The sequence below is a fragment of the Scatophagus argus genome, chromosome 3 (genome assembly GCF_020382885.2).
Source record: "Scatophagus argus isolate fScaArg1 chromosome 3, fScaArg1.pri, whole genome shotgun sequence".
Classification (NCBI taxonomy): domain Eukaryota; kingdom Metazoa; phylum Chordata; class Actinopteri; family Scatophagidae; genus Scatophagus; species Scatophagus argus.
In genome coordinates, this window is record NC_058495.1 from 21658592 (window position 1) to 21802770 (window position 144179).

Below are 144179 nucleotides of genomic sequence, written 5' to 3' on the forward strand. Positions count from 1 at the left end.
TATAATATCATCATTAGGACACTCATACATTTGATCTTTACATTTATCTATTCCATGGAATTCATGAGTTGCTGAGATGTATTCTTCTAGTGCGTCCTCTAATTTTAACCTTATTCATTCATTTGTAACCCAGTCAACGTGAAATGAGGCAATTAAAAAACATGAAACCATTGTTTAAAGCAGTACTATAATTTCTGATGAGTAGGCCTACAAGACTTAAGCACTTCAATCAGTTTCTGTTCTGAGATGATAATCAGTATACAAAAGCACAATGAAATGGCTTTGACAAACTCCACGGGTTTGTCGCTGAATTATTTGGCACGGTTATAAGTTACAACAACAAAGACCCCAATGAAGATGACCAGCATGCAGAGGAGCCTTCCCTGAATTAATTTCTGATGATTTCAGGGAAAGCGCAGAGATGATTTATGGTGGTTAAATAAACATTCAAATTTAAAAAGCACCAGCTCTGATGGACATTCCTAAAAGGCAGCACTGAAACTGCATACTCCTCCAAAACTTGCAGCATCTGTGGCAATTAGTGATTTGATAAAACTACACATTAAACTGACTTTATGTGACCAACTCCAAGGTACACCTGTGATATAATCTTATTTTATCAGCATGTTGATATGCTACACCTACAGGATGGATTATCTTTGCAACAGGTAAGTGCTCAATAACATGAACTTAAATGTGTGCTCAACATCGGAGAGAAATAAGTCTCAAGTCTTTTAAATCAACTTGTGAAAAACAGGATAAAAAAGTGTTTTTATTTTTGTCAAGTGTAGCTCAGTTTTAATGGTTTGACCATTGGCCTCCTGTTCAGTTTAGAATTGATTTTAAGATTTTATTGACCAGTTTTAAAGCTTGTCTGGGTCTGGCTTCAAGCTACATAACAGAAATGTTGAACCTAAGGGTGTGAGTTCACAGGCTTAGATCGTCAGGAGATAAGCAGCTTCAGTGACTTTTAATAAAAAAAAAAAATCACTTCCTTTTCCTCTTTCTTTTCTGTTGCTTGCTATCCTTTAATTGCTAACTGTTTTGCATCTTTGTCTTTTTGTATTCATTTCTTTCCCTTAAACTGTTCTGTTTTTGCCTGTTTGGCTTTCTCTTGTAATCTCGTCTTGCTGAGTATCTTGCTGTTGCAAGGAGAGCGGCCTGAAAAAGGCCTCAGAGGAAGAAGGAGAAGTTTTGAAAAAAACTGACATGAGAAAGTTTTCATAGTTTCAGCGTGCACAGATTCCAGCAGTGCTGAATACAGCAAGGAAGGATCAGAATGATTCGGGCGTGCTGTTCACCAGCTCTCTTAAGCCTTCAAGAAAGGGCATTGTCACAACCTGATTGGCCAACAGGGGACTGTGGAAAGCTGCTCTCAAATCAGCAACAGGTGATCTGAGTGACACCCTGATCAGCCCAGAGTCATTTTGATTCAGCTAATGTGAAGTGTTAACAAAAGGAACTCACAAATGACAGATCAGTTTATTTTTTGATTAAGTATTTTAACCAATTTCTTGAACTAGTAGAGCAATGTGCTGTGTGGCTGTGCAAGGACAGCAGTCGAGCAACCAGAAACCAGTACAGTTTGTAAATTCGGAGCTTTTACAGAGTCATGCGGCTTCATAAAACATTTAAAAGCAATGGCTATACAAATGAACAATGTTACTTCTCAAGAGACCTACATTTTCAAGACAAAACAAATTATTAAGTGCATAAGTTAGCTTGAATTTATTCCAGTCTCAATGCAGAGCTTCATTGCTTTGGAGTGGGGCACCTTATGATACTCACAATAGAGAACTACTTCGTTTTTTTATTAGTTTGTTCCGATTATGGGGAGCATGTTTTAGTTTTTAATAAGTTCACTTTTATGGCATGATGCATCTATTTAAAACTAATGTGTGCCACATTTTCCAAGAGCTCAGTCTGCAGAAGGAACTATATCAAGTGAATTTGTTCTCTTAAAGTCTGTTTATTTTTAGCCCTAATGCAAAAAAAGATTTTACTCTTATTTGCTTCAGATTTTGTCAAAGACAGGAAACCAGATGAAAAAAAAGGCAAACACCTAAGAAGGACCGATAAAGGCCAAGCTAACGCCAATAAGCCAGCAGTCCTCACATCTACCTTACTGCAGGAGATGCTGAGCAAAGGGCTGATGTGTCAAACGTGGCTGCTTTCTCCAAGTGCTGGTATTTTTTTTTCCCCGTGTTTACAAAAGAAACAGACAACTAGTGTCAGCTTGGGTGAACAAAAGTAACTTTATCAGTGGCACAACAATGTCGGGGATTTCAAAGATCACACTGCTGCATCGTATGGTGAGAATGGTGTATTTTCCAGGAGTCAAAAGGCACTCGAAGGGCCACCTCAGATATACAAGTAGAGGACAATAATGACTTGAAAGGTCACATGATTGAAAACAGCACTGCTTAAAATCTGTGTACAGACGGACCACCTTTCCACACAAATGAGCATGCTATGTAATATCTACTTTTCTGTCAATTAATCGATGTCGATCTTGCTGTAAAAGTGGTTCCAAAAAATATTCTTCTGGATTTAACAATCTCAGCATTCATTATAACACTGCCCGTGTGTGAGCTTCTGAGCGTCTGGTCGCTCGGTGGTCTTGGCCATAAGGCAGCCATAAATGTTTTGTGGACTACAATTCAAAGCAGCAATCATATCAGAAAGGGTTTAATCAGTTTATCCACTTTTGTAAATAAATAACTCTGCTTGTCAGTTGCCTTTGTAATTGGTTGCAGGGAAAGCGCAGAGATGATTTATGGTGGTGAAATGAACATTCAGATTTAAGAGCAACAGCTCTGATGGACATTCCTAAAAGGCAGCACTGAAACTGCATACTCCTCCAAAACTTGCAACATCTGTGGCAATTAGTGATTTGATAAAACTGCACATTAAAATGACTTTATGTGACCAACTCCAAAGCACACTTGTGATATAATCTTATTTTATCAGCATGTTGATATGCTACACCTACAGGATGGATTATCTTTGCAACAGGTAAGTGCTCAATAACATGAACTTAAATGTGTGCTCAACATCTGAGAGAAATAAATCTCAAGTCTTTTAAATCAACTTGTGAAAAACAGGATAAAAAAGTGTTTTTATTTTTGTCAAGTGTAGCTCAGTTTTAATGGTTTGACCATTGGCCTCCTGATCAGTTTAGAATTGATTTTAAGATTTTATTGACCAGTTTTAAAGCTTGTCTGGGTCTGGCTTCAAGCTACATAACAGAAATGTTGAACCTAAGGGTATGAGTTCACAGGCTTAGATCGTCAGGAGATAAGCAGCTTCAGTGACTTTTATAAAAACAAAAAGAAAATCACTTCCTTTTCCTCTTATGTGATGTAGTTTGCCTTTATTCTTGGACTTTTCTGTTGCTTGCTGTCCTTTAATTGCTAACTGTTTTGCATCTTTGTCTTCTTGTATTCATTTCTTTCCCTTAAACTGTTCTGTTTTTGCCTGTTTGGCTTTCTCTTGTAATCTCATCTTGCTGAGTATCTTGCTGTTGCAAGGAGAGCGGCCTGAAAAAGACCTCAGAGAAAGAAGAAGTCTTGAAAAAACTGACATGAGAAAGTTTTCATAGTTTCAGCGTGCACAGATTCCAGCAGTGCTGAGCATAGCAAGGAAGGATCAGAATGATTCGGGCGTGCCGTTCACCAGCTCTCTTAAGCCTTCAAGAAAGGGCATTGTCACAACCTGATTGGCCAACAGGGGACTGTGGAAAGCTGCTCTCAAATCAGCAACAGGTGATCTGAGTGACACCCTGATCAGCCCAGAGTCATTTTGATTCAGCTAATGTGAAGTGTTAACAAAAGGAACTCACAAATGACAGATCAGTTTATTTTTTGATTAAGTATTTTAACCAATTTCTTGAACTAGTAGAGCAATGTGCTGTGTGGCTGTGCAAGGACAGCAGTCGAGCAACCAGAAACCAGTACAGTTTGTAAATTCGGAGCTTTTACAGAGTCATGCGGCTTCATAAAACATTTAAAAGCAATGACTATACAAATGAACAATGTTACTTCTCAAGAGACCTACATTTTCAAGACAAAACAAATTATTAAGTGCATAAGTTAGCTTGAATTTATTCCAGTCTCAATGCAGAGCTTCATTGCTTTGGAGTTGGGCACCTTATGATACTCACAATAGAGAACTACTTCGTTTTTTTATTAGTTTGTTCCGATTATGGGGAGCATGTTTTAGTTTTTAATAAGTTCACTTTTATGGCATGATGCATCTATTTAAAACTAATGTGTGCCACATTTTCCAAGAGCTCAGTCTGCAGAAGGAACTATATCAAGTGAATTTGTTCTCTTAAAGTCTGTTTATTTTTAGCCCTAATGCAAAAAAAGATTTTACTCTTATTTGCTTCAGATTTTGTCAAAGACAGGAAACCAGATGAAAAAAAAGGCAAACACCTAAGAAGGACCGATAAAGGCCAAGCTAACGCCAATAAGCCAGCAGTCCTCACATCTACCTTACTGCAGGAGATGCTGAGCAAAGGGCTGATGTGTCAAATGACAGATCAGTTTATCATCAGTTTATTTTTTAATAAACAAAGTACAGAAGTATGCATTTTACCAATTTCTTGAACTAGTAGAGCAATGTGTGGTGTGGCTGTGCAAGGACAGCAGTCGAGCAACCAGAAACCAGTACAGTTTGTAAATTCGGAGCTTTTATAGAGTCATGCGGCTTCATAAAACATTTAAAAGTAATGACTATACAAATGAACAATGTTACTTCTCAAGAGACCTACATTTTCAAGAGAAAATGCATTATTAAGTGCATAAGTTAGCTTGAATTTATTCCAGTCTCAATGCAGAGCTTCATTGGCCATCTTGGCCATCAGAAAAAGTTTAACCAATTTATCCACTTTTGTAAATAAATAACTCTGGTTGTCAGTTGCCTTTGTAACTGTGACACAAATTTAGTTTGCAGTTGGGACATTTAAAAGGCCTGATTGTGGTACCATATCTGAAAAAGACTTAGAAGTGGACATTGTACAAGTATGGTTAGATCTTGAAAGGTCACTATTGCTAGAACTCCTCATATCAGGTTTTTCCCAAAACTGAGATAATTAAGGCAACAAATAAAAGAAAACTTCACATGAGACTCTGAAAGAGAAATGAGGACATAAGACTTGAAGTATTTGAGTCAGTAAAGGTATCCTCTGTGCTAATTTGTCTGCTTTGTCAGTATCTTGTGACTATACCCCTCCATGCAGTTATCATTCATCATAAAGTCATCAGCGTTTTTTTTTATTGCTACAAGATGATACACAATTTTAATAAGGTGTCAGTTTTCCCTCGGTGCACGTTTTGGATAACGTCTCAACTTTCTCTTCTGGACGTAGTCGACAGACCACACCAACAAGACATGCCGCTTGCCACACCAACAAACACATTTAACAGTTTTTTCCCCCCAAAATCACACGAGCAGACTCAACGTTCGATAATAAGAAACTGGCAGCCAAGAAGGAATTAAAGGTACACAGTGGGTGAGTCACCAAAGGACCCCATTTCCACTCCACACATATCAGATATAACAAAGCATCAACTACTAAATGCTGTCCCTACATTTTAACCAAACTTTTTTTGTTCTTCTTTGTTTGTAATACCTCAGCATGCAAATCAGGAAATGGCTCATGCTCATGCTCATGGAGGGATTTCACTACACAACTTCTAAGATGCTCATTTGCCCATGTTTACATGGTGTAAGGATTTCTGGTCAAGAAGCTGATTAAAGGGCAGCTTAAAACCGTCCGGAGTGATATTCTTCAGCTCCTGAAATGAGCGGGAAACCTCAACATCACAAATTGTGCCATTTGCTATGGCAGGCCAGTAACCACTCTGTTGGGTTTCTGCCACTCCAGGTGGAATGGTCATGTTTGTCTTTAAAGTTATGGTCTTGTACATGCAGCAACAGACATCAAATGTGAAAAAAATATCAAATGAGCGTCTCAGACAGGAGAAAAAACAGAAACTCATCTCCAGAGGGTTTTTGAGATTAGCTCTGGCACAGGTGCACCAGTGCTGCTGATGAGCTCAGGTGTTACCATTCAGCAGATCATCAATTCAGTTCCTCTGAGTTTAGGGTTAGGGTTAGGGTCTTATTCCTACCTTTGCCTGTGTCTCTTTTTGCTCCTCACTTGTCCCTCCTTGGGTTATCCTATTATCTATTTGGGTTGTTTTTGTTTGTACTTCCAAATGCTTTTAGATTTTGTCTTTCCCTCCTTGCTTTAGTTAGCACTAGTAAATTTATTAAAGTTTCCTTTTGTATTTCCTGCAGCCGACTGCCATCACTTGTCAGGAGGGTATTTTCATGGACTATACTGAAGACTTGCCTCAGTCAGTTTGCCTGTCATTTGGTCTTACATGTGCTTTTATTTGGATTACCTAAAATGCATGACAAATATGCTTAGACTGAGAAACAAAATCACCTCTCACCAAAACACGCTGTTATTTCCATACACCACGAATTCTGTCACTTTATTCTTCTCCAGCTGTCTCAAAATAATTACAATCTTTAAGGTAACCAAGACTTTATTGAGCTTGACATACAAAATTTAAGGCACATAAGGTGAGAGGAATGATTACAAGTTTTGTTTAATCAGAAGCAGAAAACACACCCTAAAATGTTTTGAGAGCAATTTTCTTCCATACACCCATTCATTTAATATAGAATCTCCACCTGGACACTGCAGCAAAAATCTTTATGTTGTTGATGGCTCAGTGCCGGTCAGTTCACTCTGCAGCCCTTAAAACAGATTAAAATGGGTGAGTAAGAGAAAGTCTCATTTTTTTTCAGGGCAATCTGAGAGTACAAGCACAGGTACTTAAGATGTACTGTAATTACCTGCGGCCGGACAAGTGTATTGTACTTCTTGGGGGTTGCTGCACTCATCGTGGTTGTGTAAACAGTAATGCTGTGATATTATCAACACGGCAGACAATCAGTTGAACAAATGTCATGCAAACAATAACTTAATCAAAACAAGCTATGCAAAGGTTACTCAAAAAATAGAAATAATGAGCATGTACATAATAAAAAAGCATGCAGATCAGTAAGTCACACATGAAGAATGTTAATGTTCTGACTGAAACTATTACTGGTCTATATGCTACTTGCTATGTGTCCAAGATGGCGGCAAACAAAGGCCTATTGACATTATGGCTGAGGTGGAAACAGAAACTGGTATGCACACAGTTTGCACATAGAGCATAATGAATAGAAAATGTTCTCCTTACCTATTACACACTGGATACAGCGACAAAACCTGAAGGGCAAAACTCTGTTAAAATCTATATCTTATCTCTGACTTTCACAATGTGCCGTTTAAACTTTGTGTAAGGATCGCGTGTTCTTTGAACTTTCAAATACATTGACTTATTAGTTCGTGCTTGCCTGATAAAGTGTCTCCATGTTGATGTGATCTTGGCCAGTAGCATTTAATGCTTTGCAGGCTGCTTCCCTACAAAATAAACCCATAACAGCAACAGCATACTTATAGTAACAACAATAATATTGAGGAAGTATTCATCATGTGAGATTACTCACTTTCTGTGATCTCTGGTTGGGGGAGGAAGCCAGTGGTCATAGTTTGTCTCCACTCTATACCATCTACAAAGAAAAAAAGAAAAAGAAAAAACACAACTTTAAGCTCGGGTTCAGTCCTGCCACACTCTTGATATACCAGATTCTCCTCAGATCTTTTATTTTGCCTACTCTCCATTCACGGGGTTGAGTGGCCAGATGTCAGCAGGGCCCGCCCGGTCTCTGGTGATGACAACCCCTTCCCCTGCTCTCACACCACCAACAATGTAATACACTCCGGTGATGATGGGGATTTTGGAGAGACGCATCACTGCATCCTGAAAGTCCTCTGCAACCTCCAGCGTCTGCACAAGTTTCAGCTCAGTTAGTGGAAGTTTCATTTCCTCATACAGTAACGTCCTCACTATACTAACTTGTGAAACCTTCTCACCTCCCGCACCAACCAGCTCACTGGCGATCGCCGCAAGAGGAGGGCAGACACCACATTCTTCCACCAGTTCCACCAGTGCTCAGTGCCTGATAATCACAGATACAAATGAAAACAAGAAGAAACAAGGAAATCGGACCGACATTTTGGGGCGAATATGGATGCTGAGAGGAAGTGTGGATTCACCTCGCTGGTCACCAGAGATGGTAAACTTATTTGGACTCTGTCCTGTCCACAGGCCAACGTAGCCAGCAAATGAAGTTCCTTGATATGCCACCTGAATGAGTGTGTTGACAAAAGCGACAAACAAAATTGTATCTTTGGCCAACCTTATTACTTAAGAACTTTCATTTTGGACTTCCTAAAATTGACTGACTTGTCTGGCTCTTAGATACATTTTTGATCTTTCAGTTTGAGGAGGCATCACACTTACTTAGTTTTCAAATGCTAAGAGCACATACTATACCTCTCCATTCTTGAGGAAAACTAGGTTGACAGTCAGATTCCTCAGAACAGGATGTGGATAATCAAGGTTCCTGCCATGGTACACGTGCCCATTTTTGTCCTGAGCTACGATGCTAGTGCAAAATCTAGGAATGCATAAAGTTTGTTTGCATGCATGAGAGTGCTTTCACCTTAACCCTGCATACTTGTTAGACACTGTGTGCCTCTGCATTGTACGCATGTTGCTATTATTAATGCATAAGCACATTTAAAAATCATACATACGCAGATACTTCGTAGGCAAAGTTGATAAGGATGACATCTGAGAGACTTCCCAGTTGTGAGGCCATGCCGCGAATCTCCCCCGCATAGGGCTGAGGAATGTATTTGTCCAAGGCCGCCACAACAGGTTTAACTGCTTCATGCACCCATTTTGGTATTGTAGAACTGACAAAAAAAAAAACCAAAACATGTCAGTGTGCAATCACTGTCAGCAGCACTACTGACAGATAAACACAAGAACACAGTGCTCATTAACTCATAAATTGGCTTACCTGCGCATTCAAGGCTGACATCATTAACAGGGTTAAGTTATTGAAAGTATCAGCTTTCACTGCGCATGCCTCGAATAATTTGGGGTCACCCTTACCCTTTGTTTGTTGACATTGTCATAGAAAGTGAAACCTTACAGTCCGCAGCCTGTTAGTTTGTTAGAATCTTTACATTTCGATCGTAACAATTTCATTTTCCCATTTATGAATTACTGTTGCACTATTAAAATGCGTTAGTTAGCTACGCACTGCTCATAACTACTGACCAACTTCTGCGACGTCTGATAAAGGCAGCATTACACTGTAACGGACAATACACACTGAAACAACATGACTTTGAATGGACACTGTTGTCATTTTAGCAACATGGTTATTTAAGCAAAATAATAACATCTGAAAAACTCACTCAATGACCTCGGCGGCGGCTTTTCTCAGAAAGTCAACGTCAAAGACCTTGACCAGAGGCAGCCATCGCTTCTCCGGAGCCTCATCCAGGTTGATGTTCAGGGTCGGTGGAGTGAACTCCGCCCGGCACAACACGACGACTCCGAGCAGCAGCACCGCAGACCGCAACATCTTGGACGGGCCAGGCCGAGGCAGCAGCAGACTGACGCTGGCTGGGGACGTCACAGTTGATGCATGCGTACCTCCAACAGGCAACAACAAGAATAAAACTTCCGCTCTGACTTTTTCAGAATAAAAGCGGGTCACACGAAGGCAAAGCCTACTCAAATAGATAGTTTTAAAACAACAGCACCAACAATTTTAAACAAAATTAAGTAAACGTACTTAGAAATTATGCAATATGGCCCCAGTCATTGTTTTATATTACCTCTCATTCCGATTAATGCAACTGAATTTTTATAGCTGGTCGAGGTGAAGCTAATTTTAACCATTTCATATACTGTTGGGTAGTTCAATCTATGGTAGTACATCATATTTTGCGAACTCTATGTGTTGAGTAAGTAAAATCTTGCTGTGAAAAGTAAAATGTAACACTGTACTAAAAATATTCACTCTAAAATGTATTATAAAAATGTAATGTAATACATATAAATTAAAATGTAATTATATTATTATTATTATTAGTTTATCAGTATTGTACTTTTCTTCAGTCATAAGTTGTGGAAGCACTAGAGGCGAAGCAGACGGGATATCTTTAGCTTGTTGAAGACTTTTCACCTCTCACCCCAAAGGCTTCTTCAGTTCTGAGATTGATGGGGAGGTCCAGCTATTTAACCTCTTGTGGGGTTGTCACCTTGGGGGTCCTGAGAGTCATTGATGCCTCCTGCCATCATGTGAGCCGCTATGGTCACATGAGCCAAAGTGCAACTCATTAGTGAGTCATTGTCCCACTTCATCATGTGAGTTGTTAGGGTCACATGAGGGAAGGTGTAAATTGGGGTTTAACTGTTTGGGGAAGGTTCTCAAGGCTGCTCTACGGGTGGCTGAAAGTTGGCATCGTAAGCCGCCACCTCTGTGCAAAGATACAGCAGAGTCTTGTCCTGATGAGCTGACTCTCCTGTGCTGTGCCATCCAGTAAAGGTCCAAGCACTCCTCAGTGCACTTTAACGTTTAAAGTTATGGTCCACTGAGTTTATGTGTTCAGTGACGGCCTCTACCTCTCGGGTTTTGATTTTGACCCAGGTGTCGTCCACATACCTAAACCAGGGGCTAGGTTTTGTTCCTCTGAAGGAGCTCAGTGCTTTGCTTTCAAAACTCCTCCGTGTAGAAGTCGATCACAATGGGTGACATCAGTGAACCCATGGCACATCCGTGCTTTTGTCTGTAGAAACTTCCATCAATCTTAGAACTGAAGAAGCCTTTTGGATGAGAGGTGAAACGTCTTCAACAACCTAAATATATCCGGTCGCCTTCGCCTCTAGCACTTAAATGACCACAACCTGGATGACTGAGAAACTACATCCACGCTCATGACTAATTTCTCGTCATGTATTGTGTGTACAGTTTGCAGTGACACAAACTGCATGTTACAGGAAGTCAATTAAAGGAACAAGTGTGGCCGAGGTCAAAAGAGGAACTCTGGTAGGGTGTGAAACTGATAGTCTGTAACAGCAGGAGCAATGAAAAAGAAAATATTGTGTACTTGAACTGCTGAAAGTGTCATATTTTAAATTATGGGCATGTTATTTGACAGGTTGAATTACAGAACAGATGAACAATGCATTGTGTATCTAGCACTGTAATTAGAGAGGTGTTTTTATTTTGTGCCATATCTACAATTATTATCATTATTAGTAGTAGTAAACCATTAAGTTTCCCATGTAGACACTGGTCTGTAATTTGGTACACTTTTATTTTGAAAATCGTATTATTGTTCCTGTTTGTTGCCAGTGCAACCAGTAATGCCTGGCTTTACTAAGTGAGCTTTGTAGCTCTATGAACAAAACATTCCTCACAATTCCATTCAACAGAGAATTTGAAGTCAGCAGACAAAACACATTTTCAGGCTGATGTGTTTTAATATTATGGCACTGCTGTTATTAATGGCACCACTATAATTTAGGAATTTGTTGACAACTTAATAACCCAGCTTTTCCCTACGCAACCCGTAGTACCCACCCAGATAAGTTAGATTACTAGATATACAGAGTACAAGAGTCTTACATCCTCACTCTCACTGCCTTATGAGAAACTAGTTAATGCTTTCAAAAAAAACAAATACTGCATTTAGTAGTGACGGCACACAACAACACAATAGTAAAGCTTAAGCAAGAGGAAACAGGAAACATTTTATATATGGCTGATGAGGCTGGTATAAACAGGGTGATTTCCCACTTCACACACTGAGGAAATGTGGGCACTATCAACAAATTGAAAAAAATGTTGTCGAACCTGCTATGTAGACATTTGTTGTTGAGAAGTGGCTTATTTCATATGATGATGGAAAAGTATACGTAAGAAGAAGAACACTAGTAATGCAAATATCGATACAAACTACTAACTACTGTGTACAGCTACTGCAGATGAAATCAACACAGTTAGCCACAATCAAAGGAAGAAAATGTGTCAGTAGCACAAGCTGTTCTATTACATAATGTACGAAGTTGTAGCGTAAGCAGTGAAGCTTTGACAAAAACACATGATTTGAATAACCCTGGTTAGCACTTCAGGTGTGACACACCATAACAAAAAAAGTATTTTTTAAAACCAATTATTAATGATGTGAAAGGCAAACTCTTGATTTTATTTTAAGAAGCAGCTGACCAGCCATTCACTTATTACCTAATAGAAATTTAAGTTGGCTAACAACAGTGATATAAACATGCTGCTTCTGCACTGTACTGTTTGGAACATATGTTAAGCTTCTGCATCAGCTGGTCCTCCATGTGGATGGATGAATGGATGTCTTTAAGGCCATCCTTTACTTTGACGAGTGCTCACTAAGTGTTCCCCTATGAGCCTTACAAGAAACCAGCTTCTCATCTACAATTCTCTCTGCTGCATCATTCACAGTGCACACACTGTTCTCAGCAACAAGAACCACAGGGTTCATGGACTGATTGAGGATGACTGAAAACACACCATATGAATAAAGAGATCCATTCAGATATATAGTACCTTCATGGTTACCGTGTGATATCAGCCCTGCTGTGATGAGAATTTGGGATGTAACTAACTTGTGTCCATTATTTGTGCACCTGTGGATTCTTCAACTTAACACTTGGGGGCAGCAGAAACAAGCTGTAAATACTAGCATTCATTTGGAACCTTGTCCAATATTGAAAAGATGAATATTGGGCCTCCAAGTCCAGGATTCGCTTTCCCTTTATAGCTGTAGTCTGGTTCCCTCAGCTCGTGATGAACATATATGGCTCATTAGCTGCTAAATGTTCCTCTTTGTTCAGCAAATAGCTGCTAACATTGTCTGTTTGCTGTTCGGTGTTGGGCAGATGCTGTGGGTATGCTGGATCATTTTCACTGGAAACAACTCCCTGCTGTGGCTGGAAATGAGAGCAATGAGAGCAGTGAGATTGAACTAAAACAATGAAGTTGTGGGCATTAAAACCAAAACAATGAAGTGAAAGTCACTGAACCACTCCAGAGGAACTGCAAAGGAGATATTTCTGCGTACAGCCAACACCAGCTTCATTCATATTACATGAAGTGATATGGTTGTTAATGTAATACTGTTGATTAGAATTGCTTTAAAGGCTAATTTTATCTTAGAATTCCATATGGTATTTAATAGACAGGACCAGCATGATATTTTGATGAGGGTTTCACACTTCTGCTACATTGTTACTGATATATTCTCAGTTTGTGTTCCTTCACTCAGCATCATATCGGCTGTAACTCTTCATTAGAATCAAAATCACATTTATGGGCCAAGTATGTTCACACATAGAAGGAATTTGTTTCCAGCTGTTGGTGTCACTCCCTACTAATCCACAAGGTGGTGCTGGTACTGCATTTTTGAGCACATTGGGATCGTCAACAGGCCTGGGAGGAGTAAATCTCAAAATGTAGTGTTGGGATTATTTCGCTGATCAGCAGACCAAATTATAAAATACTGTTGTGACTACAAGAGAAAGTACCATTCCCACTTTTCTCAGACAGGACTGGCAGTAATCATAAGCTACAGCCGCTTTTTATTTTCACTGTCACTGCGACTACAGAAGGGTTACCACCCAGGAAAGAGTCAGAGAGCAGCAGGAGGTCGGTGGAGACTGTTCTTCCAAATGTGAAAGTAAATCACAGATATAAAAGTCTTTTCCCCCGCAACCTCAAACACCTTTTCCATCCACTGTGGTGTTCTCAATTTGCCAGGCACATTTTCTGCTCCTACTCAGCACACTTTCAGTATTGTTTTAGTTACTGCCATACAGTGCAGATTGCATACAATCTTCATGGGAGAGAAATGACTAAACCAAAAAAAGTAAAATTAAAATAACTCAGTGAATTTGTACTCTTTGTCTACATTTTTTACATACAAACAAAAAGTTGTTATCTCTAGTTTGTAATATTGTCAGCTGCAAGATTAGTTTTTTATTGGTGTATAATATTCACAACTGTATTTAGAAAGCAAATGTCTGATGGAGTAAAAGTTGTACTGTAAAAGGTAGCATAATAGATTTATGAAAGTGAGCTCTTTCCAAAATTCACTGACATCCCACAGACGGTTTGTCAGAAATGCCTTAGAATTAGAAAATGTTTACAGCCCGAAACCTAAGACATGCTATTGATTTACACTGGCTCTGCTGCTTTATGGGTTATGTAAGTGTTATGTAAGTGTGCGTTGTTATGAGGAGCTGTCAGAGTGGCTGTCGACAACACGTTCAAGCCATCAGGCAGTGAAACACAAATTCCACAGAGGGGGAAAAGCTTTATTAATATTTTAATATATATCAATAATACTTTATGTACAAAATATGTACAACAAACAACTTTTTGTTACATTTCAAAATAAAAATCCCGAGTACCTCTTTCTATACAAAACTATTATTTTTGTTTGAACTTTACATTCACTCTCTTTGCTACAGACACAGTGTTTAAAACAAATACATTTCAACACCTGCCGTCGTCGTGTCTGCGTTAAACGAGTAAAGGCAACAGCATGAGCTAAGATCAGGCCTTAACTTGACCGGGAATTTGTGGGCAAGATGCAAATCTGGTTGGGTATGACACTTTATACTGTACATGTTCTCTTGGAATACAGCAAATGGCTACCTCAGCCTCCCTCCGGTGGCGATGCAACTACACTCAGTGGGTCACGTATCAAAAATAGAGATGTACGAGTAATATAAACAAAAATATAAGAAATTACTTCACAGGAACTCCATCTAGACATAAAGATAGTGAAGAGTCACAAATTAAACCGTGAAAGCACGTACGGTCACGTTACTCTTCGACAGACGTGACTGACACACCTCGTACAGCGACAACGCCCTGAATTCTTTGAACATCATGAACACTTGTGTTCACTTAGCTTCAAGGTAAAAGAAGGATCGATAGAGCAATCTCTTTTGTAACGTCAATGGTCAATGTGAACATTTTTTTTTTTTTTTTGTAGCATTCTAATCTAAACAATGGTTTGTTGCAGTTACAGGAGCGGCAAACGCTGAAGGTAGATCCTTCATTCATAGATCTACAGCAGGCAATAATAATAATTCAAGCAGCATCTACAAGGGGTGTTTGTTCAATCTTTTACATTCATTACAGACTGGTGTGTGTGTTTGTGTGTGCAAAAAGTAGGTCCAAATAATTTTGGGGGGCTTATGCTTGCCTTACATTCTGGGTTTAACTCTGACATTCAACACTGCGGGCAAAGACGATTAAAAAACAAATAAAACAACTCTTGCCCTCTCTTGCACAGTCATCGTCTCTGAACTGACCATCTTCACAGTGTTTGAGAGCCATGCAACAAGTTATCTATAAGCCTTCGCACGGGCACCCCAAGTTGCTCAGTCCCGTTTCAGTGTGTGAGGAGCTGATAATAGACGGCGGTGACCATTTGGGGTTCATTGCTGCGGTTAATGTTCTGGTTGGCCAAACAGCGGCTGTGGTTTGGAGGGATACCAGTGCATTTGTGTTTGTTTATCCTCTTTTCAGCGGACCGACCATTCAACCCCGTCAACATTCGGAGGGCACGATTACAACAGAAATGCATACGTTCACCCTCTAGTTTCCAAGTTCAATGGAGGGACTTGCTTTAAAGCTTTGTGAAGAGCAGGTGAGTCCATGGGCTTCTGGTGGGGCACTGGAGACCCTGCCCTCGGGGACATCACCAGAGATGAGGGGAGTGTCTCTTGGGGCAAGCCTGTTGCAGAGCCACTCATGCCCGGGTACATAACGGGCATGCCCCCGGGATACCAGCATTTCTCCAGCATGGGCAGATAGGCTGCCACTGGTGCGGCTGCAGGGGGGATGAGGTAGAAGGGGAGACAAAAAGGGGGCTGGTTGGCTGAGAAGCTCATGTAGCTGCCAGCACCTCCTGCCGTGTGAGCAGAGACAATCTCATCCTCTGAGGAGTCACACCTCGACTTCTTGGCCTGAGGCTCATCGTCCTCCTGCTTGATGGCACCAGCTGTCCTCTCAGACACGATATGCTTGAGCTCCACCTCCTTTGCATGCCTTTCTGACCACTGAGCTTTGGGGTCACGCTTGTCATGTTCTCCCCCATAGCCGCTGTCAGTGTCTGTGTCACTGCCGCTCTGTTCCCCCATCCCATGGGGATTAGTCCTTTGAATGACAGGAACACAGTTCTTAGCAGGGCCCTCGATCACCCTTTGGGGCTGTCCAGCAGGTTTCTTCAGTTTCTCTGAAGCTTGAGAGATGGACTTGTCTGGGTGTAGGACGCTTCGATGCTGCAGGACTTCCGCTGCTACCTTTTGGATGTGGCTAATAACATGGGAAGGAGTCAGGTCCCTGCTGCTTTCTTGGCTGGCAACATACTGGAGGACCTCTTTTGCGCACAAATGAAAGCCAGAACGGAACATCTCCTCGCTGCTGTCTGCACTCTCACCTCCATGATCACCTATTCGATTAAAAATCAGCTTTAATGCTCAATTTTTAGTGAAATAGTTATGATAGATGCAACAAATCACAGAGCATTCAGTCTGCCGATGCTTAATGAATAACGGCTGTTTATATTGTAAGTCCACACAACATCAGACTTACTAATTTGCAGGCCCTTCTGGAGTGCGATAATTTTCTGCTGCTGCTGCTCCAGGAGGGTGCTCAGGGCTTTCACATGCTTGAGAGTGAGTTCCAGCACCACAGCTTTCTCCAAATGACCCAGCGTCTAAAACAGGAAGACCTTCGATAAGCATGTTGATCTTTCTTATGTAACACATTCTGCAGCTGAACAGAGGACAAGCCTCAAACACCCGGGAAGTCATGCAATCCACGTACACACACAGAATTCTCAACAAATTAAAACCTAAAACTTTGGTAGACTTAGGCAATACATTTCTTTTTTTAGAAATTTCAAAAACAAAAAATAATCTCTACTCTCCTCTTAAAATCCAAAACCTTTCTTTTTATTTTTATTTATTTTTTGTTAAAAAACAAAAAAACAAAACCTGAATCTGAAGGCTGGAGCAAATAGCAGAGCCATGTGGCGTCTCAGATTCCCTGGCTGTTAGCAGACATGCCATATGCACATAATACTCACTGTAAGCTTAAGATGTTCTGGCAACAAATCCTTCAGCTGGGCAATGCACTCGTTGATTCTGTCACGTCTTTTCTTTTCGATCAGACGGTGTGGCAACTTGTATGTCTCCTAGAAAAGGTTGAAATTCTCTCAGTGAAATCCATCCTGCTCAGTAACTTACGAATGTAGGAAAAAACATAATTTTTTTAACTTTACTAATTTACCTTGCTTTCATCCCCGCGCTTCATGCCCCTCCTGGGTTTGTACATATAAATGGGAAACTCCATTCTTTGGGGACAAGATCAAATGAGTTAGTCTGCAGTTTGGAAGAGGGGGCAGGTTAGGCTTCTGTATAAAGTGTTTAATGTGCTCGGATAAAACGGAGCAGAATAAAATAGATTTTTTTTTTCTCTTACCCTTGCATGTCTATATCCAGTGATGGGTGTTTTGGCACACAGGGAGGTGGTTGCGCACTGGTAATCCTCTCCATGTCGCCGTAAAGCCCGAATAAATGACTTCAAAATGCCTTCAAAACGTTCCAAAATGTGCCTCTGTACCCGCACGGCAAAGCGAGAAGGAGATCGTACGAGAAAATAAAAATCAAGAAAAAAAAAAGAATCTCCTGTTATCCAGTGTGTGTAAGTGTTCCCGCTGTGATCAGGAGTTGGGCACGGCGCAGTGTTGTCACCCTGAGGTCCGGACTCAGTAGTACGTCTGGGGAGGCTCCACGCCCGGGTGAATGTGTGAGAGCTGGGTGGGTTTCTGACTACGTGTTAAATAAACCCTGTGACTGCAGGCACGTCTCTCGGCTAGAGACACAGACTCGACACCGTCACATGAGCCTCACGTGTTGGACGGCGCTTTCAACTCCTCACCCTCCCCGCGCGCGCGCGCGCGCACACACACTCACACACACGCACACACACTCCCTCCCTGCTGAGAGTACAACCCATTTCTGTAGTAGTCCTCCACTGGGGCCGAGTCCCGTGTACCACCATGCTCCGACTCTCGAGGCAACCGTGCTCGCAGAGTCCATCGTGTTTACAAAGACAGAAAGTGGAGCAGAACAGTTCGCCCTTCTCAAACGATAAAATAATGGCTTTAAATGTAAAAAAAAAATGGCAGCCGTTCACTTTGACAGCGTAGGCTCTGGAGTGACAAACACCCAAACGAGTTTTAGTTTTTTAGCGACAGTCATGACTGTCATTACATTAACTGGAGTAAACACATATATTATGGTGTTAGGAAACTTTTTGAATAAAGTCAGCGCTGTGGGATGGTCTTTAATTTGTATCAGGGCTGGTTATATGGAGATTGGCCACATTGTAAAAAAATATTAGTTAATGACAGAACAGCTATCTCATAAAAATAAAATCAAATAATGAATAAATCATTGTTTTTCAGTGGTTTGGTTTGCTCACACGTTTTTAGCGATCGTTCATTTACTTTTATGCATTTTTTTTTAAATTTAATTTTCAGTTATTTATTTATTTATTTTGTTATTTTATCCAAGCCGGAAGACTGAATTATATTGACTTTAACAGACCTGGAGACGAGACAAATCATAATACATACAATTATGAGTCAAACCAGGTACTCCTGCTGACTTATAATAGCCTATATTTCTCCGTTTCTAACGTGTCACGCGCTCAGTATGGACACCGTGTAATTTCAAGTGTTGGCACGTGCACCTGCAGCAGGATGACGCTGTGACGGAGCGTGTTTTCTTTTTTTTTTCTTTTCTGTTTTTTCTTTTTTTCTTTTTTATACCGGCAGCTGTACTGATAGTATTAAATCTGCGTGTACCCAGTGGGCTGTCACGTTGAGCTCCTCATGGCCGGGAGAGAAGCGAGGAGCAGATCCCTGCCGTTGACGTCACGCGCGTAGTCAGCCGAGAGCGGCCGACTGGTCGGTCGGTTCCACCCGCCGACGTCCCGAAGCGGCCAGAGACGAGGCCTACGGACAGAAGCGACTCCACGATAACGGAGCCGCGGCGGGAACGATGGAGTCTGTGCCAGCACTTTAAAGTCCCATGAGACGAAAATGAAAGTGCTGTCTCTGACTTTCTGCGCATGTGGTTCTGTTGAAAGAAGTCAATGAGTGGTCTTGCTCGTCCCACGTTTTTATCGTTTCAGATTTGTGGGTGGTATGTCACACCATATTTTTATACCACACTTAAAAAAAAAGCAGTATACGTGCAGGATGGCCCCTCTCAGTCGTATATTAATATATAACTGGATTATTATTGACATGGAAACCGTAGCTTACTGATTAGTACATGCATGTTGTGTAGACTATAGGAGGATTCTCATTTCACACATTTTGAAGATGTATTTAATTATTTAAAATGTTACTATGAAATGCAACTTCTATATATATATATAAAAACATATGTAGTGAAGTGAAAAGTTGCCTCTAATACTTTCCTCTAAAGTGTATTGGAAATATTAACAAGCATAAAATGACAATAAGTAAACTTCAAGAAGCTCAGGTTGTATTAAGCACATTACTGGAGTGAATGTACTTTCCATTACTGCAAATGCTCACCCACTTTGTTAGGTTTTATGTAGCACAACACTAACTGCCAGAACACTAAATGGAAGATAACAATGCAGACACCTCTGGCTCTATAAACTGTTCCCCATGACAATATTACATTTGAATTAGCATTGTTAGCCTCTTGCCAAAACTCACGAGTCTTTAACACCTCCAGTGTGTTGTTTGCACCCCTGCACATTTTAAAGCCACACTAGATTTGTGAGGGACGTTACAGTTGGCAAAAGCCTACGTAATATTAAGAGGAGATTTGGTCTGATTCAGTGTTCAAATGTAGGCAAGTGAAGAAAATATTTGAAGGAAGTCATACAGCTGTGAACTGATCTTTATCTTTAACATGCTGAGGAGGAGGCATAAATAACTTGGTTTGCAGAAAGCCAATGACTAATGAGGATGTTTGCAATTCCTTTTCTATATCCAGCGAAATACACACATTCCTCTTTGGGACTTCTATGTACTGCCAATATTAGCTGGCTTCATACCTGCACGTATCCAGTTGACAGAAGTAGCTCCTCTGAAAACCAAAAGATTAAGTCTGAATGGGAGAACACTGTGTTTGACTTGGGGAATATGTTCAACAGATGCCGGTCACTGTTGTGGCTAAAACATCGCCAACAGCATGCACATCGGTCTACTTGTCCTTCAGGTTTCCTCCAGTCATTGATGATGTGTTCTAATTTTTTTTTTTTCCGTCTCATTCCTATGAATCATATCTACGTGCTTTTCATGGCTTTGTACTGATTAATTTTACCGCCTTATGTAACTACTGAATTAGTAATGCTACAACACCAGTGTTAATAGAAATGACTTATTTTCACTGAGGGGCTGATCGTGGAGGAAGCTACTTAACAACAATAAAGCGCTTGAATGCTGTACTAATTCCAATATTAAGAATATCACTTCAACAACAAACAAACACAACATGAGTTAAAGGATAATTACATAAATTTTAATAAATAATTCTACTTTAATATACAAATTGACAGTGCTTAGACTTTTAGTTAATCTTAACATTCATGAGGAACAGATTTTTTCTCCTCCATCTCGTTTTCTATACAAAAGCAAAGATAAGCAACAAACTTTATGTACACAAAGTAGTCCAAAAAGGGATCATCCTAACAGTAGCATGAAAACCAGCTAATACATTTTAGTGAACGTCAGCGTAAGAGTTGGTGACTCTGCACGAGCAGCAAAACTTGTACGGGACTTTAAAATGGAGACTAAAACAGGCACAAATGGAACAAGTTTGCTGCAGAGCTGAAAATTATTCTAATAACATTCATTACATTAAAAAGTACACAACTCCTGAGCAAACTGTAATAACATGAATGATCCTGAATAAATTATATGGTATATATCTGACCGACAAGTCAAACATTCTAAACCCAAATTAAATAAGGAAGCAAATTTACCATAAATAAGTTAGCACTGAGAGATGACACAGGTGAAAGAAGACTATCCGTATATATTTCTCTCACACAATATACTATCTCTATTGAGTGCAGCTGACACTCAAGAAATATGCACGTTTTTAAGAAATAAAAGAAAGAGAAGGCCAGCTTATTAGATATTATTTCATTATTTGCGTAAATAAAGACCAACCAACTACTGCCTATTTATCCAGTAGAGAAAAAAAGTACAAACAAAAACATTGGCCCACACTTTAAAATAAGACATGACTGATGGAGCTTAAATCCACACACCAGTGAAGTTGCATATTTAATATATTGCACGACATACAAAAATAAGACATTTAATACTGCTCGTTATGCCATAAATATAAATAGAAAACACCAAAATGAAATTAAAAAATGAAAAACAAATGGAACTAATTCCTTCTGTCCAGTCAGCTATATCGTGTTTCAAGTTCAACCAGTGAAGGCCATGTGTTGAGAAATCCAATTTATTTCTACATAGAAAACATTTGGCACCGATTCCGACCGGACTGAACAGAATGAGGTGGGTGAGTGTTACTGCTGGGAGTAACACGTGCGTGGGTTAGAGCTACACATCGCCTTATGACTACCTATGTTACAGTGTTTCCTTACTGTTTTAAGTTACACTCAGTGCAGCATACATTATGTGCAACCTCTGAGTGAGAACAGCACACAGCCGATGCCGAGCCGCTTCAGGGCAGCGTCGGTTGAATCTTACGCAGGCTGCTGGGGGTTGACGTTCATGTGCTGAGGGTGTCCCAGGAGGCCAATCCTCTGCTTCTGTTTCCTCTGCTCTGTCATCTGAAGAGCACAGAAAAGACTGATTTTCAAAAATCATCCCACCTGTACCTGCGTCGGAAAGCACGTCCTCTTCTGCAAAATAACCCTCTCTGGGTCGATAAAGTCTCCATCGATTCATTCTTTCACGTCTCTTAAAAGAAAGTAAGAAATGCTGAACAAAATGCGCACGCTGCCGAACTGAAACGGGCGCTTTTGAAATCCCGTTACCCTTGTCATCCACATTGATCTGTCTTCTGACGAAAGCAGCAGAATCCAAACGAGTAATAGTGAAACTCAGTCAGAAGAAATTTCAGAGATCAAGAAAAGCGCATGAGTCATAACACAGGTGCTAACCTTTACACAGCAGGATTAAGAATGGGTTTTCTGTTAAGAATTAACTTTAAGTAACAAAAGGTAGTGATTTGCACCTCAACAACTGAAACACAACAATATTAAAAGTGAGAAGGCAAAGTGGTCTTGCAATGAGTGTTCCAGGAGAAATAGTTCTGCGTAGATGGACATGTTAGAGATAAATATTAAAACACTTCAAGTGAAGAGTTCAAACCCAGTTAGCACCAGACTGCTGGTCTTTTTCTAATCAAGCCAGTTTTCTTTGGAATGACAGTACAGAGAACTGTACTTGTACCACAATTTTCCTATTTGTGCTCTGTTCTGAAAGGATGCCAATTTCCTTCTGAAAAGAAGAAGAAAAAAAACTGGCCATACAAATGTTTACTTGGGACAGAAATGTGACCGATGCCACTGTGCCCTTCAGGGCTTTCAGCAACAACACAATAATCATTTCCCCCCTGTCTGGGTCAAAATGTCTCGGTAACATTCACTTCCTCACAGATAGTTCTCATTTCAAGGGTAAAGACATTTTTTACAAGTCTTTTTACTAGAAACAGTGGGTTGCAGCAGTGGTTGTGTAATTTAAACCTCACTTGTGTTTATACGCAACATCAGCAGACTGCATTCTTACACAACTTAGAGGCTTTTTAGTGTAGTTTATTTATTGATATAACTGAATGGTTGTCTTATGAAAAGCAATTATTTGTTTTATAAATGGTCTAATTTTGTGCCTCGCGCCTTTAATTGTTTACGAAGGCTTCATCCGTGACTTAAATTAATCCATAAATAGAAGAGAAATAAAATGAAACAATGAAATCCTGGCAGATCGCTGTTCAATGAGGCAAACAAAATCAGGTTGAGAGCCTCATGAGTTGTGTTGTGAACTATGACTCATCACCTTTTGCATTTAGGAAGCTCTGCATCTAAAGGGCAACAAGTGGCAAACAAACATATCTCGAGCTACGTCTGCTGTCCACAGCTTTAGAAAAACCCGTCTCTTGCTTGTGTTTTCCCCATCCTGCTACTGCTGTTGTCTCTGTCTGTGTTTCATTTTAGTTGAACCAACCTGTTCTTTGAGCTCGGTCAGCTGGCCCGACAGGTTGGACACCAGTTTCATGGTGGACTCCAGCTTCTCCTGCAGGTGTCTGATCTCGTTCTGTTCCCCGTCTGCTTCGCTGCTGACCAAGGACATGGCTCGCATACGAGGGAACCAGTCCAGGTTGTGTTCCTGAGAACCAGAAATCTGAATGATTAGGGCCAGCTCATCAACACATCATGAAACTGATCTATCATGTTTAATGTGGAACTTCCTGCTGCAGGTTTTGCAATTTTCTAAGAAGTGACTGTTGTTCATTTCAAATTTAATTCCTTAAACAAGCTGGTCTTATCTGGCCTTTCAGTGCTGTTGAAACTGATTCACATTACACCACAAATGGCATCCACGGTGTACACCCTGTCTGCTTTGTATTTTTAACCATAGACCCTGTTTTGTGCCTTTTTCCTGTGTGCAGTGACTTGAAGCCTACTCTAAATGCGGGATCAAATTAAACATGAGGGACTTTCCATATTAGAATCACATGGGATATGAGGGCATTCTTGAAATTGCTTGCAACAGGCAGTTCACTTATCAGTGATTTGTTGTCCCTCTCATGTAGTCTTACCACACACAATAAAATAAGATAAACAAACTTCCTCATTTAATGATACATACATCGCTTCACATTCTATACTAAGATAAACACATGGCTCTCGAATGCTCCTGTGAGCCACAGACAAGTGCTGCAATAAGCTGTTTCACCATCAAGTATACTGGCAACAGCAGCAGGAACTGAGGAACTGAGGTGGTGTGAGTTTTTTTGGTAGATGTAGCCGCTGCAGTTATGAGGTTTGTGAGGTGGCGGGTTAGAAATTGTTTAACAATAAGAGTATACTTCTGAAGTACTGGCTGCACCAGTTACAGTGACACATCTCAAGGCACAAATGAAACCTTTGACACTATTTATGGCACACATGTAATTGCAAAAGCAAATGTATTGATTTTATCAGTTTTCCGTAACTGCATAAAGCTGTAGATATTAACTGGTAGTGAATGCTCTAGTGGGGTGTTGGGGTGCTGAAGTTTGGTATATTGTTGGCACAAATGTTTAAATATGGTTGACTCTATCAAAAAATGTTTTATGGGTGATAAAAAATGCAGCAAGAATAAAATGAAAATTTAGTTAGTATAATCCTTATAATAAAATTCTACCACTTTTTGGTGCTGTTTTTTTTTCTCAACATTTTTTGGGCAGTGGTCATGTAATGTATTAACATACATAGTAGATTTCACTGTTCCTGGCAGAGTCCGCCATTCCTGCACTTCATATGTACGAGGGATTCGCAAGAAGCGATTCACGCATGTAACCCATCGTCACACTGACCGCTGACTGTCCCAGCAGAATCAGAATCAGAATCAGAAATCTGATTCCTAAGCTTATGACCTGTGCAAACCCAGCATTTCTCAGTGCAACTATGGCACATTAAAAGCATTCAACTGGCGAAACACAGGGCGGCCTTCATGAGGATTTGAACAGATTTGTCACAGAAGTTTAACGAGGTCGTTTAACAAAAAGCTGCTCAAAGAGTGTGTGCTGCCCTCGCTCCCCTTGCAGCTGTAGCATTAAATCCAACAGGAACCACGGGTTTTTAAACTTTAAACAGTACAATTCAAAAAATTGTACTGTTTAAAGGAATTTATTCAAATGGCATTAAGGATATTTATCTGTTTGTTATTGTAACTTTAAGGCACTTGTACCGTTTACATATGCAGCTACCTCAGGGGTTGTTCAACCCGTTCAAACAGGGCTGAGGGTCAATCGGTTGCATTCTTTCATGCTTCCATCTCCGCCGGCACTTGGCCACCACATGCCATTGTTATTATGCACTGTTTGAACCTGCTTCCAAATGAGCCAAAGTCATGGGAGGGCATTCATTCTAACATAAACACCTATCTCACACAATGTCATGTGCCCCAAGTCAGCTTAACCATCAGTCCTAATGTAGCATGAATGAAAAAGGAGGATGCTGCGTAGCCACTGAGGTTGCTGGCTCGAGCTGGTCGGAAAAAGTCCCTAGGTATCAGTGGTTGATTTGAAGACGCAGGTTTGTGTGAGGAGTCCGTGCGAACCACAAACCAGTCCTGGGTCAGACGGCAGCCTGAGGGGAATCACGCAACACTAAGATAATGAGCACACACTCATTCTGAAAGGAGGAGACGACTGCTATGAGCAAGTTCCGCTTCCTGAATGCAAAGAGAGAGGCTGTGTTTACCTAGTTCACCCCCCCTCACCACCACCACCACCACCAACCCATCCCCCCATCCCCATCCCCCCACCATACATACACAAATACACACACACACACACTTATGTCACAAGCATTTCCCACACTCAGCTCTGCTAATATTCTGTGAAAAAAATAGTACTCCACATGACAGAGGTCATGACTGGTTGGTCTCCATTTTGGTCTTGGTCTGACGACTTTGTCAGCAGCAACCCGGCCCTCTTTCCATCCCCAGTGTTTACAAATGAAAGCACTTCCAGTAAACTGAGAAGTGCAGGCACGACTTCAAGGCTCCACATCACACTGGAAATGACGGAAGTGCAGTTTTTATTATTAAAACCACACAGCCATGACAGAGAAACAGGATGCTGTGTGGTTAAAACAGCAACAGAAAACGTCACAGTCATGCCACAAGCCACCTGATGAGCTGACAGCCCACTCACTTGACAAATATGCAAATTAATGCCAAAAAATATCACACATCCATGCGAACGCAGATAAAGCATATTTTGCTACGCACAGATAATAACTGTTTTGAATGTTGGTGGCTGTGGTATGTTTGTTTAAAGTGGCTCACAGAGCTGGGGCATCCTGCAGTGATGAACACAGTAAGAATGAGGGCAAATGACTGTGAGGCAAGCATCATTTTTTTACACCTTACATGTGACACTTCAGTCAGAGCCCTCCACCATTGACGTCAGTCCCAGTCATTGTCAGAGTAGTCTGACTTCTACACCCCCTTCTGTCCTGTTGTTTCTTCCACGTTACTGTTAACATCAAATGAATCGAAAAGCAGTGGGAGAGAGGCAGAACAGATTGAAGAAATTGGTCCTACAAATCATGTCTCTGAAAGCTGCAAGTTAATACTGCCGGATAAATTTGTAATAAACGGCATAAAATGCAGTTACAACATCTAATAGCAAAAGATTTTTTTTTTTTATGCTTTTTGTTGCATTTCATTTCTTTGATTTCTACATTTATTATGCACATCATGTATTGTGAATATTTGTAAGGTATAATTTAGTCTGGGTCAAATAAAATTAAAAAAAATAAATAAAATAAAAATAAAAATAAAATAAAAAACTTTATGAAGCGTATGTCGCAGTACCTAAACTTAAAATGTGAAGAAAAAAAAGGAGAAAGTGTAACAAACCCACTTCAGATTAAATGCTACTGCTTAGTAATATTAGAAATTTGTCTTGATACAGGATGGGTGTATATGGAGCATTATTCATTAAGAAAGGCAAAACTCATGATTGATTTCTTTTTTTCTTCCTGTGCTGTTCATGATTTCATATACAAACAAAAATGGGATAATGCTTACTATGGTTACTAAGCTTAAATTGAATTATTTACACATTTTAAACTATCTTTGCATGTCCCGTGTGTTTTTGAAAGTTCTCCCTGTCAGTGTCCGTGCACTTCCTGTCCGTTTCTCTACTATGATGACTAAATAAAACCAAAAAAGAATTTAAAAAGCGTATTCTTTGCTTTTAACTTAATGATAATTTCTATGAATGACATAATAACTCTGTTAATACTCTATTAACACTGCAATCTTTATAGACAACTCAGTCAGCGTGACACAGAGGGCCTGCATCAAACAACTGCATGTGAAGCTGGGAGTTAATGTTGAGGATCACAGGGTCAGCTGACGGGTCACTGGGGTCTTTCACACCATGTGTGTCTTCCCTGCTCAGCCTGCCCCTTCAACCCGCATCCCTGACAAACTCATTTTGGCTCAGCAGGGGAGGTTTATGGGAGAGAGGACGGTGGTTAATCCCAAATCAGGTGGTTCCTCACAAGACCGAGGGTTGCAGATCACGGCAAAAAGGCTACAAAGTGGGCTAAACGGCGCCTAATGAGAAACTGTGTCAGAAACCGACAGCAGTGCAAGTGCGTCAGGGAAGCAACCACTTCTGAAGAAGGGGCTTTCCTTTGACAGTTAAAAAGCTTTCTAATTGCTCACAGGCTATGAGTATGATTCAACAATCAAAGTAATCAAACAATTAATTTTGTTTCTGGTTTTTATTTGAAAAATGGAGAGTTTCCACAGAGTTTATCTGGTTAAATCTACTGAGACACAAAAAGGCAGACTGGACGTGGGTGTGTGGCTCTTTCGTATTTGTAATGCCAAACACAAATACTTGCAAGTTGAGATTTCAACATTTTTATGATAATGTAACCTTTGCTACAACTTGCCTTACGTTTTGACATTTTATTTGTATCATATCAGTTTCGATTTCATTGATTGATTTAACATAACTTATACAACAAAATCTAAATATTTTATGAGCAACAAACTATTCACTTTTTAAAAACGTTATTTTTAAAATGAGATGTCTCCAGATTGTTGTTTATCAAACATCATGAGGCTATGCTCTGTGTCTACCATGAAGTGATATGCAGGTTAAGACTTGTGCATGTGTGTGTGTGTGTGTGTGTGTTCAGTAAGGCATGGCTGCTTCAGGGGATTAACACATTTTATGCCAATGGCAGACTCTGTCTGAAGGTTAATTCTCCATTCACAAAGCTGACTGATGTGATAATACTTTGGAAAGATTCAAGGTCATGTAGGCAGGGATTGCATAATACAGACCTGATAATCTGGGGCAAAAAAAAAAAAAAAGCTGTCCCATTGCCAAAGCAGAGAAAAATGCTGTAATAATCAACTCTGTCCAGATCTGTATAAACCTGACTGCCGACAGTGTTGTTTAGGAGTGAAGGTTAACCTCAGCAGAGACCACAACGGTAGCTAATTCAGAGCTGCACGGTACTTGTGCATGTGTAGTCTCTGAGGCACACGAATTGCTGCCTGCAGTAGCAAACGAGGTGGGGTAGAGTCGCATTTCAAAGCAGGAGAGGAGTTTGAAGAACTGAGGATTTGTTTACAGTTTATTTTATTTATTCCAAACATGACTCACTCACTCTGCCTCACTCTCTCTTTGTTCAGCTACAAAAGGCCTTGCAGTGCATGACAACATCCTTACCCTGATCATTTCAGCCACGTAGCTCTCTGGGCCAGTGTACTCCGTCGAATCCTTGACTTTCACCAGCACGATGAAGAACAAGTAGTGCCACATGTTGTGCTCAACTTTGATGTGTTCCTCGAAGGTAACCGTCTTATTGTCAAACTTGTCTCTCTCCAAACCTAAAAATTAAAGTACACAACCAGGCATACGGAAGCACACACACACACACACACACACACACAAACACACACATATGCATGCACACACGCAAACACACACACATCAGATAAACACTCATTTCATTGGAAGGGTGAAGAGTTACACTTCATGACATGCACCATGACTTAATCATTCTTATGACCTAAATGAGGATGACTGAAAAAACAAGAGGAAATGTGGTCACAAGGGAATGGGCAGACAAAACGTCAGAGGTAAGATTTGCTAAAAATGTGCATGGACTGTTTGTCACACCAAACCCTGTAATCCACGTACGCTCTTTCACAGCATTTGCAAACGAGGAATACCCCTTAACTGTGTTGCCCAACACAAAGCAGTAAGAACAACCAGAACTGACCAAATAACCAACGATTGTGGTTATTGAGTTGGATGTGGCCAGTGTCTGACTGAGTGTACATTCTAACATGGTCAAGGCCCATATGATAACAGGAAGAAGCACTCCTCCTCCACAGCAGCACCTGCCATGACTAACTATTCATTCTGGGAAGAGGAGGCGTTTCATTGTTTATGCTACCCAGAAAAACAGCCCCCATTTTGCAAAGAGCCCTGATTCGAAGCTGCAACAAAACAGTCGCACACTCATAAAAAAGCAGGCTCAGAGGAGACCACTCGTTTGATTTGTCCTGATATCGTCATTTGCAAACCTCTGCCTTCACACCTGCTAATTATACTGGGCTACTAAAGGTTATACACATTGTGTCGAGTATCATTTGCAGCTCCGGCTCGAATGGAACTGCAAGACGTTTCCGCTTTACTCAGTTCTAAGAAGGGAGTACGACTACGATACAGTGATGACAGAAAAAAAGACAGGAAAAGATGTGTCAAAGGTCATGAGTCACATTCCCCTAATGTTGAAGAAACACTGTGTGTCTTTAACTGCTGAGTAGGCAGAATGGCTTTAATCATGAAGACAGAAGACTGACAAAACAGAAATCTCAATATCACCATGCAGATACATTTTGCTCCTCACCGCAAATAAAACATGTTGTCTTCAGTATCTCCTCTTTCTTCTGCTTCTCACTCCTCAGATCGGCAAATGTGTCGATGATGACACCAAAGATGAGGTTGAGGACAATGATGATGACCATGAAGAAGAAGAGCAGATCATAGATCACCCTGGCTGCGAAAAGCGGCTCCTGTTGAGGCCAAAAAGGAGTAAAGCTTGTAAGTACAAACAGTGATGCAGAAATATGGGCCAGATAACACTCAATTAATCATAAATGTAGGTTTAAAAATGTGCATTATCCAACGATCACACGTCTATTTGACAAAAAACTGCTTAGGATTTGTTTTCTGTCATCTGCTAAGTGAACATCATTACGTTGATGATATGTCATTTTAAGCAGGGGGGACATCCACTGAATTAATATTAACTGTGTAACATTAGTGATTTAATTATTATAGACACTGATGTGTTCAGTAATTTTGAAAACTGAGAACAGAATCTCAGAAACTTCTCTAAATCAAACATTTGAGCTGTGAGATGTCAGGTTTAATTGCTAAAACGTGTCAGGTGTCAAACTGAGGAGGGTGACTGTATGTTTATGTAATTATGGAGCTATTTATACACACATACACACACACACACACACACAGGTACAGGGAATTAACATGAATGCTGGTTTATATAAGCATGCATGAGTCATGGCTTCATCCTATGTGTCAAGCTGCAGTTCTAACGCATGTTGTGGTAGCACACAAGCTTGTCTTCATCCTGGATAAGTACCATTAATGCTTTTTCTGGCATGTTTGGAGTTATGAAAGTCCTCAGTGTAACCTTTTTGACATACCAGCAGACCACATCTTTCTCTCTCTCAGATCCTCTGCAGCCTTTCAGTGCACTTCTTACGTGCCGTCTCATCCGTCTTGCACGGAACGAGCTGAACGTTCTGCTTATTGCGTCAAATATGTTATGTATTTTTTAAAATTTGAGTTAATTAAATAAAATCTTGGTCTCATTAAAACTTAAATGTCCTCTTCTTTTACCAGTTGTCTCCTTCCACTTCAATTCAACTTAATTTAATCTTTGTGTGTGTGTGTGTGTGTGTGCTAGGCGATGCATGTTTGGTGTATATTGCATTTTGTTAGAGTGGTAAACTGTCCACATTTATTATAATCTCATAGATTGTAGACTACACTTTTAAGGCTGAAAGGGGAAAAGAAACTGCATCAGTATGAGCTAGATTTGGGTGAGATTTCTTTCTTGTTGCTTTCCTGTGGTTTGTACCTCTTTGGATGGCTTCCGCAGGACGTCCCCAACACCCCCTCCACTCCTGAGGCCGTGACTCAATACTGTGACAATGCACATGAGCAAGGAGTCACATGTTCTCTCCTTGTCCTCGATCACCACCGCTGACGGCTGGACGGCGAGGGAAGCTACGGAGGTACAGCAGTATCATTTCTTGTCCATGTTGAATACAAAACTTTGTCTGCTCTGTAAGATGTGTTGCTGCTAGCAGTAAATGAAGCCTTTAAACCATGAGGAGGAAATGCCACTAAAGGCTACACCAAAAATAGAAAATCTTAGATCCAATAAACAACAGATGCTATATATGCCTTTGAAAACTCATTTCATACTCTATTAAATACAGATTTATTGAATTGGCCCCGTTGGGGTTCTGCAAGGGCATAACAAGTGGGGAATGTTATCAACTATTAACACAAAAACAAGTCACCAGACTCGCAGCATTAGCCAGCCTAGCGGTGATGGATACTGAAGACGAGACAAGGTCAGGCCCCAGGCAGTTTGAAGATTTGACATGGATGGGTGATCAATTTTAAGGTGGTGCACGTGTTCATCTTTGGTTGGAGGCTTTTCCCATCAAGGTCAGTCGGTTTACATGAACTCAGTTGCAGCGAGAGGCTGTCTATGCCATTGCTGAGTGGGTCTGCCGACCTGCTCGTACCTGATGGTGGTTAATCCCTGACCTTTCAACCCTGAGCCAATACATTAGGGCTTAGGCTTTGTCCCTTGAGACACATGGGGAGTCTAAACCCCTGGTGTTTGACCCAGCTCCCTGAAAGACCCCGGTTGGCCCAACCTCGTGTAATCCCATGACCGCACGGCTGCCCAGATTTACAGCTCAGTGGAATGACTCTCCTCTGCCTGTCTCAAACATCTGCGAGGGCATTAAGTCCTTTATGTGCGCTTAGACAGACAGACATAAGCAGAGTCACACAAAAATATTTGGGATCTCTTCAGAGACATGCATGCACAAACACGCTCAATCCCTCACCCCGTCTCTCACTCTCTCTTTCACACACACACATACACACACACACACAAAATTATCTTTCACTTTTGTCCACCTACCATCCATCACAGCCTCTGAGCAGTTCTCCCCATTTTCTTTCTGGCACACTCCACCAGAGAAGAACTCTCCCATCATACTGGCTCCATGCTCTGTTCAATTGGGAACACAAAACATTATGTAACTGTACAATTTGTTTTTAAAAATTGTTCGCAATGCTTACTAATGGCCTCATTCTTTATATACACAAATTATTGGTAATGTCAAGAGTCAAATGTGTGTACATCAATGTGGGCACAAACGTTTTGAATTCCTCTGCTTCACTTTGACAATATGTATTCTGCATTTGTCTCTGTTTCAGTCTCTTGACCGCATGGGTCAGGGAGGGCAAGTAATTTACGCTCGTCTTGAGAAGGGAATGAGAAACAAGAAAATCTGTATTTCCACATACCTAGTGTTTTGTTGGGTATTCTGTCGACAGCCAAAATGAAATCGTCTTTGAAGAAGATATAGCCCACAATGGAGAAGAGGTAGACGAGGATAAGAGCCAGCACAGCAGTGAGAACTATGGAGCGGCCATTGCGAGTCACGCTCTTTATTACGTTCAGCAAGGTCTCTTCTCGGTAAACCAGATCAAAGAGCTGGAGGAAGAGGAAGGATTCAGAGATGTGTGTGTGTTGAAAAAGACAGAATTGTGTGCGTTAATGTGAGCATGAAGACTACTAAAGGCCACATTTGGTCGAAGGACAAATAGAGAGTATTTGCCCCTTTATGAACAATCAAACTCCATTTGAATCCTACGCTTGTTACAGTGTCTGTGTCCATGTGTGTAAATATGTATGCACGGGTAAGATCATATGTTTCATGTGCGTGCTCACGTACTAGCAGGCTGTAAAAGAAGACATGAACGAAGACCCCCAGGCTGCAAATAATCAGGTAGAGCAGGTGGTACAGGAACTCCACATCTGTAATCATGGCTTTGTACCCGCGTGTGAAGGTTCCACGGTTCCCAACGAAGCTCATCAGGAATATGACCTTATTACATAACTGAAGAACAATAGACAACATGTAGAGACAGCAGCCATGCCATCATAGTGCACAGAATATTCAAAACTGAGAAGGAAAGGCTTTTATAGTTGTATTACATCTTTGAGTAGGTTTTTAAATTACTGCTATTATTATTATTATTATTATTATAATTACTATTATCATTATTATTATTATTATTACAGTCACCACTTACTGTTAAGAGCATTGAAAATAAAGTGGTGTGGAATCTCCCTGGTTCATGCCTCAATGCCTAACAGTTTTGAGTGACATTTCTATTAGCAGCTGTAATGCAGCCTCAACTGTTAAACCAGTATGTCTGCATGTTCACTTGAACGTGAAATCTAGCTGAATGCTTGATTTTGCACCACACTCCTAGAAGTCCTGCTCTGTGTACATGGAAGTCCTGCATCATCAAGTTTAGCTGATGTTTGGCATGTGACCGTGTCTTTTGCCAAGGTAAATTCCACTCAGCCATGCACTGGGCAATAAAGCATATCTAAATCCGACACGGCACATGAGTTCTGGACAAACGCTCATTGCCTTTTTCAATACACTGATGCAAACTTACATTGAAAGCGCCCAGCAGGAGCAGCGTGGGTTCCAGGCCTACAGAGAAGATCAGGCGCAGTATGGTGGAAGCAATAAGTGCCCGAATGCCGTGAGGCTGAGGCAAGACGATGACTATAGCCAGAGAAACCAGCATGGCCATCCACAGCAGGGCAGACAGATGGGGCTCCAGGGTACCTGAGGATGATGGACGTCACATTCATTTAGCATTCACTTTTTAATCATGCTTTTCATAGAAGGAAAAAAACTGTTTTTGGTTCTCACGCTTCTCTACCAGTGATGTCAACATGACCACAAAACCACAACTTTTATAAGGTGATTACATGTCATCACGAAGGAGAAGTACAATTACCAAGTTGGAAACCAGATGAAGAACCTGAAGCTAATTATGCATTCATTTGTGAATGATGTTTTGTTGACTGGCTCCATGTGTTCCCAGGACAAAGAAATCCCAATGATATCATTCATGATCCCAGTAGTCCTGGAGCTCGTTATTAAGAGCAGAGCTTGCTGTCTGTCTGTCTGTCTGTGTGTGTGTGTGTGTGTGTGTGTGTGTGTGTGTGTGTGAGTGGGCAAGTAAAGCAATATCAGGACCTCTTCAGGCACTAGCTCAGTGGCAAGTCCTGACCAGCATGTAGAGGAAAGGCTGCATCACCTTGTTAATATTAATCCAACCCCTCGGTCAGGTTTTCTATTCACTGATGCATCAAGAACACCACTCTGAACGTCTACCTCCATCCCCTCACTTCTGAGACCTCCTAATTCTCACCTCTCTATGTACAGATCACATGACAGGTAAGTGTTACATAACCTCCAGTCGGCTAAAAATACACTCGGCTCCAGCTATATTCATCAGAGACGTTCCTGGGTGCTGCTTCGTAACAGGCCAGCTCGGGCGCTTGGACTTGGCAACCAACCCAGACACACCGGCTTGTACGTCACACACCTGCAGTCAAAGATCATTCATTGTTTACTCTGCAGCTATTAGAAGACAGACTTACGCTAAACCACTTACAACTTCACTAGAGCTAATTCTGCATAGCCTGATGTATTCTACATGATAAACATTTAGATTTTACTTTACAAAACAAAGCTTCTTTTATGTCTGTTTGAGCTACAGCTTCAGTGTCTGCTTCTGCTTACATAGTCACCATTTGACAGGGTGGAGGCTCTGGCACTTTGGCTACTTGTCGTCCAAGTTTACCTGACATCCTATACAAACAGTCACCTGACCTGAACCACTTAGGACTTCAGCACACCAGGCCACTACAGGGAAAGGTTCCCAACCACAGCTTCTCTTCAAACAACTCACTATCCATTGACAGACATGAGTGGGATTGTGCAGCCAATTCAAGGGGATTTTATGGCGTCCGTGCAGTCTGCAAATTAAGCATACCTTTAAAGCTATAAAAGCGGCTCAATGTCAAGCTTGCAGTAAAAGCTCATCATGCCCAAATGAAGTTCCCTGGAGTAGTTTGATTTATTCAAGGTTTACAAGCTGTTGGCTTGAATATTAACAAGATATGTCTGAGCTCTTATGAATCCAGGACACAGCGTGAGTGTGAGTGTGCATCAATGTAGATATTAAATATTCCCCATTCGGTCACTTTCTGACTGACTCCAGGTTAAAGCCAACACAGGCTTGTCCTGGAATGAACTGCTAAGCTCCCAGAAGACCTTTGACACTGAAAACCACATGAAGTTGCTAGAGCTAAGCTAACAATCTCTTTTTTTGTCTCTTCAATACTGCTGTGAGGAAGTTCCAACAAAAGGGACCTCGCCGTTTGACCCCAGGCCGAACAATTGAAAGTTTATGCGAATCACAATGTGTGTCTTCTCTCTGCTACTCTGCACTGGAACAATGCAGGCCTTAACGGCTGTGGCTTTTCACATCCCCACAAATACTGCCCTCAAGGAGAACCGAGAAAAAAAGGAAAGGAATAAGATACAGCAAAACAAACAGAAAACTGAAACTGTGCATAAAAACATACTCAGGTCTGTCGGTCATTCCTTTTGGTTGATGAAAAACCTCCTGTCATGCAGGAATTAGTGTCACTCAGGCATGTCCCTTTGAGTGAACATTTTATCTCTAAAGCAATCTGTCACACCTTGTGACCTTCTGAATTTTCCCAAACCTAAATCTTCACATTTAGGCCACATGACTGACCACTGACCAGGGGTTAATATGGTGTCTGGAACAAGGTCAAATATGTAGATCCCACAAAGGAACTGAAATACCTCTGTTTTCTTGTCTGTCTAATTCCTCATAAAGTAGTTTACTTTAAGCCAGCTCGTCTGGCTCGATTTTCTTAATACATATTCATTAAAACATAAAAAAAGATTACATTGACATTTAAAATGTAAAAGGGCTGGCAAATGATTGAAAATGTTTGTTTTTTTAATGTATAATTAAATACATACCTCACTGATATAATGACTGCAGACACTAATAACCAATTTATTTATTATCAACTTGATTTTGTGTAGGTGTTCATAGTATGATTTTCAGTTATGAAGTCTGATACCACATACAAGATGCTTGTATGAGTCAGTCAAGTGAAAATACTGACTGATTCTTTGTACTGAAAATTTTACGTTAAATCCATTTAGTTTGGTTTCACTTACCTTGAATGACGGACTTAAGCTGATGTGTTTGTTTGTTGTGAAGGCACTTTCTTATTGAACTCCAAGCTCACTTTCACGCTTAAAGACTAAAAGGAATTTAGAAATAGTGTTTGCTATTAGGGCTCATCGGCCGGGGAACTGCAGTTTGCTATGTCACTATCTTCAGTAGCTTTTGAAGACTTGGTTTTTGTTTTAGTGAAATCAAAAGGCTTTCTTATAATTTCTATACTTAACCTCTTACTACACTGTATACATACACTTTATCCTTGTGTTTTTTCACAAAAGTTGCATATATCAGAGCATTTCCCAGCCAGAATTATGACTTAAAAGTTGTTAGCATTTACAAGAATGATATTTTAAAATCTATTTTAAATGCTTGTATGATGACACTGACCGATCCTTCTCCTCTACCACTCTGGCATAGATTATCAGATTAATTAAAAGGCAATGCTGTGGATTACATGAGAGTTGTCTAAGAAGTCTGACGGCTGACTGTCTGTCAGGGGAGATGTCACTTTCAAACTCCATAGTCAGTGGCATGGTATTATGTTTCCTGCTAGAGACTCTGACCTTATGGGGATGCCACAGTATTTACGTAAGTCTGTATATACGCAAACACACACAGACACACACCTAATTACTTGAAGTGATACATATGGTAAAGTGCACTACTCAATAATTGCGACAATGAGACCAGAAGTCTGATATCACGTTAACCCAATCGTCAGGCTCAGAACACGTACAGTATCAATAAACAGGTCAGGACCTAATTAAAAACAAATCCATCAAAGTCTTCTGTGACAATCCCGCAGTTCAAGATTCTGGATCTTCAGCTTGGATGTCATTCTCATCACACCTCCACTTGTGGTGAAACTTACTTTGGTTAGGGAGGTGTGAGGCTACACCCAAACCACAGGCACAAGAACAGACTGTTCTGTGAAGTACTGTGCACAATAAACACTAATAAACACATCTTACCGTAGGTAAACTGGTCACATGTCAACTGCTATTAATATGCAAATGATGGGATTCGAATGTTCCAACCACATCAAAAGGTATTTATTACCACTGTGCTCCTGTGACGCTGTTGGAGTCAAAATGGATAGTTAAAAATAGGATCAAAATTAACGCAGCAGTACCTGAGATACAATCTTCTCTCTTGGGACCGACATCACTCAAAATACAACTTGGCTGCCAACAGTTTGGTCAGAGATTCTTTTTGTTTTCTCCGCCGGCATTTTTCAAACTTTGCCGTGTTCAGTCAAGGTGAACACAGACTCAACAAACAATACTTTAGGGGTAATTTAACAGATTTTTCAAAGCTACTTTTGGAGCCATAAAATTTTACACATATCTGCACTGATATGATGTGATGATATGTAAAATAGGTGGAGTTCCCCCTTTTTTTTTTTTTGAAGTTCATCGTGGCATTTTCAAACGCGGACTCAAGAGAAAGTGACTGTGGCACAGCTCAGCTCATTTTCACATGGGGAAATTACTGTGGAAAGTGTGTGTGTGTATCTGTCACTTCACTGATTTTGGAAATTTTAAAACGTGGCCACCTCAATGCCCTCTCCTCCCCTAGTATCAGAGGGAAGCTTTTCACCGCTTTCAGACTAATCCAAAAAGGTCTTCTGAGAGAGTTTATAGTGTGTAAACTCCACTGTCGGCTTTGGGTAAATGAGGAAAACCTCCTTCAATACGCACAAAGCCTTGATATTTCTTTTTGCTTGGTGACAAGGAGCTCCACTATTCCTCCAGACTATAACTGAGAGCATATCATGAAATCATCACTCTTCTTGTTCTTCTCTGAAATACAGGTTTTAGATTAAGCACAATATGTACTAAATGCCTCCTGCTCCACCCTTGGCTTTGTCTGAACAGTTAATGTTTGTGCTACGTACTCCCACTTCCTGCTTTGTATTAGTCACACTCATTGTGTTAACCACAGAGCACAAACACAAGGGCAAAATTAGGGCTCCATTAATTCTGTTGTTCTGTTAAAGGAAAAGTGTAAAAGGTGACAGGACTTTAACACACTGACCTCCACGGACACCCTCCAGGGGGTAGAAGAAGGCCACGAGCAGGTTCATAAGCACAGCCAGGTTGAAGGAGATGCTGCTCCAGAATGACATGTTCCTGGAGCACCAGTACAGGATAGGCTGAGCTGGAGGACAGTGTATGGAAGGAAATGAACACAGGCCATAGTTTACAGTCAAACACACAGTGACTGATCAGTGTTTCACACCAAGGAGGAGCAAAATGCAAAGAATCCTGCCGTTAATCTCACTGCCAATTAACAGTCTTCAAAATCAAGGCAAAGATGGGAATGATTTTCCATGTCGTGTAAATAACCACGCTGATGACTTTTCTTTCCTGCTTGGCATGCAGCATTTTTGCCATGTTCAAACAAGATTTTAACCACTTTAAAGCTTGGCATTTTAGTGATTTGAACTCCGTCAGGGGTGAAACACATTAATCACACAGCATCTGGTTTTAAATGACATTATAAGCACCAACTGTAAGCAAATGATTGACTTTATAGGGTAAAGGGTAAAACCTCAATCTGTTTCAATACACAAAAACTGTCACACTTATTTCACATTTTAGGAGAGTAAAAAGACATGAAGTCAGGGACTCTGGAAGTTGAGGGGGATGAGAAGTCAACCTGCAAAAGGGCGGTTTACTACTACTAAATGATGCATACATACATACATACTAATACATACTAAATGATGCACAGTATTCACGTTTTTGTATTAATTTGAACGCCCAGGATAACTTATATCTAATAGATATTAATAAGAATCTACGACAGTTTGAGAACGTTTCCAATTATAGCAGACTGCAAACTTGAACACTGACAGACTGTACGTCAAAGCAGCCACAGCTAATACACAATCAACAACACTGAAACACTGAACTAATGTATGAACCAGTTCCCCCTCTTTCTCTCTCCCTCTAGTAACCATCATATTAAAAACTGATATCGGAGTTAATAATATACATGTAAATAATCCAGCCTTGTGAATCTTTGCTCATCACTTAATCGTTTTGTCTTTTCACTTGTCTTTTTCACTTTTGCACAGCTGCAGCTACAGACCTTTGCTCCACCTCCCTACGCTCGTATCCTCAGTGTAATTCATTTGTTAAAAAAATAGATAAAACACAAAAAACCAAGTTAAAGACGATTTCGACACTTTTTTGATTTTTTCTCAAAAACATTACTGCGGATTCTTTCCGTGAGTTGTGTACTAGGGGATTGCTGAGGGGGCAGCTACTTCCTGTGTCCATACATGAACCTGCACGTATATGTTTTTCCCTGCACAAACACACATACACAGAGCGGGTGGGGACTTTTAGCAACAGAAGTCACTATATTCGTGATGAGTGGTTAACAGCAGCGGAACAATATGACCTCCAGCTTTGCTGATTCATTCTGATAAGAGAGAGGTGGTTGTCGTCACGTGTTATCACAGTATAGACAAACCAGCTTCCTTCAGGCCTGACAATGGAACAGGCCACAGTGTCACTTCACTGCCTGCAGTAGCAGACTGGGGAACAGCCCAAGGCAGTGGTGGGGGGGGGGGTCAAAAGAAATTCAAAATAGCGTTCATGACTGTGGCATTTAAGATCAGTAAGAGATAAACAGGAGCTGTGCGGTCTACTATCCTGTCTTAATTTTTCTAAGTAAGGCTGTGCTGTGTCAGAAGTAAAGAACATGTGATTGAGCATGACCTCGAACAGGCCAACGGGCGAGACGCGCTGACTCGTTAATCCCATTAAGACACAGACTTGGAGCAACCTGCTAACTCAGTTGGCAAAGACACAATATGTAAGAACAATATCTTGAATGTGAATCAAGTCAAGTATTGTTATCACATGTCACATCCATGTCTCAACCAACTTTCCTGTCCCACTTTACTGCCCTGTTCTTGCTTATACTAAGGCAGGAATAACAAAAGCTAAAATCTAATAAATTAAAGCTTCAGGACAGGCTTCACACTCCATCCACAGCCCTTTTGTCCTCCAAGACAAAACAACTTTCTACATTCGTGTGACCTGTCAAACAGCAGTTGATCAATTGTTCATGCAGGCAAGGTCAGTTTTAGCTCCAAATTCACTATTTGAGACAAGGGTGGATATGTAAAGAATAATACTCCTTGACCACATGAATCCCAGCTTACTTAGTTAAACGTTGGCAGAAAACGTTTGTCAGGAACCTGACAAAGTAACCTCCTTATACATATATGATTTGCCTACTGACCACAACTATTGTGTTTATGATATACGACATCGCTCTCTCTCCTGGCTGGAAAACATCAATTTACATCTTGTTAGCACAGATTTTGTAACCCATCTTAGCCTTTAATTTACTTATACTACATTGTACTTTAAATAAGCTGATAAATTGCTTATCACGGTTTACATGCCCTCCCCACTTCCATGCCTCCAGGGTTCAGAGGGAGCAGAGTGCAGCTCCTTTCACACATGGAACTGTTGGGTTCGATTATCAGGTCGAGTTCATGGTCTTTGGTTCCAATTTATACACTGACAAAAAAAATACTTTAATCACATTTGCACTTCTGCTAACCTGCTGAGGGGAAAAAAACAAACAAAAAAAGAGAGTTTTGTGGTAGGCGAACTGAAACAAGTTACAGGTTAGACCTGTCTAATTGTTTAACATCTGTGTGTATGATTTTTGTTGTCATATTTGTGCCAATTACTGTGTGACTGTGGTATTTTTTTTTTTTAAATAATAAGTCATCGCCCAAAGTGTCGCCCAATTCAAACTCCAAAGATATAACGTCAAAGGAGATTTACTATCCTTTGAATTTCCTTTTTAATAATAACTCCATTATGACATCAGAAACAGGCTTTCATTTGTGATTTATCTTTAATTGTGCTGCAGTGTCAAGGCTTTTAATCAGGTTTATAGGAAGAGCTTGGGAAATTTTGTGCAGGGAAATTTTGTTTTCAGTTCCTGTTCAACCAAGACCCACAAATATCAAATTAACCTAACATTCATAGACTGTATGTGTGAGAGAGGCATTAGCATCTGCTTTCCACTCAGGGTGGGCTCCTCGGGGGGCCTGGAGGGATGCAAGAGGACAGAGTGTAAACCAGGAACTAAGAGAAAAAGAGTTGAGGAGAAAGACGCACAGGGAACTGTGTTTGTGTTACCAGTAGCCTCTTGAGTACCTCGCAGCTTCTTCTGCCAGTTCATCTCATTGAAGAGATCTTCGGAGCGCAGGAAGAAGTCATTGATCTTGCTGCCTTGCTCATCGCGCTCTGTGGTGTAGTAGACACGGAGCTTGGACTCCTGGGTGAGGAACTCGCAGATGTTGGGCACAGGAAAGACTATCTGCTCCATGGTGCGGTCCAGTCGTACAATCTGGACACAACCATAGAAGCAGCTTCCAATCAGACACTCCCTGTCACTCGCTGACACTTATCTTCTATAAAGCCAAGCGTTTCTAGACCACAAACTGCACTGTATAATACGACTAAAGGGACTGCTTTGTTTACAAAAGTGACTGATAGACTGAGCCAACAACTTAAGGTCAGAACGCTCTCAACAATCAGCATTCCTTCTTCTCACTGAGCACGCACAAGAAAACGTGCAAACATGCCAGAGGTGCCTGCCATTCTGTCAAGGCACACGATGAAACTGAAAAGCGGGCAAACAAAAACACCATCACATGCCTCAAGTCAACTGTGATGCCAAAACATGTCGCAACCCTCTGCAGCTTCCACATGCGAACAATAGATGTCAGATAGTGTGCAGACAATTGAGAAACTCTGGAAATGTTCCACAGTAACATGTTAAAATAAGTTGCAAAACTGACAAAGGCAGCTTCAAAGGGTCCAGTCTAGCTCAGACATGGACTTAACAACTGACCTCAATCTGAGCTGTGTGTTTGGCATAGAACTCCAGGGCCTCGTCACCTTCCCCATATGTTCCCCCCGGCTTCAGCATAGCCTGCAGTTCCTTGTTGTGACGGGCTAACTGAAATGACAACAAACACCATCAAATCACTGATGAACACTTTACTGACAGCTTCGACGACTGCTCTTATTACTGTCAGAAAGGTTTGCGTTAAATACGTACAAGGGTTAACTGAGAACATGCTGCAATACTGAGACAAGCTCGTAGGTATTTAACAGCTGGGTGCAGTTCGTGCCATTTAATCTTCCATTGATTGCAAGATATTCCATCCATTCAACTAAAAGGCCGCAACTGACAATGGGCGTAGTGTAATTAAAATTATAATTAAGTTAAATCATAGTTTGAACAGACTGCCTGTTACTGAGCCTCGCACAGCCTGAGGGCTGGAAAAGACAAGCGGATGTAGTATGGCAGGTGTCACAAGTCTCTAGCAACCACAGAAATGACACAAACTATCCACAGTATGTGGCCAGCATTTACTCATAGGTGAGTCTGTCTCTGTGCTGATTTTACAGATAGCTGGTGGCTTACTTGATGTGCCAAGATGTAGATATTATGCCCAACGTTGCGCGGAGAAGCAGAGTGCTCCTCCTCTCCTTCCTCATCATCCTGTGGTTTCTCCACCTCTATCTCACCCTGCATGTAGGCCTTTTTGATCACTTCCACCTGCGAGAAAATAGACTGTCAGATAACACCCAGCGACACCCTGTGACAACGTGTGTCGGTGTCCTACGCACCAGCTCTTTGGGCCTCATGTTGTACAGTATCCTCTCTGCATTCTCGCTGTCATGGCGACTCTCCATAATTGCGAGGAGAAGCTTGGAGGCATTATTCTGTGGAAAGATGAGAGATTACAGATAACAGGGCATACAGAATCAGCTCGGGTTGATTTTCGCTGACTGAACTCTCCCAAATTGTTGCTGCTATTACATATTTTGGCACACTAAACTCATGACTTGATAATCTCTGGAGAATGACTAGTCAAGTAGCTCCTCACAGCAGGGAGTGACTGATCACTATCATTACTTGTGGCTGGCTGATTTTTGTTTATTAGTCAGTGATGTGATCGGCAACTCTGCAATTCAATGAGTCGTCTATCCCTTTCAGTGCCTCGTCTGATGTTTGTTTTAAAAGACTTCTGACTTCGCTTTGATTCCCTCTCACGTGTCTCCAATCAACTTGTTGACCTGTGGAATGTTGAACAGGTGTTTTTTGAGCATTACACAACCTTCCCAGTCTTCTGTCCACCTTGTTTGAAATGTATTGCTGGCTTAAACAACAACAAAACAAACATCAATGTTCATAAGTTAAAGGTAAATATTGAATATATTGTCTTTGTGCTGTATCATATTTGAGTATATGTCTAGAATAATTTTCAAATGACCACACTGCTTTGTTTGTATTTCAAACAGCATCTAAACAACTCTTTCACCATACAACATAAATAGGTCAGCATGAGGACGTGTCGACATGAGAACAGTTTTCCACAGGAAAAAGAAAAATCAAGCAATGAAACAAATATTAAAATACCTATTATGTAACAAGTGTTTTTAAGTGTTTCCTCTTCCAAACCACTGACCTAACCAATAATCACTCACTTTGAGTTCCAGCACCAGATCCATCCTCTTCTTGCCAAGGGGATTGATGTCATTGAGGATTAGAGCGATGATGATATCAATTCCATTGCATTCATGAGTGGCAATGCAGTTCTGAGGAACAAATGAAATTCAAGTATATGAGAACATAGACTGGAACAGAAGGGTCACCAGTTTTAACCAGAAGCAGTGTAATTATTGAAGGCAGAATCCAGATTGTCGGGGCCTTCGTGTAAACACACAGCAACAGCTAAATATAATAGCTAATGCTTTCTGATGCTGCTGGAGTTTTGTTGACATCCTTTGAAAATGCAACAGCAGCAATTATGATCAGATAAACACAATCTATAGTCGATTAATCAGGGCTTTTCAATTACAACTAGGCCACAAAACAGGAAATGTAAATAGGTCAGGCATTTTCTACAGCCTATTTAAAGCCCTTTTTGAGTATTTCATCATGACGAATTTTAAACAAGTGCAAATGAATGCAGCAAAAAAAACAAAAAAAACCCAGCAACCATTACTGTTGTTTTTTAGTCACATGTCGGAACAAGGCACATCACTAAGAAATATAAAGGAGCCATCAGGGCACAGAATCATGACAGGAGGCAATAAGAGTAACCAATGACACACACACACACACACTCCATCTCTCTCTAGTACTGTTTCGCTTTTGAATTTGGTTGTTATTCTGCAGGTTCAACTCTCAACGGACACGAAAAGGAAGCGAGTTCGCTCACTCGTCAGTTACTTCCCTCGTCAGCTTTGGAAAAAAACAATTCATTTAAGTGTTGATGAGCTTTAATGTCTTCTGGATGCAGTATGATGAGGTATATGTGTATGAGATGACACGTGTGTGTGTGTGTGTGTGTGTGTGTGTGTGTGAGACATATGTGGACATCAGACATGTTCTGGTTTCCAAATAACAGTGTATATAAGATTATACAAGTTGAGGTAAAAAAGGGGAAAAAAAAGTAAGTTGTCTGTTTTGTTGTTGTTGTTTTTTGTTGATTAAATTTAGTGATTTCCTGTTTTCGTCTGCAGTGCCCCATATCGATTGAATTCACTTAAGTTTGCCAATCCACAATGTTGGCTGATTGAGACTGGTCACATCTCATAAATACTGGTAAAGTTTTATGAGTATTGGCTTTGTACTTACATATTACTTTACCAAACATGTACCACAACTCATAATGGAGCAATGGCTTGTGGCAGCCAAACGGTTTGGAGCAAGTATCTCGACACTATTTAACAAAGACACTTACAACAAACAAAAATAACTGCAACACTTGTCCCTCCCCTTACGGTCTCAGGAAATATGGACAAAGAGCTTTGTTTAGTCTGGCAGTTCTCCTTCTAGCACTGTTTGAGGGAACTGAAAACAGTTCAAACAGTGGCTGCATTTAGCCAGTTGCTTGTTTAGTCATGGCAGTTTCATCCTTGTCATGAATTGACCCCGTGGCGGCACGAACAGAGAATGCCACCATCATGTGAGAAGACCAAGTAATGCTAATCCATATCAAAGCACAAATACAGGCACAGTGCCCAGAGCAGGCTGGTATTACACTAGACAAGAAAAACGAGTGACAACATGGTTTCAGTGCAGCAGCTGAGTGCTGGGCATGAAGAGACAAATGCTCAGGACTAATTGCACTGCCGCCCACACTGAACATCTGGTATGATTACTAAAAATGAAAAGGTCACTCTGAAGATATTTTGATAAAATGTTAAAAGAAAACCACATGTTAACATCCAAATGACAACACCAACTAACTGCAGACTAAACATAGCAGTGCAGTGTGTATCACCTGGTTCTCATGACAGGGACCTTGGCAGTACTCAGTCAGGCTCTCCACAGTCTGGTTGATGAGTCCTACGTTCTTCTCGTTGATGTACAGTCCCAACAGCCCCAGGCCCCCAGTGGTGCTGCCACAGATGCAGTCCAGGAACTGAAGCGTCTCACACACCAAATTATAGTTGTTCTTGTTATTCTGGTTGCGCAGAAAGTTCTGAAAATGGATGGAAATAAAATGTATACTAACTAGGCATATCCTTCTTTCTCAGGACTGTTGAACGTTGGACGTTATTCCCGTGTCTTCTGAAAAGACAGCTGCTACTAAAAACACTCCTTTAAGCTTCTTCTGGGGGAATCTAAATCACATTTTTCTGTTTTCTTCCTTTTCCTGAAGTGAGAAATACATACATCAAGTTAAGAGTTGACCTCTTACGTAAGACTATACGGCAGTCAGACAATTAGTCCATGTGTTTGGACGGGACAGAAACATCTCAATGAATTGATCATCTGTGCTGCATGGCTAGCAGTAAATCAATATCTTGCACCGATGCTGGGTTAGGATGGATGAGACTGAGTGATTCAGCAAAGAACCAACTATCATTTGATGAAGGCCTGCCGTGGTTAGGGGTGTAAACTGAATGGGTGCAAGGAGGAAGTCTACTGTCTGGGCTTCTGAAGCTAGCCATCATCAAACAACAACACTCTCCTCATAGTGAAACCAGACCAAGACATACCAGATATGGAAATAGCTGCATCAGGAAGTTCTGCAAATGGTGCCTATTTTACACATGGTTTCGTTTCTGTATAACTGAGCGAGAGGCAGAAATTCAGAACACAGGTCAGAAAATGTTAGCGTGTCAAAGGTAAGGACTAGTTGGCTAGCGGCGGTTTTTATTTAGCAAGATTTTTTTTTGTAAGTTGGTGAACTGGCTGACCTGCAGATCTCTGTTGTGGTTCTCACAGAGTAGCTGCATGAGGCGCAAGATGGGTTGCATGATGGTAATAATCGCGCTCATCTCGCCTTCCTCCTGGCCCTTATCAGCGGTTGGGACGGGAGAGCCGTCAACAGCCGCTTGGTGCTCTTCGGCTTCGACCTCACGCCGGTAGGTCGTGAAGGCCTTCTTGGTGATAGCAGAAGCCTCCACGAGCTGCTCCTTCACCTCCTCAGTCACCACTGCTACCACCGGCAAGTCTTTGACTAACCACAAGTAAAGGAGAGCGAGTCAAACACAGTCAACTGGAGATAAGACACAATGTTCATCCGACAAGTCACGCATTCATGTACTGATTCATATCATTATTTCCACGCACAGATGAAAATATTATGCTTTATTATCACATCTTAAAGTAAGGCTTTGTATGTTCTACTTTGTACAGTATTAACTTAAATGACTTCAATGCCTACAGAGGATATACAAAATTAGATTTTGATTAATAACAACATAAATGATGCGACAGTTTGTTTCAACACACTGGGCATTTCGAGACTGGAAGTTCAAACAGAATAAATGCCATATATACAGAAGAAGTTTTTTTGATTTTGTTTTTGCCAGTTCGATGGTCTCACATGTCATACTTTGAAAGAGATAGTTCAGTTTTTTGTTTTTTTTTTAAGCGTATTAACAACAGATTGCGGTCAGCATGCCCCCAGTTTGAAGAAGTAGCAGGAAATCTGGTGTAGGAAGCTAAGCTAATATATTTTTTATAAAAACAAAAAACAAACAAACAAAAAAAAATAAATATATATATATATATATATATATATATACTTTCACTGCTTTATCCTGCTTTCTGAAGGAAAATATGTTTTAATAGGCATTTTAAATAGTTGGTTTGGATTCACCAAAGTCAAGCAATAACAGGAACAAACAGGAAAGACAGTGGTAAACCACAAACTTCCATGTTCGGTGAGGTAAAATTACTGTTTTTAATCAAAAGAGCACAAATAAATATAAGGTTTCAGTTTTCTGGCACAAAAGGATGTCTTTTGGTAGACTACTGGAAATATTCTAAATGTAGCGTAATGATACGACTAAATATATGACTTTTAGGTAGTTAAAATATGCTTCACTGCTGCCCCCGTACACAGCAGTACATTGCTTAGCTTCCTAACACCTGTGCTCCTGTTGCTCCTTCAAACCCACCATCAGCTGCTGTAGGTAATACACTGAGTACCTCATACAAGCCAGCTTAAAAAATCCAAACTATGCCTTTAAAAATATGATCTCAAAACCGCTGATGCCCCCACCTTTCTTGCGTGCCGGTGTGTCTTTATCTGGCGGCTCCTCGTCCTTCTTCTTGCTGCCCAGGTCACTTGTGTTGACTGTGACAGTGGCTTTAATCTCCTGCTGAGCAAGTTTCATGCGCTCATAAAACACCTTGAAGAACTTTTCTGACTTGTTGTCCCCCGTTAAACGATGGAAGAATGACCGCTGAAGAAAAAATGAGACGGAAGAGGACAATGCATGTATTCTGCATCTCACATTCTGTAAAACATGTGTGTTTTGTTTTTTTTTTTCTTTGTTTTTTTCTAATTAGGAACCTATGCTATGAAACTGATTCAAGGTGGTTGGCTGTCAACACAGACATGTTAATAGTGATGTTTCTTTTCAAAATGCATCCCGATCAGAGAAGATCTTGAAGGTCAGAGGACATTTTTTGACTTTCGTGGTCTTACTGCCTTTCTTACAGTCTCTATGTAGTGCTGCGAGGCAGAGTTTCTGTTGGAGGCAGTTACGTAAGCCTCCTCTCACTGTGCCAGGAAAACATCAAGGCCTCACCGTGCTCACCTGATTTCACACCATCTGCTCTTTGCTCCCTGGGCATAACACGGTTCTGGCACCCTGAGGACTATGCTGGGCATTAACACAGTTACACACTCTACTGAGGACATGCATTACTATACATGCACTGACTCTGTGCACATGTGCATACAAACAAACAAGGATCTGCAAACACAGCGCATTTACACATGCAGGTGAACACACACATAGCTGCATGTACATGTTCGCAGAATTGGCTTCAGTCAAAATACAAACTACAGTTGTGTGACTTCACTCGGCGACACATTTCTACTGTACGAGCTTTGCAACAGTGAAGGTCTGATCTAGCATGAGTAAGCGGTTTCTGCAGTCAAGGTGAGGAAAGAAATGTTCCGCCTATAGCTAAACTACACAAAGGGTTGTCTTGTTTGAAAGCCTCGTATTCTTGGAGCTGTTATTTTTTCTGCAACAGGCTCATATGTTCTGTCCCATTTTCCCCTCGACAATCCCTCCTTACATAAGACCTGTAATCAGCTGAGTGGTTACAGTGAGGGTACACAGCGCCTCAGCTCTAACGCTGTTACATCAGCCCACCGAGGGCGAGTATTGGAGGGAGGGAGAGCGAGAGAGGAAAACCCTGTCCTACTTTTTGGTGCCAGAATGGCACGAAGTGAGGTGTGGTGTGAGAGAGACGATGGAGGGTCGAGGTGGGGGTGGGCGGGGTTGTTTGATGCAAGCAGGAGTTATCACATACATAGATTCTGGGGCAGTTTTGAAAGCTTGTTACACAACACTCTTTCCAGGTTTAACTCAACTCTAAGTCTGAAAAACACAAAAGACATCCAAACAGTGTAACAACGTGCAAGTGCAGTGCACAGTAGAGACTTGATGTTATCTACTGAAATCTCAGTGTTGATCTGAGTCACCTGACTCAAGTCCTCAGAGATGCATAACACTTCATGTATTAAGAAACAGCTTCTTCTTGCTTGTTTTTCCAAGCTGTTAACATCATGTTGTTGACAAGACAGGGCCATTCATTGATAACAATCTCATTAAGAGTCAGCAGAAAACTTATGCAAGCACACCAGCTTCTCCAGACAGCAGCTCCAGGACAGCGGCTTTATAAGATTACCATGTTGAATAGATCTCATGACCATGGTCATAAAAACTCTTTTCTTAACTCATGCAAAGAATGAATCATTTTGTCAACACTTGTCTGTCACACATGCCGAAGGCAACAAGGAATAGCATGCAACAACTGCTGCTTTTTGCTCAGTCTGTAGAGTCAGTTAACCCAGGGCCGCATATAAAATCTCAGTACATACTGGCACCAGTCAAAATGCGTAGCAGAGAGTTTCAGAACTGTCAGATATTAAAAGGTGGTATCAAATATATGCTCAGAATGATACTCTTCTTAATCATAGTGTAATCATATACACCAATCAGCCACAACATTAGAACTGCAGGCTTAATACTGTCTAGGTGCCCCTTGTGCTGCCAAAACAGCTCTGACCTGTCGGGGGGAAGAGACTCAGGACCTCTGGGGGTATTTTGTGTTTACCGGCATCTGAATGTTGGATCCCTCGGTTCCTGTGCATTGAGGGCGGGGCCTCAAGGTGGGAGATCCTACGTGATGGGAGGGTGGATTTGTGTTTTTCTGGTGCATCCTGCAGATGCTTAATTAGCTTGGGACCTGCAGGCTGTTGTTGTGGTCTTTGAGACATTCTTGAGCTGTTTTTGAAATGTGGCGGGGTACATTATGTGTGTGTGTGTGTGTGTGTGTGTGTCAAAGAACATCTACATGATTGCCAGAAGCCAAGGTTTTCCCTGCAGAACATTGAGGATTAATGTTATTGACTTCACCTGTCAGTGGTGTTCATGTCGCGGCTGATGGGTGTAGCTTCACACAGGTTTAAATTATAGGATATATATATTAGGATTATTTCATGAATGCTTTTGTTTGTTGTCCATTTTTTTTTTTCGAAGTAAGAAATCTTTTCATTTCTCAAGGTTGGTACTGAAATGAATAAAAAGGTCAGTCAGCAATTGAGCACACCTTCCATGCTGTACCTCAGTGGATAACTGCTGCACTGATGCTTTTGTGTTTATTTAAATTAAGATTCCACTTCTTAGCAAGGTGACAAGAGATCATGTGCTGCAAGAAGACAGAATTCAAAGATGCCACTATGTTACATCAGTAAACACAGCTCAGACAACAGCTTTGACAGAACAACCATTTAGAAGAATGGAGCTCATACAAAATGGAACATGCACTTCTCCCCACTGACTGCTGAGCCATTCTGTCAAGAAAACCGCCAGTCAGCCAGTCGTACGCGGCTTTTCCACCCTGAGGCACTTTAGCCCTGTATGTGTCCTAATACATAGCCATTAAGCTCCCTGGGTGCTCAGCTGATCCTGCAGCTGTCAGTCATAAGCAGCACAACAGGTTTATGTCGACTCATGCTCCTCACTCTCGTGTTTCTACAGACTCAACGTGGTGTGCACAGCGGGGCCTTTCTGATTATGGTGTGCTTCCACTTTTCACTCCGTTCTCCGTCAGCTGCCACCCCTGCTCCTGGCATCAACACAGGCCAGTTATGTAAGGCCTGTTTATACCACCAGCTCCGTCTTTCTTTTTTATCCGTCTCCCGCCTTTCCAGCCTGACACCTTGGTGAGTGACAAAGCCATCTCTGTGCTTATTGGAGGGCTTCAGCGGCATACTCAGCCACGCCCGGCTGGTAACCATAGAGATGCGCTCTTTGAAGCTACGAGAAGACTGCCAGACAGGAGGTTGAACTGAACAACAAATACACATGAGCATGTGTCCTCAAGATTCTGCACAGGCAACAAGCCAAGGCTAAAATGTATCCAGTGACTTCAACAACAACAACAGCAAAGTGAATGCACTGATCTGCCACGAAAGCCGCAAACAGGCAGGACTGAAATAATTAAACTTCTATAAACTATAAACCGGATTTTAAAAGGAGAATCCCCTGCCCACTCTGTAGTTAGAAGACAGCTGGTATGCTGATGACGCAGATGCCTGGAAATTCACTTTGCTGGAGCTTTTTAAAGCTTTCCAAGAGGTAGCTGTAAAGTGAACCTGAACTGAGCGGGGGGGGGGGTCGTGTTTGGAAGGGGCTGATGTGAGCGGCGTGTCACAACAAGCCAATTGAGTAAGAGCGGTGGCACCTGTTTGCGCCTGTGACAGTAAATGATCTGAGGTCATGAAGACAGCGTTGAGTAGATGGATGGTGGGCTGGGGAGAGCGGAGCTTCTACACTTCTTCTCTTACATAACACACACACACACACACACACACACACACACACTGTCTCTCTCTCACTCAGGGCTGTTTTTGGACTGTGCTTTCCAGCCTCTAAGGATATCCAGGAGCGTGTGCTAATGGGGTGTACAGATGAGAGAGTGTAGTTTTATATTATGATACAGTACGTGTGCGACATGTCTTCTTAAGTTACACAAGTTTGTGTTACGGTACTTTGCTTATCACAGGACAGCAACCTGAAGGGTTGGAGCAAACGTGATAAACAACACGTTATCTTGTCCGTGCCGATCTATGCAGGCTTAGGTTATTTACGGGAAGTTATGTAGGTCAATGGCTAATGTTTGAGCCGTGTGCTGGAACGTATAAGGACTGTGTCATTTATTATCAGAATTCTTCACAGACAAGATTTGCCAGTAAGTCATTTCAGTGAAATACTGTCACCAAACAACTTACTTTATTTAGATTTTTGTTGTTACTTTTTGTATTTCACTGCTGATAGCCGCATCCCGTCAAACAGTTATGACATGCAAACCACCAAAGAGTTATTTTCAGGGTACAGATAAAATCAGAAATTACTTAAAGTCTAAAGTTTAAAACCACTCTTGACATTTTTGTTCACCAATAAGTGCATTTCTGAGGTGTATCAGTGAAATCAGTGAGTCTGATTTTTTTTTTTTTTTTTTAACTATACAAAGTTATCATATAACTGCAGGGCCAAACAGGCTCTCCTAACTCAGTGATTAGCATGCAAACTGAGATTTCCAATTTCTGCAGCTTCTGTCTGGTCTGTACTCCCATCATCTGCATTTAACCCAGGTACTGCGGTGACAGTAACTGGTGACAGTTAGTAACTGTCTGGGACACTTAATGAGGCTTATTTTAAAGGACAACCAATGCAAGCTCATGTTGTTTTTGTACAACACGTAAATGTATGAACGACAACAACCCAATACACTGAGATATGAGGAGTTAAATAAGAAAAGGCTGAATAATGCAACAGTTTATAAGCTCCATCTTATGCCCAATGAATCATTACATGTTGCCATTGTATAAGTAGCAACATTATGTAAGTAGTATAGAGTAGAGGCAGAAGTCCACCAGCCAAGGACCACACATCTGTCCCTGAGTGAAGATGCATGCTGCCTTTTAAATAGCAGTGCGCCAGGTGCTGGCTTCTAAATGTAACTGGAGATGAGACTTTAATTGATTTAATTCATGTTATGCCCAAAACACACACCTTTGACTAATTAAGAGATTAAATAATAACCCTTTGTGCTTTGTGTCTTGTAGATTGCTTAATGAGGGCCTTCTGAGTCTTGCATTTTTTTCACCTAATGCTCCCCCTGAGATGATAATCATTTTGTTCAGCAGATAAACACCGGTGGGGAGGGGGGCCTGCTCGACGTGTTCATCATCACACAGGACACAAGCTTGGAAAAGGATGGCAGGATTGTGTCCTGACCCATTTCTTTTTGTATTCACTAACACACTTAGCCTGTCCCTCAGGGCTGCCATATCGAGTTCAGCTCGCACAGAGCTCCCAGCCTTAGATGAATATATTCTGAAGTCAACCAGCAATTCTCCATCTCTCTCTCCTCTTGCTTTTTTTCAGAAACTTTGTTGGCTACACTACAACCCCGCATTACCTCAAAAACAAACACACAGGCTACTTGGAGAAATCTGTAGGCATGTGTTTGTCCTGCTTTTCATTTAGTCAACAAGAACTCTTCTGTCCTAAAAAGGGGGCAGGCAACCCATCGTTATGTAAGACAGGGAAAATGTGGTGCATCTGCTGATATGTTGTAAATTCACTTTGAACCATGCATGATCCAACAACAAAGCTCACTTGTCCCTGTACGATCCCTAAGAAGGAGGAAAAACATCTAACTTAAATTCTGAAACAAGAAACTTCTTCATAATCGTGGCTTCAATCAATTGCTTGGAAAAGTAAGGCAGGAAAACTACCTTGTTACAGGAGAAGTCAGAGGTGGTAATTCAGACATTCACTGGAGATGCTTTGTAATTTATGCAAATTACGTGGTGCTATTTTACCACATAAAGTATAACAATAACTGGCTCTAACTAACACAGCCTATTCATATTCTAATGTGTAAAACATTTATATTTAAAACTGTGACTCAAACAAGACAAATGCCTTTCAAAATATTTACAGTGGCCTGGGGTGAACCAAAGAGACAAAAGGTCCACACCCAGTTCAAAAGGTTTGCCACGGGCTACTTTCTGCAGTGGACACAGAGCTTCTTCATCACGCCTAACCTTAAAAAAGGTCAATTAACACAGCTAAGTCAATACGTCGGGTGAGCCCATCTCTCCCAAGGGAGGCTGTTGGGAGTGGCTCTTCCTCAGGTAGCACCGCAGACTGAAATCTAGTGGATCTCTGGAAAACGTGTCTTTCACTGCCCTCTTTTCCATGAGCAAAGCATGACCCAGTTAAGAGTCTGGTTGGAATGCTAGGAGGCCCAGGGGTCTGGACATCATTCACCCAGGCAGCAGCTTATGTAACAGGAGTCATGTGAGTGTCTTTGTGTTACACTCTGGAAACTCAGACCTTATCAGGTAACAGCTAGGAGTGGGGGATCGATTGACACAAGACCAGTGATTCGTACCCTCTAAGAGTCTGAATCAATGCACAAATGCCAAAGGTCAATTTTGGATGTTGCTAATAAAGTTATGTCAACTGAGCGAAAGACACAGCAGTCGCAAAACTGCAGTGTGACTCCATCTTCAAATAATAAAAGTAGTTTATATTCAAAAAAGAGAAGCAACTGGGATGGATTTAATGACTTAATAATAAACTTTGCAAGATGAAAGTGTAGCATTTTGTGAAGCTAGCTAACATTAGTGCAGTGAAGGACTGAGCTCAAACTTCAGTATTAACAAACTAATGAGACTGTGCAGCGTTTTGGATACTAAAGTTGCAGAAGTGAGGCTGTTCTCCACTATTGGAGACATTCGGTTAATGACGTTAATAACACAATGGAGCATCAGGACGCCAAGTATCGGAATCAAATCTATTTTAAGATTCCCAAAGATTCATTCCACTAGACTATGCAAATTAGAGCATGTTATGCAACAAGCATGCTTGTGCAAGAGAAAACACACAAGCACAAATACAAAAACCACAAAACCAGACTATACTGATACTCACACAAGTGCATACTCACACATTTGGTCACAAATACTTGCCTATACATATTTAAGTTATTGTGTGTACACACACATACACCATCATCCTGCAAAACTGAAATATAGCAGTTGCAAACAAAACCCCTCTTAACCTGCTTGGTGTGAGGTTTGCACAGAGTTAGTGTTGCCTTAGCAACACCTGGCTAGCTGAGAGGAGGCGATGACGTGTTCGGCTGCACAGCTTTGACCTCTCCCCGCAGACTAAGGTTCCTCTCCCTTTCTGACTTCCATTTCTAATCTCCTTCACTTTCCCCTCTCTCCCTCCTGTCAATATGTTCCAACATATCAGACTGCTTTCTGCACCTGACTGTTAAGTCTAGATTTCATAATATGTCCAGGTTGCTACAATGACAACTAATCTTTCCTTTTTCCATTTGAGGTCATCCTCGGTCACTATACTTTTTACTGACAGAACAGAGCTCTGAGGCAATAACTTAAATACTTTACACCACAGCTTTGTAACCTGAGATAACATTCTGCACATGCCTCTCTGAAGGGAACACTGTTAGTAGTTTCCGTTCATTGCAGACTAGATGTGTGAGTGTTGGACCTCATTAACACTTCACATACTTCATCCTCTACACTATTTGTGCCGTGTACTCTTGCACTCTGTAGCCTCCACTTACTTGGATGACAGTGTTCCCACCCTCCAGCAGTGCGATAGCCAACAGAATGCTTTCCTGGAAAATCCGGTCACTGGTAGCGTTCATGATGAGGTCAATGACCAGATCAGAAGCCCCTTCTTTGTCCAGGTGGCATTGAACCTCTGCTAGACTCAGCTCCCCACGACCACCAACCCCGGAGCTGACAACTGTCATCACAAAAGAGAAAATGATGATCATCTACATTGTTACTGATGCATTTAGATTTCAGTCAGGTTGCATAATAGACCAGGGGCCGCAATCCTTATCATATGTGATTATCAAATGAATCTTAAAGGCAATTTAAGTGTTAAGTCATTTACACATATTGTCACAATATGCACAAATTAAAACAGTGGTATTGTTTGTTACATAGCCATCTAATCAAATAAACATGTAAAAGTGTAAATGTAACACATGTGAGTACAGAATTCCAATTTTAGGAACATGCTAAGCTAGCTTAAGTGAGAAAAAGACACTGAACATTAACAAGAGTGCAGATTGGGGTAAGTCCAGTTCGTAGGTAAAATGAGCCAACCTGTGTATCTAAGTAACCATTAAATAAAAGTTATTATTATTACTGTTACTTTAACCCAGTCAAAGCTTTAGAACGAGATCTTAAACTTAAACCATAATTAGGGACCTGAACCACTGTGTGCAAAAACTGAGGGGTAAAAAGTGCCAGTGATTGAGTGAGGGTTCGATTTACCCCCTAAAAATACAAACAGGTTACATATATACAGAGTAACCAGATTATATGTATTTAAGCATTATTTTCTGATAATATTCTGATGAAATCAAGCTGGTAGTACAACATGAAGACCAACTGAGGCTCAGATTTGTTGGATGATTTAAAGCTGGGTTGACCACCAAAACTGAAACTAAAATCAACATATTTCTGTTATCAGTGTGAAAAAGCCAGCTGCTACTACCAAACTCCACTGCAGCTTCAGTATCAACTGAAAATGATGCGATTAGCAACTGATGCACACAAATTATCAGGACAGATTTTCCAAGGGTAAAGGATGCTCTCCTTCATGGATCCTACAATATGAAACTGAGATAAAGGACTGCAATTCACAGACCACACTAATTTTTACTTGGACTATTTCACTTTCCCACAAAGCAAAACCATTACAATTATCAGAGAGATGATACTTGGCCTGTGACATAAAAGTTCTACACGCAGTGGCTTGAATGGAGTCCAGAGGATGTTTAAATGGAGATTACACAGGATGCCATTTGGAAAAAAAAGGGTTGATGCTACATGGAATGAGCCACAGGTGTCTTTTATTTCCATTCAGCCGTAGCACGCTAACATCTGATGTGTCTGTAATCCACGGAGGTACTGACTCCTACTGCCGGCTACCGCAGCCAGCCAGAGAAGCAATGGTGAGATAACAGCAGTCATCAGAGCCATCTCTGGCTGGGCGAGCCACTGAATCAACAACACATCCTATTCTACACGGATCCCGGCTCTCCGGTCGCCAGGCAACAACACGGCCCGCACTCTGATCGGTAGCAGAGCGAAGGTCCAAGGGCTTAAAGAAGTACAAGGCCATGGCTGAGAATAAGATCTCATTTTGTTTCTCTGCGCTAAAGCATTAGGGATAAATGATGAGTCATCGCTGTGATGAGACAAGGCAAGAATAAATGTCAGTTATGAACAATCGTGAATGCCAATCTCTTGAGCAAAGATTGAGAAATGGATAGACAGAGTATGAAGTATGCATGACCTTCTGTAAATTTTTTATTGTGAATCCAATGCACATATGCACAAATATATACTGCTGCTGATACTGCACTCCAGGTTGGTGATGTTGACCCATATTAAAGCTATCTGTGTTTACTGCTGAGTGGAAATTTGCTGACGTCTGTCACCACGAGCACATGCTGCAATCTGTGTATCTAACAGAGAAACATTTCCCGCACGAGAGGAACTTAAACATCATTTGTAAACACATTCCTGTAAAATATATACAATGCTTTCCAATAATTTAACAAGTTTAAATAACTGGCAGACCTCTTAAAGTACGCACCAGCATTTTAACCGAATTGAACAAAAGATCCTTGAAATGCATATCCCTTGAAGCAGATTCCACATTAGCAAGGGTCAAAAGATTTTCTTGGACATTAAGGGATTCTGAAAAATTCCAAAGCTTTATAAAGCATCTTTTATGAAAATTATTTTCTGGTTTGTGTAACCATATAATACAACAATTTAGGGTAGCATTTATTTCTCTGCTTTTTGTTCCTATAAACTTTAAATTGCATGACCAAAACTGAAAAGTTTTGAAACTGAAATGTTTTTCTCATCTATAACTCATCTGTTACTGAATGCCATGTTGCAGTTGGCTGCTACATGCTGTGTGTTCAGCTTATTGCAGCACTGGCCCAGTTTCACAGAGTAAATCATTTCAACATCATCTTATCTTTACGACGATAATCATATCAACACACAGATGCTGTATTGTTTTACACACCTGTAGGTGATTTTCCTGGTGCTCCAGGAGTGAGGGGGCCATTGCTGAAGGTAGTCAGGCTATCTCTCCTCTGGCCTGATTTGACGTTCCCATAATATCGATTGACCAAGATCTGCCGCAGAGCCTCGCCCTGTCAGTGAAAATGGACGGAGATGAATTAAAGCTTTCATGTCAGAGGAATGGAGCTGGAACCCAAAGTTAATGTTACTGTGCTAATGTAAAAGCACAAGACAACAACAAAAAAAAAAAAACAATTAATGCAAGAATACAAGTAATGGCCTTAAGTTCCACAATATAAAGCAGTAAAAATTTACACGGATACATGAACATGTAATAAAAGTTCCTGATGATCTCCCACCTCCTCTTCAGGGTAGCTTGAGAACCCTATTTAGGTCATTTTAGAGCTGCTCAAGGGATTTAGATAAAAAGCCTCAAATCTACTGAGGTGGATTAAAATTTTGTATCGATAAAAATAAAGAAAAGGTTAGAGAGCCATAGACTTGAAGGCTAATAAGACACTGTGCCCTCTCCCATCTCAACATATGCTGCCATTCAGTGGTTCCCCATATTGGTTTGGTAGAAATTAGTTCTGTGCAGTCTTCTACATGTTCCCAATGGTATAAACATGTCACCAGCCATCAAAGAAGAGATGAACACCCAACGCTAATGTTCACCATGCAATGTGCCTCACATGGTACATATCACATTACTGACAGGGAAGTGAGTGAGGGCCATGCTGTGGAAGCAGTGGGACTGTGAGGGCGCCGTGACCGTCACTCAGTTGTCAACCATCGATAAGGTGGCAGCCTGGACCAGACCACAGCAAACCAAACTCAGTACCTACCCTCCTTTGATCCTCCAGTTGTTTCTGCGGCTGGGTGGGATCAAGCTCCTTATAGATGAAGTGAGTTAGCAGAAAGCAGTAAAATAAGAAAAAAAAAAGTCGGAAAGGAAATTTGGAAAATAAATTAGAAAACAAAATAGGGTGTTAATACAGTGAATATTAGTTATTTTACAGGCATGCAGGAAATCAGGTGCAAATTAGATCACGCAGTTAAGAGGGAAGAGGCTGTGGTCGGTCAGGGAAGACGGGGAAGATGAGGTCAAGTCAAAGTCATGCAAAGGCACATGCAATAACATCATATACCTACAAAGAGTTAGATATTCTGGAAAAAGTACATTTCATAGCTTATTTCAAACATCTATAATTTGAATTTTAACAACATTTTTGTCTCAAACTTCGAAAAACTCTGAAGACTCAGGCACACACGCTTGACAATCCAGTGTAGGGAATTTCAAATGTTGTAGTTTTTCCTGTGGTGACTCAATAATTACTTTACAGACACGGTGGTAAAAGCACCAAGTTATTTACATAAACGAATGACAAGCTGCTGGAGGGGAACAAATGCAAGCCATGAGAATGAGGGGAAAAATAAAGAAAAAAAACAGAAGGGTCTGTCCAGGTTACATAATGGAACCGGGAGCTACTGACACACACTGTAAGCACCAATCTGGCATGGAAAAACACTTCACCCATGACTTCAACATCCCCCAACCCCACCCCACCCTGCGGAAAGAAGGTCGGGAAATTGAACTTTGTTCGAAAAGCAAGAGCTGGATGGAAAGGCGAAGGAAAGGCAGGAGGAAAGGGAAGAACATGAGTGGACAAGTGGGAGGCCTCGTACAGACAAGGGCTGATAGCATAATTCAAGTTCCACAGCGTGAGCAATGCGCATAAGTGGTCACTCAAAAAAGGAAATACAACACAGGGTTGGGTTGTGTCTCTTATCTATTCAGATAGAGAGATGCTCAAGACTGAACACAGGTGTGATGGGATGGAGTTAGTATATAAATATGACTGATGATCTTTGATTAAGCAGTGACTCATATTTGCAGGCAGTGGGGCAATATGGGTCTTACACACACCTCGGCAGGGACTTCAGGCTCGGGTGGAGGTGCCAGCTGATTGGAAATAAAAGGATGATGTTAGTCAAAGTTTGAAGATGCTGAATTAGTCGCCTGTGCCTCCAAAGAGCAGAACTCAGCCTCTACAAACTAAACAAATGTCCTGTTCCTAAAGGCTACTGTTTACTGATGGATCCACCTGTATCTGGTCTTACACTGCTCACTAAGATTGCCAGTTACATGCACAGCTGCACATCATAAATTTGCGTGACTTAAAGAGACAAGGGCTCTTTGAGATCTTGGTGATAATGGATTGCTTACAGAACGTAGGAAATGATTCTTTTCAATGTGCCTCCTGTTATGTGTTTCCATGGAGCTAGCCTTATGGGAAAGCATGGGTGATAAGCAGATGAACAGCATTAACTTGCTGAAGCAAGAAAGCGGAAATTTTGTGTTTGTAAAAAAAATAAATGAATAAATAAAAAATCCTTGCCTTCGACACACTATAGATCTTTGGCTACTAATCTACACTGTGATGTGTGTGTTTCACTGTCACCTCCTGCTGTATTGCTGCCTATTTGCCTACAAGATGGGAGCTAATAAGAGAATCATCTGCGTACCAATATGTACATCATCTAAATGGGCATATCGACTGATATAAAGGCCATGTGACAACTACTTTCAGTTCAAATTATTTTTGACCATGTGGTACCACGCAGGAATAAAGTGATCAAATTGATACCAGCTGTGGTTAAAAAAAATATTGAAAAAATCACCAAATGTCCCTTTTTCCTCAAAAGCTGATTATGAAGCATAACTAATTTTTGAACAGTAAATGTGAGCTGTACGGAGAGAGTTGCAGTGGGTTACAAAATCGACTCATTTTCAGTACATTTCACCAACTACTACGAAAAACAAAACAGCTTTAACAAATCAGTAAAAAAACTGAGAAAAATAAAATCAGACAAAAGCTTTAGTTAATATTAAACTTTGTGATATGCTGTGGCTAATTGCAGGTTAATAATCTAGTCTGACCAAAATAAAATCAAATAAAATAAAACAAACTACTAAAAACAAAAAAATAATAACATGGAAATTAAATTCAATGAAGCATAAATGAAATAAAAGGATTTTGCCACAACAAATGTCCCTCACTTCAAAAAAAATTCTATTAAGATTTTATGATACAGAATAAAAATAAAATGCGTTTCCTAAAAGACATACAGAGATTTAAATCCCGGTTGTTCAAGTAAACAACTCGATCAACTGACACTAACACCCACACACACACACACACACACACACACACACACACACACACACAGCAAATCCCCTTGGTGAAAATGAGAAACTAAATCACAATAAACATGTAACGTAAAATGTCTTCATCTATAACCAGTCACGGCATGTCATGCTGATTAATTGTGCAACTGGACAGGAATTTCCCTACAACAAGCCCCTTTTTACGTCAACACACTGATTTCCACAGAAAAATGTTGAAGCATCACATGTGCAACTGAAGCTACATGGAACATCCATCGCTAATGCTGCCTAACTCACTTCAGCTCTGAACTTTAACTACATTTTTTCTGCCATATAAAAACATGCCTCAGCTGAATAGATAATAATGGCCAGCATTAGTTTTACTTTAATGCTTCCCAGAGTCTGGGGACAAAAAAAAAAAAAAATCAATGGAGGCAATGCCCACCAAGTTGACTCGATGAGAATCAGGACATTTGAGGAGACAGAAGCAGTTAAGTTCAAATCAGATCAGACCAGAAAAAAAACTAATATATTCCTCTGGGGATGCTGCACAATTCTTAAGGGGTTGCTGGTGATCATACCATTTCTCTGTTTACAATAACATGGCTAAAAGCCTCAACCCATATTCCAAAACAACCAGACACAGTGAGGACTGCTTTGCCTCACCTCAGTGGGAAGTCAAAAAGGAAATTGGCTGTTTATATTCACAGCAAACAAATCCTTGGAGAAAAAGCCAGAAGGATGGTTTTGTTTATCCTCCTGATGACAATACAAAATTATCTTGTAATTAGCAGATAATTAATGAGTGTCAAGTTGGCTGAAGTGCACGTTCACCACCAGAAGTTAATACCTGAACTTTCCCATGGCCTCCTTGTCTAACCTGTGCTGCCTATGCACCACGGCTTCTGTCTCCTGGAAGACATCTATGCTGCACTTTTATTGCCAATTACCAGTGAAGGTCACACATCAGTGGAGAGTTTAAAATTCCAGGAAAACAGAAAAAAAAAGAAAAGAAAATTGCTGGCTCTTATGTAACTGCTTCCTGAGAGCTGGCTGGAGCCCAAGAATCGTGCAGCATTAAAGTTAAGGAAACTGGGACAGTGCTGCATGTCGCTGACGAACGTCTACAGCTCCCCCTGTTGACCAAGTAAAAAACAACAGCACACTGTCTCCTGATTTCACCGACAGTAGCAGGCTGGGGGATAAACCAGGACTAGAGGAGTTTATCTGAGGCAGTCTGGCAGACAGTGTGTGTGTTTGTGGGGGGGAGCGTGATGTTGAAAGTGAAATGGACAAAACAATATTATTTGTAAAAATATTGGTAGGGTTGTGGTAAGAAAAATACATGAGGAAAGAAAAGGAAATGGTAATCTAGAAATCTCTTGGTCATAATAATGAGGCAACGCTGGGCTGGCATAAATACAAATAGATGAAGAGCTTGAGAAACGCACACACACACACATATACATATACAATACCAATACCAAAGATATAGTCTTATATAAGCCTAACTGAATGTATGGGTTTTGTGCTCAGCGCTGTCCTCAGCAACCTTGTATTACATCACCAGAATCAGGCAGAGACATCATGTCCATCTGACCCTTTCGACCTCCCACAGTCTGACAAACAAAGAAGTCCACATGCACGTGAAGGAAGCACAAACACAAGCAGTGAACGATATGATCGAGTCTGGCAGGCCAGTCATGTCTTGTTTTCCCTTGGCTCGCATTTTTATCACGTTTCTATTTCTGGCAGAGTGAGATAACCTCTGCTAATGGGTGAACCGTCACTCTGCTTTATCCTGCTCTCTCATCACTCTCCCTGGATACACACCCACACACACACTCACACTCACAGGGCGTGCAGCAACTAGAAGTACGACGGGGTCTATCAAACAGCAGTGACAGCTGCACTCATTCCTCGAGACCTTTGGGTGACAGTTGGGGTGTGTTATGGTAAGTCAGAGAACAGCAGCAGCAGCACACTAAACATTGGGGGTTACATAACAGCTATCATGGCAGTTTATCTCACTGCTGCTGAGAGGAAGTTGGGGTTTTGGCCTGCCTAACTTCCATCTGAAAGACATATCCACACACACATGCTGGCAGCCAACAGTCGGGGCTCTGTATGCTGTTGTTAATATGAGTGTGTGTGTGTGTGTGTGTGTGTGAGAGAGAGAGAATGAGCGACACACAGCATGTGCTGCGGGGGTGAGGGAGTATGAGTGCATTCTTAAAATGCATATGGGAGGAGCTGATGGAACAAAGCGCTGGTCTCTGAGAACAGCCCGGTTTTTGTGGAAGCCGGGGATTTCCACCGCTACAGTATCAAGAGACGTGAATAAGGAGCGAAGGAAGGAGGGAAAATAGGACAGAGAGACATAACAGAAAAACTGAAAGCATGTTGCTTCCTGGCAACTCTGGAAAGACCCTTTCCGACAATTTCCCCATTTCCCCAGCTATCATCACTGTTCACTTCCCTTGTTCACCGCACTCTTGATTAAGAGTCTAGTCGGCCTGTTGTTCACTCCACAGTGTTATTTTCCACTGGAGTAGACACTCTTGCTCTGACATTGTGTACTCACAGCTTTGACACATTTAGTGATTTTCAGTGGCCAAACAGGTTGCAACCATCAATATATCTTGCGTGAAACAAAGCTAGTAAAACAATCCCAACACAAGGACCACTTATTAACTTTTGAGCCACACAATATGGTCCTCATCAGGAGGAGTCCGTTGACATGTGAGCTGTTATGATTTTATCCACCCTGCTTGAAAAATAGTGACCTTGAATGAAATCATATAGCTGCTGAACTTACATGTCAACTCCATCTGCTGATGAAGACCCTGTGATGTGGTTGAAAGCTTCAGAAAGAAAATTGAAATAGGAGTGTTTTGTCAATTCTTTAAGTGGTTTACAATAAAACAAACTTTTTAAAGAGCAAGGCAATAAAAGACAAAATACTTAAAAGCAGAAAAAACAGAACAAATGAATGTCAAATAGAAAAGTAATAAAAGCAAGTAGCAAAAGTAGTTTGCGAGTTGCTCAATTAAGAATGTCCAAAGCTACAGGGTTCAGTTGTTTGATTTGATCAAGCACTTGTTTGATTAAAGATGGCTGAAACAACTAAAAGACTAATAGAGAATAAGGACAAGTTTGTAAAAATGGTCAAAAGACTAAGTGTGAGTGGACTGACTTCTGGTCTGAGAGAACTGTCTTCTTCAAAATCTCTGAGTGTTCAAAACGACGTGATCCCATGGTTATAATTAGTCACCACTGATATGTGGGATACAGTTCCTCTGTAGTCACACCCATAATCCCTGTGACCACTCATTATCAAAAGCAGAAAGAAGAACCCTGTTTTATTCACTTCCTGAAAGCCACAGGTCATGACCACTTGCTTATTTTTGTAACACACACTCATGACATGCTTACACAGTCCAGCCCCCACCCCCGCCTGTATTATGAACTGTTTGATGGAGTAACCCCAGCTATATATACTCTAACACCTGGCAATGGGCTTAGAAGAATATGCTCTCTCACAGCCATCCATCATAAAGGGGCTGTGCAGCATTGAGATTAAGTGACCAGAAAAATAGAAACATCTCACTGATGTAATCAAAAGTAACACTATGAACCTCATAAAAACCAGCTCACCTCGTCCTTACAGCAATAAGATTATACTATCGACAGGCTGTTGGGGGATTAGCAACCTGGAAGAAGTTACGTTGTAAAATTAAAATTTTATGAAACTGACACATTATACATGGTTGTTATTTTATAGGTATTTTAAGCTCTAAATATTTCAATCATGTTACAGTCTTGCAGTCCTGCAGTCTGAGCAAGGCTTTAAAGTGCTCCATCATGTTGGAAAAATATAAAATAAAGTCAAATAATAAAGATCAGGAAAGGTAATAAAGATCAAGAAGATTGACTGGTGTAATTCTCCTTTAATTGGTCAGGAGAATGAAGTTTGAAGAGAAAATTCTAACTGACTGACTGACTGTTACAGCATGAAGAAAATCAGTGACAAAAAGCCGTCCCTTCATGGAAATTCCAGGCCCCGAAAGTCCCACACAGTTTGTGAAGAGCAACCGTAGCTGCATGTAGTTGCTGCTGCAGACAAGCTGTAGAACTGCTGCCTTTATAAACAGATGTTCAAATAAAGCAGTCGACGTGGATTAACAATATGCTGGTAAAATGCAGTAATGTTTTATGTCTGCAATGTCATCAGTAAATGAATCACTTTCTAAAACTAAAATTTCTTCCCGACAGAGTGTACTTCAGTACATCAAGTGCACAACCATACACAGGCACAACAGACAAGCATATTGCGTAATGTGAGCGGTATGTTATATTTTACCACAAAGATCTAGAGCAGCTCACACACACAAAACAGGGAGCACTAAGCTACCGACAGGAATCACAGATGAGGATGAGATGCTAGAAGGCCTACTTGCAGCACAAAGCATGTCTATGTTGTTAGCAGGAGACACAATAGTAAGTAAAATGATCAACCTCAGCCACATCCATTTCATCATCAAAGGCAATCAGCTGCAAGAGAAAAAGTATAGGGGGCAGAGTTAGTAGTGCTGGATTAGTAAGATATAGTAAAGCTTGGTGTGTAAAGTGTAAAGCTTTTCACACACACACACACACACAGCACGTCAAGATAGTGAAAAAGTGAAAGTATAGCATGTTAAAGCTCCAAACCAGACCATATGAATCTGTAGGTGCAATGATTAATAATAACAGAAACACCCTCCCACTTTCACGTTTTGCAATACTGATATCACACATCATATTAAGCTCATCCGATATTGATTTACAGGAGAAGATTTAAAAGTTCAAATAGTTGCAGGTATACTTTAAGTAGAGAAATACAAGGTGATATGTCTGTTAAAACTTAGCACGTATTCTTTCAGGTAGTGATAGACAGATGAAATGGAATCAGAAAACAGGGGAGCTGCCAGAACCATAAGGTCACAACGACAATCATAGATTCTAGACTAAATTTCAGAATACATCTTCTTGTTTTGAATTGATTGGGTTCATTGAAGTTTGCTCTGTGACTGATTCATGTTCGTATATGGCTTTAACAAAAACGTTCTCAAATATTTCCAGTCTGTGAATGAAGTGTGAACTGTACTCTTAACCTCAAATAAAGGTGTATGTGTGGGTTGAAGTTGTCTGCTTGTATTCAGATGCTGATTTGTGTGCATTTTGTATGCAGATGACGTAGTTCTAGTCTCCAAAACAGAAACGAACTGGTGCCAGGAATTTAACATAAACACGTGTGGATAAAACAAAAGCTGCCGCATGCCAAACATGCAATCACAGCATATTTTTTTGGCTGTTGGGGTGCCTCATTATTGAAGTTGGGTCTGATCTTGTTTTGAATGTTTGTTTCCTCCAAACACTGATCTGTCCATGAACCCTGGCCAACCGACAGGAGTCACAACAAGGACGCCATCGCTCACTGGCTTCTCACCTGTCATCACCGCCAATTATGTTGGAAAATTGAACGTGGGTGTGCAAGTGTTCCTGATATGTTGCAATATGTGTGAGCAGTGCTTTGGAAAATATAAGTAAATCTACATCAGTCTTTGCTAAAACGTGTGATTGCTTTGTTCTCCTTTGACTACAGGTGCAGATACAATATACTGACACTATAGGGCAGCTGCTGTCTTCGTGTTGACATCTAGATATGATTTGGGAGTTGGTAAATATGTACATTCAGTTATACCACAAAATAATCCAAATTTTCTTCAGTGCTTGTTGTTTTCTCTGTAAAATAAGGGTGTATATTACATTTAAAGTAAGTTACTGTTCCATAGATGCATAGATTTAAAATGGTTTTGTGCACTCATAAATTAAGGCTAATCAATTCTATAGAAAGGTAGGCCAGTTATTCTGTGTTTCCATTCAGTCTCTCGCCCTAAAACACAGTGTGTATTCTTGAAGGCTTTTTGAACGTGTTTTTCAACTTTAATAATACTTAGGCAATCTGAAACCTGCATATCCATGTTTACTATAGTAGTCTTCTTCTTCCCTCCCTTTTCCTATTTATTGCTACCAACTCTTGGTTGTGCTGCATCCTTGTGCATGTGCATCCTATTGCACATGCATGAGATACAAGCAGAAAAGAAACTTGCAGAAAAGCAAAACATGTTCCATAGTGCTATTAGTGGGCAGAAGCTCCAACAGTACCTTAAAACATGGTGCCAGCCATTTCACCAAAAACGAAAATCATGCCTTCAGTTTCAGGTATCAAAATCTAAATTCCAGATGTGAGCTGGCTTAGTTTCAGCCTGTGGTATTGCTATTGTCACTGAAACAAGCTGACAGACTTGAAGCAATCAATTAGTTATTAGTACAAGAGGTGATTAGCAGCCAATGAGATCATCAGTAACCAATGGATGTTGTATCACATGGCTGAGTGAGAGAGTCAAGGCAAGTCAAGTATGTTGTTAAAAGTGTTAGTAATGTTGATACTCATTTATTCAGCCATCTGAGCTTACTGTCTGACAAAGTTATTTTGGGAAGAAAGAAAGGAATCCATTTTTTTCTTTAATATGTACCAGCATTTGCCTTAAACTAGACAGAGTATCCATAAATCGTTCTGTCTGCTGTGACTTCAAATCCAGTATTTACAGCATATTCAGGCTCCAGAGGCAACCAAGCAGAGCTCAGCCTCTTCTTTTATTTTACAGTTTTTTAACCTCCTGTAAGTTTGTTGCAGTGGGAAAGGGACACTGTACCCAGAGATGTCTGCAAAGTGTTTTATCACAGGTGTGGGTGGATCTCGGGCACATCTACAAGCAGATGATGAGAAACAGGAACACAAAAGGTATGTACCTTCTCCCCATAGCCCCGGTCCTTTGTCATCATTTCCCTCAGTGTCTGCAGTACTTTGATGCACAGACGCTCCTCATTCTCCTCCAGAAGCTGCTTGGTGTGTTTGATCAGTCTGGTCAGGACCAAAGAAAGAAAAGTGAGGACAAAGAAATGAATTGATGACAGCTGCCATTACCCAACCACCTTACTGCACCGATGAACACACCACAACTTCTGAGAAAGCCACACGTCATTTTGGCTGATTTTCATCATACAGTGACCTTCTTTCAGACAAAACAACAGATCTGGAGGACCCTGCCCCGATGGGACGGTTGACACACCTTTCCACAAAATACTGAACTCAGCTCTACATGTTCCACCATGTTCCTTCTAATTCAAAGTGAGCTCTTATCAGGCGCAACAAAACACTGTAATAGCACATCAATGTCCATACTTTTATTTATGTTCAACAATGTTTATTATATTTAATGCATTCTTTTCATTATTATTTATTTTATATATTTTCCAGATGATCTCACATTATATGATCTTATATATTTTTACTTCATTTGTTGTTGATTGGAATTCTACTGTATAAGTTACTTTATTCTTCTTTTTTTTTTTTTTTCACATCGCACTGCAAATTGGTTTGAGAAGTCAGCAGGCTTTCTGGGGCACCAATAGCAAGATGCATGCAAAACAGAAATGCATTTGCACCCTCAGCAGTTTTTCTGAGGCCATCACATCCTGTGTTAAACAGGCAAATTAAAATTGTGGGTCAAATTCTAACCAGAAACACATATCTAAACAATGGATCAGTGAAGGGTACAAAAGTTCCATGACGCTACTCATATCATGCACATCTGAGTCAACTCCTTCTTATCTCAAGCTGCTGTATCTCCAAATTGATTTTATCCAGCGTAAAAAAATACAGATGCATAACACCACTAAATACAAGGATTTCAGTATACATAAGAGGTACAGCCAATAGTCTATAAACTAGTAACTGCTCTCTATGTCATGGACAAACCAAAATAATTTGGTAGTTGGAAATTTGTATTACTTTGATATGAATCCTCCACTTTCACATTTCTTGCGAGCTTCCGTGTTCTCGGGGAAGAGCAGCTCTGGACGATGGAGGACATCCACCAGCACTGAGAGCTCAGCTTGGACCAGCGGCCTCAGACGGTCTTCCAGTGCAGACACTATGTCCTACAACACAGCACAGTGACAGACAACCAGAGCTTAGACATGACCAGAACCTGTGGTTTTACTACAAAAGACTACAAAACTGAGATGCCGAATGAAACTGCATGCCTAAATATTTATTGATCCTCAACTTTTTATCTAGAATATAAATTAACCAACTTATCATCACATCACCACAAACACTTGATCTCAACGTACTCACTGTGAAAGAACAGCCCTAATGCAGATTTTATGAATTATTCATGACATAACACCTATATATAACAAGGGAAACTAAATCTACTAAAAGCTCACGGTTTGGTATATATATATATATATATTAAAGTAGCTAATATTTCTGAGAGTTAATTGCATCATCAAGAGATTCATTATCTTGTCTGTTGTCCAGAGTTTCAGTCTCTGTCTCTCAGAATCTCTGCACATGCATCCAGATCACTTAATTTATTCAAGGAATCCAGCGGCAAAGAACCTCAAAATATTGGCCAGATGGCCTCATAAATCAGTGCAAAAGAAACAGAAGGTGACATATCGAGCACATTACACCATACACATTTGCTTTGTGTGAGCAAAGCACGACCACATCTCACTTCTCTTTATACTTCCTGTCACGCCTGGAGATGACTTGTGTGAAAATATGCAAATACGTGAAGTTGCATCATGAGGACTTCTGGTCTGGTGGTGATTAAAACACAGCGTGGGCTGTCTACTGAGTGGTTAAACAAAAAAGCTACAAGGAAATGGAACAGAAAAAACATAACAGACGATGAGTAGTGTTGAAGAACACATTCTGAGAAACGCCTTTCCTTAAGCAAAGTGAAAGTAAGAAAATGGGTGAGGTACCGCTTTGGGAACCACATTAGTCTGGGAATGGGCTGATGAACCACCCACAACAATTTTGGGAAACAACAACAATCTGATGACTTAAGATGGACTTGGAACTGGAATTGTTCAACTGAACCTCTGGGTTTCCCGTGTAAGTTCAGATAACAATCGAACTGGACCAGACAGCGATTCACATTTCCACGGAGGACTGAGTCACGCATTACAAGAAAATAGGGTGCAACAACTTGGCATATGACCCAGGAAACTTTTTCCACAGAAACTGTAATACAAGTAGAAACCACAGTTTTTTCCAAAAAGAATTGCACCACTTTTGCGTATCAAAAATTAATTACACTGCACAAAAAATAATGAAACATATAAACATCAGGCAAATACTGATGATTGGTGATTCATCTCACCAAGGGAGACAAAACAAGTAAAAAAAATGAGAAAAGCTGCACGTACACCCAGCGGCAGTTTACTTATGTCTTCATACTCCTCTGAGCCAGACTGACTGTGGCACAGATGACCATAATACTATTACTGAGTGAACGTGATGTCCTGTGCCACTCTGCCATCAGATGCATCTCTCTCACTTTGTGTACTATTTCCTGTTCTCTGCCAGAAACTGTTCTGGTTCATGCACAGATGCCAGAGAGATATATGTAGACATAGAAGTAAATACATTGCAAAGAATATTTTAATTATAGTCACAATTGCTTTTCAAAAATTGTTGTTGTTTTATTTAACCAATGCTTTTACTTTTTTATTTTGCATTATTTTTGTTTTGTTTTGTTTTGGTCATCCTACCACCTTCCCGCTTGAGTGACCAGTGTTAGATGAGACGACTGGTTAAATTATCAGAAAAAACAAAATAAATGAGAAAAAAGAATTAAACATTGAAATTGTAAGAAAAACATCACGGTATGTCTTACTACTGACCTGAAGCCTCTCAATGATGTTTCTGTAGTCTTTGGAGGTAGTCAAGCCAGAGTCTCGTCTGGAAGTGTTTTTAGCAGATAGTCTCCAGCTGAGGATGCTCTTCTGCACAACATTATTGGACTTGACAAACAAGTTGTTCACTTGACTGTCCAAATCCACTGGGATGGCAATAGCTCTGCTCTTAGCTGGAGAGACGCAAGAATGTAGATATTTCAATTTAACGCCTTTATCGTGTGCCTCACTGCCCTTTCTGATACGATAACAGAGACCAGAGGTTGGTGTTAGCCCAGTATCTTACCAACGTCTGAGAGTACTTTAATGCAAGCCTCAACAGAGGCCTTCTGAACAGGGTTGAGCCAGTTACAGTGGTATACCCTGAACACTCCCTGAAGCAGCTGTACAAACACTGGCTGACGGGTCTGTAAGATGGAGAGACAGCAGAAGATAAGGAAAACTGAAAACACATGAACAGTTTAATAACCTATTAAGTCACAATTGTGTTGCCTGATTAGGGAATCAGGGAGCGGAGTTACTGAACTTTTCACCAAATTTGTGCTAGAGACGTGAGGATACTAAAGGTGTCTGCAGCTTTGGGTCCTGCTTATGATCATGTGCAGTCCCAACACATCACACCAAACCAGTGTTTAACATGAAGTACAACTGAGTTCTACCACCGTGATAAAAGATTAATCTACCAGCAAGCCACAGCCCTAGATTACAATAAATACCTCAGTTATCTTTCCAAGAATGGCCGCCTGTTGCAAGAGAAAAAGGGGCGTGATGTAATCATGTATTGGTAAACCTCAGTCAGCAGAATTCTCAGAATTCCGGCTAACATGGGAAAAAAAATCAACAGTTTCTACTGTGGCTAATAAAACAACTCCACCTAAAAATAAGAGGGCAGCTGTGTAAAGTACTACACCACAAAATTACTGTACGAGGGTTTTGGCAGTCTATAGAGGGTATTGGTCATAGTTCACTGGGAAAGTCGTGGGCTACAGGACAGCACTACCATCAAGGTCTGAGAAACGGAGTGGCCACACTGCGTGAGTACATCATCTGCAGCATGTCCCGGTAAAACCTTGTGCAACACACCCACAGATCTGGGAACAACAGAGTCTGTGTACTGACTAAGCTATGAAAACGTGAAAACCCACACAGTGAAGATACTTTCTGAGTGTGGCGATAAGCACCCAAGGGTTGGGAAACAAAATGCGGGTGAAAGTCACCATTACTTACATATATATGGCGTGCAATCTATGCAGGGGAAACAATCATATTTTACAGTATACAAATACAGTATGTGTGTGTGTGTGTGTGTGTGTGTGTGTGTGTGTAGATGAGCAGGTTTTCACTCTGCCAAATGACAACTGTAAGACTGCATGGAATTATTTCAAATGCTATACTCCACAGTCCAGATTACCTGCAGGCTTGTGCTCTGGTCAGAGAAAGGAGAGCTAAAGAAACATGTGACAATGCTCATGACTGTCTCAGTTACATAACGCTCCAGCGTGGTATCCGCATGCTTCCTGTCACTGGTGTTGTTGCACACCTAGGCAAGGACAGAAAAGATATTAGCATGACGCACAGCCACTGGATCACACTTCCTGCGCGTGGGCAACAGGTAAGACGCTGCATGCTGTTTTGCCATAATCACCCAAACCCATAATATAATAATATAATATAAAGCAGCAATTTCTGTCTAACTAGCCTGTTGTCAGTCTCACTTTGAGATGTCAAATACGTTGTGGCTTACCCTACAAATGTCCACCAGAAAGTTCTCGAACAGCTTCCACATATGGTTGGACGTATAAATCTCTTTCATCTCAACCTCTGTGTCGACATAGCAGTGGTTCAGGAAGTTGATATAAGCAATCTTCACCTGTTAGGATCCAAACAAACAAACTTAATAAAGCACATTTATCAGCATTGGACTGATTCTCCTGGGACAACAACTCACTTTCAAACACCCATTTCAAATATACACATATCAAGTTTGTTTGACCGCACAAAGAGTGTGAAAGCCAAACAATACACATATCAGCCAAAAATAAATAAATGAACTCATTATTCACACCTCAGGGATGCAGTCTTCATGGGTGACAACTCGTACAATATCATCCAGGGGCAGCAGGGAGTTACACTTTATCTCAGTGTAGACGTTCTTGCCCTCAGTGCAGACAGCCAGCAGTTCCACCAGGTGGATGTGGTACATGAGAGGGCTGTTTTCATCCATGCGGTCCCGTTCTGAGCGCATCATCTGGACGAGGGTCTGGAAGGAAGCGCGATCGTTGTAGAAGACCAGGACGTCCTCGCCTGAGTTCACCATCTGAGTTTTGGAAAGTCACATTAGAGAATTCAGTCTTACCAAAACATCTGTCAGTTACCCTCACTGTCATGTATACAGTCAGTTGGTATCCCCAGTCATTTTAATATACTGACAACGCCCCTGCCTTTCTCATTTATTTTGAATCACTGACTCCACTGTAGCAGGCATTAGTAGCATTCTTTCGTCTGTTGTAAAGACCACAGAACTGACCTCAGCCATGACAATGTCCTGACATTTCTTGATGAACTTGTTCTCAGCCTTTACAATAGTCTGCAGGAACTTGAGATACTGAACATGTCGACCATGAGTCTCGGTACAGTGGACAAAGTGCTGAACCACTCGGTCGTTGATTTCACTGCACAGCTGGAAGTTATTCATGAAGATGTGCTGCATGGTGACGGCCTCTAGGATCTGACAGAGTTGGATAAAGGGGGCACAAAAAGGACAGTCGGTGAAAGTGAATAATGGCGGGTGAATTTCAGATTTTTTGTTTAGAAACCAAACCTCAGAAGAAAACTTGAGATGCCTGTGTTTACTACTCACCCCCGGGTTAAGAAACAAGTTGATGTGCTTGTGGAGCAGAGCCTGATTCTGCTGATTTCCAGCACAGAAATTCTGCAGGAACTCGTGGGCCAGTTTCATGATCTCCTGCATTCGGACATCCTCGCCCTGAAGCGTATAACAAAGTATCAGACGTCGTTTGTTATTTACATTACATTAACAGGTAACTGAAATGCATAAAAGCTATGCAAAGGGTTTCGAGTTTAATATATATAATTTTTTGGCACCTTCTCATAGGGGATCTGTAGGAGCTCCAGCACCACACTGTGAGCTCCCATGTTCCTCAGTAACCTTTGCTGCTGTTTCTTACTCTTCTTCCCTGAACTTCCTTCCTGGACACACAGCTTACTGAGACGCAGCAGGATCTGAACACAGACAACAGGATGATTTCAATCACAGGCGACAAATTACAAACATGAAAATGCAAGTTCCAAATACTAATGACTACTAATTTTACCTCTTTCACAACCCTGTAGTTGTAACTGCTGGTGCTTTCCATCTTCTTGTCTGAACCAGGTGAGTCTCCCTGTAAATCAAGGAGCAGCAGTAAGAAGTGGAACCAATTTACTACATGACTGAGACTGATACAATCTATATTGAGGCCAATTGGCCTTTTAATGAAATTCTCTTCTTTATCAGTTTCGACAAATGTGTTACGTTTCAAGTTTTCATACAATGTACCTTCTTTTTGCTGTCAGACTCTGAAGGTCCATCTCCATCCATGCCATCTTCTCCTTGCCTCTTATAAACCCACAGTTCAGACTTCTCCACAATGGAACGCAGCTGGTCCAGATCTGACTTGATCTGCTTATAGTTATCCACATCCTGACTGGTCACGAGCAGCTGGACCTAAATTTCAGTGAAGCGTATAGATTTGCATCAACTTGAACTTAATCACAGAGATCTTCATGTTATATAATAATCAGTTTTGGACTTGTGAAGTTATTAGAGCTAATGTTTGCATGGTTGTATATCAAAATAAAGTATTAACAAGGGGTAATGCCTACTTGTTTGAAGGCCATGAGGACCTCCTGTCTCTGGCTGAAGTGTCTGAAGAGCAGATGAAGCGCTCCAGACACAAGGGGAGGGTAATCATGCATGGTCAGGTGCAGCAGGACCCTTAGGAAGATACGACCTCCGTGGTCATCCAAGTCTAGTGGAGTGTTCTCCTCACTGAAAGTTATTGGAGTAGAAATTACACAAACCTTATCTTGCTTTATCTTGTTTCAGAGAAGCTTAGGAAAGGCTGCTAAACTCTGGATTACCTTCCTCCAAAAATCCCCTCCGCCTGTTCTTCTATGTTCTCAAAGTCAAGATTTCCTAGAGTTATTAAAAAATAATGATAATCAGAATCAATATTTCAAAGAAATAATTTTCCACATTTACAAAACAAAAATAATTAGAATGCATGAATTTTAATAGGCCACAGCAGACATTATGACTTGTCAGAGCAGGGAAAGCAAAGGCAAAATTAATTTTGTTAACACAGTTCCATCAAATGTCCCGGTAACCTTGACAGAGAGCCAGCGGGCACAGTGCCTGGACCCTAAAAGTAGCTCACCTAAATGGAGTGGAGTTGTTTGTTATTAATTACACCTGTGCTTTTATTGCTACGACAAGCCACAATGTCCGCCGTAAGAAGGTCAGTCGAGTGGCATCATACCTGGCATCTGACCTGTGACATTATTAATTCCATTCTGAGTGGAAGTGTTGTCAGCTTGGGGGTTGTTCTCGTCAAACTCACGTTTGAAAATACAAAGTAGGCAGGAGATCCTGTAGTCCAGTCGTACATTTAAAATGAACTAAAAGAAAGGAGAAAAAATTACAATATAATTAATCAAAGTACAAAAGAAATTATCTCCCATTTCCAGGATTTGGTGCTTTCACTATAACTGAATCCTGACATGTAGGTGTGTTCAGGTCCAGGCTCTCCTCCAACACTTTAATCTGAAGGCTGATTTGACCATCTACAGTTGAGTTCCAATAACCTCCTGTTACCAAAACAAGGAAATTCTCTGCACCGTCACAGCCACACCGTTCAACAAAAACTCAGAAGTTGAACCGGTTTCCTCATTAATGTCTTAAGATTGGACTGACGGGGACCAGACTGTTAAAGGACAGTCTGTAAATGACAACAAATGCATTACAATTGCACAAAAAAATCTAAACGGATGATTTCCTGTTTGGTTTAGGTCATGACTACAGGAGACTTTTATTAACATTGTTGGGGAGTTACGTGTTTCCTGATGTCCTACCTGTAGAATCTCAATGACTTTGAGTTTCGTATCCATGACCATGATGTCCTCTCTCTCTGGTTCAGTCTGTGTTTTAACTGCATCTCCTTCTGGCTGATGAGTTGGTGTGGTGGGCAACAAGCCACCTCCTCTCAGCACTACCTGGGTCATCAACTCCCCAACTCCATGAATGGACTTCATCACATTACTGCCAGCTAAAGTACACACAGAAACAGAGCAACGACAACAATAAAATCTGCAGAAATGGTGTTAAATGATCACCATGGTTTTCACTTTAGATACAAGAGGCAACAGTGAATTAACCATTAAAAATATATTTGAATACTTACATTTGACTAACAAGAAAAGGAAAGGAAAACATCTTCCCTGATGTACAGTCAAATGGGTTAAAAAGATGGATGATTACCTCTGTTTTCCTCTCCCTTCTCCATCTTGTTGATTGGGTAAATGGTGCTGACATGGACACAGTCTAAAATGTTCAGTAAAATCTTGGTCAGTCTGAGAAGGTCGCTAAAGTTGTAGAAACCAAAGTATATGAGGTTCCTTGCCAGGTTCACTACCTGTGACAAGAAAAAGCAGAACCATGATTTACAATTTAATTAAACACATCTTCAGCTGACACTCATCCGCTCACACCATACACAAATTGACATTACCTCAAAGGTAAGCTTGTTTTTTTCCTTGTCTGAGAAGGGGATGTTCTGTGACACCACCTCTCTCAGGTAGTTCTCCACAAAGTCCATTGTGAGGCAGAACCGCTCTTTGATCTCATCTCTGGTGGTTCCATCGTTGTCGTAGCTGGATAGTGAGAGGAGAACCACATCTAAGGAATGCTGTGAGATCTTTGGAATAGCAATACTAGTCAATGAAGAATTCATGAGACAAACTCACTCATCAATAGCAATCTTAGAGGGAATCTCAGACCAAAGACGGGCATATTTGACAGGTGTGACCTGCTCCTGAGGGTCACGGTCCACATGCATGTGCAGCATTAGGCGGCAAAAAGATGCCCGCAAGTCATAGGGCAAGTCCTCATCAGACATACAGCGCAGGATCAAATCCACATCCAGCTGCCCAGAGATCTTGTTTATGGCCAGGTACTGACGGTCCAAACACATCCGGGCAAAGAGATTCAGCTGACACCTGTGGAGAAATATTATGGGAGTTTGTAGTTGTAGTAGTGTTGTTTGTATTAGAATGGAGTCGTCATACTCAGTATCCTTGACTGTTACTTTGTGTACACCTGTTTGGTGTTATTGTTTTTAAAAACGTGTTGAGCAGTTGGGATTCTATTGCACCAGATTACCTTAGATTAATGTTAAAATCAATCTAACAGGTATTTTTTAACAAAGACATCTCACCTGTAGTAACTGACCACCTCCAGGTCCTCCTTCTGGCCCTCCTTTGCATCCTGGGCCAACTCCCGGATGCTCTTACTCCGGATCTCCTTGCAATTGTCTTTCCAGAAAAGCCAGACCTCTTCTTCATCCTCAGCCTCCACTGGACTCTCTCCATTTGACACTGACTCAATCTCAAACCTTGACAGGACCAATCTGTTGAACATCATAAATAGCATTTTTGATAGCTGATAGTGCTTTTTTAAGTTATGCAAAAAAATCTAAAAGCAAGGAGGTAAAAATTAGATGCTAACTTGGTTTCGATGAGGATATCAGCATTGCTAGGGTCCAGTACTGCGTTGCAGATGAGCTCTTGTGTCACAGGGATGGACTTTTGCATGGACACACAGAGATCTGAGAGGTAGTCCAGAAACCTGGAGATGGATGACAGCACATTTTTTATCTATTTTACAGCTGCTGGGGGAGATAAGAGATACGCATGGTCAACTTCAGATTAGATCAGAAGTACACAAAGTTAAAATCTGAATGCGTTGCTTTGCTTCCACTCTCTCAGTACTATAGCAGTTCAAACTGTGAGGGCCGCCTTTGTCCAGACTTCTGGATCAGCCCGATTCACATATCACTGACAGCACCTGACAGGACTTTAACACAACACAAACTCACACTGTCGGCAAATTACCTTCAGTGCCAAGGTCATGCACAAACAGTTTCAGTCATATTCCTCTGCACATATTTAAATACATTTACATAAATTTACGTTCCTTAGTAGCTGTTGTACAAACAAATCTGACCAGAACTGGCCACAGCCACTCCTTGTATGCCAGCTTATGATACAAGCCAGGGTCTGTCCCACCCAGTGGGCCTCACCTTGGCTCGCGGTTCTTCCTCACTAAAGTAACAAAAGTGTCTATCTCAGCAGCAGTGATATGTTTCTCAAGCAGCTTCCGGTTGTTGTGGAGCAGAGCCGTTATTGTGTCTTCTGCCAGCACATCATATCCTATCTGCTTCTGCATGAAGCGGAATTGTTTGGCTATGTATTCCTGTGATGAGAAGGAAGGGGCGGGATGAATATTGTGAAGAAAAAAAGGTCTTGGTGACAGGGGCCAAAGTGGAGTTGCTGTGTCCACCTACCTGGTTCTTTCTGTAATCCTGCTGAGAATGACGTAACACTCTGTAGCAAAGCCTGCAAATATGTCTAAAAGGAGCATGGCGCTGGTCTCCCAGCTCCTCCAGTCGAAGCATGGGACCATCGCCGCTGTCCGTGAAAGGGGCTTGGAGAAGTTTGAAAATCTGAAAAGGAAATTGGGAATTTTAATACCCAAAATGTAGTTAACCTTTAAATCAGTGGAATTACAATCTCTCTGGTTGAAGACCAACCTGCTTCAGGATATTCTGCTCTCTCATGAGTTTCTGTCTTTCTCGGTTGGGTTTGTTAACCATGATCTCCAAAACATCCTGCCCACTGTTAGGGATGTCCACCACAAAGAAAACTAGATCTTCCAGGAGTTTGGTCACAAACCTGAAGCGTATATATATACATGCAAGTGTCAAATGCAACAATTGCAAACTGCATTAAAACAACAGCATTATAATGTTGTATTTAAAGTATGTCATTTTTTCCCTTCATACCTCCTTTCGTTTTGTGTAATGGTACCCTTTTCAAGTTTGCCGGCGATGGACGCCAACACTTTACTCGCATCATTGGCAAAGTCTAAATCACGAACTTCTGCTGGAGGCACTGGTACAATGGCAAAGGCCTCCTTGTCCTCTTTTACTGGTGATGTTCCAATCTGGAAGAGTCATTTGTTTTTAGTTTCTGTTCAGCAAACATCAGCCGTGCTATACATACTGATAAAGCCACCAGCTGCTCACCCGTAACATAACAGGTTTTTCCTCCTCTTTGTCAATGGGGTTGTTGGTGCTGTGAACCCACGTGTTGGTGCACAAGTGTCTTAACCTCACGTAGGAGCTCCTAGAAATAACAGAAAAAACGAGATGATTAAAAAATAAATAAATAAAAAAGCTGCAGGGCACAGGACATAGTGTCATAACGCTTATTATCCAACCAGAAAGATTCACAAATTATTGCTTTCTGTTTTTATTTATATTGTTTTTCTTCACAGGGTTGTTTCAGCACCATTTTCACCTGTGGCAAACTAATCATAACACATATTTAAGAAAGTTTAAAATTCTCATTAAGACAGCTACCTCCATGGCAGGACTGGACCATACTGGACTTCTTGAGACCACTGTGCATCGCATATTCAAGAAATTTACACATCACATTCATTCTCCACATGAAAAACTTCTCATTTTATAGAGACATCATGAGCTCTCCCTCTGAAGCCACCCTGATTCATGTTCTCAGGAAAAAACCTTTTGTTTTTATTGATCCTTTGGCCTTTTCCCAAGCACCACACTCAGAACAAATTAGTGAGAAAGTACTAGGGGAGGAAAACTTAACCAAACAAACAAGCAGTTATACAGTAATATGTATTTTGAATCTTTGATCAGAACAATTGTTTTACAGCCAGGGACATTTGTTGCATGTCATAACCTCGTTCTCTATTCTCATCATGTTTGTGTCTGCATGCCTGCTGTGAGCAATTTATTAAACACAAAATACAAAAAACTTTCTACAATGCTGCTTTGTTAAAATCTCCAGTCAGACAATAGCATCCATTTAGAGCTACTGCTCTTCAAACAGTTAAAATGACTGTGTACGTTTCCATCTAAGATCACCTGTGTTTGTGCGTGTGTAGGTGTGAGAGTGTGCGTGGGTCTTAAATATCTGCAGCTGCAAGCCTTGACAGGATCAACTGTATTTATAGAGACATACAGTGAGAGTGATGACATGACACGATGCCTGCTTGTTTCCATCTAGTGGTTTAAACTGACTTACTAGTAACCGACTGCTTAACCTTTGCTTGATACTTCAACTACAATATGTTAAATATCCCATTTACATACAGGGGAAGAGGGGGGGGGGTGTTATTATGAAACAGTCCAACACTTCACCACCATTTCCTAATGTCTCACCCATGATGATAAAATGATTATAAATCGACGCCTCTCTGAAATGGTGCCAACAACAATGATGGTGAGCAGCACAAAGGTTTATAGAACACTGCATTACAGGCATGACGCAGAAGTAAGCCAGTGTGCGTGTGTGTATATACTATATATCTTTGCTACTCAGAAGAAACAAAAAAGCGAAGAACTTAAACAAACCTCCACAGCAAGGAAGAGATTGTTTACAATGTGTGCGGCATTACGGATTAGCCAGCAGTGACCTGTACAGTATCGTGTCTCCTCCATTAAGCTCTAAACCTTCACACATAGTAAAGTCTGAGCCAACTACGTCTTTCATGCCCGCTGCACGTGTGTAAGAAGAGGTGTGTGTGTGTGTGTGTGTGTGAGTCTGTCAGGCCTGCAGCACAGACAGCAGTCTGTAGTCATATTCTTGGCAGGCGTTACGTAAACGCCTACTGAAGCTAACAGGCTTACCTTTGTGTACCGGTTCTTTCAGGCATTAATTAGTCCCCTGGCTAAAGTTTGAGCGACAGGGTTATTCCAGGTAGGAATGGGAGTTGCCAGCAGTAGTAGCCTGCAGCATGCAGGCACACACCTGGTGATGTGACACAATAGAGGCTTTGACACAAGGTGAAGTGCCTCTGCTTCTGTCTGATGTTTACAGACAGGGACAAACATTTTAGAACTATGCATTCCCTCTCACACAATACTGTCAGCAAGAATAAAGGAACAAGACAGTCTCGTTACAGTCAAACTAAAAATAGAAAACAAGTGCAAGAAATATCACCTAGTTTTTCAGTACAGTTCCAGTATGGCTCATTTCATGCAAAGCTGGAAATGAAGCGCAGATTTCCTGATAAAACATTTATCTGACAAATGATGTGTGTTCACACAACATCTAGTCTTGTGGTTTCAGCTGAGACATATAACAAGTGTCTTACATGGCATTGTGAAATGTAGTTTTTTCCCTTCTTGTGCCCAATATCTATGCTTACTCTCAGCATAAATAATATATTTTTTCCTTTTCATGCCGTAGTGAGACTTCCCTTTCTCTCCTTAGCAAGTACATCTAAAGGTGACCAGTCCATTGAAAATCACAAACACCCACCCACCCACCCACACACACACACACACACACACACACACATGACTTTCTGCTTCAGCAGCACAACATCTTGGGAACAATAAATAATGTTGAACTGACTATACACTGGGAAAAGTAAAAGCAAAAAATAAAGTAAATAAAGAGTAAAAAGCGTAAACAAAAAACTAAATAAAGTACTACACAGATACTCTATGACCACACTCTCATGAACAATGTGTGTATTGCTATCTGTGCTTCAACCAAACACTGAAGACCAGACTACAATCTCTCATCTTAATGTCAAGTCAATAAATGACCTGCTCAAGCAGCTGCTAATCCAGACATAATAAAAAGGGTCCCTGTCAATAGTTACAAACACAAACAAACCCTCAGAAACTGGCTTCTTAGTAATGCTCCAAATTCCCCTTCGATACTCAGCATGAGTCAAATGTGTACTAGCCACCGTCTGATTGGTTATGGTCTTGACATCACTGCTGGACTTTCTGATTTGACAACCTTGTGTCACGAAGTTGAGATATTTGTCATTCCTCCCATTTCCCCCCATTTTTTACAACATCCCTCAGGTTATTTTTTCCATTTCCTTTACGCCTGAGGGGTCAGTGACGTAGTCTGTGTGTCTGTGTCTTTTTTCGTATCAGGTTTTAGTCACTTCGCAGTTCTTGGCAAGGCTGTACACTGATAGTGAGAGTATTTAACAGCATTTTACAGCATTTTTACAAGCACAAATCAACATTTTCACTTTGAGGATACAAATGTGATAACCTTAGAACAACTACAAATTGTCCTTAAAACATGTTCTACCTCTGTGATATCTGGAAGTCATGTAACTTTCAACAGGACATATTGGTAGAACTTGGCTCTAACAGTGGCTGATTGCTGGACAACCTAAATCAGTCAGCTCCTCAAATGGAATTATTGAATTTGAGGGAAAATAACAGCTCAAACCTATCAGAATCAGAATTCCTTTATTTATCCCTGAAGGGAAATTCTTTCTAACCCTATCAATAAAAATTTGTTCCCACTTAAATTTTTTATGGTTGGTTTGATGATATACAGATTGATTTATGCATTTAGATGTTCAGTTCAACAACTATAAAACTTTGTACTTGCATAGTGATAAATTTTTCGCAGAAGGTGGAAGGTGTGTGTTAAACAGCAGCTGCAGCAAAACTACAGTTACTGAATTACCATTGTTATTAAAATTGGTCAACCTCCAGTTTGTTGTGGTTACAGTGTATATTGTACCTGGGCACCATGGAGTCCCCGCCTCTCAGAGTGGTCGGGTCCAGCTCAAAGATGGAGGAGATGTCCATGCCATCGGGAACAGGCACCAAAGTGTACATGATTTTCTCCTGTGGAGCTCGCAGACGACCTCGCAGTGCTTCATTATCTGCATCCAGCTACAGCAACAAAACATGCAGTGAGAGGGAGCAAAGCATTGGTTACAAACTGCAGTAAAGTTCACATGATATATATGGATCACTATTAAAACAAGCCATCAATCCTCTGCTATGCTGAGGCCAAGAGGTATGTTTCAGTTTAACCACCACTGAAGCCAGTTTCACAGATTATTTCCCATTCTTGACTGAAATAGTTAGTATACGTCAGTCATCACTACAGTTTGCTGGGGACATAGTTGAAAACCACAGCTACACACACTATCAGTTAGGGTCAGTTTGGTTTGTATAACACTGCCACCTAATGGTGATTTTCAGTGAGAACACATCAGCTGAGATAATGGCATGGTGGCATCCTGTGCTAATTTAGTGCTACTAAACTGAAGGCACATACAGTACAACAAGTTAATGGTGATTAAAGGCGCAGAAAGACAAACTGCAGAACAAAGCAGAAAAGGCAGTATGACACGTGCAGACATGACAAGGGTTTCTGTACTTAGTCGCTAGTAAAGTAAAGACAATATGACAGTACCTGGAAATTGAAGGGTGTAAAGTCCACCACCTAGAACAGAAAGCAAAGATTGAGCACAGAGCTGAACTGATTAGATCAACAGCAGTGGGGCAACCAGCATGACGTTGCTAAGCACTCAGACGAGAAGAGATAAAGTCTTACAGAGGACCGCTGCTCAGCACTCTCCTCCTCAAAGTCCGGATTCACCTGGGAAACACACCCGCATTTCAGATATCCTCCTAAGCATCAAATTATAGTTACTGCACCAGGCATCTAATTTACCAGAATGTCTCTAGACCAACCACGCCAGCACATATGGCTGATCAAAACTGGACTTAATGCTACTATGCATACTGACAGAAAGGTAAAGAAGATGACACACACCTCACCCACCTCAGCAGCCAGATAACATCCTGTGGCCAAGTGTTTAAACCTGAACAGGCTGTTCCAATAGCCTGCACCTCCCCTACATGGGTCATGATGGACCACCTGGTTATGGCAAAACACATGGAAAAGAAGGCATAAGGAAGTCTCACGTTAACTTGGTAACACTGCAGCATTTATCTTATTTCAGTACACCAGCAATAGAAACAACTTTGTGCCTTTTCCCTTCCACATTTGGGGCACTGTGATTTTATTAAGTAGATGACAAAATGTCCAGTGTTAAAACGGTAATAATGGAGACAGAACATGTTGTGCTGACCTCTACTTCCCAGAGCGCTTTGCTGCTGGTGGCAGATGTGGCAGACTGCCGGCCAGTTGTTCTAAGAAAAACATACTGCTTCTTCCTGTGGTCGTCACAAGTGAGGAACTTCTCCTGCTCTGCGTGGAACAACCGGACTACATCACCCTGCGAGTACATACACAGACACACAAGGACATACACATACACATAGGATAAGGGCATAGTGTGTAACTAATAAAAAAATTAAAAATTCACATGTCATTATTTCACTAAACATTCAGTAAATGCACATGACAAACATCTGGTCATGTTATTGACAGCTCGGCCATGGTTGAAGCTTATAAATAAAAAGAACAGAGGAGAGGAAATGGTGATTAATATGGTTCCAGATTGTACTTCAGTAAGTTCCCATATCTGCCCAGCAGAGGAAGTGCCCAATGCCTCAGCTTCTCCTGACTGAATTTTATTTTATCTTGGTAAAAGCAGCACAGATGTATATAAAGCTCTGCTCCGGTTGAAAGCATGCAAATACATCAGTTTAGATAATCTTAACTCATATCGTCTTCCCCCTTAATCTGGCCACATTTAGTACATATTTTGAACCAAACATTTGTAATAGGCACGGATTCCTTCTTCATGGAAAAGCTACATAAAATGGTGATGGCCTCAGACCTCAGCAACTACTGTCCTAAACTTCTAATCTAAACTCCAGGAATCATTGCTTCATTTAAATTTACCCTTCCTTACTGATGTGGTTTTTGACCGCGTCACAGGAAGATAACAGCTGCTGTTTCACTCGTCCATAACACAGTCTCCTTCCCGGATTAAAAACACTGCATTACACTCTACCACGAATGACAAATAACATACTCATGATTGTTGTCTGTATCACTTGGTGGCTTGGACATCCTTAGAGTCAAGAAATAGGCATCTCATGTTATTAATTTATAAAGCTCTGCTGTTCGAGCTTCCAACCTACCTCTTATCTCTTCTCTCATTTAAAACGTGTACCAACAGCACACCAGCCAGTAATTACATAACCTTAGATATCCCTTATGTAAGCAGCAACGCTGACAGAACTGAGTTCAGGTATCACGCACCTTTAAAATGGAATAAGCTGCAATCTGCCTTCAAACTACAGTCTTACATTGTCCTTGGAGACTTTAAAAGCTCTGCTATCTGATGTTTTTCATGATTGTTGTAACTGTTTTTATCAACAATTTTATCTTTCATCAACAACTTGTGCTGCTTCTGTTTGCAGATTGTGATACTTATTAATATTTCTAGTTCTCTCTTCAAAAGAGATTATACTCTCAAAGAGGCTGCCTGATTAAGTGAGGATTAAATTAATAAAACCCAAAATAAAATGTCACATAAAAAAGTGAGGGGACCTACCCCTTTCAGTATTGTTTCCTTGTTGTCACTCCATTTCATGAACAGAACAACTTTCCAACTTGTGTTGCAATTGACAGAATTAACCTGAAAGACAGAGGAGAGAAGTGTGTGAACAAACCAGTGAAATTTAAAGGGTGGCACATGGAGTGGAAATTAATCATCATTATACATTGCAGATTAGATCTAGGTCTCAAGGGCAACAAAGTACCTCGTTGCATCCCGGGTTGTCAACTAGCTGGTGACTGCTGGCGTGTAAAGGCTGTCCTGCATTCACAGGGTTAAGGACCACTTTATCTCCAATCACCACCTGCAGGGCCAACACAAAAATGGTTTTGATGGATTAAATAAAATCAAAAAGGGCTCTGAAACAAGAGGTAATACGGTAGTGCAAAATCGAATAAAAGTTTCTTTTTCAGTTAACATCTGTAATTACAAATTAATTGAGTGGAGGGCAATTGAAAAACCTGAAACAAGATAGCATACTGCTGTGCTGAGGGCCACCATGTAGGATTCAGCCCCTGATTTAAATTCAAACCATAAGTATGCCATGTCCCAAGAGATTAGCCATCATTCTTTCAACACTGCAATTCCCTTTGCTCGTGAGGTGAACACATTAAATCATGCTAACGTCCAGACCAGCACTAGATGGAGCTGTGGACCACATTGTGTGTGAAAGGACTAAATCAGGCAGAGAATCATTGCAGCCCTGACCCTCAGCATCACTCACTAACCACAAAGGAAAAACGTACAGGCATGAGCAGGAAGCCTCAATACATATGTTATGGTTTAATCATCAGTAACAAGTCTGTGTTTGCTCACACCACTTAGTGCACACACTAACAGCGATGAACTCAACATGAGACCTACAGCACACTGACAAGCAGCTGAAAAAAATATTACCTGATGATGTGAGAGGTATTTAAACTTAATACCTTGATCTTATACAGGCTTTAGGTATCAGTCTAATGCCCTGACTGATTATTGTGCTTGTAAAGAAATGATAACCAGTGGGTATTCCCTGTAGTTGTTCCCTCCAAGAAAAAGGGCACACCCGGACCTCAAACAGAAACTTTGACAGTTTCATAATATGGCCTCTCTTTTCTACTGCATTTGATCGCTGGCCTCAAAACTGGAGTTGGTCCCAGGCCTGTGCATGTGGTCTGCCTTAATTTCCCCCAAGGAGCTTAATGAAGTGTAACTTCATCAGCAAATTAATCATCTTGACTCAAATTCATCAGCTGCTAACAGAAACTGCAGCATGATCGGCAAAGCTTCGTGTCGCCATAACATCTTATCTTACACCCTTCAAAGGCTATTCTACAAATTCAGGACAGTTTCTCATAAAAACTGTTGTATTATGCCTGTAGGTGTCCAACATTATCTATGCAACTGATCCAGTATTTTGAAAGTGGGCCCTATTGGTGGCAAAACATCAGTTTAGGCTTTCCACAACCAAAATAAAAGAAAAACACAGGAAAGCGATCATGCTTGGAGGGGTTGTTTCACATTGTCTTTCAGTTTGCCTTGTTGGGCAAGTAAAATAAATGCCCTTCAAATACAAGTGTCTGAAAATGCACATCTTAGTCCTATCCAAAGGAAAATACAGAATATTTTGACCTTGTATCTTATCCGACTATCAAAAACAGCTAACAGCCATGGACTGTAAAAGGCAGATAACAATCAGTTTGTCAACGCTTCCTCATGCTTGGAAAGTCGTGCATCACTAAGCAAAAGGAGGGACAAACTGCAGTCCAAAGTGGTGCAAAGGTTGTCCTAACTGTCTTCTATTTTTAATTCATTCAATCTTAATTAAAAAAAAGCTAAAAGTGAGTCCATGCGACTTCTGCTTTTCAAACCACGTTAAAAGTAATGTAGAACAAGTAACTTGAACCCCACACCCTACTCTACCCACACTGTCTCCCAGGGACCGCAGCTTGTAGAAGGGCTGGATGTAGAACCAGGATCCCTCATTTCCTGCTGAGTCCAGAGTCACTCTCATGGCATTCTTCTCCAGCAGTGCAGGAAGGCGCTTGTTCACCGTCAGGTATTTATTGCTTTTCAAGTGCAGCAACTGTCGGAAACAGAGAGTGTTAAATGGTTGCATGACATTGCCATTAACATCATAATGCAGACAGGGGTAAGAATGACAGAAGCTGGAACAAGGAAGGAAATATGTCACGGTCTGGTACAACTGAAAATATGCATCTCTGGAACTGTTTGCTGCCTTTATTTCTTCTCAAAATGGTTTAACTACTTGAAATATCTTGTTCTTAAATGCTTCTCATGACCTCTGTTGGTTCCCAGACCCGTTGAAAATAATCCATTACCAACTAGACAGGAACCATATAAGCTCTGCATATTTCTGGGGCCCAGAGCCGACTTAACTAAATGCCCAGCTTAATCCTACAAAGTGATATATGTTGTTACAACCAGTGAGTTTGCAGAGTAGAGTTGATGATACTTGGATGCCAAATACAGCTCCCTCTATTAGATGGTGTAATTAACAAAGTCGGACCACCCTGAAGTCTGTAATCCATGTTCAAAATTATTTCCCATGGCGAGTCAGAAACCAGTTCGTGCTCACTTTATTGCTAAATTTACAGTTCTTTACAAAAAGGACATCCTAAACTGTATGCACAGTCTCCCTTGTATGTTATAGGGCAGCAAAGCACAATAATTTTTATTTTGTTGAACATGACCTCATGCCTGTGTGCAAAACACTCCTGCCCCAGCGAGCAGAGCCTGATAAGGTATTACAACAGACAACTCGTTGTGCTTATTTAAAACGCTTGTCCGATTACAACGGAATTACAGCCAATTTAATCACACACAGTGTCATATGTCAGTATCATTGTGGTGTGACTGTTCTCCTAACCAAAGCACCTTATCTAAAAGGTTCCTGAACGCACCTGAATGACATTTCCGTACTGGATGACTGTTCCCAGCAGCTTGCGATTTTCAGACTCGTTCTGCTTCTTCTCCAGGTCGGCAGCATGCTACAGCAAAGCACGGAGCAAGGATCAGTTCAGATGACGTGACATTTTCAGTATGATTTCTGGAAAGAATGATGCTACATACACATTTAACATGCAAGTCTGTAGCTTTACTTCAACCACACACTAATCCATTATTTTCACCATGAAAAAAGTCAAAGAGCAGACAGATGAAAGTATAGAGGGTACGTACATGGAGTTTGTTGAGAAGGACTGTGTCAGTGGTGCTGTTGCCTCCAGGTTTTGCTGCCTTCCAGAACTGTTTCTGTGCAGAGTATCTGTTCATAGGACACAGTCTGAAAAGGCAGTCTGAGGAAATAAGACAAGAAGAGAAAGCCAAACCTCATCATTTAGCGTTAGTTTTTCCTCAAGACACACTAGATTTCCTGACCTCCCAAACTTAATTTTACCCTTGACTCCATTCAAATGATGCTGGGTCAACTTCTGAGATTCTGCAAGATCTGCATTATACAATATCATGTCAATATTAGCGGTAGCCTGTCTCGACTCGGATATGCAGAAAACAAATCCAAATGTTTGCGGCACTCTCTTCCTTTGGTTTTGTTTGTACGCAAGAAATGTCCAAATGTAATGGAAATATTGAGCACATTCATACTCCCTGTGGGATCAACCCTTTTGATCCTTAACAATTCATGCTCATTTCTGTTCTTACTGACCAGTTATTCCAGGCATGGATTGAATTAATTTTAAATGAAAAAGCAAATTTGTAACAATTAAATGAGAGAATTTAAGACAGCACCATCTTTGATGATATCCGCCATCAACACCAGTAAAACTCTGTGGATTAACTGGGAGCACTACTGGGTCACCTAATTTACACTGTTGATGCTTTCAGACATCCCACCCACAGTCAGTCCAAACCTCCTGCCAAAACTTCACACCTCTTCTCACACATACACTCAGTTCACATCTTGACTCAGTCAAGACATTTAGTCTTCTTGGTTTATTTGCTCAGCCACCCAGCAATAATGTACTATTATAAGGACAATCTGCCACAAAGAATTAAATATGCAATTTTGTGGTTGACTTGTTGTGCAGCTCTGCACACACTCTGTTTGAATGGGGAGAAAATAACGTAGGGAACAGTACTACTATAAAAAAAAAAAGGACTACACAGGATAATAATATGTTTAAAATGCTTCAATAATTAGCAGTCCTTGCGCTCTGACACACAGTATAGCTACATAATAACTGATACAGGTGACCTGATGAGCTATAAGCCGGGTAAAAATAGCCACTGAGGCAACTCTCCATCAGAAGTGCGGCCAACATAAAAGACTCCAGGGATTAGCCGTCATGGGGCACGGGGTGGAGGAGCGCAGGAAAGGACCAATGAAGAAAATGGGGCACCAGGAGAACATCTGTCTGCCAGGGATGAGCAACTGGGGTTATGAGGAAAATAAACTGAGAAGAGCGGATTTCGTGGGCAGGGAAATATTTAGCAGAGGGTAAGTTCACAGTGCTTAAGAGAAAAATACAGGTTGATTTATGTATTTACTAAATTGTGCTTTTAATAAAAACAAAAACACATGATGCAACACAGGAGAGTGAAAAATGAACACACTGAAGTTGCTAAGAAAAGAAAATAACTTAATGCAGATGCAGTCCATTTTTACTTTGATGCTACTGTTTTGCATCAATTATTTTTTGCTCAGTATGAACAGCTAAACAAACTTCACAACAAAATACAACCCAATCTTCATCTGACAGCAAATTAAGTAGACACAGCTGGTTCACTTTTAACTCAGCAGACCACCTGGCAAGTAGTTAAGGGCTATAACTGAAATCACTCATTTAATCACACTATTTAATTATAGTGAACTGTATTTCTGAGCATGAAATTTATGCGTAATATCACATTTTATAGATGAGAAAATTACAGCTGAGTGGCTCTGCACCTGTCAGCGGTGACAGGTTTAACTATACAAGGAGTAGTGAATGCGTGAACACAGCCAGGGTTTCTCGCTCCAACGCTCAAGACCCCACCTGCCCTGTAACTTAAGACACTTCATGCACGCCTATTTGAAATGAGGACAGAATATTTTGAAGTACGAGACACCATTGTGACTTATGTCATCACACAAAAATACAGGTGGCTCTAATCAAGTCAAGTGAAATGGTTTTTTATTGTTATTTCAGCTGTAGTACAGTGAACAGTGAAATGAGGCAACGTTTCTCCAAGAACCAGGTGCTGACCTAAACTACACAAAAAGCTAAATACAACATGCACATAACTGTACATAGTGCAAACAATCCAAGATTATAGATAATGCACAAGTACTATACACAGTGCAAGAGAAAACAGTAAACACAAAAGGAGAAGCACCGACCAGAACACGGTTTGTGTGGATGTGTGAGACAGCCATAAAGTGCAGGTAGGAGAACTAATGTAAACAGTATAAAGTGAGGCTGAACAGTAATTGTAAACAGTATGAGGTCTAAATTAGTGACGTGCAATGTTGTGTTGTGTAGTGAACATCAGTCCAGCTTCTGAAAATTGAGGAGTCTTATGACGTTGGGGAAAGAAGCTGATGCACAGTGTGGCCGAAAAAGCCTGAATGCTGCGGTATCATTTGCCAGACGGCAGAAGAGTGAACAGTCTGTGTGATGGTCAGCTTAGAGAGAGGAGGTGTAACAACTAGCAGCCTAGTGCAGAGCCAACGACCTGACTCCCTGAAGGATCAGGGTGACCGCGCTCTGCTGACCATCGACGGATCCTCTGTGGAGATCATCAAGAGAGCCAAATTCCTTGGAGTCCACCTGCCGGTGCAGTGATATAGCTGCACAAGATGCTCTCAATGGTCACCCTGTAAAAGGTGGTGAGGAAGGAAGATGAGCTTTCCTCAGCCTCCTCAGAAAGTGGAGCCGTTGCTGAGTTTTCCTAAGCGTGGAGCTGGTGTTGAGGGACCAGGTGAGGTTCTCCGCAAAGTGGACGCAGAGGAATTTGGCGCTCTTGACGATCTGCACAGTGGAGCCATCGATGTTCAGCAGAGAGTGGTCACTCTTTTGAAGTCCACAACTATCTCAGTAATAACAGTAATGATGGCTCCAGTGAAGCATCAGTAAGCAACACCACATGCCTAATAGCTCCGTAACACCTGAATGGAAGGCAGCCATCACTAATGCTTGTTACACCCGTCTAATTCTCTGCTGGCATAAAAGTCGACTGGTACAAGAAGAAAGTCATTCTTGTGGATAATAATCAGTCATCTCAGATTCACAGCAGTTACAATGGATTTCAACGGAACAAAAGCACTAGCAAAATATCTCCATATTTTCCTCAACCTCCAGCTGTATAAGTACTTGCTCAGTATGGTCTGAACAGTCATGATTTCACAAAATTATGACCAAACACGGTGCTTCCAGGTTAATCCTCATGTATGACCCTTTCCCGAGATCTCTACTATTGGTCACAACCACTCAGTGCTGTCACAGTCAGTTACAACAGTTGTCAACGGTTAGCTGCTGACTGTCGTAGTTTACCGACTGGCTCGGTCTCCCACTATGATTTTCTTTTGTACATTTACTGTGTAATTCAAACGCAGTGGACTGAGGGTTGCCTAAAAAAGGAAAAAACATAACCTTTTTCACGGCGATTCTAGCCGTGGTAACGGTTTTCATTTCATTTCTCCAGATCTGAGATCTGTCTGTGAGCTCTCTACCACCCTGGTACACAGTACAACACACAGCATTGGAAAATTAGCCATCCATGTGATTCTCTAAACAATATCAAGCTGCTGATTATTTTCATTGGCACTGTTTTATAACAAAAAAATCTTTATTTTATATTTTATGAGCAATGATTAACCAAACATTTCTTAATTAGTTTGTTTCCTTTTGCACTAACATTGCACACACAGAACTCCTGCAACTCCTGCAAAAATCAAGTCATTTTTTAATACTAGCATTGTACTGAAGCTACCATTACAATCTTAGTGCACACATAAAAAAAATAATTGCTAATGCAATCAGCAGAAAATCAAGGCATATTAACATATCAGCCATGTAGATCAGAGAGAAAGAAGCAAGATTTAAAATGCTGTGTTACAGCTCCACGCGATACAGCCTTTTTAAATAGCTTAAGTGTGCTATTAATACCCAAGAGGGACGTTGGGATTTAGTCCTGGTACACTTTGCTTCTGTTTAACACTGGCCTTAATAAGAGGTGTGAGACTGCAGCCGGCGGTCAGGTTAAACATACTCTCCCTCGATACCTTCAGAGGGTTTTGTTTGTTTGTTTTTCCTTATCAGACTGCTGGTTTGTGATATTTGGCTACATAAATAAAACTGACTTGACCATAAATATTTTGAATTCTGAATTCTTAGATGATCTGCAATTTAAGTGTAAATTTCTAAATGCATCATAATAAGTGAAAAAAGTATTGTGGAACCTATGTCCTGTTGTCTAACAGTTTAAACTGTGGCAACATTACTAGCTGCATATGTGACAAGGTCTACTGACAAGATTATAGGGGCCAATAGCACACTTCATCTGAGCTTTGAATATGATTTGAATAGCTCAGTTAGCAATGGACAAGTGAAGTTGCTTCTTTGCATGCCCAAATGCAAAGGATGTACTTTGTGTAATGCACTGTTAACAATCTGCTTTCCACCCAATCTGCAGAAACTCTTCCTGGTACAAAAAACTGCCATGGACCACTAGAGCTAACAAGAAATGATTAAGTGAGTGACAATGAACTGATAAAATCTGTCAGCTGTTTTGAAAGCAATATGGGACAACTAACCGAGATTCACGAGGTCATATGTGCCTTAAACTGGCCTACAGGTGCATCGGTCAAAAAACTGTTAAATTATTTTAAATGAATAGCTTAAATGAACAGCCTTAAAAAAACATAACAACCAACCAGCTCACTTGTTGAAACATGAAGGATGCCTTCTGGTCTGGCAACCACGTTAGTGCTGTCTCAGTTCTAGGAAATATCCTTGTGCAATAAACGCACTTCACCTGCTGTGAACCAATCAACAGCACATAATCACTGGAAACTTGTGTAAAATCATTCTACGAACAGGGCATACCCTGACAGCCTGTCAGAAAAGACCAAACGACATAACTGTCTCATTACAAAGGAGCACTTCTTATGGTTAGGTGGTGGTTAAGCCTCCAGAAAATAAATGTAAGTGTATGTAAATTCCCCAAAATTGACTGAAACATGACTGTGCGTGTGAGTGTGAGAGCGCGTGCACCTACTGCACACACCTCCGCCATGTGACATCTTTTCTGTCTAACACCTGAATCGGTTGTACTTTTCCTGTTGATCAAAGGTTCTCTTTCCATCATCTTGCCTGGATTTGTGACACAAGACAAAATATAACCACTGGAAGACGGAATTTAGCACAAGAATCGTTTTTATCTGGATTATCGTGTTTTCACAATCTTTGGAAGCTTAAATTGTAAGTGAAAATAAAATCTGATCAACCCTCCCAGGACAACTACAGATGAACATTTAATTGCCAGGAATTCACATTATAAACACCACTACTGACTATTATAATATGGCCACAGTATAGCATACTGAGCATCGTCTTTTTGAGTCTCGAAATAGTCTCCTGGAGCTGTGCTACAGAGTTTTACCTCTTTGCGAATCAGACACTCTTCATATGTTCTAGTAATGTTGACTGGTCCGAGCTCAGAGATAAATGCAACCTATGACAAGGGATCATATGAAGGCTGAGTATAGAGTAAAGATCCAGTGCCTCGAGGCACACATAAAGCTGCTAATAAGCGCACCATAAAATCAAGCAATAAGTCCATATCATGACGAGCTGTCATACAAGCAGGTCACCAAGGCCCAAGTGGCTAATCATTTAAGTTCTACTCACAGGACTCGACAGGGCTTAACAGTAAAGGTTGCCAGGCTGCCATTTTGAGAAGTTGGCAACCAAATATTTGACCTTTGGTTGCCTTCATTGGCAACCACTTTTTAACATGAATTACACAACAGCCAGAAGCAAAATGTACTCCCTGAAATATTGTTTTTTAATTTTTAAGCATTACTGATATTTAAATATTGCTGTTTGAGTTGGAACCAGAACTAGGCAGCTAAAGTCACTAAAAATGAAAATCATATCATCAAAACTGCATATCATGAGGTGCAACAGCTTAAGTGGCAAAGGAAACAAATCAAATAATGGAACTGCACTGGGTCTTTACAAAGCAAATTCTATTTTATTTTTAGCTGTACAGCTGCTGGCTAATGAGTACAGATGTTCACACTGTCAGGTTGGAGCCTGTTACTATTAGATGTTTAGATGCAATGGCAGGTTGCCGTCATGGGCCTGATGCTTAATTCTGACTGGCAGTCTGCCTAAAAGAAACCATTCATTGTGAGATGCAGGAGGACAAACAAAAACACTACATGTGATAAATACGAGCTATTTCTTATGCCTAGACGACAAACCTTAATCTCACTCGAGTAGCAGAATTCAGTCAGTGCTCTGGCTGAGAAAATGTTCACCCTTGTTTCACAGTTGCATTGCATTACAAGGCTGTAATGATAACAATAGGATATTGCTAATTATTTTAAGGCTAAGTGAAGTTTTGATATACATCCCACTGGTATGAACGATCTATGTTAGAAAGCATGTTGTCACAAATGACTTCTCATCCAAGTCATTCTCTTAGTAGCTGCTAACATTTCCTAGCATTATCTGTAGTTTTAGTTATGAGTGGCTTCACACTCAGGCATTCAGTTCAGATTGTGACCAAAGCGAGCCCATGATACACGATATTAAACAATGGGCAAATTCATGTGCAAATCCATGTTATAGTCTATATTAAGGACTTGAGAGAACAGAGTCCATCCCAGTCTGCATGCGAATTATCCTCTTGCTGGTTATTATCACTCAAGGATGAAAGAAATTATGAAATTATGACAAAGACAGGGACGTGTTAACTGTTGTCCTGTGAGGCTTCCCATGTATAAAAAAGGTAAAGGGAATTTGATCAATTTGGAATTGTTCCAAACTCTGTGATCTGTCTGTCTGATCTGTAAATCGTGACAGATCACTTAAAACTAAGTTCAAGAAGAATTCAAGCAATTACCAAAACACAAAGAAGCTTTTACCCAGCACAGCCACTTACTCTGATATTATTTTCTAGTAAGGATTTAACAGCATGAGTAGCCCATATCAGGAAGAAAGTCTCATAGACTTAACAGAGAATCATCTAAGCAATCCTTAAGTAATGCAATTACTACAGTATCTGCAGCCAAATAAAAGGAAGAGCAACAAGAAAAGCCCAGGATGCAAAAGACTGGCACAAGCCAGTGCCTGCCGTATCTTGTTTATCCTCTTTTGGGTGATTTTAATCAACAACAGATCTGTCTTGTCTTGCATCTTCCTACGGTACGGTTTAAATTTAACATTTATTTATCCATAACATCACTGAAGTAAAAAATATGCATTTTGAAAGTGTCTTAATCACATTAAGCGAAGAAGGATTGTTCATGCGAAGCACTTTTTTTCCTCATCTCCTCCATTCCTCAAAAACCACATCAGAAAATAAATAACAAGGCAAATAAAGCAAAACAATAACTTTTACCCAAACCAAAAATACTACAGTAAGATTAGAAAAACAAGGTTTAACATATATATACACATATATTTTAAGAGCAAAGAATATTGACTCAAACTAGCATGGACACCAAGATATCATGAAGAGAGAGATTTTTAAAACTTACCTCTGAATTTCTTGGGTGGGTTGTTGAGGTCGCCTGTGTCTGGTTGTACCACACAACGGTCGTCCACAAGCCTGGGGACACAGCCACGAGGAGGAGTCAATCAGTATATACCCATGCAATTATAGTACACTTCAAACCTCAGTTCTCTCTCTAAAAGTTTCATTTTCCATATACAAACAAACAGATCAAACTGGTATTACTGTTAGAACGGAATCCTTCATGAGACCCATAATTTATACTTGAAACGTGAGTGGGTGACATGATACACCGTCAATCAATGGCGTCACACTAAGATAAAAAAAGAAGACTGCTACATAGTAAACATGGCCTTTGTCATGTGGTTGCGGTACGAAAGGCAAGCTTGACCTAAATGTGCTAAATATTAATAGTTTAATCGTATATAAAATCTATATCCACTTTCATATGATGGGGTGTGTGTGTGTGTGTGTGTGTGTGTGATTAGACAGGACTCTTATGGTTCATCTCACAAAAAGAGAACCACTGCTGCAGACTAACTCCCGACCTCCAACCTATCAATTTCTCCGTTTGCAAAAGATAGTTGATTTACAAACTCCTCATCTGCCATTCCACTGGTTATAACTCACACTGCATTATTTACAATACATCACCAAGTAAAAGCTGCTTGAAACCATCTGTCCAATCAGCATTTCCATCTAGTTACCTACATCACCCTGCTGCTTTGTTCACATGGAACTAATCTACTAATCAGTAAGTAAAAGCACATTTAGTATCAAAACTACCCTTACCAACTGGACATAAAAACTGGTCAACTTAATCAGAAGCAATAGCTCATGTACAACACATGAATAAGGACATATTTCACTGTACTGGCAACAAACACTGGGTACATTGGGGACACAGTGAGGCTCTCATGTTCAATATTCTCCAACAGTTGAGTTCAAAATGTTGGTCTCCCATCAGGCTGTACTAACACAGCTTCTTGAACTTTAAAATTAATGGAGCAGGTGTAACCAGTCTCTTCGGTGTTCCTGCCTGACATCAATCTACTGAGTAGTATGAAAAGAAATGTTTTGTAGCCAGAAAAATCAGCAAATGACCGAGAGGATGAGGTTACAGATGTCCCAAGTGGGACACAAGTGAGACACTTTGACAACTTTATTTGTATAGCCCATTTTTACAAGCAGTTTGTCTCAAAGGGCTTTGAAGAGAGATTATAACATCATGGAAACAACAGGGAAAGAAGGGCCTTTCTGCAGACACAGTGTTAACTCATCGTACTCTTCAGTAGCACAATTAATCGTCTTCACACAATATAACAAAGTATGTTGATGGAGCACTTTTCTGAACGTGATAGTACCATAACATACAGAAATTCTAGGGAAACCCTTGGGAAAACTATCATATAGTAGATCAGCACAAATACAACACTTCAGTGGGATGCTCTAGCTGGGCCAGTCAGTCACATCTTTTTATAGCACATGCAGCATACACTGCGCTGCAGGAGCACTGTCATGACGAAGGAAGAAAGCACATGGTGTGAGAATCTACTCTACAGGAATAAAGTGCCATAGCCTTGATCACACTGATGCAGGTCCAAAAAGAACAGGAGTTTCAAGCGTCATCGATATCCAAGACCATGAAGAAAGCTTCCTCTTGCATTCTGGGATACAGCTTCATAGTTACAGTCTCCCAGCATCAAGACGCTGCACGAGAGCCAATAGTGGCCCAGGTGGATGCAGCTGTCTCTCAACGGTCACATTCAGCATGCTGGCAGCAGAAGCAACACCTAATACAATAATGCTATTTATAGTTCCATTCTCTAAGCACTTTTCTTTAACAGGAGCTGCTCTCAACAGCAGCAGCGGTGTGTGTGTGTGTGTGTGTGTATGTTTGTGTGTGTGTGGGGGGGGGGGCGACAACGATATGGGAAGGGAAATTTGACAAACGAGCTCTGTCATGGCAGTCTTCAAAGCTGTGCACACATTTGTTGCCATGGTGGGTGACGCACAACACTAAACTGTGAAAGAGCATGGTTTTTCTGAGAGTTGGCAAGGATGAGGGTTCAGCAAGGCCTGCGGTGAGTGGCAAATAGAATACTGACAGGGCAAGAAGAGGAAAACTGCAGCGCTTGTAGAGGAGACGAGGACAACACGGATGCTGTGCTCGTTTTCACCTTGGCAGAAGTAAAACAAACACCCAGGGGTAGAAAATAGTGAGGGAAAACAGGAAAGAGACTTGATGGAAGAAAATAAAGTCCAGAAAATTATACTGCTGGATGGGTGCAGTCACATCAGTGGTTGCCCTCTCTCCGACTACATCTTCCTCTTTTAGTCATTTTCTTCTGACTGCCAATTTTATGTCAAGGTTTGTTCAATTTGCACATAATGAGATGCACTTTTAACTCGTTGCCTACAATTAGGGAGGAGAGAAAACGTCAAGTACTTGAATAAATGGTGCTCGGCACGGAGCAGGAAGAGACAGGGTAATTTCAGCCTAGAGGATGAACTGAGCACACAATATCAAGGAAATAAAAGGAGAGATAGGACTACTGCAGGATCCACTTCTAAAATAAGACTCATCTCATTCTTTAGAACATTTACATCTGGCAGACAAACGATCTGGCAGACCATGTTGTGAATAGTGACTCGGCATGCTGCTCCATATTCATAGCTAAGAAAAAAAGAAAACACCACACTGAGGAAAAATGGACCTTTGACTAAAATGGGGTTCATTCACTGAGTGCTGTAAATTAAAAAAAGCAAGCTTCATCTGCTTTTCCTGCAAAAGCTTCTACAACTTTGATTCCACGAAAGTGTGATAGCGTGTACAATATCAATAAAACAGAATCTGCTAATATTTTCTGACATATACTCAATTGAAAACAGCACAAAAACAATATATTTAGAGTTCTACCTCATCATTGATTTTTGTAAATATACATTTCTACAACATTTGACGCTATGGCAACGTCCTTCAAATGAGCTGGGAAAGACTGGGAAGGCAGTGGAAAGCCTGGAAACACCTGCTTGAATGATTCCACAGGTAAACAGGTTCTCTGATCACAAGTGATAGTATCATGATTGGATATGAAAGGAGCTTCCTCGAAAGGCTCAGCTGTCCACAAGCAAAGCAGGGGGAGAGGTTCACCACTTTGTGTAACATGATTGTGTAGGGGATATTACTTCACGGGTTCGTGGAAGAATTTCGTAAAACCATTGCGTTATAAACACAGCTTGAGGAAAACAAAAACGGTTAAAATGCTTATGTTGGCACTTTTAGTAAATGCCACTAACCAACAGAGGCATTATCACCCACTGAATCAATCCATCTGTCATACTACACCATTGACTCAGCTCAGCCACCTCTCTGGCTGAACCACGTTGATAATTACATCAGTTACTGTCTTTATGCTGTAGCCTGTGCCGTGTCATTGTTGTGTATTCTGCACAGTAGGACCACAGTGATCAGAGCTCCGTCCATCTATCAAGCTCACCTGGAACCCTGCAGGATGAAGCAGTGAAGGAGTGGAGGTAATGACAGGGTCATGACCACTAATAGACAAACAAGCAGACTTACCCTAAAGTGCTGATAAATCCACTGGTGGTGCCCTCTGCATACAGGGAACAAATGTCCCCAATATGGAGGAAGCTGGACATCTTGTCCGACATGGTTCCTGAGGGTTGACTACACCTGCAAAAGATCAACCACAAAGGCCTTTAAAATAGTCACTACATATCGCTGGAGCCATTACTGAATGTTTCACTCAAACTAACTAATCAACAGAAAATTATCCAACAAGAATTTTGCTATTAGTCGTAATAGTCGTATAAGTAATTTATTAAGAAAAATACAAAACATTTGTTTGTTACAGCTGCATGTTCCTGCACATATAGGTTGTCAGTAGCTGATTTAGCTGAAAAGAAATTGTAAACATCAGCCAGTAGGCCCACCAAGTCCTAAGGGGATCCATCATTACTTTTAAGTCACCGACTTTGCAACTGTTGAAGTTCGGGGTTGGCTGGGACTGTGTGAATTTCTGTTTAAGCCAATCTCCAAAGCAAAACCTAACGTAGGATTATGAGTAACAATTATGAAGCAACTAGAAATATGTACACTAGACACAAATAACCAAGCTTTAAAGCTAATATTGCCTTCTATGACTAAGTCCTGTGCATTCACCATAGGTTCTCACCTTTCCAACTTAACCATAAAAAAAATTAACAGACATAATCGAGCTCCCATGAATCAGAGTTTAACTTGTCAGCTTGTTCAAGTTGGACACATTTGAGCCAAATCATGTGCATAGAACGATCAGAATATGAATGAAATATCTCTGCCCAGTTTGTCTGTGCACTGTGCTATTGTTAGTTGTGTGAAACCAATAGTATATGAACATATTCAATTTAGGTCACAATCCTTGAGCCTGCTTCCATGTTGAGAGAATATAAGCCTGTGAGAGAGAAAGAAACACAGAGGCTAAGTGGTCAACGCGCTTCGCTTTCCTGCTGCCAAGGATGTTTCCGTTCAAAACCATCAAATTTACCATCATTTTAGCTTGAACTCTGACATTAACTCACATACAGCAAAACTGTGCCACCAGAAGAGAGCGTCTTAAAACGAGAATGGCACATGGAGTGACATTTCAGTAAAATATGCGTCTATTGCTATATTACCGATTTATGCGCATGAATCTGAAGGTCATACACAGATTGAGATGCGGTGTGACACCTGCACCACAGAAAGTTTGTGTTCTGCTCTGTGGGATTAGAGCCTTTTGCCACCAAAACGTTAAGCAGCCTAATTTGAAGGAAACGCACGAGCTGCACAACCACAACAGCAACAAATGAGCGCGTGGGCTACTTCCTTGACAGGGGATGAGCACAGCTCGGTGACAAAATGAACAATACCCTCGCTGGGAAAACTACGAATGAGGATGAGGATGAGGACTTTTTACCTGGCAGAAACGAAAGAAGGGCGTCAAAGCCAGAGGGAGAAAGACGAAGAAACGTGTGAGGAAGTGGGTCAGCACAGGATAATTTCCACAGCGCTATCCTCGGTTAAGTCCATGGTAGTGAAACTCCAGGTAAAAGCAGGCTGAGCGGCGTTATCTCTGACAGCTGAATGCGTCCTCGGCAACAATCCGCTTCTTACCTCCTCCACATGTCACTGAGGGAACGCCCCTTTCGATGCTATTTATACCCACGCGAAGCTCTCTGGGTAATGAAGTTTCTCCATGCGTTTCTACGACTCCTGTCACCTGTAGCGCGCTTAATAAGCAACTCACACTACAATTAATAGAAGCAGTTTTGTCTTCACGGATGTTTACTGTTTCATTTCATTTTAGCAAGTAAAAATAATGATAAAAACTGTATCAAGTGATTTTGTCAACCCTGGTGGCTTGGCTGTAGGCATGGCCCTCGCTGTATGAGCTACCGATGGAGACTGTCAGATCCCGGCGACCACTGTATTGGATTGGCATGGCGTACATACATTCAGTATCCCCAGAGGATACATTCATGTGATCAACTGACCTTCCCTCTTCCCTCGCCATCTTCATTTCAGTTTCCATTTCTCCAATGCTCTGGTTTATGACCAAATGTCTGTAATATTAATGGCACGCCCACCAGCCTCAGTTGTATTCTGTTTATTGCTAAGAAGCAAATGTGTAGTCAATACTAACACCAAGATGCTGTGATAGTACAGACAGAACAGCAGCGAGACTAACGGCCTACCCTGGTAGCCAACACTTAAGTGATCAAACCAACACAAACACAGCTTCTCTCACATCTTCTTTTCAATCACGTGCATGTGCAGCATGTGTGCCTGCTCCAAAGTACAAATAACTTCTTCAGACGTGTCACATGTTGTGCAGTGCAATGAGCATGTTTCTGAATGATCAAATCCATGTGACCCCAGGGCTTTTTTTTTTTTTTTTTTGTTCAAAGTCTACGTTATTTCATGTATATAATGTCAAAACCAGAAGCACGCATAGAGCCTTACAAAGAGGGGGCCATGCTGTGTGTGTCAAAGTGTGAAAGGACATGAGATAAAGACATCAGATGTGTGTGCAGTCTCCTGTCAGAAACACAGTTTTCAGCCACTGGCAATCACATTCCTAGGTCTGTCACATCAAGGCCCGTCTGTGCAGTCTGTTTACTTGAGGAAATATTTGTATGTCTTTCTTTCTTTCTTTCTTTCTCTCAGACTGCAGCTGAATAACACAGGGTCAGTCCACTGTACCTGTACTGATAGAGAGCATCTTGTGGTTTTGCACATGGACTGTGTAATGTAAGCTTTGGCAACCTCAGTCTCACAACTTTGAGTGATCTGGTTTATTTTTGCAGTTGACCAAATCACTCTGTAACATTTTCAGCAACTGGGACCGAAACAGACACATGTACTGAAATATTCACACGTAACTTGCCAAATTAATGAAAGCAAAAGTGCAGTCAAATCGTCTTTCAGTAATCCTAATAATTCTTTCAAAACAGTGAAGAGCCTCACCTCCAGTTTCTCCAATGAAAGCCTGCACACAGTGAATGGTAACATTTGAAAATGCATTTAAGCGTCATTATTCATTACTTTTCATTATCATTTACTCCTAATTGCAATATGAATGAGAGGAAGAGAGATACGGGAAGAAAAAAGGACACTTTTATCCCTAAAATCAGCCCACTGGCATTAAGCAAACCCATTGATGAGCTGCTAATTTGGTTTCTCAGCTACAGAATCTAGAGGGATATTAAGACTTGAGTAAGTGGCTGCAATTGGACATTACCATAAAAGTGCTAGGATGTAAATGGCTGCTGATTGCTCTGCTGTGGTACTTTGAGACCAAAATACTTCTGCATTGTGATTAATGTGTTAATGAAATCCAGCTCTGGTACACACTTAATAATGCATGTAGTGCAACTCTCTTCTCTTACTGGTTATGCAATCAGTCATTATTATCAAATTATATCACAAAGGATATCAAAAGTACAATCATTTTCCCTTTGTTGGAGCACTTATCGATGAGAAAGGAAGGACAAAGGATAAGTGCTCCGTCGCAAAGCATCATTGTCTGACACAAGCATGTGTGTCTAAATCCAATTATGTCAAATTCATATCATCAAAATAACTATTGTAAGACCATAACCTTTATTCCACAAGAAGTATTTCCGGGCTTTGGCTAAATTTGACATTAAACGAAGTTGAACAGCGATCACAGAGTACTCAGTTGTCATGGATACAGTGTACAGACAAGTGGCTACCATTCCACCACAGAGGAAAAGATGGTCTGTATTATATGTAGGAAACTGCACGCAACTGCTGCTGTGCTTGTGAACTGCAGAAATTTTGATATCAGACGTGACTTGCAGTTTGGTAAACGTAACACTATCTTTATTCTCTGAGTATTTTGGCCAGTGTTATGTCTTACAGTATACCCCCCCACAAAATCTCTGACAGCAACAGCCAACAACCACTGATGCACATAAACAAGAGATGTAATGGGTGTGGAGACAGTTTGCTTTCCTACATACTGTAAGTGTCAAGAACAACAGCACAAGTGTGGTGGGAGGCAGAGGTGATTCATCCCATTTGGTAGTCTGACTTAAAGACACTTGGCCAGTTTCCTAAAAGAAGAAATGACTAACAAATTCATGAATACAGTATCTACATGCTTGAAAGGAACCAGAGACAGTGGCATGACAAAATGCAGCGACCATCTGTGTGGGTGCACAGATTGTGAGACTCATCATTGTACATGTGTTACAGTGAGTATTCTCATGTGCAGATTCAGGCCTTCCCTAAGCAGCGATGTGTGGGCACAGTGGTTGGTAGTTTTCTCGTCTGAGGCTCCGGTAGTCATCTGTGTGGGCCATGCTTGCAAACTAATCCTTGCATTCATCAGAAATGTCAGAGTAGGGCTGTACACATTAGGAACAAGGAGCCTCTTGTGTTTTCATTATTCCTCATTATTTCTTGATTTCATGTCACAGATTATTAAGTTGCACATCGAGCCCAGTCATGTTAAAAGGAGTGATGGAGGGATCTGTAACTCTATAACTCTATAAACAATGTTGGCCTCTAACTGCAGTTCTGGATCTGGGACGGTGAACCACTGAAGACATGGATGCCGCTGGGAGCGAGAAACATAGATAATGGCTTATTAGTGATTTCAAAGCTAAATGTAGAAAAACTGATAGAACTTCTTTCAACTTCAGCACTCTCACATCCAGAGTTGTGTATTCGGAGCCGATTTGTTCCATTTGACAGTGTGAACTCTATTAGTGTATATCTGACAACTGGAACAATGACTCAAGGCTTTTTCAAGATCAGTTTGTAACACAGCTGGAGAAGAGAACTTTGTGGTTTGAGCAAGTGTGACATAAAAACAAACTCTGATGTACTGAGGACAGGATCTGCTGGCACAGTATGAAAAGAAGGTCACACAAACAACAGTCTATTATCCTCTCTCTCTCTCTCTGTCTGCCAGCCTTTTTGAGCTTGAGTCTGACAGAGATCTGATGTCATCAACAATCTTTTAATGACATCATGTCCCAGTAGAGTGGAATCAGTTGCACAGCCAAAGCTTAAGTGGTTTACTGTACCTCAGTTTACCCAGAGCGCACACAGGAGTCAGAAATGATGCAAGTACATCATCACAGAGTTTGTTAGATCCCACACAAAAGGTTTCTCAAAGAAGTTTCCTCTTCTTCCTTCGGCTGAAGACCGCATTAAACCGTTGAGCAAGTTTTTATTTTGCTTGTTTGTTTTTTTTTTATAAATAAAATTAAAATAAATTTGCATTTCTAAATTTCTGAGTTTATACTTAATGCTGATGCTCCTTCCCATCTTGCCTGCAAGACAACATGTATTGGTACAGCACTCTGGCATAAGGCAGAGATCTATCTCACTAAAAATAAAAGACAATTACACTGGTATAATGGCCTGCATATTCCCAGTGGAAATAATCTGATTAGACCAGCTGCAGAGATATTCTAATTAGGCCTTGTGATTTTGTGCCATAACTTGTTACCAATGTAGGAAAAATAAGTTTCACATTCTGGACCTGGTATGCTAATTTGCATGAAAAAAAACCACTTACAAAACATTTACAAGAAGTGGTGTATACTAAACAGGAGTGATAAAAATACCCAGCTACATTTAGCCAGTCTGCTCTTCATAAAGACTGTGCACTGAGGCAAGGATGACCTCACCACATCCCCTTTGTCGCAGCATGATGCCACACCATACACATACGTTATGGGAAATTCTTTGCCAGTTGTTTGATTTGTGGTGACAGATAAGAGTAGAGTTTTTCGCACACTGTCACTACCTAAACACTGTCTGAGCTAATCCCGCTGAAGGAGAACAATAGCCGAGAAGGCAGCGGCCTGAACTCACCTGACTGCAGAACATGTTCTGTAAGCTGCTTTAACTGCAGGTAATCCTGCAGGATCAGTTGGGTAGGAGGACTCCTGGCCTCACTTTCACCACACTTTATAACCTGCCAGATTACCTAAATAAGTCTGTGACCTTTGTAACATGTTCATAATATACACATAAAAAAGCACTGACGTGTGAGCATCATTCTGACACAAGTCCTGCTTCATAGAGCAGCAATATAATAACAATATCATATAGATTTCCAGAGTGAATGCAAAGTTTGTGCTGCATCCAGCAAAGGTGAGACAGGACTGGTAATGGGATTGTCACAGCTTAGCATGTACAGAAACACTTCAGATTGGCTATTTGTCTAGTGACCTGTTGCACAAGGTTTAAAAATCCTCATGTGTAATAGCTCGCACATGATCAGTCTCATCCCGACATGCACAGTGAGCATCTTCCACAATTGTAACACCATTGTGCATGAGAGAGAGTGAGATCAATTTAGGAACGATTGGGTCATCACACAAGATTGTGATTGCAGTGGGACATAATGACAGTGATTAAATCAAGGCTGGTCTTGGGGATGCGTCAGGTTATGATGAAAGCCAACATTACCAGGTTATAAGAAAATAATACTTTTCAGTATATTCTCAGTATATTAGATTCAGTATATTAAATTCTACTCAGCCACCTTCAGGCAGACTGAGGACTACAGATGTACACTCCAGAGGTGCTTAATTAAGAATTTGTGTGCAGTAAACATAACGTAGGTGTAGTTGAGTATGTATGTGTAGGACTGATCGGTGATGAGAGCAGCTGTGGAGGCGGGTGCCTCTTGGGGTCGAGAGCTTCCGACTGAGGATGCCGCAGGTGTCCTGGGCCAAATTTAACTTTACATCTGTGATAGGAGGAGCCTGTTTGAAAAACCCCAGTGACATCCCCTTCCTCTAACACTTATGTAAAGCTGCAAAATACCAATGACTGCATTATGTGCAATGTCGTAACAGAACGGGAAATAGTACAAAATAAGATTGAATGTATTGAGTGAAGAGTCCAATTTCTTAAAAAGCATCTTGAAATTCTGTCTTGAAGAGCAATGGGCTCGCTTGTTTGACAGCTTACTTTCATGGTGCAGCCGTTTGAGTATTTCTGGCCACTGAGCAACCTAATGGGTTCAGTTCAATGACTGATTCAATACATGCTGTTCAGTCTGCTGAAAGAGTCATCAGAGCATAGAATCAAACTACCCGTTCTGTTGTTAAGGTATTGAGACATACACTTCATTCCATTAAGTCATTAATAGTGTCTTTTTTTTCCTACTCATATAAAACCCTTTTGAATAGATGTTGTAATTAACGTCAATTTGTACCACTGTTTCTTTTCTTATTAGCCAACATCACGACAAAGTCAAGAGTTGAAAGAAGTGTTTCAAATTGGACCTTGCGGTGCCTTTGCCAGCTGAGGCCCAGCTTGAATTGGCTGCAGGATGCAAGGCAAGGACATCTGCTCCCTCATAAGAGAGGTGCTCCATTTTTGAACAAATGGACTGCCAATTGTAATTTCTCCACTGGTCACTCACCCAAAAATAGTGTCCCCCTCTTTTATCAATGTGATGCATGGCTCTCATAAGTATAAAGTGTATCAATGTCTTTTGTACCTATCAAGATACACTTGGCAAGACATTTAGGTTGAAGTGTTATTAGTCTAAATGGGTCTGTGCAATGAAGGGATCCCATTTTATTTATAAAAATCAAAATCCATCCTGAAAGGTTGTACGATATGTCCACAGTTTTAGTTTAAAATACTTAAAAAATGAACATTAGCATAAGCGCAGTTAAGCTACGCCCACACTGAAGTTAAATGTGACCCAGTTCTAATTTTTCCCAAACCTGATCCTTTATTGCCTTGACTGTTCACATTCGGCCTTTTCTGCGACCCGTATCTGACGTCAGTGTGGACAGATCTGCACCATGACCATGCGTTTATAACATGCTGCTGAACAACAGAAAATGTCATCGGCATGGTAGTCCACCATCACAATAAAACAGAGGTGCAGGCATTCATTTCTTGAATTGTTCGCTGTGGCGTTTCAGGCTGAGGGCTAGAAGGTTAAAAGGGGCTTTGATTGAAGCATATATCTATTAAAATTGAACCTTCTGTCTCCCAGTCATCCTTGCTGCAATCCTTCGTATTTGGCTTTGTTTACCACTGCTCACAGCTGATGAATAACGGTGTGACAGTGATGTGAGCATGCTCAGTGGGAGAAAAGCCACATGTGTCCTGATCTGACGGTTCACACAGCTGTCACATCGGCAAGAATCAGATTCATATCTGATTTAGGGCCACAAATGAAAGCGACCCAAATCAGCACTGACAGAGACCTGAGACCTGAGTCACATATAAAAATCTGTCACTTTTGTCTGCAGTGTGAACATACCCTTAGTCTCCTAAAAAACAAAATACCAATAAAAAATAACGTAGCAGACTCCTGCATCGTAAGGCATCACTAACATGTTTGTTTTTGTGAGGAGGGGATTCGGTAGGGATGTTCACCTCATGTGATTAACTGGTGGTTGCTAGGTGACCATCGTGGACAGGAGCTTTCATTTGCAGCCCAGCTCTTTGACAGTCAGAATTTGAGAACAGCCTTCGTGGACCTCCGAAACCAAACAATGCTGCCCAAATCACCTCCTGTACACACAGCCGGTTGCCATAGGGATTTCAGGGACGTCTGACTCAAAAATGACATGAGTCACATATTAGAATAGATATATATTCGATATATTTGAATGCACCAGTAGAATGTGGTCTATCACTAAGGCACAACAAAGAGGGCCACAAAGTGAAGGGATTAAAGGCTGAATCTTTTGGTAACAGATGTAAAATACCAGACCACTGCACACATGATTGTTTTCTGCATATTGTCTGTCCTAGTTTTCTCTCTTGGCCACACAGATGTACTTTATGTGTAGTGTAGTACAGTATTTCTGTTAATATACTGGATCTCGACATCTAGTACGTAGACTACATCTTCTCACTTTCTCGCAAACAGAGGGTATATCAGACATCTTGCAGATTGCTGTGTGTGTCCAATTTCATGAGTTTAAAGGAATAATTTGACTTTCTTTGTTGCTGAATCACCCACAGTTAGATGAGATGATCAATACAACTCTGATATCTGTTAAATTTGAGGCCACTGCTAACAGCTTGTTAGCTTAGCAAAGCATGAAGACTGAAAACAGGGGGGACACAGGGAGCCTGACAACTGTTAAAGTAACAAAATCCACCTACCGGCACCTCTAAAGCTCACTAATACATTATATCTCATTTGATTAATACGAACAAAGGTAAAGTGTAAAAATGACATGTAGTAGATTTACAAGGGGTCATGTGCCAGAATATTTGCCAATGTCACAGTGATTGCAAAACTCCAAGAAGTCACAGTGCCTAATTTATGCACTTTTCAGATTAAACAAAGGAAATGCCAATTACTAAACTTCAGAGGTGGCTGGATTTTTTTGTCTTTTTTTTAGGACAGAGCCAGGGTAGCACAAAGCTAGGCTAACTGGGTGTTTCTTGTAGTTTAATACTTATTGAACAAACAGGGAGGAGGTATCGGTGTTCTCTTCAAACTCTTGGCAAAAGTTTTTAAATGTCTGAGTGTAGATCAGATCAGCTATAATGCAACAAACGGTCCAATTTGAACAGAGAAATCTCAGGTAACCCTCACAGAGGAGAAAATGTAGGTCAAAACGGCGTCGCCTCTCCACTGGGTGACACAGAAACCAATCAACTCGACAGTGGTCTCCGATTGGCAGGGGGGCTCCCGCCCACCCCACCATCATTTAGCCTCTCTAAGCCCCAGTGTGGCTGGAGCACTGGTCCCATTTCTGGATGAAACATGGTCTCCATTCTAATTAACCCAGATGTGGATATTAATAAGATGAAAGCAGGTCTAGACTAGAAACGGGTCAGATAGAACGGAGAAGGTCCTGATTTCAGAATGGTCACACTAAAGTGGGACATCTTCACCGCTCCTTTGACAGGGGAATAAAGTTGTTTCTATATTAAAAAAAAATCCCCCCCTGGCCTTTTTTAATTGGTCTCACCTCCCTCGAGGTTTGAGTGTGATGAGAAGCTGAGAATATCTACAAGGGGCGATTGCAAGAAGACAGACAAGTAAAGGTGATGGAAACATACGACAGCTGTTACTTTAAAGGAGAACTGTGATGTATCGTTATCGCAAGAAGCTTTGGCAAGTGTGACGTTTTAAAGAGCAATTCTGTAGGCTATGAATAGAAACCTATTAAACATCATTCCACTCATCTCTGTCAGTGCAAATGACGCTTGTGCTCCTTCCAGATTCATGTGTCGTGTGAGAAATGGGTCTTACATGTGTCAGGTTAAGATCACAGCTGCAACACTTTGAATCTGGTGGGAAATGTCCTCACACAGAACAAGCATCTCCTGACAGATCAAATGGACCGTACAAGCGAAAGAACAGGCTGTCGACCAGTTTTCACTCTCAGAAAACTGTTTTTCTGCCTTGAGATTTAGTTTTCATTGCATCATGAGTGGGAGACAGTTCCCAATCGGGAAACACCAGGGAGAACCAAGCAGGAAACAATGATGGGCCCAGACGTGACTCATCCAGCTGATTGTCTTTGTGGAGCCATCAACATGTTGCATTGTCTTCTAATGTGTGTTCTAATGAGTGGCTGAATTAACCAGGATTTCAAAGAAAACTGAAGATAGACCAAGATTTAACTTAATACACATAATTTTATATTAAGTCAGGAGAAAAAGCTCGACAAAAAAACCTTCCCTCCATTTTTATTTAGCTCAAACATGTTATCGTGTTTAAATCAGATGGTTTCAGCTGAGAATTGATAAATCCAGGGGAAGAAACTGAGCACACTTGTTGGCACCACAGTGACACTCTTTCCTCGGGAGTCCATCTGTCCTACTGGCCTGCATGGCAGCGCCACTTTGAGTGGACGACACCTCTGCGGGAGGTTGGTTACTGTATCCTCCTGAGTAGTCAAACGTTAGTTCCTCTTGTGGATCAATGTCTTGCCCGGCAAACAGTGCCAGTCTAGGAACCACCGAGTGCACTCGGACTGGCTGCATTAAAAGGTTGGGCTGGCAGGAGTGGTTGAGAAAGCGGCCTACGTTTCCCACCAGGGCAGGGTCCACAAACGTCTCAGTGACAGAGCCTGTTCCTGCATGCTCTCTTACAGCAATGATGTAGTTATTTTCCTCAGACCTCTGGGCAAGCTGTCTGCGCCTGGCCTCCTCAAAACTGATCACCTCTCCTGCGTACTCACACACAAATGTGCCGTGTGGGATTGCCTCTAGTGTCCGTACTCCCCAGCCCCTGTTCTTGGTGAAGAAAACCTCCAACCTAAGTGTAAGTCCTCTGAGCACCACTCGGTTGGAGCAGGCATCACTGCAGGTGCAAAGGGCATTGCACTCAAACACAGGTGAGCAGTAACCAGAGGCTGTTCTGCTAAGGTTCAGCAGGACGCCGCTGCTGTTGTATGCCTGCCCGTGTGTCTGCAGGCAGGAGCAGCTCTCAGGCAAGCAGGAGTGGGAGAGGCAGGAGCATCCAGGAAGGGTGACTTCACAGGGATCGACAGTGCATCCTGGTCCCTGGATATTATCTGGGGAATACTGAAAAATCAAAACAGAGAGCAGTCAAAGTTAACAAAACTGTAAGTGACCAAAAAAACACAGTTAAAAGACACTGAAAAAAGAAATGAGGTCAAAATGTCCGAAGTTTCAGGATATATTTGGTTTACAGGTGAAATAATTAACTGATTTTGATTCTGATAACTGATCAATCATTCATTTTTCCTGCAAGAACTGCAAACAGTAACAGTCTCCATCTTCTCAGCTGTGACATGTAGCTGTTTGCCTTTGTCTTACAGGATAGTGAACTGAATTTATTTGGGTTTTGGAGTACTGAACAGACAAAACAAGATATCTGAAGATGCCACCTTGAGCTTCAGAAAATTGTGATGTTACAGACTGACCATTTAATCAAGAAATTAATCTGCTGATAAAAACAAAACACTCCACTGTTGCAGCCCTTATTCCAATTTCATTACATTTATGGGAAGTGTGTTTTGCATTTACAGCACAGGTATAGTTTCATAAAATTCAGCAGTATGATTTGCATGTCCCTAGGACTTGAAAAAGAAAAGGTTGCACAGTGATACCGCAGTCAGAAAGGTCTATTGGAGCATCACAAGCAAAGAGTGTTAAATAGGACAACTCCTTTGGTCCCACAGAAGCAGCTATTTTTTGATTCCCTGCACTGTCTGATGATGAGACTGAAGTCTGTGATGATTTGCTGCCATCTGCTGAGAAAACAAGCTATCTGGTTTCTGTAAGCTTTTCCAAAATCCAGAGGTTTTCTGGACAAATTCTGGGTAGGACTTTAAGATTGTTCTTTCAAAATTGGCACCTAACAGATGTCAACTAAAGCTTTCGTTGCAGTTTTTCTTGGTAGCAGCGTTCTGCAGCAAAATAATAATAATAATAATAAAAAGAAGTTAGCATAAACACACTGTTAATATTCACTCTTAAATATATGTTTTCTGAAGTCTGAACGTGTCTCATGTCCTGTGGGTTTTACACAGTAACAGCATCACAATAACTCCACAGAGCTTGTTTTCCACTCTTCTACTGTATGTCCATCTGAACCCAGAACACATGAAGGCAATGCAGACAGAACAGCCTTGTTTCACAGCTCATTCTCACTGTTGGACACGTTTGATTCTCGTTGTGCTGTCATGAATAACTGATATGCACGACATGTCTACTCTGTAGTATGTAGCAAGCACAGACTGGAGGAGATCGCACTGCTAGCTGGCCTGTGAATATGTGTTGGATTCGTTGTAGTTTTAGGATAGTGTGCATGGCAATAAGACGTGACATGACAACATCACGGCCATTGTAACACTCTTCTAGCAGAATGACCGAGTAGCGACTAAAATGCGGTGGACTTTAGGGGTGTTTACTTAGCTAAAACATCTGTACGTTTACTGTAGCTACGACTGTGGCCAAATGACTTCCAACGTTACCTGAAATCCAGGAAATGTCGGTACACCTGAGCTACTCTCAATTAAAACAGGAACAGTTTCGAGACCGTTGCTCATATCCACATTATATTTGTCAATACTCATATCTGTTCATATTCCGGCAACAGCAGACCCGCCGGGATGTACGAAAACTCAGACCCAGGAGCTACAACTTCCGGTAGTTTATTTACAGACTCGCTCCCTCTAGTGGTAGATTTGTGTTATTACACCACTGTAATTATAAACCGCGTGGCTTGATCCAGTAATGTGTCAGTAGTTTGACCATCTGGCCGCGCTGAGGACTGACTGGGTAAGAACTCATTAAGGACTCATTAAGGACTAGTACAGCACAACAAGGGCGGAACCGTGAGATATATATATGTTTGACAATTTTCAAATTTAAGGAGATAGTTTTCAAGACCCCAATAATCGTTTGGATTTACATTTAGATTAATAGTCCGTGATTTCTCCAAGACAGATCATGCTAATCAATTTGATTTGATTTGATCATTTCAATTTGGTACAATAAATATTCTCCTTGTGTTGCTTATTTTTTGCTTCAGTGTTACCAAGTTTTAGTTTTGAGTGAGATTTGAGTGAAGCAAACTTCATCCAAACAAGATATAAACTAAATTAAACTTAACAAAACAATCTTGGTTTACTATTCAGGTCTGGTTTGGTTAAAATACATCCTCAGTTTATTCAAAAACTCTTCTGTCCCTGTCTGCCATTCCTTCAGCTGCTGAAGATCAACTTCATGCAGATTTAGAGGAAGATCAGTGATGAAGACAGAGAACAGCCTCCTTGTTGTATGCCACCCTAAAAATACTAGTCTTATAAAATACATTGTTTTTTCTGTTAGACAAATAAACCAGCACACAGAATGAGGTGCAAATTTGTCACATTTTAGTTTTCTTTGCTGAATGCAATGCGCACTTTTATAATGAAGCTTAGCTTCAGTTAAACTCTGGAATACTTTGTAGAGGCTGAAGGAAGGAATTTCTTAATGTCAAGTCTTAACAGAGGGAAAGATGACATATTTATATGCACAGCTGTCATTTATTTATTGTGTCCACTCAGTTAAACTAATGCAGTCTGTCCTCTCATGAAGATCATAATTATCATATTACATATTACGATTTTTATTGAAACTGTTTTGGAGAGAATTTAGCTGCCGCCCAATTTATCCAAACTGCTATGAGGGTGAAAAAATAGTGTCGCATTAATTTATTCTGTTTATATAGGCCATCCTATTTCTTTCTTTCTTTCTTTCTTTCTTTCTTTCTTTCTTTCTTTCTTTCTTTTTTTCTTTCTTTCATCCATTGCTCAATATTTGTCCTCACAGTTATTCATCATCATAATCCCTTGGCACAAGTAGTTTTATAGCATCCATTAGCGTAGTCAGACAACTGCAGTAATGTCATATGTCCAGCAGATGGCAGGACTTCCTCTTCAGAGTCCAACAGCAACAACAACCACTGAACAGCAGGAAGAATCAATTCAAACATATTTAAATATTCAAAAACTTTGCAAAATTGCATTTGAAACGTTTTAAAGAATATACTGGCTGCTTAAAAGATTATACCGAAGTCGAAACCCTCTTTCACGCTATTCATCTTTCACTCTGCTTCTCGAGATAAAGCAAATTAGAAATCAATAAATAAATAAACACTTGAGGATATCATGACAATCGAAGCGACCAAACAAAGTTGAAAAGTTGTGCGCTCACAGCAGTGCAGACAGACGGGACCAGTCGTGGTTAAGGCCCGAGAGCAGAGTCAGGATTCAAGGCCTTTTTCTTTGTGAAGTTCAGTTCCACAGATCAGCTGTGTTGGTTGAACTCTGGTGTCTGCTGCCAAGCGACAGCTGAGGTTTCCAGGCTGATTGGACAGCAGAGGTTTTAGTGAATGACAAATAATTTCGTTTTCATTCTTTTCTCAGCTTGCACAATGAGTTGTGTGTTTCCACGCCTAATCTTTCTATGGTGTTACATCTAATTAATATGCAGTGTTTATATTCTCTGGTGGCTTTCTGAGGCAGATCGAGGGGGGGGGGGTCACATTGTCAGCTGGCATTTCCACACTGCACACAAGTGACCAGGGATTTACCTTTGAGGATCAGCCTTCATCTTTGTCCTTGGGCAAAATGAGTGCTGTCAGTTGTTGCTCCTGCGTCTGGGTTTCAGAGATTTCATACTCAATCACGAGCTGAAATATTAGAAGTGAATGGTACAAGTATTTAACAATGAACTGAGTGACTGATCTGATTACAGAATGCGGACTTCATGACTCAGCTGTTGTGTTGTGCTCACACGATCAGATGAAAATAGCTTTCAAAATGCATGACAGACATTTGTAGGGACGGGAAAGTTCACTTTAGTCGATGGGCTGTTAAATATGTCCTGCGTGATGCCCCACATGTAATTTATTTTACAGTTCTGTACACTACTGAACGTGACTGCCATGTAGCTAATATTTAGTTATACTATCAAACATTTATAGAGCATATCTCATATATGCATGTGACTGTAATATGTTTTCCTCCACCTGTGTTTTATGTCTCACTGTCCTATAACAAAAAGTGCTGCAAACCTATAAGATAATTAATAAAGAATAAAAGTCAACAGCCACATAAGCGGCTCCGTGAGGCTTTGAGCTGAATGTTAAAGTCGATATATCAACATGCTGGTAATGACAATGTTACAGTGTTGATGTTTCAAAGGTATGATGTTTAACAAGTGCATCATTTCAGTTGTCATTTAGGCTGATGGATTTTGTAACCACTCCTCCTACATATCCCTGTGTTCATTAAATTCTCTGGGCTTTAATTAAGTCCAGATTGCTAAAACTGATGACTACATTTTTAAGAATTTGGTGAAAAAGTTGCATAATCTTCTTTTTTAATTTTGGGCATTTCCCTGAAATCAGTTTTTGGCATATGTTCATATGTTTTTGTAGGCTTTAAAAAGGCCTTTTCTGGAGTATATAATGTGATTTGACATTGTGGTTCTCATTGCGGCATCTGGCAAAAGGGTGAAACAGCCTCCCTTGCTTAGCAGATGAGATAGGTTGTTGGGGTCTTATGTGGGCGCTGTTGTCAGGGATCCTTTGGCTTTAATGAGAACACACACACACACACAGAGGAGATGAACTTTGAGGCTGGACTACAATTGGTTGGAGAGTTAATGAACCAAAGGCATGATAGAACCTGTTCTCTGGGGAGATTATCAACAACAGTCCAGCACTCCTTTAGCTACTGCGCTGATTGACTTGGCCTCAAATTGGCTGCGATGCTTCTCCCAGCTTGTGAGGAAAGCTGCGCTGTGGCCAAGTGGATGCACTGTTGTCTGCTCTGACAGTGGAGAACAAAGGAAATTTCAAAGGTTTCCCTCATCTGCCTTTGTCAGCTTGAGTAGCCGTAATTATGATGAGCTGACCCCGGAGGTTTCAAAGGGGCTTCTTCTGATTGCTCCACCGAGTTCATCAAAGGCCATCAAAGGCGCTCGAACAAACAGCGGAGAAGAGACGCTCTGCTTAGTCAGAGAGAGGAAATCATAGTGAAAAACGTATGAAGAAAGAAAGAAAAAAAGAAAGAAAGAAAGAAAGAAAGAAAAGATTCAAGCACACCAACCAGCAAACAAACAAACTTGCACTGAATTCGTACTTTTGGGTGAAAACAAGGTTCACAGGAGGATGACATTAGTCTGCATTTCGACACCCTGCAGCAGTCATCCCACAAGACTTCTGGGCGCCTTCCTCTGCTGCCAGGCAACTGCAGTGACAGTGTGATTCATTCACATGACAAGTTTTTGCAAAGCAATTAAGTTAGGAGTCAAGGAGGTTCATCAGCCTCCTGAGGCAAGCAAACATATTTAGATCTTCGCTTTGAGTTTGAAGAATGAATGAAGTTTGATAGAACAAAAATATTACAAAGAGACAAGTTCATCAAGATTGTACATAGCTGAAGAAAAGTTGAATTTATTTATCAAAACTTTTTGCTGTTCTATTGAAGCTGTCCAAGGTGAAAAAACAAAGCTTTATCAGGATACTCGTGAAAAACTGGAGCTGCAACATAGGCAAGTTTCTCCACTCACTCTCAATGGCATCCAGACTTTGCTCTATTTATTTACAAAAACTCACATCTACTTACAGTATGTTAACCATCCAGACCGCTTGGAAAGATTTTTTCAAAGAATGTGAGAGCATTCCCATTGGGGTTCGGACTATAACAGGTTTAGATCTTCACAAGATTTTTGTTCTTCTAATGGAGTGGAGTTCACAAAGCGAGTAAAGATTACATAAAAAGTCTATGCAATGTGAATAAAAATTAGTGATCCTGCAATCCTGAAAAACGCACAAAACAGCTTGAGGCAAAAAATTTGCTTAGTTTTCTATCTAACTTTGAAATGTTCCCAACGTTCTAGCGGGAGGGGATTTTTAATGTTTTGGCTTTTTTTGTCTTTCTGTGGAAAAGAATGAATGTTATTACATTTTCCTGAAAGCATTTCAAAGCGGGAAGTTTCAGGTTCTCTGAGTGGAGAACCCCTAAGACCACCTGGAGCCACAGAAGCCAATGGGACAGTCTAGACACGCTGTTTGTGGCCCTGCTGGACCATTCCCTACATGCCCGAGCAAACCAATGGGCATCTTGGGACTGAGTGTTTTATCTGCATCTGAGCCAAACATGGAAAATGGCACCACTGATAGCCTGAGCTGAGAGGCTCAATCTTTGCCCTGACTGAGAAGGCCAGGGGTGGCGTCTCACCATCCAGAGGGAGGGAATGGCCCTGCCAGTTGACACTGTTTGTCAGCTTAGTATAAACTATATAAAATATAACAAGACCAGTATAAAAAAATGGTTTTAGTTAATTTGAATAAATATGAAAATGAAAATCATCGCTAATAATACTGTGGTGACAGTTATGATGTTAAGAAAGGCATGCTGATTACTGCTTGAGATGGCAGTTATCGCCAACAGAGTCATGATTTCCTGTGAGAAATTTGTAAGTTGAATTTTACAAAAGTATCCAATTATTTCTCACGTTAACATAAATACCCAAAGAAAAAGCACTACTTGCTGAAAAAGATAGTTGTTCAATTTAATTAATTCAATTAAGAATACATTATAAATCATGAGTCAAACCATCGGCCTAAAATGAAGTGAATAACATGCAGTAATAAAAGTCTAACAATGTTTTATAAAGTAAAAGGCAATAACAACAATGCATCATTTCTAACAATCAGTGAGCAGCTCTCACAAATCAAGTCAGCCAGGCGTGTTGCCCCTAAAGAATCTCTCAAGAGACTCCATTCTTCCAATCCAATCAATACCCTTTGTCTGTCTCCACTTAGCCAGCTATGGGTCAGTGTCTGTGTTTTAAATGGGGTGTAATAACCACTGAACACTTGGCTGTGCAGCACCCTTTGTTCTGTAGAGAAACAAAAGAGTCTCTCACCTGACAATCTGTTTATGCTCTGCTTTTGTTTAAAAGACATGTTCACTGTGCCTTGTCAAAGCTGGTGTCTCGGTACATCACTTCAGGTACAGTGTTACAGGTGGACAGCCTGTCAGTCATGGGTTATGAGGACCACATGATGTCCCAGGATCACAGAGGTTTCACATCATCTCTTTTTTGGCCTATGACTGTCAGCAGTGCTACCAGGAAACAGTGTTTGTGCCCTCACCATCAGCTACTCATTTTCAGCCCCTCATCAGTAATGATCATGCAACAAAACTGACTCCATATTTCTCCAAGCAGTCTCTATGTTTTGCCTTCGGCACGCACTCAGGCATGAAATGGACTGCCTATGAGAAGTCAATTTGTGCCAATCACAGTGGAGAATGATTACAACACACAGCAATGAGCACTTTTTAATGTGTCATCATCATGGAAAATGGAAAAAAAGCTTTTGAACAACAGAGGGCAACTTGCTTCTGTTCCTTGCATAAAAGTGTAGCCGAGTTAAAATGATCCTGTGAGTAAATATTTCTTATCAGCTGGGAAAAGAAAGGAGTTACTGTGTTATAATAAAGACAGCCAGTCCGAATGCTCATTGACCCCAGTTTAAAGTATTTGTGTTTGAATTGAACTGAATCAGTTGCATGCGAGTGTGAGGCTTTTCTCTACTAAATGCTAACATCAGCATGCTAACATACTTACAATGACCATATTAACATGCAGGTGTTTAGCAGTAGGTATAATGTTCACATATTAGTTTTATCATGCTAATCTGTGCTAAGTAGTGAAGCTGAGGGGAATATCAAGTACACACCAAGTATTGCAGGAAATATTGGAGGAATCCAAATTTTGACTTGATGCTGGTATGATGCTGGTATAAGAAGTGTTGGGATCACCAAAGTTCTTTCAGTAGTTGCTAAGATTTCTCACTGGAACGGTAACACCAGAGAAATCAACATCCATCATCTGGGAAGCATCAGGGTTAGCATACTTTTTTCTCATTTCACATTTAAATGGTTAACAGTGGTTGGCACCAGATAAAAAAGTCAAGGTGTCACTGGAGACATGAGGATTCGTCATCTTACCTGCACCAAATCTAAATTCAATCCATCCAAAAGTTGTTGAAATATTTTAAGCCAAATTGATGGACCGACCAACCAACAGAATGACTAAAGTGCTACCTATGTGTGAAGTAGTTTGAATTAGCGGTTCTTGAGAAGTAAGCTGTAAGACCAGAAGCCTAGTGATTGTCTTGTTCTGAAAAGAATCCTGCACCAGTTGTAGTAAAATAACATAGCAAGAATACTCCTACACTCACTGTCTCTCATTTTTTAAATTAAATGAGAAGCTTCATAAAGGCAAGGCCCATTTGGATTTTGCAAGTCGACAGATGTTTGACCTTTTCAGACCTGTTTTCTAATGTCAGTGTTGTGCTCTAGGAAAAGTCAAAAGTAGCATAAGGTCAAGCTGAAATATGTTGAAAATGCTGTTATGCAAGGCTGAATCCTACTGGCTTTCATTTATTGTAACACAATTGGATATTGTTCTGAAAGGCAAACGTAACACATGCATGAGTATGGCCACTTACTGCACACACACACACACACACACACACACACACATGCAATCAATATAAGAGAACATTTTGCATTGTTTTGTTGACTAGGCAATCAATAGAGCAATGGAGTGAGGCCACCTCTGATTGTATTGTCCCATTATTGTTTCACCTTCATGTCAATGTGGAGTATTGTCTGTAAAATTGTTTTCCCATTGAAACAGTAATGTGTGCACTTCAAACTGCCTCTTGTTTATTCTGTTTCTGAATTTAGACTATTTTCCAATGAAGTTTGACAGCCATTGCTACAGAGCACTTTATATGCCTGTTAGAGTGAAGACACAACCGTAACAGCAGGAGCTCAGCTGCGTCTAGAGGATGGAAATGAGCTTCAAGCCTCTGTGTCAGCAGTGAGACTTAACACACATTCACACTTACAGTATGCTGCAGGCAAAAAAGCAGAGCTCTTTAATTGGGCCCTGTGAGAAAACACCACAACAATACATCCAACAATTCATTATGCATTTAACAGATGATTAACATCACTGAAAAGCATTATGTTTTCCACACTTAGATTGTGATTTTTCCCACAGTCCGCCTCCATTATTCAGACAGTATGGAAGCAATAAGCTCATCACAATAAAGTAAATAAAGTTAGATAGAGAGATACACGACAACAAGAGAAACCAACCTGCTCCTCTGGAGATTGTATTTCATGCTATTCATACTGAATTTCAATGTTCTGTCTTAAATTTATCCTGGGAGAGGAGATATGAATATTTATACCAAATTTCATCATCGATCTATGGAATATTTTCAAGGCAGGATATTGCTTGACAAAAAGTCAGGGGATCACCAAAGTCATTAGGACTCATCTTCTGAGGATCACATATATCTTTATAGAATTTCATGGAAAAACATCAAATAGTTATGGAATCAATAAGAAACTACATTTTTCTGATAACCACAGGGATTTTTCCAAAGCTGATTCTTTGCCCCATACAAAATTGAATTTTCTAAACATTGATGGAGGTCATGTAAACCTAAGAGCTTCAGCTTCACCACTTTCCGCACGGCGTAATTCATGAAAGGCTTGCTGGGTTAACAAGCTTATTGTGACTAGTTAAATTTATCTTTGTATGTGTGAGAGTTGGGGAATAATAAGAGAACAGGCTCACAGGTGCCGTCTCTGCAGGGCAGCCAGTTGAGGCGTGAAGTTACACCCACACTCTCCCCATAGCAATGAAAATAACTGGGCAGGCGTCATCTCTGCATCCAAAAAGGAGCCATCATAACTTTGGTTATGCATGCCTCCTCATTCTCTGCGACAAACAGTCTATTTAAGATGACCTTCTGTTGTTGATCATCTGTTCTCTGAAAGTGGAGCTAATCACATTGTTCAAATACAGGTAGTGAGAGGCCGGGGCACTCTGAGTGAGTGCTGCGTGGGTTACAAAAAGCAGGCTGCTTTTCTCACTTCAGTTTCATGTACTTGGCTGCTTATGGCTGCACACAGCCAGTTAAATAAAATTGTATTTTTAACTTCAACTAAGCTAGAACTAGTTGTGCCAGGGTGCACTGTGCTTTACAAATACATTTACAACAATGGTTTACACTGAACCTCAGAAGGGAAAGTACAGTTTGAATATTTAAACAGAACAGCTTGTGACAAACTATGTCAATCTTAATGCTTCAGCATACCAAGACATTTCGGACAATGCTGTGCTTCCAAAGTTGTGGCAACAGTTTGGGGAAGGCCCTTCCCTATTCCAGCATGGCTGCGCCCCAGTGCACAAATCAAGTCAAGATCAAATCAATCAACTCCTTATTAATGTCTGTGTATTTAGAATGTATGTCATTAAAGTCCCTGTTGGTGTAAAGGTCAGATGGCCCAACATTTTTGCCTATATATATTGTATGAATCTCCCCCAAACGAAGAAGTGTTGTTACGTAATCACTTCACCCTTTGCCCCACCCCCAACCGAGATTGAGCTCACCTGTCAATTAGGAAGACGAAAACAATTTGCTGTCAGAAGTGACCTTGTGTGGGTGAAACTGGAGAGGAATGTGGACAGTGTAATCAGAAAAGGATGTTTTAACAAGTTAACACAAGCTTCAAATTGCCTCTCCATTGAGAAGGAATCATGTTAAATGAATATTTCTGTGTCACTTGCAGCGCCTGGTACTAGTCGAGTGATTTTGGATATTAGGATATTGTTGTTAAAGTGTTTCACACATGAAGGTACCTTGTGTAAACTTTATTTTGTTTCAGGGTGACAGGCTTATGGACAAGTATGCTTTTTTATGAAAAAATAATTACATACGTTTGTGAATCTAATAATTTTAACGTCCACATAAAAGGGACTGTTTTGATCACATATTTTGGATTGAGTACAGTGTAAACTTTTGTTCTTTCCTGCCAGACAAGATTGATCTCAGCTGGCAGTGGTAATCAGATTTCAGCTTGTGCCTGGGAACTCCCAAGTCTTTTAACATGATCACATGTATGGTCATTAAGTGCATATTTAAGAGCCAGTTTATCTGATTTTTATTTTTCAATAAATCACCTTGACACATTACAATGTCAGCCAGACAACGAGCTTTAAATTAAGTCATAGAGCTAATGTCAGCTTATTAGGCTAGCAACAGCTGATAAAATCTTTCGACGACACTTTTCATTTCAGCCACTAAAATCTCCTGTCACAGGCTAAAAATTAGAAACCTGCTTTTGACACAATTATCATGCAGATTAACAGTGGGATTTCATTTAAATTCATTCTCCTGTGCTCCAAGCTCATCTACTCCTTCACCCTCACTTTGGTTTATCCTCAGTACTTAAAGCAGGCACTCAGTCTTTTAGGCTTTAAGTGGATGGAGAGTTTCGGGTTCTGGCTCAGACTTGCCTCTTGACTTCTAACTGTGCAAAGACTTTGATTAATTTCTTTCTGCAACTTCATTGGGCCTCTTGGAAATCAGCAGAAAATTTAAATAAATGGACGGCTGTGAGTCACCTGTGTTTTCATTGTTTTTAAGATGGTTCAGTTTCTGTCAGCTGAGATAAGTCAGAAAAATAGACTGTATTCAGGCCTTAAAATTGAGATGAACCTGTGTCTCTGCTTGGAACAAGAACTGTGCAAATGTTTGCACATTTTGTTTCTCGTGCAGTATTCATCCTGTCACCTGCTGCAAATTTACTGTTGACCCCAGGCATAAGAAAAGGAATGAAGCCCAGCTGAGGAACACTCTGTGCCACGCTATTTCACCTTCTTTGCAAAGAGGGATCTATTCTTGCTCCACACCTTTGAAAGCATACATGATGTTTTAGTGGTCTCCCACCTGCAGGGTGTTGACCTTGTCAGTGTATTTCAGGCTCTGGGGACTTCTCTCACTTGGCTGCCAGCATCCGCAGGTGGATGGAGGGAGGGGTTGTCATGGAAACAGGCCACTTGGATGGGACATGGAGCAGGCTCCAGCACACGCTTTGAAAAGCTTTCATTGATAGCTGTCCCAATGAGCTGATTTCTGGTCTGTTACTAGGCTACCCACTGAGACAGCATAAAGGCTCGTCCGCTCTGTGCAGATAAAAGGACGGCAGCGGTTTTTTCAAAGTAGCAGTTTCAATAGGAGGTTTAATAAATGCTAGACTACTGCTGCTTCGCTGCCTCTGTCCATCATTCTAAGCATAGGACACTGGTCTCCCTAAAGAGTCCTTGACATTCACTGCTATTTTTCTTGTAGCATCTCCTGACATCTACATGTACAAAGAAAAGCAGTTGTATCAAAAATCGGTATATTGAATAATGAATCAATAATTTGACGCCCTCCAAATTGTCTTTAAGAATATAGAAGAAATTCAGTAACTGTATAACAAAATTATAAGCTCATCAGCAGTTGGAGTTTGTTCAGTTACCACAAGAAGTCTGCTTGGAATGTAATAATATAATAAATTCATTTTTCATAAATGTGTTGTGTTGCTGCCTATTAATTGTTTGTAGACCAGTTATAGATCCTTCACAGGAGAGTGCATGCACAAGAACAAAAGTGTGCTGTCAGGAGAGGCTAAACGGAGATTTTTTTCATTGCAGCACAAAGCCCATAGCTGTCAGTCAACATCAGAAACAAATAGAGCTTCTGGGTTCCCACTGGAGATCCACTTTTCTAGACACTGAGATTGGAATTTGCATTGTGATGAAGTTATGGACCTTGCATTGACATTGATGGACTCCAAGTAACTCAACATAATACTGTCTCACTAGTTTTTGCAGAGAAAGCAGATGGATGTTTCCTGCCATTTTACTGAAAAGGATAGCGAAAATCTACACAAAAAATTCTATATCAAATGAAAATTCCATACAACACGATGATGAATAATACATCGTCTCAGATATGCTGTAAATTCCAGACTGCATGCAGTAGAAAATGCTAACAAAGTGAGACATTTGGCAGATTATTAAAGGTGCTCTTTACCCATAATCTTCATCACCTTCGATCACGTCTTAGCTGCATCATGCTAACCATTTGTTACTTCTTTTCTAAAGCATGTCAGAGATGTAGAGGTAGGTCTGATATAACAGTGAACAAAAATTACAGGCATTATATCTACTGTCCTAGTTTTGTGAGACTAAAGTCTGTTATTGAGATTAATGTATGTTCTCCAAGGCATATTGTGCAGCAATTACATTGTAAAAGGACTAAAATTTAAATTGTTCTCTGATAATTGCTTTGAAGAGTTGAGCACAATGCGGTCTGAATCTTTCACTCTCTCTCTTAGCACTTGTAACCTAACACCTACAGCAACATCAACCCGGTATGTAACATATCGACGCTTTGTGACGCCCTTACCTTTGGTGTCAATACGCCAATACGCAATTAACACAATACACAATTAGCTATATGTACCTTTTTATAAAAATGACACTTAGTGTTGAAATCATGGTTTAAAAAAATATGAGGAAAGAAAATTTTATTTAACTTGCTCCTCAATAAACAACATGTTTGTGTGTGTAAACCACAGCAAAACCAGTGATTGTAGACATATTCTAGCAAAATAAGAAAAGAAATATTTAAGAAATTTAGAAAGCCTTACATCTATTTACCTAGTTCATAACATTCATATTTCTATTGCTGGTTTACAGTAGCTGCTCTGCAAACTTAAGTCTAAATCAAACATACTGTTATTTAATGTACAAAAAGTAAATTCAATCATAGCTGATACAACATTACAGAGGGATTGCTAACATTATTCAATAGACAGTATATAAAGTCTAAATGTATTTGTCAGCTTATATTTGAGTTGATAGACAAATTGGTATATATATATTTCAGTGCACAACAGTCAACAGTGAAACTGTTTTACAAGAGAAAGAAGATGGCAGTCTCTAACAGTTCTACCAGAGAAACATATCAAAAACAGGCTGGATTTCAGCTTTTCATTTGCTCACATATGCTGAATCCGTGACAATGCTCATGCTGTGTTCATCAAAACAAGTACTAAAAATAAAGCACAGTGACTACTAAGTCCAGGAAGCTAAACAAAGCTGCCCTATTGTGTGTCAAAATGGGCGAGAGGTAAAAAGGCAATATGCTAAAGTAAAGATCTGAAAATCTCAGTTTGTCATTTGCTTTAAAGAGCAAGTCTGAGAGAACTGGGAAAAAAAAGATAAACATGGAACAAAAAATGACTTTGTTCACTTTTACACAAAGAAGCAAGTTTGTATATTTGTGCTCCTGGAAGAAACGTCTTTCTATCTCCAACTGGATAGCAGCTCTCACCACATGTAATAGCTGCGTGTGGTGTCCACCTGACTGGGTTTGGTCTCAGATGAGCCCTCTTTCTCCTTCTCACTGTCTGCCTCCCACAAGTTGATAAGAGGAGGGTACAATTCGTTTAGGGGTATTGATGATGTTTTCTGCATGTACTTTTTCAGAGAATGGTGATAGTTTTTCCTCTTCCACCTCTTGGCAATGTACACTCCCAGAGAGGCCAGACTGATGATTGCAAACATTGTTCCCATGACTGCTGCAAGAGCAGTGTTCGTCCCTTGGTCAGATATTTCCACTGTGAAGGTTGCTTGCTTCGTAGTCACATTCACACATGACTTCTGCGTTTGTTGGTGGATGTTGGAGACGGTGAGACACACCTCATACTCAGTCGCTGGCTGCAAATGTGTTAGGTTGTACTCATGGACATCTACAGGTACCCTGGCAGTGTAGGTAATATGTGGGTTGTCTATTTTCATTGTGGCAGATGACCACTTAAGGTTAGAGGTCATTACATTGGAGTTTATTTTCCAAGAGACCAGGATGGAGTGAGATTCTGTTTGTTTCACATAGATCTTCATAAGCTGAGTGCTGTCTAACAGTGTCCCATTCACCCGTATTGCTGTCACTCGTGTATCTGCTCCCTCTGAATTCTGAGCCACACAGGTGTACCTGCCGGAGTCTTCTACTTGGATATGAGAAATTCTCAGTGTACCCTCACTGCTGAGGCTGTACTTGTCAGATAGTGTGTCCATCATCACCTTGTTCCCCATTGGTGTCACCCAGTAGATCTCAGGCTCAGGGTGGGACATAGCTCTGCAGTCCAAGTCCACAGTCATGCCAATGTCAAGGTTGAGGTGGCTTGGGAAAGTATCATGGGAAATCATTGGCAGGCACTGGTTAGCTAAATTTTTCTGCAGAACCTCCCGCACATGCATACCCCTTACTTCGGTTGGCATGGCGCAAAACATGGCGAGAGGTTCCATAAAACGAACTGCGGTTTTGTTGGAGCTCATCCACTGGATAACACAGTCACAGCGTAGAGGATTGCTGTGGATGCTGATCTCACGTAAGTTAGGGAGAGAGTCCACTGTGGATTGATAAAGGGCATTCAGTGCGTTGTTGTTCAGCATTAGACTCTCCAAGGCTGGGACGTCACGAAAGGCCTGACGGTTGATGTAGGAGAATTTGGGGTTGTTTGTAGCCTCCAGCTTTGTGAGCTCAGGAAGGTTGTCCAGAGCATACTGGTCAATGGAAACCAGCTCTCCCATGTTGTTTATACCCAACTCCTTGAGTCTCAGCATGTTTTTGAAATCTCCTTCCTGAATCTTGTGCACTGGGTTTTTGTTCAAATCCAAGAACTTGAGGTTAGGTAGTTTCTGAAGTGCTCTCTGAGGAACTCGAACCAGCTTATTGTCATAGAAAGAGAGACTCTCAAGATTGTCAAGTCCCACAAAAGCATTTCCTGGGACGTCTGTCAAATCCATCCCAGCCAAAACCAGGCTTCTAAGGTTGCCCAGTGGTTTGAAATTAAAGTCCATTATTCCAACAACAGGGTTCTCCCCAATCATGAGGATCTCCAAATTGGGTGTAGAATCAAACCACTGGCTATTGATGGTCTTGAGCTTATTGGAGTTCAGGTGAAGCCTGAGCAGATTGTGGAGCCCAGAGAAGGCATTGGCGGAGATGGTGTTGATTTGATTATGGTTGATATAGAGCTCCTGCAGGTTGCTGAGGTCCTGTAGACAGTAATCGGGCATTTCTGTGATCTGGTTCTCCTCCAGATGAAGGGTAGTGAGTTGGGACATATTGGTAAGACCAACATCACGAATGCTACTGAAGTTGTTCTGTGACAAGTCCAGCTCAGTCAGGTTGAAGAGCTGTTCCAGTTCTTCACTGGTTCTGGCAATGTAGTTGCTCTGTAGGAGGAGAACCTGAGTGTCACTGGAGAGGTTACCTGGAATGCGTGTCAAGCGAAGGTCATTGCAGTCCACAGTGATGGCCTCTCTGTAGGTGGACTGGGGAGTAAACCAGGGCCGGATCTCGCATACACACAGTTGGGGGCACTCGTTGCTCTGGACTACGGAGAGTCCTATTGATAGCAGTATCAGAACAGCAAACATCCGGCCTAGAAGAAAGCCGTCTAACCTCCGTCTAGCCATGTTGTGGAGAGTCAGGAGGAGGGGCAGATGACTTTAGGAGAGACTGTCTTACAGTCATCAACCAGAGTTCCTGCTGATTAGGTTTTTCTCTCTAGTCAACCGGTCAGGAGTTCAGCAGCATAGGGAAGAATTTTGTATGAAGATCTTGGAGCTGTAGAATAACCTGGAAGGACAGACAAAACATGGACGTCAAGATGCAGAAAGAGTGTCTATTATGTTTTATGCTAGCTGTAAGGGTAGCAATGTTGGTCTGTCAGTCAGTTGCTCTACCACTTTGGTAAAAACGCTCAACAAATATTGAATGTATTGCTCTAAACTTTGCCACCATCAGGTCATTTTTTTACTTTGACTAATACCTTGGATGACAACTAAACACCTGCAAAATTAATGAACTTATTTTGTTCACCACAATGGTCAACATGGCAAATTTAATACATGCGAAACATCCATCCATTTTCTATACCGCTTAGCCGTCAGGGTCGCTGGGGTCATGCTAAACAATCCGCTAAAATGTAACAGCATGTTACCGTTATTGTGAGCATTGTCAGCATGTTGACATTAGCATTTAGCATTAATTATCACATAATTTTTCATGTTTCTTGTAAATGTAGCAATTACTTATACCAACAGACTGACTAAGAACAACAACAACTGCTTCTCCACTGTCCTTGCAAGACTGTGAGTTATGTGCAGCATCAACAGTTTTGAAAAATGCAAGTTCAGCTCATTACAATGCATGCACAAAACACTGCTCTGAACTACTTGAAAACGGATCAAATTCCATCGAGGGCTTTCATCTACCCAACAGGCCCATAAGGACATCATTAGCTTCTCCGAACATCATTAGACACTATGAGATATTAGTATGTGCCATGCCTCAAACATCTTAATTTTTAATGCAACATCTTCCGCATTCTCATATTTGGGGCAAACACAGAAAAAAAAAGTTTTTAGCAGGCCAAGGATTTTTCCCAGGATGACTGGGTACAGGAGGGAAATTGTCAAAACTTTCAGCAGCATTCTTAACTCTAAAAAGACTTATGACTGCAAATAGTGATTTCAAGAGAGGTTTGTGAAAGGACGAAAAACTATATTCTAGCCCTGTCATTTGGTTCAGTGAACACAAGCTTGTAAGAGCGGCAATGGCTGGCTGTTTGCCCATATAGCAGTAAGATTTACTCCAGTGACTTGGAAGATAACATATTAATTCTGGCAAACAATACATAGTTTTTTCGGTGTCAGTGCTGTATTTTAACTCCCTCACATCATGCAATGGTTATGTGGGGATGACAATGTCAGACATTATTTTATCATTTCCTCCATGTGGTCTAAATTATCCTTTTGGAATTTAGGTGTTTTTGAGAGTTAAATTGTGTACTTGAAACATACCCTACAGTAACGCTACAATATGCCACCATTCTCGGACAGTTTTTTGAAGTTTTCCTAAACATGAGCCAAACCAAAATTGTATTAATAGTAACAATCATTACTGTTATTTCTGTTCCTTTGTTAAATGGCATTTAACTGACTGAATATACTTTGTAGGCTAAGGCCACACTGCACACATGAAAAACAAAACATGTATGAAAATTGTCAAAATATTGTAATACTTTTATTATTCAGAAATTTGGTTTGATTTGTTCAGCTTTGCTTCCAGTTTTGCAGAGTGACCACTTGAGGTACTGCAGTGAGAAATTTAACTGCAGCCCAAAAAGCAATGTAAAGTCTATGGGACAAGTGGGAATTTGCAGGCTGAGCCAGTGGGAGAAAAACTACTGTGAATACGCCAGGCGAGCAATTCTCATTGGACTGAATAGGTGCAATCATCTATGGCTGGCACCCACATACACGGGTGGATAAACTCCCGGTGGCTGTAATATAATGTGCCTGCAAGTTAAGCATAATGTACACTTTAATTTCATAAATTCAACAGTATAATTGTGCCTTGTTGTTGAGGATTACTCATCGAAACTGTTAACTTCCTATTACAGTCACTGCAGGTGTACATGTGTTAACATGTCAGCCAGCTATAGTTTGTAGTTATATATAAGTGCCAATAGACTGAAGTAACTACACTTGAAGTAATCAAGGAAATGCAATCCAGTTTAATTGAAAAATGTGGTTCTGGACATGATGGACACCACACAACTATATACATGATCACGCAGTAAATATATACTTTGTTTATTTCACAGTCTTCTATGTGTTTGCAGCATATTTCCTGAACACTGCTCACATGTCTCGAATTGATTATATTTTTAAATTTGCTCATGTTTTGTCAGTGTTTTCTTAAGTTGCAGTTGGTTGAGCTCTCTTGACCACTTTAGGATTAGGCTGACAGCACTTCTTTAACAAGCAGCCGCACTTGCAGTTTCCTACAGCCACATTTAAGGGAACAAACACTCAATTAGATCTATTTACTAAAAGAGGCAATCCACCCAGTACGGAGCCATACGGCAGCACCGTTGCCTTCTTCACCACGCAGCTTTATGGTCAACACCAGCTTAGGAAGATAGTGCTTAAGAGGCTTTCAAACAAGAGAGCTGACTAATTCATTTGAATGCAAACTGCCTGGCAACAGCACCAGGGAGACAGGAACACCTCTCTGCTCCTCCTATGCCAGGGATTCCCTATGGGACAGGGCGGAGCATGGGTGACACAGGGATAGGACACTATATGTTGTCTTTAAGCTAAAGCACTGTATATTGCGACGATTGCTGCACAAGTCAGGATTAGTGGATGGAGATACTGAAGTGGAGATTAGCTAGAGGCAGTGTGCTGGATTCAAACCCAGAGGAGAGAAACAGGTCACTCAGCACTTTATTTAAAAGCAACGTGATAAAGGAATGTAAGACACACAGAGGAGGAGTGTTTATTCATCTGTGATCTTATCGTTAATAATTTGAGTGCTTATATATAATTTTGTCAGTGACTAAATATTCTGTCCCGAGACTATAGTTAACATTATTTAATTTCATTACAACACTGACAAAAATGCTGTGCCGAATACAGAATATTTTCTAAGCTTGTTTTGTCCATGCACCACAGCCATCCCATAAAAAATGCCTTCACAGACAGTTTGTGGCATTATTCTCACAAATAAATAAATAAGACTATAATCAAGACTAATCAATAGACTGTGGCAAATTAAATGTGAATAAACGTATATACCTGTGCAAGAACATCCAAAAATAAAATATCATAAACTCACTTCCAGATGGTCTTTGTGTGTGTGTGTGTGGAGCATTTAATCACAAAATGGCTTTAAAATACACATGCATCAAGATTGTAAGCAAGATATATTTATACATGATTATCTGCTCTCACGAGCATTTAATCTTCAGTCCTCCACATTTGGTAAATACTAGTTAAATACTTACTCTCCCATTTATACTATCTCTGTAAGATTAAGAAGTTTCTGATCCCATTTAATAGTAGACATACAAAATATAACATGAAAAGTGGGTTAGCTGAAATAAAAAAAATGCTGTCGTGATGTAACTATGAGCACTTAAAAGACTAAAAACAAAATCGCTGTCAGCATCCTGTTGCTGTTGATTTTTCAAAAACAGCTAAAACCTGTCTGGGACATCCTGACACAGGCTTCATGGGTTCATTGTGATCAGAGTCCCAGAGCCACAGGAAAGCTTAAAAACACACAGCAGGTGGAAAAACACTCAACAAACACAACACAACACCAAAGGCAAGAAAGGCAGGAAACGAAAAAGTTTTTTAACTATGGCCACCTTTGAACCTGTGAACAGGACACTTCAATCAACACCAGAAAGTTTAGACGTAAACTCTGTCATCTGAAGCTTTTAAACAAAACCTGCTGTGGGGAAATGACTTTAAATTTACTTTGTCATATGTGGTGGTCTTTATTTATTCATTTCATACCTGTCTCAAATGTATCAAATTCTGCTGAAAATATTATTTGCAAAAAAGTCCCTCTGTTTAATTTCCTGCGGCTGGATAAAATGCAGTCATATCAGTCTGTGGTAAAGCGGTACTTTTTCATGGTGTCAAAGGAAATTAAGTGAATGAGCACCTGTGGAGAACAGCTGCATGTCACGAGGGCCTATGAGCTAATGACTATTTAGACTATTTCTTTTATGTGGTGATTAATTTGTCCTTTGTAAGCGGCTGCCATACCTGCTGCATCACAGTCTTTATGCAATGCCAGCTGCAGCACTGACTGTCAATACGAGTGTGAGGTTAGCTAATCAGAACATGAGGTCCAAATTCAATCCCAGTCTGTCACAGCGATAAACAACTACATAACAGCATACTGGGGGGGAAAAAACCTCTCGAAACACACGTGGATCTATTTGCAATAATTAAGTGTATTCAAAAAAGACAGCAGACATACTACATATAGATGATTTTTGAGTATTCAGGAAATAAATGGTTTAATTACGGTTGATAATCTAAAGACATCCGAAAGAAGATTTTGAATTGTTTTCACTGAATCAGCACTAAATGTATTACAGCAATGAGTGTTGACTGGCTGTAACTACTATATACACAAGCTTATACTGCATAAATCTGGATTTGAGTTATTTTGGCTAGAGAGTATTTGGTCAGTATCGCTACTAACCACAGTTCATCCTCATTCAAAGGGTTGTTTCCAAATCTGGGAACCTTTTCATGACCCGAATAGCTAAAGTCCATGTGAACGTGTAGAGTAGGCAGTCTGAACATCTGACAGCCGCGAAAGTCGAAAGTATCCCTGTCACCTAAAGTGATACTGAAATCCAACGTGCTAATTTTTATCCTGATGTACGTCATTTACACAAAGTTCAGAGATGCGACTTCCGAGACATATTCACACACCTCTGTTGGTGGTGCAGTAAAAACTGTTTTACCAGTGAAGTTGTAATGAGCCGACATAGTGACAGCGTGTGATATTGATGGTAACCGGCCTCATCGAGGTTAATGAAGTGTTCAGAGTTGGGGTTTTTTTTCATTACCAGAAGTCTGTGAGAACTGATGAGAAGACGTAATCCTGTCTTCCATATATTATATTCCCAATCCTATGAGCCCACTATAAAATGGTTGATATGTGAGCAACAGAACATGTGAAAGCCTTTTTCCAAACTCGTATCTCCCAAAATTAGATAAAGTCTGTGTGACTTTCAAGTCCAAGGTTCAGTTCTCAAATTCCTGTCGAAGTCAGGCTGAGGACACTCAGGCTGATCGCCAATGAAATCCTTCCCGGAACGCGATAAGAAATGACAGTGACATGAGAAAATGAAGACATGTGATTTAAACTGGTTGAGGCTCCACTGGGAGGCACACATATAACCCCGCTGGTCCAGGTTTGCCTGTGAGCTTGTTTATTCATCTGCACACACATCCAAAAAGATAAAACAGAAAAGAGAGAAAACAAATTACAGGTGGAGCAGGTGAGATAAACAACCCCGGGCAGCCATTGAACACGTCGCAAAACCAACAAAAATTCAGTTCACATAACTAACCCTGAATCTGAAGACAGAGCCTGACTGACAAGGAAACTTAATAAGGAGGTAAATGTTACATAGAGAACAGGCTGTACTGTGACAAGAAGACTAAATGAAGAAAAATATGATGTCTGATATAAGAAATGAAAAACTCAACAGTCTCTCTTTCCTTATCCTCTCCTATTCAGTCTCCATTGTAACAACAGAATGGGGGGGGGGGGTTATGACCCGATCAGAGTGTAGCAGACAATTAAACAGTTGCACCTCCCTTGGACACATTGTTGTGTGAACAATATCACTTCCTAAGAAGCTGAGGGAATCGAGACTTTCTCCTTCAACATGCCCAACATATACAGATACATATATATGCCATACTCACACCTGGCCCTGATGCTCTCTCTATTCCCTCCCTCCAAGGATTTAATATCACACACTTTACTTTCTCGCAGGAGTCTCAAATTACGCCAAAGTTGATAAATGGGCCCATATTTTTTTGAACAACGTACAGAGCAGATTTAATTGTTCCCGCAGAACTGTGGCCACCCGTCCAGAGCACGACAGAGAGGAAACAACGCTACACTTTATTATAAAGATATCTTCCCCCGAAGTAAGGATGAAACATATGTAATTATGTTACGGCACAAACGATAAGCAGGTCGCTGTTTGAAGAGGTGGACTGAGTTTCACACACACACACACACACACACACACAGGTGTTTTCCTGTTTACGTGCGAGTATGAGTAAGTGTGAGAGTGCCAGTGTACATGTTGGATCGGATTGGACGGCTTCGCTTCGTCATCTGCGGCACTTGCGGTATTGATTTTAAAGCAGCCCTGACTGCTTCATCTCTCAAACTAGTTCACCTTCAACCAGAGGGCGAAAAATCTCGCTGGACGCTGTGGGGAAATCCTCACCGTCTCTACGAGCTGGTTGATTTAACTTTTGTTATAATGAAGGTCTTAAAGGAACAAGTGCTGGTTGTGTACTGTGGTAAGAAGTGCAAACTGCAGTCTAACAGGCATTTCAGAATCTGAACTCAGACAACAACAAATTTTAAGTTGTTAACATTTTCTGATTGTATTAAATGTTTTGTGTAGATTAATAAGGTTTTCAGGGATGAGTAAAACAGACTTAAACACACAATGGTTGTTTTACATTTGTAATTTGGATGGAAACAGCCATGAAACGTGTTTTTCTACTTGAAAAAAATAAGTTCAACTGACTTATGGACAGGAGGAATCGTAGTCAGGGATTGAACCACCAACAATTACCTACAAACCAGCTACAACGAAGCCTTAGTCTCCTCTACCACCTGATGTACAGCCACAGATCTATGTTTACAACTCCACCCACGGGATTTCCTGTCACACCATGGCAGTAAATTTCACCAGGCGACGTCTGACAGCACCATTACAAGGTTCTAAACACCTACCGCCATAGTTGCAGCCTTCATCCTACATTAATTAGGTGAGTCGGTCTGCTTAGTTGGCCTTCCATGTTTGGATCAATCATATAGTTGTAACATACAGTAGGATAGCAAACACACCAATATCTTAAATGTGATGGCCTTGAATGGTTTTATTTCATGTTAATGTTGTGCACGCGTGACGATAATCCGTTTCAGCAGTGATGCAGGCAGCTGAGTCTGACTGCATGTTGTCACCTGGCACCTGACTAAAGGAGGATCCAGGTCTGTTCACCAGGGGCTCTTGTTACCACCACACTTCACACCCGTATCCCCCAGAGCCAAAGGGCAGCACACGTGTGTCTATGAAGGTCTGCCTCTGACACATCAGCCTGCAGCCTGTTGTCTCTGAGACCTGTAGCTCACAGAGGACAAAGGGTTAAGGCCTCAGCCCTTCTTATAGGAATAATGGTAGAGGCTTGAGCTCAATAACCCAGCCGACCCCCCCTTCACTCTGCCTTACACCCTCGGGACCTAAATGTTGGTGGTGGGAGGGTGAAGCTCTTTACCCCCCTCCCACGCACCCTGCTGCCTCCTACAACACACCACCACCACCACCACCATCACCACCAACACACACACACGCAGACACACAAAGACACCTGCCTGCAACACAAGTCCTTTTGTCACACTATCCACATGGCCAAGTTCAAAACATAAGAAAGAAAATAGAGATCCTGAGTGTGTGTGTGTGTGTGTGCATGCAGTATTTGCTGCGTGTGTGTAGTTCAGGGTGATTTAGCCCTCTTAGAAATCTGCTGTGTGTGAGACAACAGCATCACAGCAACAGCGGTTTGCCACCAAAACCTCAAGAAAGACTTTATATGCAATATATTACACATGAATAAAGTGCACACAATGAGGACCAAGCTACTTTGTGTTTAACAGTAAAATCTCTGAGCCAACACTCACTTTTATTTGACTGGGAGGTCCTCAAAGTGAAACGGACTCTCAGCAGTCCTGTGAGCAGACACTGAAGAGGACAAGCAAAACCCCCCACATTTTAACCATAAAAATAAATCCTTTCATCACGTTAACCTTTCTGCAGCGTGTGCCTAAAGTTGAGTGATGCAAGTCAGCAGTCTCCATCACAAAAGCGCAACAGCTGCAGCGACAGAAGCGGCGTTTGTGAACCACAATGGACCCCCTGCCAATGCAACCCCATTCTCATCACATCATCTTTTACAGAGGGCCTTGTCTTTTCCCCCCGAACAACACTCCGCGACTTTTTTTCTCTCCTTAGCAGGCAGGAATCGAGACATCTGCCGACATACTTTAACATTAATATGCAAATCACATTTACACAACGTTGCGCACGCCGCACGCAGCTCCTGCTGGCTCGGCAAGTACCGCAACGAGATCAAAGTTTGTTTTCTGTGGGATATCATATGACGCATTACAAAGGGCTGGTGCATTTGATGAAATATGCTGAAAGGTAATGTGTAGTGATGAGCTCAAATCACACTGCATGTATATATATATATATGTCTATCTATATAGATAGATATGTCCATCTATCTATATAGATAGATATATATCTATATATTTATATATATAGATATAGATATATTTCATGCCCTTGAGTGTGTGTCTGCATCCTAAATACATCCTAACTCATTGCATCGCCCTTGTTGGGAAATATGTTGAGAATTAAGACACATACAGAAAGTATATGCTTATACACGGTTTAACGCATCATAACAACAATGATCTACAACCAAAACGGGTTTAGACGACGCGGCTGCCAGTCACATCACTAAAACCATTTTTTCCTACCCAAAAATGCAGTTTAAAAAGAAACTAACAGGCTACAGCAGCGGAGACCAAGCCTTTCCTTTCCTGATTGATCTCACCTTGTTCGCATTCAGTCCGATGCTCCCAAGCGCACAGGTCCTTTATCCAGATATACTCGTCAGTTCACAACAATAAATAAGATCAATGTGATTGTGCCAAAGGGGGTTCCTGGGGGTTCAGCTGGCGGCTGTTTACGGTGATCTGTAGCTTGTGTATCCGATCAGTCCCAGGGCGCCTCGGACAGAGGCATGGTGCGGTCTGCAGAGAGATCTCCAACCTGCTGCAACCCACCACCGACCGGTTTGTCGCCCCGATATTCCTCCGCTGTGCCACCGCCGCCGCCTGCTCCTCCTACGGATGGAGAAGAAAAATGATAAAAACACCTGGCGCTGTCCAGACCAGTCAGCTGATTCCCCGGCAGGCTATTGGCTGAGAGAGCCTGTCTGTCACCGCCGGCCAAGCAAAGCAGAGCACCATCTGCTCTGCTTGTTGTGATGAGAACAAAGACAGGAGAGGGCGGCGGGGCATGAGGCGAAGGGGGGATGTGTGGGTGGGGAATGGGGGGTGGTACATGGCATTACTGCTGAAAAAACAAAAAAACATCTCCCCTCTGTGCCTCCTCCAATCAACCATGACTATAAAATACCAACGTGTTACTTTGTGTCACTGAAAGACCACAAACAGGACTTCTCTCTCACTTACCAGCAGACCCATTTGAAACAGGGCAGGATAAAAAACAAATTTAAACTTAGTTTTAGGAAACTCGGTCATTCAGTTTCCCTTTCTCTTACATGTTCTCTCATTTGACTGCACATACATTCCTAATGTCCATTGGTTTTAAGTGGCAGTATCACTCAGCATTTCAGTATGCACCAGGCATGGGCTTCTACAGATCTTTAATTACTGTGCCAGTTGCCCCACATGCTGTTTAAAGGTCAGGCTGCTAACTCCTTTCTATTTAAAAGATTTACCAGTTTCAGTTTAAATACCTTTAAGTGTGTAGATGGCAGGGAGACATGAGCCGGAATTATGGATCCTGGAGAATAAAAGACATTTTGTCTTGTCAGCTTTCAGTACAAGTTTGAGATTATGCAGAGATGTCTGAATAAAGCCAGACTGTGATCTTCAAATAGCTTGAGTTAAAGAGGAGCCAGATGCATAGATGACTGTCTGTCTATCTGCATAAAAATGGAGATTAAGTCTGTGTCCGTTACCAGCCTGTAATCAGCCTGTCCAATCATTTCATTTGGTCCGGGTAGCGTGGCATGTGGCACATCAGTTTATGCCTTCATGTATTACAAAATTCAGCTTCACTTTTTTACACAAGTCACACTTTATATTCACAAAGTGAAGTCTGGATCTGCTACCAAAATAGTTTCTTGTGAATACTGTTTTATTAGGTAATACATTGTTGTCTTTTTCCATTTAGCAGTCCAAACCAATAGAAAAATGCCACTAAATATCACTACACTGGCAACTATTTCCCTTTTCAAAGGTGCAGGAAACGTGTCTGTTTAACACCAGTTTTAAGCCATTCATGTCACCCCAGAAACAGTGAGACAGCAGCATAATCAAATAATCACAAGAACACAGAGAATATAATATCGAGCGGTGACATTTAAATTTGAAATTCAGCCTGGTACACAATCATAGTAAAGCAGAACTCAGGCTGAGAAGTGTCCCGGCTCCATTAGCATTTGTGGGACCATCTATGATGACATCTGCAGAGCATTAGAAGAAGCGATTTGAAGAATCCATTTGCTCACGGCTGCAGTGAGAGATCATGAACCCAGCGTTGCCATATATACAGCAGCTGCTCCGGCTCAGGCCTGTTGCCACATCCCAAAGTGCATGGCAACTGCAGCAAAGCAAAAACGAGATGTGAAGGGGCTGAAGTAGAGCTAATGAATCACTGCTCTTCAGCAGAAAACATAATCCTGACCTCAAATAAACCTTCCTCTAAACAACCTAATTTTGAACAGCATACAGCCTGAATATCACCTCAGCTGTGGTGAAAATTCTTAAAAACATTTGTATTTCCGTAGTGAGGAATACATCTTTCTGAGTGAGTTTGTGCGTTTTTCTTGGTGCAGGCCTGATGGAAAGATGCATGTCCTCTAGAATCAATTTGCTCCACGAGTGTCCTTCACTTTGAAGCACCACCGTCTTAATGCACTCCGTCACATGATAGAGCTGCGTGTTCTTGAAATCTTGGGAGCAGAGGGAAGGCGAAGTGCAATCACTTATTTCAGGCACTAATTTCACACATATTGTAGATGTGAGACGTTTGAAAATAAGCACAAACATTTTTCATCTATTGCCGCATACGCTCGTGGCATAAATCATTCTTTTAACTTGCTTATTTGACACATTAGCAAAATGTTAATTACCAGGCTATGCAATAAGACAACATCTGACAGCATATAGCGCAGGGGGCCACACAAGGGCTTTACTGGGCTGGTTTTCAAACAGTTAAACATGTCCACCAGAAGCGAGATCGTCTACCTTCAAAGCCACCCCTTGGTGAGTTAAAGAGAAAGGTGTGTGGGTGGGAGGCAGGTGGGGAGAAAAGTGCTTAACTGTACACCACTTCTCTGGTTCTCAACCACAGAGAGTGATGAAGACAGATGACCTACTCTGGTCCTGTCAAAACAACAAGGCTGTGAATACAGGCTGTGTGCAGCTAGACCCGGTAAAGGTAGAGGGAAATGTCAGACTGTCTGCATCTCAGAACTGGTTTTTCTTACAACAGGCTACTGTGCAGAGATAAAGGTGGCTTTATAATAATACGTGTATGACATATTCAAAGCACCATGGGAAAACACTGCATGACACAGTGGTTGCCCAGCTGTGTGGGTGGAAAGCTGGAAAGTTGTTGGCAAAGGATGCTGTGAACTGAAAAATGACTCGTTGAATGGGAATCATTCGGGGAAAGAGTGCTGGTCACCTGCATATTAGGAAGAAACTGAGACTCTGCAGGAGCATACGGAGCTCTGCAGATCAACTCAGGCTTTGTTTGTTGGAAATAAAGTTCGACTAAAGAGGATATTTTGTCTTGATTCTTTTCTGTTCTTCTCTGTTAATTGACCACCATGTTCAGCACCACGGAGAGCACACACACACACACACACACTCACATGTAGTGCCTCACCTGTGGCATTATCACATCATCAATATAAAAAATAAATGATCAGTCTATCTTTTAAGAAACTGTCATCCACACCTCTTTCATGTGCTCCATGCAGGTGTCTGTCATGTTGATCTCTATGCCCCCATCTAGCACCTGAATTCTGCATTCTGTCATTCTTATTAGCTCCTCACTCAGTATTTCAATTTGTTGGGTGTGCTTCCCTTGAAAGATTTGTGTGTGGGAAAACAAGAGTCTGTGTAACATATCAAGAGTACCAGTTCTGTGAGCAGGCACTTTATGAGGCCCTGACACAAGGCATCACATGCTCATCCCACTCAACAATGTGTGTGTCTTCACCACATTATGTTCATCTTCTCACTTTCTGTCGTTTTGCTGTGCTCTGAATCTCTGCTGAGCTGTCTTATTTACAGCCAGACAGGATAATCGAGATACTAATTTTAATTTTTTGGAAAGCCTTTCATTTTGTCTTGTCGATAAATTCTGGTTGTTTATGAAGCCCTTCTCTCCCTCCCATTGCCCCAGGAGGTGATACCCTGAATGTTGAATGGCTGAAGAAGGAGTGTATTGAGTGCTGCAACCGCATCTATGGACTTGTACGCTAAATGCTGCAGTTTATCAGGCCTTGTCATCTTCTCACCAGATGAGATGATGTACTTGCTAAGTTTTAGATAACATAACCAGCCTCAAAAGAGGCTATGAGCGCCAGCAACATTTGGTGCCTCTCAGTTTCCAGCAAAATGTAATCTCTAAGGGGCTGGATTTATCAAAACATTTTTGATCTCATGACTATGAGGCGCAATGCTAATCTTTATTACAATTATGAGAGAAGTAAGGAGAAACATCACTGAAATTAGTGCGTGTGATAGGAATGATTATATGCAGCTGTAGAGATTCTTGTTTCAAGGGGGATAACAAATCTTCTAGTGGAAGCTCTGTGAAATATAATGGCACATTACTGTTTCATTTATGCATTTCCATTTGCCTAATCTACAGCATCGAGATAGTATTCCCAGTGTACACTGCAGAGGCAGAGAGAGAGAGAGAGAGACAAATGGTTCTCTTTTTCAGGTGTTCTCAAGTGGAAGGGGGAAGAGGAAGGGTGGTGTTAGAGGTGGATGTGGGTGTGAAAATGATTGTGGGCCAGAGCCGGGCGAAGCCGAGCCCTATGTGACGTGGCATTTGGCTGGCGAGCCTTCGGGAGGTCAGGCTGTCAGGACGACTGACAGTCAGCCGAGCATGAGCCAAGTGATGCAGCCAGGAGGAGGGGAAAGCAGACGGAGGTGCTCACCGGCTGGTCAGCTGGAACCTCAGCGAAACACACACAAACACACTCCCCACTCTCATTTAGTGTGACTCATTGTGCTATGGGACTGGAAGAGGAAAAGGAACACGCCTGCCAAATCTGTGCCCAGTTGAGAAAGTGAAAATATTTTGTAATTTTAGCCCACAGTTCAGTTCTCACATTTTCCCCCATTAGTCTGGGAGTACCAAAGCATTCGCTGACCATGCTCCTGAGGCTGAATTCTTTTGTTAAATCTGACTCAGGATGATGATCTCTTCATCTTCTTCCCTCTCACTCATTCTCTGTCCTGTCTACCTCCAGTTAGCCTCAGAGCTCACGTTGCTATTTCCTCTGGCAAGGTAAACTGTCCTCCCAGGGTTTCTTCGAGTGTCTGCTTTTCTGCTTAGCATGGATTTCTCCTTCATAATGCACCAATGCAGAGATTACAGTGTAGCTCCCCGACTGGTCAAATTTGATTCAGTTTTCAGAGCACAGATGAGTAAGTGAGACAGAGAGGAGAAGGCAGAAACACTAAAGGATGCAGAGCCCAATTTGTCCTGTGATTTTTTTTTTTTTTTACCTGAGGCTATGGTGGTTGAAACCACCGATGTGTTAGTGTCAAGATTTACCTTCATCTCCTGTTAATAATCCATCATAAGCTGCAATAGAGCTTGAATATTCATGTAACTGTGCCTTCCACTCCATCAAACAATAGAAACATTATTTTTATTTGATTTAATTTATATTTAAAAGGTGTTACCAAACTACAGAGTACAACCAACAGACGATGAGCTGGATGAAGATCAAGTGCAGTCAGTTCACATCCACGCAGCCCTGAGAAGAGGTTTAATTAACCAACTTAAGTGAAAACACCTGTGTGGCTGGACTACAGATATGATATGTTGGGTTATTATTGCCTGTACTTATATCACTCTTTATTTCTCTTTTTTTTTTTTTTTTTTTTTTTGAACATACTTCTCCCTTGATTTACTACCTCTGTTAACAGTTTCCTAATACATTTGTAGTTTCAATGGCCAGTTTCAGGTCTTCTTCAGTTCAGCTCAATGTTCATTTTGTAAATTACGGTAGCATGTAGAGTAAAATAAATGATACAACAGCGTACACTTAAGGGCGTGGCTGACAAATTGCTACCACAGCCTCTTGTCTTGGTTCTTGTGTGTGTGTGATGCTTCCCTGATATGCTGCAGGTTATTTTTTTTCTCTTCACAGTCAATAATTAACACACTTGGTGTGCATGCATGTGCATGTTGTGGAAATGAGGGCTCACACTATGCCCCCCCCCATTAACAGTACATTCAACTCCTGGAGCTACAACAGCAACTCAACCTTTGCCAGTAACCCGGTCGGTGACATTACAAGTTGAGGGCAAGAAGGTCAAAGAGACGAACCAAGCTCACAGTTAGTCAGCTGACGATTGCTAAACTAACTGTGGTTGCTGGGCAGATTTGGCAGCTTCATAATATTTTGACAGCCTGATCACTTTCTCACTTGTTCTTTTTTTGTCCTGTTTTTTCCCACCTTCTTCCCCCTCCATGCAGCAGCCTTGTTTGTCTCCATGCAACAGATTTAAGAGGTGTTCCATTAGTGACTTCTCCCACCAGCTTCAGTCACGCATCCCAGCAATAAGGCATACATATGGACCCAACCAAACAAACCTGTAAATTCTAATGCAGACTTCCAGAAAGCATACGAATGAAAAAACTCCACCAAACATGCCCCCAAAAGCTGACTAGTATCTTATTGCATCTGCCTGAGGATTGAGGGCTTTGGAATATGAATAAGCAAACGCACAGTAAGAGGGTTTCTCTGTACTCTGTCAACTGTGTGTGACAATAGAGGAACAATCCCGCACAGAAATCTCCCATCTTATCCCAAGAGAGTGCACAGCCTTTGCACCACTGGAGAAGTGAATTTACACCACAACATGCACAAGAACACTGTCTTTAAATATTAATAACATCTGCCCAGTAACCAGACATGAGCTCTCCATGGGATGTTCCACCATGGCTGCCCACAGAGAAGCAGCAGAGACCTGTCAAGTCTGAGAAACAGGACAGCCGGGTGGACTTATAGAGGGGAAATCAAGAGGTGTTGAAACCACCACTACCAATGAAATTCATATATTCCCACATGGAGCCCCAAAGACGGATCAAAAGCTAACTGATAATCTGCTTTTGCCTTCTCTGCTTCAGCTCCCCATCTCTTGATACATACAGTAGTGGATATCCTCCCTGTGATCACTGAGCACCTGCAGGGTAAAGTTGGCAGTGAGACTGATGTGTGAATGGATGGTCCATTTCCTGGGACACTCTGGAGGGAAACACTTCTAAGATTCATAATCACATTGCAGGAGCTTGAGAGAGCCAAGGTGATTTCAGCACCTCGGACAGAGCTGCTGCTTTAAAAATGGGAATTTCCCATAAGGAAGCCTTCCCAGCTCAAGACGTGTTCCCGCTCAAAATATATTTGTTTTTGGCTGTATCTTGAGTAATCTTTGTGCTAGATATACACTGTATTTTTCTTTGAATATTTAAATTCTTCTTTCTGAATATTTCTATTTTTCGACTTGGAGCTACTCCTGAGATTTCTGCAGAAGGCAAAACTATTGTTGTATGGTCCTATACAATATACATGCATTATTGCATTTGTAAAAAAAACAAAAAAACAAAAAACTGAAAACAGAAAGGCAAAGTGTATTTATGGATAAATCCAAACAGTAGAAACCTTCTTTTGGGGTTAAATATAAATGCAAACACATCCTTAATCCATATAATCTGATCAGTGTGATGTGTCTGCTGAGTCTCTTTGTGTGTTACAGTGTGCTGTTACTGTCGGCAATGTGAGACTTTGGATGCTGATTTCAAGCCTGATTTACTTTCATTAACATTCAATAATCTGAATCTCAATAATCTGAATATTTTCTGTCAGAAAGCACTCACAGAAATGGCTTTCTGGAAGAAAGCAATTAGTACAAAAAGAATGATAAAGTAATCAGTAATGTCCCATGGGTGAGTGTGTCATACACAGGACTTTACACTCATGGTTAAGGCACCAAAAACACCTGCATAAATTTAGGGGGGAAAAAAGCTTGTTTTAGGTTAAAGCTACACCCTTTCACAAAACATGTCACAGTGAGCTTTCTGGAAGAAAGCCTTGGTGGCCATCTTCTCCTGCTAACTGTGTAAATATGCACATTAGTCATATCAGTATCAGCTTCTTCTGACCTGTTGTTTTAAATTACTGCTTTTAAAAGGTTAAACGTTTTCACCCCTGAAAAAAAATCAGTTTTTATAGATTTATATATTTCACAAAGTGAAGCATGTAACAGACTT

At 41.0% G+C, this 144179-nt stretch overlaps 5 protein-coding genes across 18 annotated transcripts; all 5 read right to left on the reverse strand.

The window, feature by feature from the left end:
- Nucleotides 1-6542: 6542 nt before the first annotated feature.
- LOC124056855 (N-acylethanolamine-hydrolyzing acid amidase-like) lies at nt 6543-9848 on the reverse strand. Its single transcript, XM_046384720.1, has 12 exons — nt 9827-9848; nt 9401-9641; nt 8729-8890; nt 8466-8589; nt 8186-8276; nt 8003-8088; nt 7744-7916; nt 7576-7638; nt 7423-7489; nt 7266-7294; nt 6874-6943; nt 6543-6774 (listed from the first exon to the last, which is right to left on the reverse strand). Exons 1-12 carry the CDS (start codon nt 9831-9833, stop codon nt 6757-6759), a joined length of 1131 nt encoding a protein of 376 aa, XP_046240676.1. The 5' UTR covers nt 9834-9848; the 3' UTR covers nt 6543-6756.
- Nucleotides 9849-14340: 4492 nt separating this feature from the next.
- Nucleotides 14341-17960, reverse strand: bhlhe40 (basic helix-loop-helix family, member e40). The gene is made up of 5 exons (XM_046384737.1): nt 17527-17960; nt 17335-17398; nt 17132-17239; nt 16636-16759; nt 14341-16492 (listed from the first exon to the last, which is right to left on the reverse strand). Exons 1-5 carry the CDS (start codon nt 17598-17600, stop codon nt 15630-15632), a joined length of 1233 nt encoding a protein of 410 aa, XP_046240693.1. The 5' UTR covers nt 17601-17960; the 3' UTR covers nt 14341-15629.
- A 2635-nt stretch (nt 17961-20595) lies between these two features.
- itpr1b (inositol 1,4,5-trisphosphate receptor, type 1b) lies at nt 20596-101450 on the reverse strand. 14 transcript variants are annotated; one of them, XM_046384734.1, is made up of 63 exons: nt 101234-101450; nt 99856-99969; nt 96298-96368; nt 88770-88885; nt 88493-88579; nt 87496-87654; nt 85792-85890; nt 85584-85667; nt 84207-84353; nt 83897-83992; nt 83666-83710; nt 83525-83554; nt 82841-82995; nt 79330-79429; nt 79087-79247; nt 78835-78976; nt 78589-78747; nt 78325-78497; nt 77751-77870; nt 77461-77652; nt 76991-77242; nt 76756-76897; nt 76506-76659; nt 76100-76293; nt 75520-75646; nt 75110-75164; nt 74852-75017; nt 74526-74693; nt 74302-74370; nt 74072-74209; nt 73827-73952; nt 73494-73694; nt 73032-73283; nt 72711-72836; nt 72378-72506; nt 71683-71709; nt 71253-71373; nt 70955-71139; nt 69045-69193; nt 68003-68114; nt 65663-65698; nt 59903-59938; nt 58821-58868; nt 57977-58106; nt 55479-55663; nt 47845-48028; nt 46532-46794; nt 45610-45810; nt 43805-43915; nt 42944-43039; nt 42738-42872; nt 42159-42266; nt 41459-41651; nt 38301-38423; nt 33633-33808; nt 32897-33061; nt 32466-32655; nt 32077-32166; nt 30991-31139; nt 29734-29899; nt 28545-28705; nt 23300-23461; nt 20596-21903 (listed from the first exon to the last, which is right to left on the reverse strand). In XM_046384734.1, the coding sequence occupies exons 2-63, from the start codon at nt 99945-99947 to the stop codon at nt 21817-21819; spliced, it is 8316 nt and encodes a 2771-aa protein (XP_046240690.1). In that variant the 5' UTR covers nt 99948-99969; nt 101234-101450; the 3' UTR covers nt 20596-21816. The 14 variants fall into 14 exon arrangements, with proteins under 14 accessions (XP_046240690.1, XP_046240691.1, XP_046240679.1 ...); XM_046384735.1 differs by lacking the exon at nt 71683-71709 and having other exon boundaries at nt 75508-75646; XM_046384723.1 differs by lacking the exon at nt 71683-71709 and having other exon boundaries at nt 41420-41651; nt 75508-75646.
- Nucleotides 101451-110460: 9010 nt separating this feature from the next.
- On the reverse strand, nt 110461-112921 carry setmar (SET domain and mariner transposase fusion gene). The gene is made up of 2 exons (XM_046384739.1): nt 112743-112921; nt 110461-111327 (listed from the first exon to the last, which is right to left on the reverse strand). The coding sequence occupies exons 1-2, from the start codon at nt 112842-112844 to the stop codon at nt 110530-110532; spliced, it is 900 nt and encodes a 299-aa protein (XP_046240695.1). The 5' UTR covers nt 112845-112921; the 3' UTR covers nt 110461-110529.
- Nucleotides 112922-124700: 11779 nt separating this feature from the next.
- lrrn1 (leucine rich repeat neuronal 1) lies at nt 124701-136929 on the reverse strand. The gene is made up of 2 exons (XM_046384740.1): nt 136453-136929; nt 124701-127837 (listed from the first exon to the last, which is right to left on the reverse strand). Exon 2 carries the CDS (start codon nt 127672-127674, stop codon nt 125521-125523), a length of 2154 nt encoding a protein of 717 aa, XP_046240696.1. The 5' UTR covers nt 127675-127837; nt 136453-136929; the 3' UTR covers nt 124701-125520.
- Nucleotides 136930-144179: the final 7250 nt, after the last annotated feature.

Coding starts and splice junctions, on each gene's coding strand:
- LOC124056855 (XM_046384720.1), bottom strand. Junction 7,490..7,575: donor CCAACCAGAGATCACAGAAA/GTGAGTAATCTC, acceptor TTTATTTTGTAG/GGAAGCAGCCTGCAAAGCAT. Junction 6,944..7,265: donor CTGTATCCAGTGTGTAATAG/GTAAGGAGAACA, acceptor ATAATATCACAG/CATTACTGTTTACACAACCA.
- bhlhe40 (XM_046384737.1), bottom strand. CDS start 17,600: ATGGAGAGGATTACCAGTGCGCAACCACCTCCCTGTGTGCCAAAACAC. Junction 17,240..17,334: donor AGCGCGGGGATGAAAGCAAG/GTAAATTAGTAA, acceptor AACCTTTTCTAG/GAGACATACAAGTTGCCACA. Junction 16,760..17,131: donor CAGAACATCTTAAGCTTACA/GTGAGTATTATG, acceptor TTCCTGTTTTAG/ACGCTGGGTCATTTGGAGAA.
- itpr1b (XM_046384722.1), bottom strand. CDS start 99,947: ATGTCGGACAAGATGTCCAGCTTCCTCCATATTGGGGACATTTGTTCC. Junction 85,668..85,791: donor ACAACCCGGGATGCAACGAG/GTACTTTGTTGC, acceptor TCTGTCTTTCAG/GTTAATTCTGTCAATTGCAA. Junction 78,977..79,086: donor ATTACACAAAACGAAAGGAG/GTATGAAGGGAA, acceptor TATACGCTTCAG/GTTTGTGACCAAACTCCTGG.
- setmar (XM_046384739.1), bottom strand. CDS start 112,844: ATGAGTATTGACAAATATAATGTGGATATGAGCAACGGTCTCGAAACT. Junction 111,328..112,742: donor CGACATTTCCTGGATTTCAG/GTAACGTTGGAA, acceptor TTGATTTTTCAG/TATTCCCCAGATAATATCCA.
- lrrn1 (XM_046384740.1), bottom strand. CDS start 127,674: ATGGCTAGACGGAGGTTAGACGGCTTTCTTCTAGGCCGGATGTTTGCT.